This window comes from Monomorium pharaonis, chromosome 5 (assembly GCF_013373865.1).
Source record: "Monomorium pharaonis isolate MP-MQ-018 chromosome 5, ASM1337386v2, whole genome shotgun sequence".
NCBI classification, from domain to species: Eukaryota; Metazoa; Arthropoda; class Insecta; order Hymenoptera; family Formicidae; genus Monomorium; species Monomorium pharaonis.
In genome coordinates this window covers 19810381-19954559 of record NC_050471.1, presented here as the reverse complement: position 1 = coordinate 19954559, position 144179 = coordinate 19810381, and the positions used below count along the sequence as shown (strand labels likewise).

General features: G+C 41.0%; 2 protein-coding genes and 1 pseudogene across 2 annotated transcripts; 2 read left to right on the top strand and 1 right to left on the bottom strand.

Annotated features, from left to right (window-relative positions):
• The first annotated feature begins 33584 nt into the window (after window positions 1-33584).
• Window positions 33585-34510, top strand: LOC105830088. The gene is made up of 2 exons (XM_012669238.1): window positions 33585-33743; window positions 33785-34510. Exons 1-2 carry the CDS (start codon window positions 33585-33587, stop codon window positions 34508-34510), a joined length of 885 nt encoding a protein of 294 aa, XP_012524692.1.
• Window positions 34511-35871: 1361 nt separating this feature from the next.
• LOC105830089 lies at window positions 35872-141446 on the bottom strand. The gene is made up of 4 exons (XM_036287049.1): window positions 141117-141446; window positions 137308-137544; window positions 101100-101477; window positions 35872-36537 (listed from the first exon to the last, which is right to left on the bottom strand). Exons 2-4 carry the CDS (start codon window positions 137539-137541, stop codon window positions 35980-35982), a joined length of 1170 nt encoding a protein of 389 aa, XP_036142942.1. The 5' UTR covers window positions 137542-137544; window positions 141117-141446; the 3' UTR covers window positions 35872-35979.
• On the top strand, window positions 110923-118329 carry LOC118645619 (annotated as a pseudogene).
• Window positions 141447-144179: the final 2733 nt, after the last annotated feature.

Genomic DNA, 144179 nt, shown 5'->3' with positions numbered 1-144179 from the left:
TTATCCGTATTCAATATGCGTTAAAAAAAATGTTAGTGTATAGTTATTCAATAGAAGAATCTGTATTATGAAAAACTTTTCTTATATTATAAAAAAGATTTTATTATTGGATAACAATACACTAACATTTTTGTTAGCGCATTCTGAATATAGGTCTATACATACATATATATAATAATTCATATATTGTGAAGCGAACTGAATCATATATAATTAAAAATTTGTTTCATACAAAAAATAGCTCGCAGGAGTTAAGGTAACGTTAACTTCAATAAATGTCTTTAATAGATATCGAGCTAAACTACTTTGTAAAAATATTACGTAAGAATAAATAAAAATATGTAAGGTGACATTAAAAAATCCTTATCTGTGGAAGATAGAAGAATTGCGGAGAAATATATGTGACTTTGCATCACAGAGGAAAATTAAAACAAACATTACTCATTTTATTGTTAAACAAAATGTTTGACTGTATTACATTAATTTTAAAATTTCGTACAGAAGTAATATACCAAAAAAAAATCCTTTTATTTTTGGATTACCTGGTCTCAACAAAAATAGATACTGATATCTAAGGGCTTGTCTTTTAATGCGCAAATTTACACGTGAATGTATCGCAAATGAGTAAACCACTTTGCGTGGTACGACATTGAAAAAACACAATACATTGCATTCAATTTAACCTGACTAATGTTCAAGTTTCGGATCTTGCAACATATTTGAGTCATGGAGATAAAATTCACAAAGATTACTACAGACAGCCACAAGCAAACAGAGATATACTTAACATTTGTCGATGTTTAGAAGATGTACAAAGAAGTGAACAAGATTCGGAAAATGATTCGGAGACTGCATTAGACAGAGACTATGAAACAGAAACTTTAAACCAGGATATTCTTAATACTGGTGAAATAGGTAATATTATATTAATATCGAGTAAATAATAAAATGTATCGTTACTGCTGCTTCATTATATATGAAATGTAACATGAGAAAACGTGCTTCATTTACACATTTACAAATTCAACTTAGTCTAACTAGATTTCTAAAATTTTAATTCTTTACCCAATATATATTATAACAATTCAACATGTAGCTATACAATAGAGCAACGTAGTATAATACATAATAGATAAAAAACTGTGAGCATTCATAAAATTAGAATCCATTTTGGTTTTACAGTAGAAATGTCTTGCAGTATTTAATAAAGAGTATGTTCAAGATTCTGCGTGAATCTCTCAACATTAGGAGATTCACGCAAAACGGTGCTCAGAAAACGACGAGAATTCGACAGCACACATCGTGAACCTGGCGAATATTTATTGTTTATCCGCTTAATCTTCTTGTTTTCTCCACGCTAAGAACAGGCTCACGCTGTGTGCACTACATGGTCACCCGTTGCCGAGCTGCGCATAGCGCGTTGACTCTTATAGCGCCGTTTTCGGGATGCGCTCGCGAGCCAATCGCGCGTAAAGATGCGAAAGCGCGCATGGCAAAAGCGCTCTCGAGCGCGAAAAGGAGCTCCTCCTTTTGCCCCCTCGGACGTCGCGATGTTTTGGGGGAGTTCATCACTCTTTTGAGAGAACTCCGCCCATCTAGTCAAATTCGACCGCAGTATCGTTTTTTTGAGTCAAGTTCGAAAAAACGTTTCGCAAACCTTACCCGCTCCGCGCGCGAGTGATAACCTTCGCAATTAACGTGCCTAAAATTAAGAACTTTGTATTAAATGTACGTAGTATCAGTTTTTGTGTGATTGTGAAATACATTGAATTGAAACTACTTATAATTGATATCAATTGACTCAATCGCTTTCTTCCTCCTTGGCGCTGTCGCGAAGAGTACAAGTAATTATTATTTCTAGTAACGCGCTTCACTATTTTTTTTACCACAGAAAATTGAGATCACTTCTAAGATTACTATAGCCTAAAAATTGGAAATTTATATTAATTTTAAAATACAATTTTAAATATTTATAAAATATACAAATGTATCCTACACTATAACTTACTTTAATGTTACCTACAAGAAATTCTAATAAAGTCTATCATCACTGTAAAAAAGTTGTAACGGACCGTATTTCCTACGCGGACTTAGCTCGCCGGGATCGGGTGTAGGAAAGGTCCCTGAGACAATAGAATTCGTTTCGGTATATTATAAAAGTAATATATTTTAACTATCGTAAAGTATGTACAAGTATTTACAGAATGATATATGTACAGCGCGTCGTTTAGCCGAAACAGTTGTTTTTCTCGGTCGCGTGGATAGCTTGGTGGGAGTCGCAGTGTGCGGCGACGAGCCGGCGGGCAATGCTTTGGCGCGTGAAGCGAAGTTTGACGCGGTGAGGTGAGCGGCGCGGTGGGTGGTATCGGAGCCTCGAGCTCGGCGGTGCGTGGTACGCGGCGTGAAGCGCGGGATGTTTTTGCCGCGCGATGTTTTTGCCGCTCGATGATTTTGAAGCGCGTGTGGTGATCGGGAAAACGCCGGTCTTGATCTCGTGATCTCTCGAGGGAGACGGAGAACACTCCACCCCCCGTGGTGTTCGAGCCGGGTGATCGGGCGTTAAGGAAGATCCGTGGCCCAGAACTCTCGGCGAAGGCGGAGTACGTTCTACCCTCTGCTACAGATTCGAGACTAGGAGTTTTCGGATGCGAGCAGTACCGAGAGCTCTCGGTTAAGGCAGAGAACACTCTACCCTAATTACCGTGTCGCAGAAAGCTTCTCTGGATTGTACTCTGGTCGGGATCGGAATACCAGCGTACGGTCAGAGCGAGAAGTATCGCAGCCTCCACCGGAGCGGCTTTTTATACCCACTCGGGTGGAGGATCAGAGATCCTCGTGGATCTTCGGGTTTCTCCGCGCTCGCTCCCCTCCCTTGGAGGTTGGAAAAGCGCGGGAAAATACGCGGAGCGAAGACGATGATCGTCTCGACGCTTTTTATGCGGCGACTAGGACGGGCCGGTGCTCGTTTTGCGGCCCGGCGGGTCGGTGACGCCGGCGGACGGGAGGTTCGTTACAAAGTGTAGCAAGTAAAGATTATCCAAAAGACAAGTAGCTGGACCGCAGTTATCTCTTTTGTCTCATTGGTATGCGTTTCATTTTGTTTATATACATATATACTGAAACAATTATATTGAATTTCATTTATTATTACAAAAAACATGTACAGATTCAAAAATATTTGTATTTTTATTCATAAATTGCAGGAAAAAAACCAATCACTTACCAAGTAATACTTTAATTTGCGGTTAAGACATATATGAATATTATCATATATCGTACAGTACGACAGTTTGCAATTTATCTAAAATGTATAGAGAGTAAGTTTTTATATGGGTATGTAAGAAATATATTTTTATATGTAATTATACCTAACTTTGTATATAAAAATTAAATATATATACCTTATTTTACTAAAATTTGTTTATATATATATGTATATATATATATATATATATATATATATATATATACATATGTATTTACAAATAAAATTGTAAATACTATGACGTGACAGCCACAGGCTGCTGTCCGTAACAAGGGCCTTATTGGCTCTTATGCGTTAAAATCACGCGGGTCCTGCGTCCTCCCGCTCAGGGGCGGACGTGAACAACGTGCTATGTCATATTTTCTGTGTGTGTCGTCTGGTGTCGTCCTTTCGCTAACTGTTAATATTGTTTGCGAGCGCTACTTCGCGAGTGTGGTGGAAATCGGTGGCTATGGAGATCTATTTTGTATAATCTGGCGTCTCGTCTCAATGGAGGACATCCTTGGAGAGAGAACTGACAACGAGGGATTTGCAGGAGATCCATTTTGAGCGGGGGTCCGCAGATAATACCGCCCTTATCTTGCCTACAATTTGTATTGTACGAGAATTCCGATACTGCCGCCGAATCACGCTTTCAGGATCCAGCGAAGGCGCACGAGGCCGGCGTCCTGACGGGATGACGTCAAGTCCGATCCCGCACAAGTTCCGGCGGAGATCGCGGCAACTTACAATCAGTGAACGCCCTTGTCGAGGAGGAGATAACGTCCCGGCAGAGGATGTGCCCGGCAAGTAGAAAGGAAACTGCCGCAGAGAAAAGCGCCAAAAATTCTCGTGCACGAGGCCCAACAATATCGTCCACCGCGCTTGGATCACTCAGCAAGCGACGGCGTGCACGTTGCGCGTCGCGCGCAAGTCGATTTTGGAAAATCGCGGCCAATAAGGACCCGGCTTATCAGAGGCAAGGTGAGGCGCGTCGCCGAGCGGCTTCCGCAGGATCCAGGATTCCGCACTCGAGTTGCGGACGTTGTCGTGTGTGTATGCGATTTGAATCCCGAGCAATCCAAGAATGTAAGAGGACGCAGGAGCCGGAAACATCCCGACCCGGACGAGACTTACGAGGAGGAAGCGACTTGGTGAGACGAGCGTCACTTCGAATTTGTGAAGCCACCGATTTCGTGGTCGGGCGAGCTGCAAGAAAATTACGAGTTTGTCGCGGTATTTCTTCAGCATTCCAGTAAAGTCACGAGCTCACGTTTATTAGAGTATCGTTGCCTCACCCTATCGCGCCCGCCTGCGTGAATTCGCTCCGTGCCATTCTTTCCGTGAAATTGCGTTGCGTGTGTGTCCCGATCCGCAGGCGAGTTACTTGTATTTTCGTGGCGTCATTGTATCGTCAGTTACTGTCGTTAATTCTATTGTAGATCGTCGCGCACTTATAATTCGTAAACTCTAATTTACTTTGGTACATTTGTATGATTTGTATCGTGAATCTCTTTGTAATTGCGCTCTCGTCAGATTTAATGTAATTGTCTTGTACCGCCTCGTCGGCGAGCTAATAATAATTATCGCGCATAGTGCTCGCGGGATAATATAACGCGTGGAAGAGCACGAGTCTGTCGCGTGCCGTACAGGCTCTGAGTTACGGTTCGTCCCGATCGCCCTTGGCGAAACCGTTATCCTACCGGGAGTTTGACGTCCACCAACGACGCAGGATAAAGCGTAGACAAGTCGGAGAATTCCCGCGTACGTAAAGTAACCCGTTCGTTCATTGTACCGTATTCGCGAAATTTAATTTCAAGCGGTCATAAGCTTGTGGCGCGTATGAGTCACCATTGCCGTTCAACAGAGCCGTGTAATTCTGTATCGTTCATTGTTAAATATATTTGTTAATTTCATTGTTAAATTTGCGTTGTCTTGATAATCCTTTCGCCTTCCCGATTCCATCCGTCCGCGCCGAACTTCCCCCTCTGCCATTTTAAGGCTGAGTAGCTAGTTATCGGAGCCGCCGAGGCTCCGGTCATCTCAAGAGCGCCCGTCTTTTCCACGATTATATCAGCGTAACGTTGATTCACCGTTCAGTATAGAAACATTGGTATGCTCAACGTACCTGGCGCCCAAGTTCGAGTTTATCGGAGCGAGAATATCGGAGTTTGGTCGCCCCGACGCCCGGACGACGCAGGGCCGTGATCAGGGGCGGACACGAAGTTGGCCGTCGCTCGCAAGCGCAGTTACAATACATATATGTATATATATATAAAATACAATAATTTTATTTCGATTTTATATTAGATGTTTCCACGCGCATGAGCTCGTCGTTGCGTATTGTTGTGTCAACAGTGTTTGAAGTGTCCAAACTTGAAACTGAAGTGGCAGTCCTGTTCATTGTACTTTGACTGTGTTCTTGTGTAGATTCATCACGTGAAGAAAAACTTTGTTTGGAAGGTACATATTCCGAAACTTCATCAGTATCATTAGCTGGTGTGAAATAGAAATAAGTAGATTAGATATGTAAAAAAGGGACACAGCCACAACACAAAATAAAAATATGCATCGTACAATATGTATTGAGATATGCATAGAACAATACTTCTTATTTGTATCAATATATACACACGTAACACATACACAACAAAACAAGTCAAATGGATCACAAAAGTGATCCACAGTAAAATTTATTTTTTCTATTTCAACTTTTTCAAGTTTATTATCACTTATTATCACAACAAAAAACTTATTATTACAATAAAAAAAAAATACAATAATAGATATTAAATTTAGTAAAGATTGTGTCTTTAACATGGAACAAGGTTAACATTATGATAACTGTCACGTATCTGTTCCAGAGAACATTATTACTTTCTTTAATTATTTCAATAAACTTCAAAAATTATTTGCGAAGAAAATCAATACCAGACATTTGAGAAGTACACATAATGCACACAGTCGTAAAACTTTGCAAATGCGTAAATGTTAAAATTTTACAAGTGTATGTTAAATATTGAAATGCTTTTTTATAAAAAGGATTTAAGCAACAAGATTAAAGCAACCAAAAAATGTTTTTACGTGAATGGAATATTATAAAACTCAAATAATGTAATGTAATGAATTATCATTATCAAACTACTCTACAATGGAACCCAGCCAATATTGAATGTCCTTGGAACATCCAGTGCTATTTGGGTATATATAATATACATATATATAAACTTTATATAAAAGCAATTTAGTTAACGATATATATATTTTTTAATAATATTAATAAATCGTTGGCTAAATTAAAAAACCTCGTAATTCCATCGGACGTCCGATGAAGTTCTAAGATTTTCTAATTTAGCTGACGATATTTATATTTAAATATTTATTACATTCATATTTATTTATTTATATTATACATACATATGCGCGCGCACGGTGTGTGTGTGTGTGTGTGTGTGTGTGTGTGTGTGTGTGTGTGTGTGTGTGTGTGTGTGTGTGTGTGTGTGTGTGTGTGTGTGTGTGTGTGTGTGTGCGCGCGCGCGCAAAGCATTCTTTGCACCACATGGGTTTGCGACTGTGTCCGTTTCGCACTATGCGCATTTGGTCCGTGCGCATTTGGTCTGTGCGCATTTATTACTGTGTCCGTTTGGTCTGTGTCCGTTTGTTACTGTGTCCGTTTCACTCAGCCTGCTGTGTTCGTTTATTACTGTGCGCATCTGGGACTCACTCCTCTCCTCACCTCGCTCACTTCCAAACATAAAAACTCGCGCGCGTTTCACAGGATCCGACAAACGAATCCCGGACGAGCCCCCAAAATCTTACACGCGCGCTCGCGGAAATGAATGAAACACACACTGTCTTGTAAAATAAGCGGTTTAATTCTGAGACAGAAAATACACATCCGCTCGTACGCGAGACCGAGGTTCAACTCTTTGTTTATCCGCGTTGTCAAGCTCTTGACAGCGCTCCTGACAACGCTCCGTCACGGAAATCAATATATCGATCGGCCAGGACAGCTGACCGATCCAAGGGGCGTAACAATATATTTTGTAAATATCGTCTTCGCGAGTTACTGATATCTTTGAGAAAGCGTTACCAGTCAATATTAATAGTAGATACCGCTTAATTGGGCGAGTCCCTTTCGAACCTGGCGGTTCCTGAAGGAAAGCTCGTCACAAATTATATATATATTTATACATAATTTTATACATTTTATATAAAAATTTTTTTAGAGTGGTACATCTGAAGTAGCACTGTCAGACTCATTCACACCAGTTTCAACATCGTTGTCCGAATCGTCTCCAGAATTGTTCTGCCTTCCTTGTACAGCTTCTAACAATATCGATATCTGCAGTATTTCTCTCGTTATTATAGGCTGCCTATAATGCTCTTTATGTATACCGTGGGCATGGCCTAAAAAGCTGATCGGACACTTCATTCTCGGAGAGATTGAAGTTTACACACATTGTAGCTATGTTTTCGCAAAACAGTTTCTCTTACAGTATCCGGTTTTACAGCACCACATTCATTTGCAAATTTACGCGTTGCATTAAATCGCAAGCTCTAAGGCACTTTTAGTCTCCCTTAAATATTCCCGAAATGCTGAATAAATACGGGTTTTTTTTATACACGTTTACTAAATGCCGTTTTTTTTTTTAATATTTTAAGCACACTAAAAATTCTCTATGCAATAATACCGGTACTGTACGGTTTAACTTTCTCCGAATTGTGAAACGCACGTATTTTTGAGCTGCCTTTTTTTCTTTGAAAATTTGGTATAAGCCTCGCCAATCGTGTTTTCCATCGTGCCAATCGTGCCAATTTTTTGGTAATTTTTGAAATCTTTAATCAATATCCGTTTGATTTCGCTTGCCCGACGACGGTTGAATGAGAGCACTCTCAGTTAAATCTTTTTAAGCCTTCTTCGAAAAATATTCGTTCAAAACTTCATAATTTTTCCTCAATTTGCCACAGAGATACACTTGTAGTTTCTGAATATTATTTGTCGACGGAAGAATAACAGTCAATTGTCTTTTTTTACGGGTTAGAGTTTCTAAAGCTGTTCGAGCAATACTTGACGTATAATCTTTGGTCAGGAGCTTTAAAAAATGTTTAGCGTATATTTATTTATTTTTTTATTATATTTTTTAATCCATTCCGAAATGCACGACCTGCCGATCTGTTTAATCAATATACCCAAAGACGTTGACCCATCAACTGTTGACCAATGGTAGGCCAATGAAAGGTGCTACTATTGGATGAATAACTCCGTCCCCTCCCCTCACCACCATTCTTACCGCCAAAACAAGGAATATATATGGATGGTTACAATCCAAGAGAGCTCAGTATCGGAGCTCCTAATCCTGATGATGCAAACTGCAACGTTGGTGAAACGTTGGTGCAACCCTGTACCAGGACGTGGCATTTATCCTTTTTATTGGAAGCAAGTATTCAATTTTCGATTATCATTTTAGTTTAGCAGCATATACATATTTTTATCAAAATACTGGTAGTGATTCCTACAGTTTCTGTATATTACTAGATGTTAATAATGCGTATCAATCACAACAATTTCACAGAAATTCCAGTTGAAGACCTGCGTGTTCATATTTCATTCTATTGTTAATAATGACATCTAAAAATGAAATGCAAATTGTGCTTTCCGTGATGTTGTGTACAAAACATGGCTTTGCTTAGTTTGTTGCAAAAGGGAGTAGTTTACTTGGACACAGTACAATTGGACACAGTGCAAATGGACACAAAATAATGTGCACATTTCAAATGGACACGGTTCATTTCGACACAGGAATTTTAGACACAATAATTTTGTACACAGGAAAAATAAATTTTGAACAAATTACAATTTGGACACGATAAAAATGTACACCGTGCAATTGGACACGTAAAATTTATACACCGCAAAGTTGTACACTGCAAATTTGTACAGCGCAAACTTGTACACCACAAACTTGCACACCGCAAACTCGTACACTGCGAACTCGTACACCGCGAACTTGTACACCGCGAACTTGTACACCGCGAACTTGTACACCGCGAACTTGTACACCGCGAACTTGTACACCGTAAACTTGTACACCGTAAACTTGTACACCGCAAAGTTGTACACCGCAAATTTGTACACCGCAAAGTTGTACACCGCAAACTTGTACACCGTATATATTGGAAATATACTAATACATATAAACTTTACTTTGTTTGCAATGTACAACATGGGTTAACGACTTCGACGGGTGGGTGCGGGAGAGGGGCCGAAGCCTCCCCCCTGACCCCCGTGTGTGTGTGCGTGGGTGCGTGTGTGTGTGCGTGCGTGGGTGTGTGTGTGTGTAAACCATTCTCTGCACCACATGGGTTTGCGACTTTTCACGCAAAACTTTGTGGTGTACAAGTTCGTGGTGTACAACTTTGCGATGTACAAATTTTACGTGTCCAATTGCACGGTGTACATTTTTATCGTGTCCAAATTGTAATTTGTCCAGAATTTATTTTTCCTGTGTACAAAGTTACTGTGTCCAAAATTCCAGTGTCGGAATAAACCGTGTCCATTTGAAACGTGTACATTATTTTGTGTCCATTTGCACTGTGTCCAATTGTACTGTGTCCAAGTGAAGGCCACTCGTTGCAAAATACTTTATCAATTTACTGAAGCACGCAAGAGATAGTTTATTTCTTGTAGGGGTCATTCATAAATTGTGTTCATAAATGTAAGGTTTTTTTTGACGATTTTTTACTTCTTTCTCTCCTCCCACGTAAGGACCATAAGATTTTTTATGACCCCTCCCCTCCTCCTGTATCTTACATATTTTACAGTTTTACTAATAAGATTTTCTTAATAGTTTAACCCTCTTTTAAAGATCAAGAAATCATTAAACGTGAGTGATATAAAATTGTAAATGCAAGGAAGCCAACTTTGGATCTCTGCACGTTGTCTGCGCGTGTGAAAGAGCCATGTACGTATGCGCTTGCATGCTTTGGGCCAATGCTAGCCGAGTACGCGAGTGCACATGTACACGACTCTTCCACATGCCCAGTCAGTGTGCAGAGACTCAGAGTTGCACAGCAAGCAGGACACTCAATGAAACGCCGGCGTTCGTAGATATTGAATGATGAAAATGTTTGCTTTAGTGCTTTTCGAAGACGCTGTATATTATATCTACAAAGAAAGGTACATAATAAAGAAGAAAAATGTATGCAGTATTCGGTACAAGAGTAGTGGACGATACATTGGAAAAATTATAGCTCTAAATGGTAGGTATAATTACAATTATTACTATTACAAGTTGAAAATAATATGTAGGAAATATGTATTACTTAAGAATGTATTGCTCGTACAGTCACATTCAAAGTTACAATTAATGCGAATTGTATGGTATCTCAATGAGAAATAAACAACTTTGACCGAATTCTCTCAAAGAGATTGACTAAAGATCTTTACATTTTTAATGTACGATGGAACGCTATGTCTATCGTATCGAAATATACATTTCACTGACTGTTAACGTATACATTCTGCGGTAATAAAAATTACTGTTAATTACACAGATATTTTTACAGAGGACTGTTTTTATTATGTTTGCATATGGTCCAGGAAAACGCCTCTTCGTCTATGTTTTCGGTGCCCAGAATTACTTGTACCTATACGATAAAATACGTATAATGATAAATATTTTATTCGAAAGTGAAATTGAAATGAAATGGAATTTAGTTTTTATTGAAATTGAGTAACATTAAACGTGTCTTCATTTATAATTAATACACACACACACTAACACACATACACACATACATATATATATATATATATATACGTTTTTTATTATTATTTCAAACAACGAAGAACATGTTATAAACGCTTTAAAGGATGGCGACGTGACCACTATATCATGGAACAATTTTAGTGATGCAGACATGACTCGGAATAATTGGGGCAATAGATATGACAAGTATGATAAATTGAAATAAGATTAAAATAAAACATTACAATATATTTGTATAAAAGATATAGAAATATATATATTTCTAATTATATTGACCTTAATACTGTTTACTTACAAAGTTATACAATCAAAAATATGTGAAATATTAAACGTGTTGTGACGTGACAGCCGCAGGCTGCTGTCCATCATAAGGGCCTAAGGGCCCTTATGCGTTAATATCACGCGGGTCCTGCGTCCTCCTGCTCAGGAACGGACGCAAAAGCGTGAAAAGTCGTGTTTTCTGTGTGTGTCATCTCGTGGTTGTCCCTTCGCTAATTGTTAAGATTCTTACAAGCGCGAGTACGGCGGGAATCGGTGGCCACAGCGACCTATTTTGTAATTTTTGGACGTTTTGTCTCGACGGAGAACCTTCACGGAAGTCGCAGAGTGAGCGGACATCGAGAGAGTAACGGAGACTCTTTTCGAGCGGGGGTTCGCAGGTAATACCGTCCTTATCTTGCTTACAATTTGTATCGTACTAGTATTCCGATACTGCCGCCGAATCACGCTTTCAGGATCCAGCGAAGGCGCGCGAGGCCGGTGCCCTGACGGGGCGACTTCAAATTTGATCCCGCACAAGTTCCGGCAGAGATCGCGACAGCTTCCAATCAATAAACGTCGAGGAGGAGATAACGTCCCGGTGGCGGAGGATGCGCGCGGCAAGGAGAAAGGAACCTGTCGCAGAGGAAAGCGCCAAAAATTCCCCGTGCACGGGGCCCAACAATAACGACTATCGCACTTGGATCAATCAGCAAGCGACGACGTGCACAGTGCGCGTCGCGCGCAAGTCAATTTTGGAAAATCGCGGCCAATAAGGGCCCGGCTTATCAGAGACAAGGTGGGGCGCGTCGCCGAGTAGCCCCTGCAGGATTCAGGATCCCGCACTCGAGTTGCGGACGTTGTCGTCTGTGTGTGCGATCTGAATCCCGAGCAATCCAAGAATGTAAGAGGACGCAGGAATTGGAAACATCTCGACCCGGACGAGACTTACGGAGGAAGCGACTTGGTGAGACGAGCGTCACTTCGAATTTGTAAACTTTGCTACCGATTTCGTGGTCGGGCGAGCTGCGAGAAAATTACGAGTGCGGTATCTCTTCAGCATTCCAGTAGAGTCACGAGCTCACATTTATTAGAGTATCGTTGCCTCGCCCGATCGCGCCCGCCTGCGTGAGTTCGCTCCGTGCCATTCTTTCTGTGAAATTGCGTTGTGTGTGTGTCCCGATCCGCAGCCGTATCACCTGTATTTTCATAGCGTGGTCGTATCGTGAGTTACTGTCGTTAATTCTATTGTATTAGGAGGTTAAATTAGTTCTGGTCAGCGCCATCTATTGTTAGTAAATGTTAGGTTATGAGGAATAACAATGCTCAACACTGTAAAATTCGATAGTTATGAGTGACATTATCCCGCTATTATTATTGATTTATTCATTGTTTACACTTGCTAAAAATGGAACGGTCAAATTTGCATTTTCGACATTCGCTTCTTTTGTTATTTGATTTAAAGAAATCCGCTGCCGAGGCTCATCAAACACTTGTGGAAGCTTATGGTGATGCTGCTCCATCATATTCTAATTGCCGGTTTTGGTTTCAACGGTTTAAAAATGGTTTTGATGTCAATGACAAACTACGCTCCGGACAGCCGAAAAAGTTCGAAGACCATCAATTGCAAGCATTATTGGACATGAACTCAGCTCAACCGCTGGAGGAACTGGCAGGCACACTAGGTGTTACTGAAGCAGCTGTTTCTATACGTTTGCATGCTTTGGGAAAGATCCACAAAGAAGGAAAATGGCTACCACACGAATTGACGGAAAATGCTATTGCGAACCTATACAATATTGCGATTTCTTTGCTTGCCAGGCAAAAGAAAAAAAGTTTTCTGTGGCGTATTGTAACAGGCGATGAAGAGTGGATCTTCTACGACAATTCCAAGCGCAAAAAGTCATGGGTTAATCCAGGAGAGCCATCGACTTCAGTACCAAAGCGAAACATCCATGGCCACAAAGTCTTGCTTTGCATTTGGTGGGATCAGCAAGGAGTGGTGTACTACGAACTTCTACCACCGAATCAAACCGTCACTGCTGATGTTTACCAACGCCAATTAAACAAATTAAATGAGGAATTGCTGCAAAAAAGGCCAGCAATAGCGAATAACAGGCGCAAAGTCATCCTCTTGCATGACAATGCTCGGCCACACGTTGCAAGAGCTGTCAAGGATACATTGTTGCAGCTCGAATGGGAAGTTCTGCCGCATCCAGCGTACTCACCGGACATTGCACCTTCGGATTATTACCTATTTAGATCGATGCAGCACGACCTGGCTGGTACACGCTTTCGAAATGCTGAAGAAATGCAAAAATGGATAGATGAATGGATCGCTTCAAAACCGACATCGTTTTATCGACACGGTATCGCCAATTGCCAGAAAGATGGGAAAAGATTGTAGAATATGATGGAAAATACTTTGATTAAAAGAACTTGTAGCAATTGTCTCAATAAATGCTTTTTTTAAGTGAAAAAAATGACCAGAACTAATTTAAGCTCCTAATAAATCGTCGCGCATTTATAATTTCGTAAACTCTAATTTACTTTGTCACATTTGTATCGCGAATCACTTTGTAATTGCGCTCTCGTCAAATTTAATATAATTGTCCATATCAATTGTAACGGACCGTATTTCCTACTCGGGCTTAATTTGCTAGGATCGGGTGTAGGGAGGTCCCTGAGACAATAGACTCAGCTTTTTTGTAATAAAGAATAGATATATTTAATAAAATCGTGGCTATGTACAGGCTATTTACAATGCGTCAGTGTGTCGGTGTGTATCGTGAGTCGTTCGACGGAATGTGTATTTACAGGTGTAGTGTGTGTATGTGTGTTTGTGTAAGTCGCGCGTCGCAGGCCGAAACAGCTGTTTGCTGTCGGGCGCGTAGCTAGCTCGGTGACGGTCGCGGTGTGCGGCGACGGGCCGGCGGGCAATGCCCTGGCGCGTGAAGCGGTGTTTCGTGGCGCGGTGAGGCGAGCGGTATGGCGGGTGGTAATTGCCGGTGCCTCGAGATCGGTGGCGCGCGGTACGCGGCGGAAGCGCAGGGTGTTATGCTGCGCGGTGATTTCTCTGGTGATCGAGGAAACGCCGGTCGATCTCGAGATCTCTCGAGGGAGACGGAGAACTCTCCACCTTCGTTGTGTTTGAGCCGGGTGATCGGGCGATTTTAGGAACGTCCGTAGCCGAGAACTCTCGGCGAAGGCGGAGTACGCTCTACCCTCTGCTACGGAGATGAACTAGGAGTTTAGAATGCGAGGGGTACCGAGAGCTCTCGGTTAAGGCAGAGAACACTCTACCCTAATTACTGATCGCAGGAAGTTTCTCAGGAGCGTACTCTGGTCGGGATCGGGATCCAGCGTACGGTCGGAGCGAAAAGTGTCGCAGCCTCCACCGGAGCGACTTTTTATACCCGCTCGGGTGGAGGATCGGGGATCCTCGTGGATCTTCGGGTTTCCCCGCACTCGCTCCCCTCCTGTGGAGGTTGGGAGCGTGCGGGGAAATACGCGGAGCGGAGACGATGCCTCGTCTCAACGCTTTTTATTGCGGGCGATTAGGACGGGCCGGTGCCCGTTTGTGCGGTCCGGCGGATGTTCGGCCGGACCGCGCGCGGTCGGTGATGCCGGTGAACGGGAGGTTCGTTACACAATGAATTGTAAATCGCCTAACGGTCTACATCGGATCTTAGTGATGGATATAATTCTTTCATATTGAATTTAATTTTCTTAACTTTATTTTAAACTGCGCGCCGACAGGATTCGTCAGACTTAAGACACAGTAACTAAGCTAAATTTCAATGCTTAAGCGCATCTTACAATCCCCCCTTCCTAGTTTCCCCGAAAAACTGTAAATTAATTTATTGCGAAAAATAATACTTCAGCCGGAGTTCGAACCCAGATGTCTCGTCATTCCATGCGAGCGTCCTAGCCAATTCGACCACCGAAGCATATGGTATTATTTTTCGCAATAACAGTATATCTTGGAGCACGTCTTTCTTGGGCGACGTATAATAATATTAGTACATTATTTTTGACCGTAACATATCAATGAATTGTAAATCGCCTAACGGTCTACATCGGATCTTAGTGATGGATATAATTTTTTTATATTGAATTTAATTTTTTTAGCTTTATTTTAAACTGCGCGCCGACAGGATTCGTCCGGATGAATTATATCCATCACTAAGATCCGATATAGACCGTTAGGCGATTTACAATTCATTGATATGTTTAATATATTACGGTCAAAAATAATGTACTAATATTGTTAATGTAATTGTCTTGTACCGCCTCGTTGGCGAGCTAATAATAATTATCGCACACATTACTCGCGGGATCTTATAAGGAAGAGCACGAGTCCGTCGCTTGCCGCGCGGGCTCGGAGTTACTGTTCGTCCCGATCGTCCTTGGCGAAACCGTTATCCTATCGGGAGTTTGGCGTCCACCAACGACGCAGGGTAAAGCGTAGACAAGTCGGAGAATTCCCGCGTACGTAAAATAACTCGTCCGTTAATTGTCCCGTATTCGCGAAATTTAATCTCAAGCGGTCATCAGCTTGCAACGCGCGCGAAGCACCATTGCCGCTCAACAGAGCCGTATAATTCTGATTGTTTATTGTTAAATATATTCGTCAATTTCATTGTTAAATTTACGTTGTCTTGATAGTCCTCTCGCCTTCCGATTCCATCCGCCCGCACCGAACCTCCCCCTCTGCCATTTTAGGGCTGAGTAGCTGACTATCGGAGCCGCCGAGGCCCCGGTCATCTAAAGAGCGCCCGTCTTTTCCACCATTATATCGGCGTAACGTTGATTCACCGTTCAGCATAGAAAGAGTGGTACGCTCAACGTACCTGGTGCTTAAGTTCGGTCGTTCCGTCGCCCGGGCGACGCAGGATCGTGACCAGGGGCGGACGCGAAGTTGGCCGTCGCTCGCGAGCGCGGTTACAGTGTATATACATATACGCCCTTACAGTGTATATACATATGTTTGAAAAACAGTGTTGCTTATTAAATAATTAAAATTGGGTATTGTTGATTTTCAAATAAAAAATATTAAAGAAACAAGGAGAATCAAAACCCTTTTGAATGCAATGATGGTAATATAACCAATGTTAATTATGTATTTCCATACTATTCACTATTCCTTATCGATTAATTAACTGAATAACATTGTAAGTTTACAATATTTCCTACGAAGAGAAAAGAGAAATGGGATATTGCTAGTACGCGAGCAAACTGATGAAAAGAAAAAATCTACACACACTTTTACTAGTGAAGAAGATATAAAGATCGAAAGAATTCAACACGTAATAGATCACGAGGATGAAATAGCTAAGATACGAAAAGCTTATGAGGAAAACTTACTCAAATGAAACAAGAGTTACATACTCTAGAAGTGCGAGCAGCTTTGGCAAAAGCTGAACTTGCAGAGCTACAGTTGCAAAAGGAGAAAAAAAAAACTTGAAAAGAGAGAATAGTGAAACTGTAGTGTTAGACGTAGACCTATAGTGAGACTTTAAGGTAGTTCGAAATATTATATAACAAAATAATATCTACTGTTTTTTTTACTATAATATATAGTTACATATATGTATGTTGTAATATGCAGTGTTTATTTTTGCAAAGTGTGCGCGCGAAATCGTTTGCCGACGGCAACCGTGTGCGCTAGAGGCTGGAACCGCTCAGAATTGAGCGCGGAGAACGTGTTGCGCGAATCCGCGGGCTCGCTGGAGCAGGCACAAATACAAATGAAAAAAGGCAGGATTTTTCTGTTTCACACTTATAAGCACCATTTATTTTTCAAATACACTTAACTATAAATTTCTCGCGAATCACGGAGAACGCGAGCATGCGAGAGCGACGGGCCAATCCCAAACGAACGGAAATCTTCGTTTCGAACGGTCGTCTTTTCTGCCTTTAAATTGCGCGACGGATATCTTGCCGGGCGCGTGTCAGGACGCCCCATCGGGACGGATATGTTGAGCGCGAACGAGACCGCAGGACTGATCGCGAGGCAGACGTTCGATCGCGAACGCGAGATCACCGTCGGTTCCCGCAAAGTCGCAATGAACACCGCACACTCGCGAGTCGCGACATTTCCACAATACAATAGAACGATGTCGTTTGATAATTGAGCCGAGGGATACCCCGAGTAGTGAACAATAGGTTTTTCGAAAATGCAAAAAAACCTAGAGAGAACTGAGAGAGGCTTGGCGGGCAAGAGCAGGCACAAGACTGACTCAACTTCGCGCCGAAAATTGGTAACGCGCCTTACTCTCCCCCGATATTCGTTGTTAGGAGGAGAATATCGGGGAAGAGCAAGCAGCTGATCGGCCCGGTACTTCACGGCGTGTACGGGTGACGTCCACAGGTCCACGCTCCGGTTCGGCGAGATGAGATGATGAATTCCCGACAACATCTCACGACGGGAAACAAGAAATATTTATGTTTATCAGAACACATTATTGTTAACGATCGAATCTCAAACACAAAGTATTAAGTATAATATGGGTGCGTTCGGGGAGACGCTATTAGCGCTAACAGCATCAGTCCATCTTCATTACTCATTAAAAGTAGAACAAGGATAAACTGATGCTGATAGCGCTAATAGCGTCTCCCCGAACGCATCCTATGTGATACATTATTTTATTTATAGCGTGTGATACACAACACAAAAGTATTAAATGTTAAATATTGCTTTAAAATTTATTAGTTTAGACAAATATCCATATAAAAATTAATTGGATATATTGTAAGATATTCGAAATCAGAAGAACTAAGTATCGATAAAATAGAGAATCCTGTGGTTCTAATCTTAAGTTTATAAGCGTACAAAATGTAAACAAGAGCAATTGGAGTCGTGTGGACTAGCAGTGAGAGAGCTATCGTATGGAACAAGGGATCCTGAGTTCGAAATCAGCCAGTGCTCCTTTAAATTTTCAATCGCTTTCAACTTCAGAAGTGGGATAACAATTCATGTTCCCTCAGCTAGGAGGATTAGAAGGAGATCTGTGACCGTCGTTCGTGGAAAATAGGTGTGACTTTCGTCAAAGGATTCGCTTATCTCGTCGGATCAGGGAGGCCCCTTCGTGAAGGGGGGGGGGGATAAGGTTTCCAATCCGGTCAACATACGTGGCTGCCAGGTGCGGGCGTAGAGAAAAGAGACTCACGTAACTGCGGGCTAGTATGAAGACGATAATTTTGTATGACCACTGTGCGGGCGTGAGAGGGAAACTCACGTGGTTGCGGGGTCAACCAGTGAAAAGTCACGCTGAGAAGAAATGAACTTTGGAAACAGCTGCCATCAAAAAGAGACATTCGAGGACGAATGTAAAGTCAGGATGGCCTAGCTGTAAGATATTCGGAGTCAGAAGGACTAAGTGTCGATAAAATAGAGAATCCTGTGGTTCTAATCTTGAGTTTATAAGCATATAAAATGTAAACAAGAGCAGTTGGAGTCATGTGGACTAGCAGTGAGAGAGTTATCGTATGGAACAAGGGATCCCGAGTTCGAAACCAGCCAGCGCTCCTTTAATTTTTCAGTCGCTTTCAATACAATTAGAAGAAGTTTATGTCAATTTAGGTTGTTTTTAATGTGTTACAAGAGTTTATTTGTGTTAAATAAAAATTATTTTGACTAATCGCGCTTTCTTTGAATAAAACAACTTATCTATAAAATATATCTAGGATGTGTAGGCGGCCAACCTCTTTCAGAGACAAACATCGGATGTGAGGCTCGATTCCTGAATTTAATAAGGCTATATAATATTGTTGCGCTCAAACTCTTCCGCGATACACTCACTTCCACACGCGAGCGCGGCGGAATAAGCACACGTTTATAGCGAACAAGAAGCTTTATTGATAACGCCGAACACAAATACAATTATTCCGAGCACGTCCGCAGGAGACATCTCAGGAATAACAACATCATTTCATTTGTTTACAATCTTCCTGACTGTTAGAAGTTGTTACTAGTCTAGTAACAACTGCTAACATTACGATGCAGATCTGTTAGATTGCAGATGAAACAACACGCTACCAGTGATGCGGATAGTAGTACTAATATAGTAGGGGTGACGAGAAATGCCGCTCGGAGTGGCGCACAATGGTAACTAAGAAGTTTGGAGTGGAAAGGACATAACATTCAGCACAAGCAGTAAAATGGTGTGGTGGGAGTTACTCTTGCGCAAACCAAACAAAAACTCGTCTACTCCGAGCGCCATCTATCCTTATCTATACCCAATTTGATTGCTTCTAAATCATTCCCATGACTTTCAGGCGTTTTGAAATGGCTTGTTGAATCACTCCCAATGATTCTGCCAATTCTTCTTGCGTTTGACACGAGTCTTGATCAGGTAATGCCTCCAATTCTGCATCTTCGAAAACCACAATGGTGACTAAGAAGGTCGGAGTGGGGAAGACATAACATTCAGCGCAAGGAGTAAAATGGTGTGGTGGGGGTTACCCCTGCGCGAACCAAACTCATCTACTCCGAGCGCCATCTATCGTTGAAATTAGTATAGTTACGCTTTTTTCTCCTCTTCTCCCTTCCCCACTCCACAAAAAACTTACACGGATACATTTTATTGTGACAGTGACTCCATACATCATCTGAATTTCTATAAATAAATCATGTATTTGGTCAATTTTCAAAGTGTTCCCGAAGGCCCACGAAGTTTTCAATAATTTTATTGTATTCAGGAAGTTGAAATCTATCAAACACTACTCCTTTTACTTACACTTTCGGGGGCAAAAATCGGCCTTTTTTTAAAATCCTCTTTTATTCTGCTTTTTGATTGAATCAATCAAAAATCACTCAGGTTCCATTCTTCTTCGTCAATTTTCGACAAATAAACAATTTTTACTTTCGACTTCATCTGTAGTGATTCAGTAACTTAAATTGGAGGATACGTCATTAAATACTATTTTCGTGGATGGAACATTTGCGACCGTCCCGAAAATAGAAGATCGCAATTGTCAGCTATGGACGATATTAGCCACACAAAATGAAAGAGTGAGCAATAATAATTGTGTAACGTATTCTCTTGTAATAATATCTGAATGTGATATTATATATTAATATAAATGCCATTTTCCAACTTTTAGACGTTTTCAATAATTTATGCACTTATGAGAGGGAGAACGACTAAAAATTACGTCGATGTTCTCGAAAAGTAAACAATATTTTAAAATTGCAACCTAAAGTTGCAATTTGCGATTTCGAGAAAGCTGAACAGAAAGCTTTAAAAATCGTCTTTCCAAACATTAAGATTGTTGGATATTTCTTTCATTATAGTCAGGTGATGAAACGTAATAAAAAATATGTATTAAATAAATCAAATATCAAATTGTTTCATTACATTAATATTTGATTACAGGCGTTACTCGACAATGCAAAGAAGGATCATATTCTACAACGTAAGAGAGATAATGAGTCAGAATGGAGCTTTACAAAATTAATAACTGCCTTGGCTTTATTACCGCCAAATTTTATTCAAGAAGGAAGATTCACTTTAATAACAAAAATAATTTTTAACATGAACGGAAACAAACACCTAAAAACATTTATTAATTATTATAAGCAGACGTGGATGGTTTTAAACCCAGTCTATTTTCGGTGTACAAAAGATTAGATAGAACAAATAATGTTTCAGAGAGATATAATCGTGAGCTCAAAGAAACTCTTAAAGAACATTCGAATTTTTGCATTTTTAAGTATGTACAATGCGCATTTAAATACAAATTTTATATGTATCTATTATTGTTTTTATGTATGCTTTCCAGCAAGATACAGTGTAATACAGTGTCCATTAGTGTGAGAAAGAACATATCAGTGTGTCTCACACACGCTAGTGGACACTGTGTTACACTGTGTCTTGCTGGAAAGCACACTATATGTACATGTATTTACATTTCAGACTCTCTAACGGAACATCAACGAAAGATTCGAAGCTTTTTAAGGAACGAAAATTTTTGAACACGATTAAAAAGATCCAAACGAAATGAAACAAAGTTAAATGATATTTGGAACATAATTGAAGAAAAGGGAGAGAATGTAGATTTATTACTAGTTCTATATAAATTATCTAATCTTATTGGGCAAAATTTAAAAAAAAGTAAAGATACGCTTGAGTTCCTTATGCGTTTCTTTTTTATGTTAATCCTTCTCTCATTTTCTTCAAAGTTCGCGTCCTCTCTGTCAAGTTGAGTACTTCTTGAAATTCTGGAATGGTACATTACAGTGGTTAGTGATGTTAGTAATAACCGCAATTTGTTTGTAAATAATAGTAGTCCAATTAATTATTATTTATGGGTATGATTAATTATGTTCTATATTGACAAATGAAAAGAGCAAAATATTTTACCAAAATACTTGTTATTCCTTCCGCTGTTCCTTATTTTTCTTTTAATTAAGGTCATGTTCCGCTGCAGCCACAATAGTAGTAATGTAATATTTCTTCTGTAATTCAGATCCCCCTTTTGCGATAGGATGCTCCAGAAACATCTTGTTGACTATTAAGCTCTTTAACGTGTTTCAATCTTGAATCCCATTGTTATTTATCTATGAGTGTAAAATGTAAAAAATTACAATATTAATTCCAACTAGTCAACTCAGTATTAAAATATCAAAACACTTAATAAATTTTCTTACCCTTCAAAACTCCTTCCGAGATCTTCGAGATGATCAATATTTTCTTATTTCTTTCATCTCATTATTAGATCCAACGTTGTTAATCCCGGACAATTTCCTGTGTTTTCTATCACTAGTTAATGTGATTGAACCATAGATCCAGAGACCTGTAAACTGCAAGCAACATATTAATTATAAAAAGCATGAAAAGCTCAACGCTGATTACTAAAACACCGTTACAATACAGAATAAAACAAAATAATCTCGTATAATATTATATAAATATACATATATAATTAAAACGTAAAGTTTTTATCATAATAAGAATAAGACCGCGTAAAAAATACTATTTAAATCTAAATAGACCATTTAACGGTTATAATAGGATCTTAGTACTGAAATCATTTTTCTTCTGTGAATTTACATATATTTCTAATTCGAACTACGCGTCGATTACTTTCATTCTTTCAACACAGCTTTTAAATTGAATCAGAAAAGTAATATTACAATATTAAATTAACCATCAATTTAATAATACTGATGTTAGTAAGCATCCTTGTATTCTCTTCTCATTTGGTCTATTTATATTTAAATTGTAATTATAAATTTTTTACTCCAACAGTTATAAATGGTTTAAAAATACGTACTATTTACCTTTGCTACTCTTTTACAATATGACACTTTTCATATTGACGCTGCACAACCGTACACCTTTGCATAATCTTAACGCGCGACAGTGATCAACTTTTAGAGATAAATTTATGGATCCTAGGGATTTTCAAGAAATCCCACCATTTCTCCGTCATTTTTTATGGGTTTTATCTTGTAACGGTGTAACCCCGATGTATCTACTGCGGCCACTTTCTTGTCATAGAAAGTTAACGCCGCTGGTGTCAAAGCAACGAACATTTCCTCGTCTTGCTTCTCGCCCCTTACATGCCTACAAGGTTGACGACAATGACGACGTTTCTTAATAAGAAATTTCAACATTTGAACTTTGCAACGCGATATCTCCTCTCATAAGGTACGTAGAAGAAAAACAAAAACATTTTCTAATACAAATCGACTGCAAGCTTCCGATTGAGCCTAGTTAGAATCCGTTTAGCCGTTTTTGAGATCCGATGATCTCGAGTGCTCGCAAATTGCGTACTCGCGTAAATACACACGGTCGGTCTCGCGCTGCGCTTTCACTTGGCGCGAGCCACTACCGTGTCTCTTGATCCGCTGCCTGCGACTTTTGTCAATCTGCCACCACTACCCGCGTCAGGGCAGTGCCTGTCTCCGGAGGAGCCCTGTCCTTCCGAGGACTCTCGGGATCCCCACTTAGAGCCGACGACACGCGAGTCTGCCACGAGGAGTGCTTCGTAGACCTCAGCCTCATCGCTGGCCAGGGTCGTCCCGCGGATCGTTTCGATCGAGCCCGTCAACCCTGGCACGGTCATTCCAGTCGTGATAACCATGTACGCCTTTGAAATAAACCTACATTTATCAAATTAAAATAAATCTCTAATTGCTTTCGTCACCTCACTATTTCGATCCTAATCCCGCCAGACGTAACATATTAAATTATATTATTAGGTGTACAAATAAGTTTCCGCCGTTTTTTATCAAAAATTAGGCATTTATGATTTCAATGTGAAATTGTTTGTTGAGTCACCCCAAATGTAAGTGCAAGTTCTTCTTGTTTGGCATGAATCTTGATTCAATAATGCTTCCAATTCCGTGTCTTCGTACATTTTCGGCCTTCCGCTACGTTCTTTGTCTTCGATGTCAAATTCACCGTTCTTAAACTTTTGAAACCACTCACGACAACTTTTCTCACTTAAGGCAGCCTCACCATATGCTTCTACAAGCAATCGATGCGCCTCATCTGCAGATTTCTTCAAATTAAAGGAGTAAATCAAAAGTTCCCGCAAACGACGCTTATTCGGTTAAAAACTTAACATTTTCGCAAACAAAAGAATATATTATACTAATAAAAATTCACTAATATTTCAAGGTTATGTTGTTGATAGATGTCCAACCTTACGATAATAGCGTTTTACATTTGACAATTTTAACCATAACTTACTGAAGGATTAAACAATGTTGGTTGACGGGAGAATTAATTCACGCGCACTATCACGGCGCGACTGAGAGGGATGAAGCGGAAGTGAATCCCCGCAGCTAGGATCGGCGGAAGACGGGAGAGATCTGCTGGACGATCTAATGTTGGTGCCGGGTTGCGAGAGACTAACGAATTTGGCATTGTAAAACAATTACGATCGGAGGCGAAAAAAGGGGCGGTAGGGAACCGATATCGAGACTTATTTGGGCATGGATTTGGACGTGCCCTTTTTTGGGCTTGTTTATTTGCATAGTTACCAAGATGCATAGTTACCGGCGATCAAACGAAAATCGCGCGCGTGAGGAGCTAGTGACAGCGCCGCGCGACTCGGTGCATCGAAGAAATGAACTACAAGGAGCTCGATGGCTGTCAGGAGCTCTCACTACTCGCGGATAAAACAGAGCCAATAAAAAAGGAAATGTTAAAACTCTAAAGTAATTGTTATAGTCTCGAACAATTTGTTATGATTGAAAATTACACAATTTGCAAAATTTAAACAGTAATTCAAGCAAATCATGTAATAGTTAAAAAGAATTATTTTTATTTTTATTTTATAATAGCATTATAATTTATTTTGTACATTCATTCTTTTGCATGACATATCTAGCCAATATCATATATTCCATGCATGTTAGTTATGTAAAAATATTAATATTGCTTTATTTTCAGATTCTATTTTGTATTACAAATATTTATATAAAAATTTTAGTATTATATAATATAAGTACATGTGATATAATTTAAATATACACTCACTTGAAAAACAAGCGGTACATCTAAAATTTGTCAAAAAATCACTAAACTTTCAATGACGATAACTCCGCGAGTATTAAAGATAGAAAGGTTTCTAAAAAAATAAATTAAAGCTTCAAATGTCTACTTTAAGAATCGATTTAGTAAAATTTTGCGTAACAATTTTTTTTTAAATGGCGTATGACAAAGCGAGAGCATGCGAAATTGAAAAATATTGGTCCGAGTTTGCGACGATCCATGACGTGAGGCAAGTATCGCAACTTGATGGGATAAAAAGTATGCGATAGTACAGAATTTCCCCTTCAAAATGCTTTTTTACTCGTCTCGATACGATGATTTTTCGCTGAGGTATGCGTATTTAAAATAAAAAACTGCTTTTTTATTCAAATAATCATATCTCAGCGAAAAATCATCATATCGAGACGAGTAAAAAAGCATTTTGAAGGGGGGACTCTGTACTATCGCATGCTTTTTATCCCATTAAGTTGCGACATTTGTCTCTTGCCATGGATCGTCCCAAACTCGGACCAATATTTTTCAATTTCGCGTGTTTTCACTTTGTCATACGCTATTTTAAAAAAACGAATCACACATAACTGTAATATAAAATTTATTTAAGTGGCAATCCGAATCTTGAAAATGCTTCTTCGAAAACCTTGCTAGCTGTATTAGATGCTGAAATATTCAATTTTGAATTTTTAACAATGCCCAATTTTAACTATTGCAAGAATAAAAATTCCGGGTTTCGTTAACAACTATGGTTAGTCTTTATTTTAAAGCTCGAAACCGTCTTTGGATTGTGAGCGTTCGACGTACATGTGCTTGTGTGTTGTATAGCTGACTTACCACGGAATTTTACTACTCACATTAACACAAGCAAATCTGAGTAGTTACGCGAACGAAGCTTCCCCATTAGGGAATTTTGATATTTGATTTTACCATGAAAGTTCATTGAAGAAGTTTATTGGGCTGTATCAGTTCCAGGAACTGCGATATCTAATAAAAATAGACGACTTTCATCTGACTATTTCTTATTAAAAGGTTTTACCGTCGACATTAGCGTTACCCAATGTGCACCACGGGGAGGTTGCGCGATCGGAATTTGCACATCATGGGGCTCTAAAAAGTGCCGTTTTGTGAGTGTGTGTGCGTGTGTGTGCGTGCGTGCGCGCGTGCGTGTGTGTGTGTGTGCGCGAAAGGATCCTTGAGCCAACCTCCTCTCGGAAGTCTGACTCCTATCTGACTTTGATTTTCGCTGGTTAATTCTCCAGATGGTTTGCTTGGAGTGCCTAGTATGACTGGTGCATATGTTGCAGTAGCACGGTTCGTCTCACGACGCTCGTCGGTGAAACTTGTCGCTTCAGCGCCAGTTCGCCTAGTTTTATCGCGTTCCTCGCGGAGTCTGTTGATTTCGGCTGTCAATCGCTCTATCGCGGTATTCATTTCTTTGAACATTCGCTGGTTAATATTTTGAATCGGTGAATTTCGGTCTGCCGATTGGTTTTGGATTTCCGCTGACGTGTCTGCCATGATGTCGGATAAATCCATGTATTGCGTTGCTTGCTGATCTCGTGGATCGTTGTATTCACGTCTGGATCGCGTTTTCTTTGGTGAATCAGGCATTTTGTTCGTTGATTCGCTCGTATTTATTTAATGAGTTGCTTCAGATCGGATCTACCGGTCTTCTTCTGGATCGTACTTAATTCTACCGATAAATCTCGCAAAACGAGTTTTTTGATCGAAAGAGATATATTGAATAAATCTATCGGCTCGTTCGGGTGATTCGTTCGTCTTATGCACGCAGAACTGAGTATCGCGTTTAAAGAAACACGTAGAACGGGATCTCGCCTTTGCTTAGCGCTAATGGCTATCTATTGTTTGGAAATTTCTAAGTTCGTAAATCATAAAAAAAAATTTGCGCAGAGGTTCTTTTGTAATTCAACCTTTTTTAATTTTGGTTGTCTGAAATCTAAAATATTATTATAACATGGAAATTTTCTAAGTTCATAGACTGTAAGAAAAATTTTGCGCGGAGGTTTCTTTATATTTTAACCTTTTTAATTTTTTGGTAATTGCAAACCTGTAATAATATAATTATTAGTAATCACGACGCTCGGGTCGGCTAGTTAATCCTAGTTTTCGGATTATTATCGGCTAATGTGCCTTTGTCGGCGTTCGCTCGCCTAATTATGACGGTATTTCGTCGAAACTATCGGTCTACCGGAATTTTATCCGAGTAACTACCCTGTATTGTCATGCGCTACTTCGCAGTTCGTACGGTGAGCTAGAACACTTTGCGTCGATACTTCCGCGTTCGAAGGTTCGCTAGAATGCTATTTTCGCGAATCTCTAGTCGATATCCTTCCCTTTCAACGATACGTTACCGGTTGCGTCGGCATCGGATTTTGTTCGGCGTATTATTATCGCTCGTCCGATTCGCTCGGTAAATTGAGTCTAATCGGCAATCGTACTCAGCACGGGTCAACGCTGCGTCTGTTTGCTGCGTTTATTTTAATTTCACGAAGCTCTATAGCGTCTTACAGAATATTCTCGCTAGAGCTTGTTGTGTCGGCTTTACGTAATTCGCGTTGATCTAGTTCGTGTTACGGGACTTGTTTTTAACCTTGACTTGCGCTATCCAGTCGTATTCTCGCGGTATCGCCGAGATCTTATCTCGCTTTCAGATCATCGGTCACTCGCTTTCCCTAATGTCGTCAGAACCAAATCGCTTCGTGCAATGTTCCCACCTGCGTTTATTCGCGGTTTTTTCGGTGAACTACACTAACGAAACAGTCCTGTCACGGTCGCCACCGGCGGGTCTATTGTGTTTTCGAGGCCGCGCGCGATGGCGGTCATCGGGTTGGCCGCGTGTTATCGGTTGTTACACTTCTTCAACGAAGACCCCTTCGTCACACGTATTTTTATAATTATAGGCTTTGTCAACGTGCCGCAGGTTCGCTGTTTCGTATTTGACTATGTGAACGCGCTATTATGTCGTGTGTATAGCCCTTTAACCGAACTCAACGTAAACATAAATAATCCTGGTATATTTGAGAATTTCTTACCTTTTGGTGTGTTAACGGTCGCCAGGTCGATGTTTCTCCCCAATCGCCAGGGATGTGGCCTCGCCTTTATGCGTCGTCGGCCGGAGATGATTATCTTCGTATTTTACTCAAATATCCAGTTGCCCGCTGTTCTGGCTCGCTGCTAGCGCTTCCTCAGCTACGCTCGCCTCAGGGGAAGGCCCTTGTCGTCGCTCATGACGGGATGATGCAATCTGACTCCCCTTTGGATAATGGACTCGTCCGGGATGGCGTTGCAGAAATAAGCACGACACACGTATAATTTCACAATGCTCTGCTTTATTAAACACAATCACACGTACACAGGCCTCGCACGATCGGCAGGCGCGTTGTATTCGCGTACGGCGATTATCTATTTCCGGGTCACGCCCTTGTTGCTACGTGCCCAAGATCTCGCGATGTTTTTACGCGCTCGCGAATTTAGAACGCGGAAAATATCTGCGAACGAGCGACGTCGAGTAGTTATCGCGACACTAACTATTATCGCGCTCGATATACGCACTCGCCTCAATTTATTGGACGATTCCACTTTATGCGCGGGACGCGGTCTCGCATCGACGTCCGTCCGCTATGGATGCCGCTCGCAGACTTTTTTCAGGGATCGCTGTGATCCGTTACGATGCCTGCGTGCACCCCCCACCCGACGCCCTCTGATTGGCGCTTCAGGTATCACATGTTTCCTCTCGCCAATCGGGGGACCTCGGGTGGTTCCTTCTCACTCACACTCGGTGTCCCCTCTGTTTGGCGTCGACGGCCCGCATACGCATACGCAACCTTCGACCCCGAACAAAAGTATAATCTATTCGAGCTTATGATTCCGGTATGTTCCTTTGACGTCTGGCTGGCGCAGCCAGTAAGACGTTCGAAAAACTAAATGTACTTAAATACGCGTTCATACGCTTTTTATAATGCTCAATTAAATAAATTAATTGTGGATTCTACCGGAATCGTTAGAATGTCGTGACCCCATTGGTTCTAATGACACATAAAATAGGTTAATGTTTAAATACCACGCAAAATAACAAAATTGATAAAATTAATATAATTACGTATATCTCGCGTTTCTCATCGCGCGGTTTCGTCGATTGTCGCGTCATAAACCTCGTAAAGGATGATCGCGTAGCCCGGCGCGTGGTCCTCTATGGATATCGAAATTAATATGTAATAAAACGTATTCCCCCATCGAATACGGAGATAGAATGTAATACCATTTGGCATACGCAATATAATACGCTGACTCTCCCTTCGCTGGTACTGCGGTTGATGATTCATCGCGCTCGCGACTCGCGACACTGGGGAACATAACCCCACCTGTCAATTTTGACGAGGGTGAGCTCGCCGCTCAGGTAGTCGCTTCGCTCGGCGGATCGCGTTGGGTGGTGATTCATCAGGTGTCTGCCGGTCCCTCGCACCTGTCGACGGGTTATTAAGCGGATAGGATGAATCGTATACATTCTGTTTAATATAATTATAAAAGAAATAAACTTTATTTAGATTACAATAACTTTACGCGTTTATTCGCGCTGAATATATATTTACGCGCCTCGGGGCTAACAAAAAACATAATTTTATAGTGTAACGCTTTGATTTAATATAATCTATTTGTTTCTTATGGCTAGGTGTAGTTTTTGCGACATTCATTCTTACATTCGCACTCACACCTTAAATTAAATAACGCACGCTATCTACGCGGCTTTTTGATTACAAACACTTATAACTAATACACGGAAAATAATATATAATGTTACACGCGCGGATCGCGGTCCTGCCGGTCGCGTCACATTTCGCGTGCACTTAGAGTTCGTTAATTACACTTCTTCGAAATGCGCTATGTTCTGAGATGCCTATGGCATCGCGTCGTCTTCTCCGTTGCTGTCAGCGATCGGCGGCGGCTCGTAGACCGTAATCCTTACGGCGCTCGGGTTCGTCGACTGCGTCGGCGTTGGAGATGGTGTTTGCGTCGGCGTTGATGGTCGGCCGGTCGGCCTCTGGACGCTCCTCAGCGCTGTCCTCGGCGGATTGACTCTGCCGGTCATTTCCCTGGTAAACTCGGCTTCTCGGGTTGTCGATGTGATGTCTTCCATCCTTGCAATGGAGACAGCGAGGCTGCGGATCGGCGCACCGCCGGATACTGCTGGCGGCTGCAAGGTTAGGTTCGCAAAAGCGCTCCTTATGAAAACGACGGCTTCTCTCTCACCATGCGGAAACAATGAGGTTGCTCCCATGGACGCGGAGGACATGGAGCATTATTCCCCTCCACCCTCGCCCAAATGCCGGGCGAAAGACCTGGATCCTGGTTATGGGGCGGAAACGAGTACGACGAGAGAGGAGAGAATCGCGCGGAGCATCATTGACCAGGTCTCGGTCATGATCTCTGCGCGATTTTTTGCAATAGAGGAGAGACTCCTACCGGAGAAATCTTTTAGGCCTCCGATCTCCGGCGGGAGCATAAAAAAAAAGACCCCTAATTCGGCACCCCCGCCGGGTCCCTCACCGGACACCCCCAGAGGGGGGGGGGAGGCGACGACGGAATAAAAAAAGGAAAAACGAGGAACGCAGGAGGAAACCAGAAGGGGTCGAAATATTTCCCTCCTCTCCCTGAAGCCAATAGGCACCGGCAACACTAAAAAAAATCTCGCTAGACAGCCGGACAAGGAGACGCCGTGGACGGAAGTGGTGGACCGGAAGAAGAGGAAGGTCACGAGCACGCCCAACCCCCCGACATCAGCGAAGGGCCCGGCCGCCGGAGGAAGGACCGCGCCTTTGCCTTCGGCGACAACCCAAAAGAGAAGAAGGAAGAACGGCTCCAGGCAAGAGAAGGCAAGTCTCCCAAATCTCCCAAAAAGAAGCCGGCAGCAGTGGTGCTCATTGCAATCGACTGGGACAAAAAGACGGTGGCAGCAGCCCTGGCCGAGGTGAAGGACCGGGTGGACCTCGATGCCATGGGCATCGCGGCCCTTCGGCCGAAACGGGCAATCACAGGGGCCACCTTCTACGAAATCCCGAGGGAGGGAAGCCGCGAAAAGGCGACGCTACTGGCGGACTCCTGAGCGAGAACGAGGTCAAGGTGACAATACCTATGAAGATGGCCGAGGTGCGCACCTCGGGCCTCGATGACCTAACCACAACGGCGGACATCGAGGAGACCGTCGCCGGAGCGGGCGACTGCAAAACTTACAAGGTCAAGGTGGGCCTCATCCGCAGGACACTCTCGGGCCTCGGCACGGTCTGGGCGCGGATGCTCATGGCCATTGCCAACAAGGTCACGGCGAGTGGCGGGATAAGGGTTGGATTGGTCTCGGCCAGGATTGAGGCGCTTTAGGTGAGACCCGTCCAGTGCTTCCGCTTTTTGGAACGAGAACACACGAGACTACAATGCTCGTCCCCGACCGACCGTGGCATGCGTTGCTATCGCTGTGGTGGGGACGACCACTTCGCCCGATTTTGCGAGACGACTCCTAAGTGCCCGCTATGCACGCACCTGGGCTGGCCGGCGGAACACAGGCTTGGGGATCCGGCCTGTGCCCCCCCCCCCCTCTCAATAAAAGACGTGCTGGAAAAGGGGCGCAGCTAAAAGGAGCGCAAAGCGAGAAGAAAGAGGCAGGAGGGTCGCAACCGACAATTCCGGCTAGCGCCCCTCCCGCCCTGTGTCCCAATAAGGACACCGAGACGGCTGGCCTGAAGCAGGCGATGGATACGGCCCAGTAATGGCTCCGTTCCGCCGCTTCCTTCAGGCGAACCTGAACCACTCCGCCGTGACACAGGACCACTTAGTCCAAACCATGAAGAGTTCAGTCGAGCTGGCGGTGGTTGCCGAGCCGTACTACGTCCCCGACTGACCGGACTAGTTGGGGATCCGGTGCGGCTTGGTAGCCATCACGATCCGGCGCGGCGCGGACCCCCTCCCCTTCTTGCTAGTAGAAAGGGGGAAGGGCCTTGTCGCTGCAAAATGGGGTGACACGGTGGTCGTGGGGGCCTACGTGTCGCCCAACGTCGGCCCCGCGGAGTTCAAACACTTGCTGGACGAGGTGGGTGCCGTGGTTAACCGGCACCTCCCGGGTGCTGGTCATGGAGAATTTTAACGCCAAGTTCGCGGAATGGGGTTCCCCCGTGACCGACCTGCAGGACGAGGCGTTGGGCGAGTGGGGTGCTGAGCTCGACCTCTGAATGAATCGGGGATTGGTCAGCACCTGTGTTAGGTGGCAGGGGGAGTCTATGTGGATGTCACGATGGCCTCCTCCTTAATCGCCGGCGAGGTGTCGGGTTAGCACGTGGAGCGGGAGGAGACCGCCTCGGACCACAGATACATATGATTCCGAGTCGGATCCTCCTTCACTGACGCCTCCGATCAAGTTGATCACCGGGACGGTCGCCCTGCGGCTCCTCGCTGGGCTCTGAAAAGCCTAAACCGGGACGCCGCGCTAGCGGCCGCCATCGCTAAGGCTTGGGAGAGGCCTTCCGACCCCGAGTCGCAGGACGTGGATGGGAAAGCCGAATGGTTCCGCCGCGCGCTTGCGGAAGTTTGCGACGCGTCCATGCGGCAGACCGGGCCTCCTCCCACGAAAAGGTCGGTGTACTGGTAGTCGTCGGAGACCGCGCTCCTTCGTAGGGAGTGCGGCTTCGCGCGGCGCCAGAGTACTACTGGTGCCGTCGCCGCAGGAGGAAGACGGCAGAGGAGGAGGCGTCTCTGACATTTTCTGGAAGAGAAAACTGGCCCTCGGGGGCGCTATCGCGAGAGCCAAAACCCGAGCTTGGGACGAGCTCCTGGAGACTCTTAACAGGAACACCTGGGAGCGGCCGTACCTAATAATGCGGAAGCTGCGTCCGGGTCCCTTCCGACAACGGAGGGTCTCTCCCCCCCAACGCTTGGAGGAAATAGTCTCGGCTTTGTTTCCACAGGGGGAAGCAGAGACCAAGCCTTCGAGCGAGCTGCTAGTTTGCAGGATTGGCTGGACCAGCGGCTGGGGGGGGCGGGGGGGGGGTAACAGAGGAAGAGCTGGCTGGGGCGGTGCGCCGGGGCAAGAACACAGCCCCAGGGCCGGACGGCATCCCAGGCCACGTGTGGGTCTTGGCCCTAGGGGTGTTAAGGGACAGTCTGAGACGGCTGTTCGACAGCTGCTTCAAGGCGAGCAGATTCCCCCGGCGCTGGAAGGACGCGCGGCTGGTCCTTATTCCGAAGGAGGGTCGCGACGAGGACTCCCCATCCGCGTATCGGCCGATTTGTCTGCTCGACGAAGTGGGCAAGCTTTTCGAGAGGGTGCTTGTCGACCGCCTGGTCGACCACCTGTCCCAGGAGGACACCGATCTGGCTGAGTGCTAGTACGGGTTCCACAGAGGCCGCTCTATGATCGATGCGATAGAGCGTGTGCGTGCCCTCGTAAAATGGGCGATTTCCCGGGGCGAGGTGGTGATCGCTGTCAGCTTAAACATTTCGAATGCGTTCAACACCTTGGCGTAGGGAAAGATAAGGAAGGCGCTCCGCTTTCACAGAATGCCTCTCTACTTAAGACGGGTTATCGGAGACTACCTCCAGGACAGGGTCATCTTTTACACAATTCAGGGTGGGGCCGAGGTGCGAAGCGGAGCGAGTTGGGGAGTTCCGCCGGGGTCGGTTCTAGGACCACTCCTGTGAAATATCGGCTACGACTGGGTCCTGCGGAGCGAGCTTCCCGGAGGCCTTGACCTGGTGTGCTATGCCGACGACACGCTAATCGTGGCTCGCAAGGAGGATTGGATGGGGCCGCTATGCGCGGGTGGGGGTGGTTTTTGTCGTCAACAAGATCCGCGCGGTGGGGCTCAGGGTCTCTTCAAAACGGAGGCCATCTGGTTTGACGGGTCTCGGCAAAAAGGCCCGGCGGAGCCCCACATAACGGTGGAAGACATCCGTATCAAGGTGAAGGCCCAGATAAAATATCTGGGGCTGATTCTCGACAGCCGCTGGTCTTTCCACCAGCACGTAGACCGCATGGCCCCTCCGGGTTAGGGCAGCCATGGCCGGCTGTTGCCCGACCTGGGAGAACAGTGGCGCTGTATGGCGTCCCCGTGTGGGCTAAGAAGATATACGCCAGCCGCGCGCTCTGCGAGGAGCAGCGGCGGCTGGCGGTGAGGCTCATACGAGGCACTGTCTCTCAGGAGGCGGCGTGCGTGCTGTCAGAATCCGTTCCTTGGAACCTCTTGGCCGTGGAGCACCTGGAACGCTACCTTTGGCGTTTGGGGCTCCGCGTCGAAGGGGGGACCCCGACGGCGCAAGCGGTCGTGCGGTGGAACGATCAGGCCCGGCGGCTTACGGTCGCGACGTGGAAGGAGAGGCTGGCCTTTGCGACGGCCGGCCTTAGAGCCGTCAGGGCGATCCGGCCGGTTCTTCCGGAACGACTGGATCGCCGGTACGGGACACTCTCCTATAAGATGACGCAGGTGCTCACCGGACACGGGTGCTATCTGCATAACAAGGTGGGGCGCGAGTCGACGACGAGGTGCCACTATTGCGGGGCGGACGAGAACTCGGCGCAGCACACGCTGGAGATATATCCCCGTGGGCGAACGAGCGCCGAGTCCTCACGGGTGTCCTCGGCACCAATGATCTCTCGCTGTCAGGCGTCGTGCGGAGGATGCTCGACAGCGAGGAAAACTGGGAGGCCGTGTCCTTCTGCGAGGAAGTGATCTCGCGGAAAGAGGACACGGAGCGACGACGCAAAGTCAAGCCCGATGCCAACCTCGCCCGTCGGAGAAGAGGGGGCAGAAGAAGGAGGGAGTTCGCGGGCCGAATGAATGTCCCGTAACTCCCTCCTCTCCTGTCACCTCTGGGGGCCGACCGGATACGACACCCCGAGATAGGGACGGGGTGGGAGGGGGATGCGATGTCTTCGCGACGAGCTCTCCCTACCTCCCGCGTTGAAGGAGGCCCGCGTCCTACCTTTGCGACGAATAGGTCGCGGAGGGTGGACGCAAAGCGGGGTTGGCGTGCAGGGGTTCTTGTCTTCGCGCGCCCCGCTCGCGTGAGGTGAGGAGGCAGGGGCACTACGGGGGGAGTCGCGGGCCACATGGGAGTTCTGCGGCTCCCCCCGCCCCTGCCTGCTCAGGGACCGATGGGGGCCTTCGCGTGGGGACGCGGAGGTTTCCACTGCCGTAAAGGTAAATCGGTCCCGAGGATATCCCGAGGAGAATCCAAAAACTCACTTTTGTATGTTTACAAAAACACGTGTAGCTCTGCAGCAATTGAATATATTGACTTGAAACTTTGCATAGATATCAAAGATAGTACTAAAAAAAAAAATAATTTCATAATTTTATAATACCCGCGAAGCTTAAATAAGAAATTCACCTTATTTTTTGATCACAGTAGTAATAAATTAATTCTTGATACTAGTAGTGCTTGATATTCTGAGTTTAGCATTACGTATGTGATTAGAGTGTAAAAAGATTTTATCAATATCGTGTTACATTTCTGTATTTTGTTTTTTACATTTTAGTGTAATGTTAAAACCTTTCTAAAATTTTGGCTTTTTCCAGCAAGTGACACAGAGGATACAGTGTAACACAGTGAATTATTTTATCCTTTTTTAACATTGATAAACAACAGGAATGAAATAATTTACTATGATACTGTGTCATCTGTGTCGCTTGCTGGAAAACGCTATTTGAAATGTTTCCAAAATGTTTGTGTTCAATTTTGTGCTGTATGAGTATCATAGCAGTCTCGACATTTTGGCAATAGGATTTTCGTTTTCAAATAACCTGATGAATCTATCATTAAGAATGATATGGTAAGTATGGAATATTATATAGTATTAAGAAACCATGCAACTTTATAATTTTGCAATATTTTATTCCGAAAGATATAATCTAACTCAAACCCAATTTTAAATTAAAAAATAGGGACGTAGCCAAGCGCAACGTATCTAATCGTGTCCACGATCAATATTTAGTTAAATGGAGTGTTTCTAAATATATTAAAGAGGTTGACTGTACAAAAAAAATCGAAACAAAAAATAAAACATCTAAAAGTTAAATTTCTTATTTTAAAAATACTTTTTATAAAATTAATAAAAAAAGATTTTTAATGACAATAATACAATTCTTTAATACAAGTCTTTAAAAAGTTAACTACAATACATCAATTTTTTTCATTTTTATCCATAACTAATGGTATAACCCATGGACAGCATTAGTGTCTCTTTAATTGCAGGATGTAGTTGACGTTCGATGTATCTGGTCAACACTTGACTAGCACCTTGCAAAAATACATCTTCCATCTCCCTCGTGATATACTCTTTAGATTGCCAACTCCTATTTGGATTCTCCGACTCTTCAGGAAACACAATGTCGAGATTGTCGTTTACTACGAGCTCCCTTACCTCTCGCAATGCATTTTGTGGTGGATCTTCGTTTTGGAAATCATTGGTGAAATTAAAACTTTTAGTAACATTTTCCATTGATTTACGCCGATTTATCAGAGCATTTAGAAAGATATGTGGTGTGATGACCGTGGTACGCGCTATTGAACGTTTCTGACGGGACGATTTAGTGACCCAAGAATTTCTTCTCCAAACATCGTTTGTCTCGGGAGTGTGCGAGTAACCCGAATATCGACTTTCATTCGATATGATAATGTCCATTTCTTCAACATTTCCCGCCAATTGTCTTGGTTCCGCTGCATCATACTTGTTTAGAGGCAACGTTGGTGTAATCTATAAAATAAGTAGAAAGAATGAAACAAAGTCTTTATGAACATTAAATTTATATCGATAAAATGATTTACTGAAATATAAAAATTAGGTCATAGATACAGATTAAAAAATAATTATGTTGGACTAATAAAATAATTATTTAGAACCCTCATAATAATGCTGTATAAAGTTTTGCATTCTTACAATCAGTTTCAGCATGCAATATAAATATTTAGATAGTTCAATATAATTACACAGGCACACAAAAAAAGTAGTTGGTCGGGCGGACCAGATTAGTCAATCCTTATATATTTTGACCCTTTGAATCCGAATCCAACGATCAGAATTGCTGAATTGACTCATTTTTTCCTAATCTAAAAGAAAACCTTGCAAAATCAGTTTGGGTCTCAAATATATTATTCAGAGCGTGCAGGCTTGCGTAACTACATTACGGGAAAAATTCAATACGACAAGTCCGAGCTTCTGTGAATAAATAGTGTAGAAAATTCACTGCTTTTTTTTATTATATATAACTCTTATTCTCGAAGATTCGGATTAACGAACAATTTGAAACTTGAATGTTACAAGTCTGATGAGTGGAGACTATTCATTGATTCTTCTAAGAGAAGCTTGAAAGCAATGTTGCTGCACAATACTAATGTATATGACTCCATTCCTGTAGCGCAATCGATAGTGATAAAAGAAATGTATACAAACCTGAAAACAATTCTTGAAAAAATTAAATACCCAGAACATAAATGGCAAATTTGTGGGAATCTATAAATTCTCACCATATTATTAGATCAACAATCAGTTTACACAAAAAATCCATGCTTTCTATGTGAATGGGATAGTAGAGATCGAACGAACCATTACCTAAGAAAAGAATGGCCGACAAAGACGTCTTGGCAACCTGATTCTACATCATAAATAAACTGTTAATTAAGCCTTCAAAAATTCTTCTTCCACCTCTTCATATCAAATTAAGGCTTATGAAATAATGGGTGAAAGCTCTGAATAAATAAGGTGAATGTTATTATGTTATGAGTGACACACTTATACCGATAAGAAAGGTGTCAGTAGCACCGATGACGTAAGTCGGTCAGCTGCAGCGGTCAGTATCGAGCGCATTGCACGATCCGCTCGACAATTAGCGCAATGCTCCTTAGACAGCACTTGATGTCTAAGCAAGATTTTTAAACACTGACCGATTTACGCCCTTACGTAATCCTCCTCTTCCCCCGATTAGACAACCGAATTAACGGATATATAAACCGCCGAAAGAAAGTGAGGGACGGGTCAATCAGAAGCGTCATTCCGAGCCTAATACACGACACATTGCCTTGCGGTGTCATGTATTTCCGACACAAAACATTGTACCATATACAACCACGACACTCTGCCTTGCGGAGTCGCGATCTAACCGCATATTGTAAACAGACATTACAATAAAGTATTTAAAAGAAGAACGGTGTGTAGTGACTAAAAATCCTCCTCACGAGATCTCTGGCAGCGGTCCCCAATGGGGTGGCACTCGCTTGGACAAGGTTCAAATGGACACAATATCTAGCGCACGGTTTAAATGGCCACGGTGTATTTGGACACAAAAGAAATTTTATTAAAAATGTACACTAGTTATATGCACACGTAAAATTTGGCCACCGGATATTTGCACACAAAAAAATGCCCACCGTTCATTTGGACACGTAAAAGTTGCACACCATTTTTTTGCACACCGCTCACTTGCACACCATTCACTTGCACACCGTTCACTACCCCACTACTTATTTGCATACAAAAAAATGCGCACCGATCATTTGCACATGGAAAGATACACACCGATCATTTGCGCACGGAAAGATGCGCACCGATCATTTGCACACGAAAAGATGCGCCCCGATCATTTACACACCGTTCATTTGGACACGGTGCTTTTGAACATCGTTTATTTGCACACCGCTCAGTTGCACACCGTTCAATTGCACACCATTTAAGTCGCAAGCTCATATGGTGCAGTGAATGCTTTACACACACACACACACACACACACACACACACACACACACACACACACACACACACACACACACACACACACACACACACACGGTGGTTGCAAGGGGGGCCTTCGGCTCCCCTCCCGTACCCATCCCGTTCAAGCCGCTGACCCATGTACACATTGCAAACGCAGCCATAATGTATGAATATTTAATATGTGTTTGATTGAACGGTGTGCAACTGAACGGTGTGCAAATAAACGGTGTGCAACTGAACGGTGTACAAATGATCAGTGTGCATTTTTCCGTGTACAAATGATCAATGTGCATCTTTCCGTGTGCAAATGCTCGGTGCGCATTTCTTGGTGTGCAAATGAGTGGTGGGCAAGTGAACGATGTGCAAGTGAATGGTGCGCAAGTAAGCAGTGTGCAAATGAATGCTGTGCAACTTTTACGTGTCCAAGTGAACAGTGGGCATTTTTTCGTGTGCAAATATCAGTGGCCAAATTTTACGTGTGCATATAACTGGTGTACATTTTTAATAAAATTTCTTTTGTGTCCAAGTGCACAGTGTACAAATGCACCGTGGCCATTTGAACCGTGCGCAAGTGCACCGCTCTCTCCCCAACGAGGTGTACAACAGTGATGGCAGCGGTGGGATTTGCACTGCCAAAAAGAATATCCAAGAGGAGCCGAGCGTCACCGAGCAATCAGCTGTACAGGCCAAGAAGCCAGCCACACCGGAGCGTACATAGCGCGTCAGCGATAACAGTGAAACTCGAGACGACGCCGAGACCTACCGCGACGAGGCTCAGCTGATCGCTGCACCATGCTGCTTATCGTCATATTTATATAAGTCTGACACATTAAATTGTAACGCGAAACAAACGTAGGACACAAAATTGTAATGCAAGTAGAGCAAAATATCGGTTGATCCCCGGTAACTGCGATTACCGTAAAAGAAATAGCTACCGTAATTCAAGAGGCATACGAATGCAAACGTACTAGCGCCACGCGACATACGCGATATTGCAAAATAAGCCGTAACGCGAACTCAGCACGCACGCTTATAATCGAACGTAAATGTCCACCGAGCATAACACTGACCGAGCAAAACACGAGCAACACTACAGCGCTTAACGTTGTTCAAGACGCGTCAGTTGAAATATTCGATAACGCGCTTCGACTTTTGGATAGTCGAGCGAACTCTCCAACTATCATGACTGAACGTGCGTTTCCGATACAGGAACAAGACTTTAGTCTAGTAAATAACAATATGGACACACGTTCACTAACGCGGACAGACGTAGTTGGACCGTTGACACGCTCCTCATCACATACGTCGCCTCGCGTAATCCGGGAAGAACTCGAGACGGAAGCGCAAGAGCTCTGTAATAATTCTAGTAAACAGAGCGGAAGTTCATCAGCAGTACCACAAATCCATAGGCGACCGATTCACCCTATAGAGAATATGATGCTCTATGATTTATTATTCGAAATTCGCGAGCTTTATTTCCAGCTTGGAAACCGAAATGAAGTTCAGCCGCCGCCGCAAGAAACGGCCAGGAATACGCGACACCCTATTAGTCACGCGCTAGATCTGTCGTATGGGTGCTCGCCCCGAGATGTACAACACCAGCACAAAACCAATACACACTATTTAAGTTTAAAAGAAGCGCGGAATATGACCCCCGAAATCAACGGAACTTCGAGGGATTGAGTACGAAAGTTTCTGAACGCAAGCTCCTATGCAATGGAAAACATACATCCGTCGGATAAATTTACGCTCCTCGACGCGGTACTATACGCCAAATTTAAGGGCAAAGCGATGATGAACTTCCACACTCGCAATATAGAGAATTATGAGCATTTAAAAAGGAAATTAGAAAATGAATATCTGGGCAAGCACAGCACCGTCCATTTGCAGCTCGAATTTAACTTTCTGAAACAAAACTCAAACGAGACCGCCTAAGAATTTGGACGAAGAGTAGACAATTTGGCCATGGAGCTGTACGAATTTATGAAGAAAGGTAAAAATCATACAATAGAACAACAGCGGGCGATACTCAAAGGCATCAAAGAACAAGCCCTTTACAACTACCAAATAGGGTTGCATAAAGAAATAAAGCCGTTGGTTCGAGCTCAACGATACAACACGCTTCAAGAAGCTATCGCCGGAGCTAGCGCGGAGGAAAAAGTCAAAGGGACAAGCACGCGTCTCAGCAGCAACAAGCGGGATATGCCCAATGCCCAACGGAATAATCGTGCTCCGACCGTTGCGAAAAGTGCGGAAAGATCGGACACGACGGAAGAGACTGTCGAAGCAGCAGATACCGGTTCGAACTACCACGACGGGAAGGCCACGAGTAAATACAGCAGTACAACAATGCAGTTACTGCAAGAAAACCGGTCATAGCCGAAATGAGTGCTGGACCCTGCATGGTAGACCTCAAAAGAAAAACGAGGATCGCCAGAATACAAAGCCGAAAAAGAAAATAGAAAAAGACGCTAAACGTACAAGTAAGGCTGTCAAAATGATTAAACACGTCGATATGACAAGTAGCGATGAGAGCTCGGACGATGACTCGAGTACGACGGGGAGTGACCTCCTTTTGGACACGTAACGATTGGACACCGCTCGATTGGACACGCACGATTGGACACGGCTCGATTGGACACCGCACGATTGGACACCGCACGATTGGACACCACATTATTAGACACCGCACGATTGGACACCGCATTATTGGACATCGCACGATTGGACACCGCATTATTGGACACCGCACGATTGGACACCGCATTATTGGACACCGCACGATTGGACACAGCATTATTGGACACCGCAGTCTTCTAGTGAATAATCATTTATATATCATATGACAGATTATCTAACCTTAGCAACATCTGGCAGAAAAAAGCTTTGATTTGCCAGAAAAAAAAATTGAATTTTAAATGTCTATATACGTATTTTTAGGAACATTTCGTTTTGCGTGGAAAGTTTCAAACCCATGTTGTGCAGAAAATGCTCGCATGCACACACACACACACACGCGCGCGCGCGCGCGCGGGGGGGTGCAAAAGGGGCCTTCGGCCCCCACCCCGCACCCACCCCGTCCAAGTCGCTAACCCATGTAAACTGTATTAGAAATCTACATACACACACGTGAATGTGTGTGTGTGTCCAATTGTACGATGTCCAATAATGCGGTGTCCAATAATGCGGCGTCCAATCGTGCGGTGTCCAATAATGCGGTGTCCAATCGTGCGGTGTTCAATCGTGCGGTGTCCAATCGTACTGTGTCCAATCGTGCGGTGTCCAATCGTGCGTGTCTAATCGTGCGTGTTCAATCGAGCGGTGTCCAATCGTTACGTGTCCAAACGGGATACTCCCTACGACGGGCACCGCCGCGGCTTATCAAGTTACACATGTAAAGCGAGACGCACACAAAGACAGCGGAATTGACTTAGTCACGCTTTCAATACGAGAGACCAAACCAGGAAAAATCGACATGTTATTCGATTCCGGAGTCACACTCTTGTTGATAAAAGTCAAAAATTTAAAAGGCGAAACCAAAATACGTAATGAAAGAATAGCCTTCGTCGGGATAACAGGCCACAAAGTCTACACAATAGGGAAAATACAGATAAAGCATCCATTGTACGTAGTAAAAAATGATTTTCCGCTAGAATATGGTGGTATTCTAGAATTGGATTTTCTACGGAAACAACAGGTGACGTGTGATTATAACCAGAAGAAATTAATAATAAGAGACGTCATCTTAAAATTCAAATCAAATCAACAAACCGTATTAAAACCTGCATCAGACTCAGCACCAGCAGGAAGCACTACCGACAGATCCATAGCTGTCGCAGCATCAATACTATCGTCAATCACAAAAAATTTGTCAAAGAAGTCCTTTGTAATCACTCTCGACGTCACTGACTGGAGGAGAAAAAAATACGTCCGGATTGTTCTCTTCCCCGTCACGAACGATAGACGCATGTCCGACATGGTTTTCGGAAACACATGACACCCCGAGACACAAAAAGACCGTAACGATAAAGAAATGACGGAAACTAACTATAGAAAGTTGCATAGACGGTGACAGAATTAAATATGATAACAAAATTAAAACCGCATAAAATTACACTATTGTTGTAGGAGACTCCTCACGTGGAGCTACACGAGAGTAGCAGAAATCAAAAACACTACGCTTTACAAAATCGAAAATTTTGCACACGAGCCAAGGATGTACTTTGAGAAAATCGGAAAATTACAATTAATAGAATCCACATGGAAGATAGTAATCAAGACTGACGTAATCAGCATCAGTCATCGATGGCACGCACTACAAGAGTATATTCAACAAGCAGAAGAATATTGCATAAAGACAACGGAAAGTACTGAGAGGATGTGCCAAAGCACACTAAAAATATTACGCAAAGAAAATACGAAGGGTATGGCTACAATGATACGACTAATGTCCATGTATGAACACCCTAGAAGCAAACGAGGACTAATAAACGCCATTAGCACTATAAGCAAAACTTTGTTCGGGACCATGGACGCCGAAGATGCGAGAAGAATAGAAAAACAAATGAAAATACTACAAAACAACCAAAGGGTAAACAACCACGTTATAAAAAAACAATTGAAGATAATAAACGGTACAATAGGGCACTTGAAATCCCTCCAGCAAACATTAAGTTACAACGAAAATCTACTGGCTAAAATCTGAAGCCAAATCCGCCAGAAACAAGCCGACACTACTACGAAAGGAAATCAACGACTATTTAACCTTTATCAACGCAATAATAATGGATCTAACCAACGACATGAAAGATATCATTGAATACCTCACACACACGCGGGATGCAACAATCATGATCAATTACCCGTCGACCAGATAATCCAGGAATTGGATGAAGCTACCCTACAGATGGCAAAAGAAAAACATTTCCCCTTCAAAGTAGAACTGGGAAATTGGCGAACCATCGTGAAATAAGTAAGAACAAGCGCATATTTCAACAGCCCCTTCGTATATACAATCCTAAAATTTCCGATGATCACTCAACCAGAATACGAAATTGTTAACGTGATACCGCTGCCTGCACACGAGCATGGCAACGTGTTCACGATAGCAAAAATTACACACTCGACACTGGGTATTGACAAAGCAAATCGCCACTACCTCGTGTTGAAGAAACACGAGCTAAGCACATGCGTACAGGAACGTGATATCTACACGTGCGACCAAGGTCAACCTGAATATCATATGCAAAAAAACGCACCTTGCAGACGTATATAAAAATAAATGACGAAAAATATGAAACCCGATACCTCGTGACAAACGGAACTATTTAGATAACACTAGTAGAGCCAAGAGCCTGGTTATTTTCAACTGCAAAGGAGCAGGAGATAACAATAACCTGCACGAATCGGAAAAAAAAACCCTCAACCGATCGGGAAAGATAACGTTAAATGATGGATGTTTCCTGACCACAAGATTCGTCACACTACGAGCACCGGAACGAGAGATAACGCACCAGATCGTAGCACATGTGCCCAGCTACAATTTCTCGCGACTCCGCGAAGAAGATAAGAGAAGATTAAAACCAGTGCCGGTTGCAAAAAGTGATAAAAGACTCTAACGAATTAATAGCATTTAGCCAAAGTCTAGACGAAATAACGTCTCAAGCGGACAATATCAACCTTATAGAAACATTTGCGTATCTAACAGGATCAGCAACATTAATAACCGTAATAATTATTATTATTGTAATTGTAACTTATAAGCGTAGAAAAACGAAATTTATAAACAATCCGATATACGAAGGCCCGATGCAATCTTAGGCAAAAAGCTAAAATTCAGTTCCCTCACTTTCTTTTTATCAGGGGGCGGGGAGATGTTATGAGTGACACACTCATACCGATAAGAAAGGTGTCAGTAACACGATGACGTAAGTCGATCAGCTGCAGCAGTCAGCATCGAGCGCATTGCGTGAGATTTCGCGCAATTCGCTGGACAATTAGCGTTCCTTAGACAGCACTTACTGTCTAAGCAAGATTTCGGAACTCTGACCGATTTACGCCCTTACGCAATCCTCCTCTTCCCTCGATCAAACAACCGAATTGACGGATATATAAACCGCCGAAAGAAAGTGAGGGACGGGTCAATCAGAAGCAACAATCCGAGCCTAACACACGACACTCTGCCTTGCGGAGTCGCGATCTAACCGCATACTGTAAACAGACATTACAATAAAGTGTTCGAAAAGAAGAACGGTTTGTAGTGACTAAAAACCCTCCTCGCGAGATCTCTGGCAGCGATTCCCAACGTATTCCAACGAGGGGTACAACAATCAGAATTTACAAAAAAATTTTCCAACATCTCTGATGCAAAATTGCGGGAATTTTCGATAAACTTCAAATACGTAAAATTTTGAGAAACGACAATTTTGTCACCAAAATGAATGAAGACGAAAGAGTAGCATGGCTGAGTTTTAAAGGTCACAGAAAATTTTCTAGGAAGCCACAAAAGTCAAGATTACAGAAAAAGGATAGCGGAAATAGTGGAGAATTATAGAGAACTAGGTTGCTTAATGAATCTTAAGTTGCATTTCTTAGATTCTTATTTCGACTACTTCCCAAAAAATCTGGATGATTATAGTGAAGAACAGGAAGAAAGATTTCATCAGGACATCAAGGAGATGGAGCCTCGATATTAAGTCAAATGGGATGTGAACATGATAGCTGATTTCTGTTGGACGCTCAAACGATATGTCTTTGTGAAAAGGAAGAAACCTAAGAGAAAGCCATTGCACAGAACCTTCGAGAATAAAAGAGTTAGATATAATTAAAAAAAAAATAAATTTTCTACACTATTCATGCACAAAAGCTCAGCCTTGTCATACGTATTGAATTTCCCCCGGATAATGTGGTTACGCAAGCCTGCACGCTCTGGATTATATATTTGAGACCCAAATTGCTTTTACAAGGTGGTTTTTTGAAGTTACGAAAAAATGAACCAATTCAGCAATTCTGACCTTGAATTTGGATTCAACGGGTCAAAATACATAAAGATAGACTATCTGATCCGCCGGACCAACCACTTTTTTTGTGTGCCTGTGTTATTTTTAATATATATATAGAGGGTGTCCTGCATAAGATATGAAAATCTTCATGGAAAGATAAACGGAATCAAGGTAAACATAAAAGTCTACTATAGTTTTTGGATATCTTCAATGAAACCGAGATGTTAATTTTTCAAATTGTACGAATGAAAACGCTCCGAGGAAAGCGCTCGAGCTATAGGGCGGCCCACTGTGTCAAGCATTGGCTGTTGGTGCTGGGGGGAAAGCAGGGGAAACGCGGCAAAGCACGAGTAACGGCGTGCTTCTCCTTCTTTTTCAACCCACCGCCGGCAGCCAATGCTTGACACAGTGGGCCGTTTCATAGCTCGAGCGGCTCGACGCTTCCCTCGGCGCGCTCTCATACGATTTGAAAAATTAATATCTCGGTTATCATTGGAGATATCCAAAAACTATGGTAGACTTTTATGTTCACCTTGATTCCGTCTATATGTCCATGAAGTCTTTTATACTTTATGCAGGACACTCTGTATATGGGGCGTTTTTTTGTGAAAATGGCCACCCCTCTGCACATTTTATTTTTTGAGATAAATAAATGTTTAAGTGTTGAAAATTTTCCTTGATCCTTTACTTTTGAATGCCGTGCAAATTTGGAAATGCAAAATGGCGGACCCAAAATGGCGGCCAAAACGAAAAAAGAAGCCATTATTTATTATATAAAATAACATTTGCACATTATTTGACTATGAAAAGAATCAATTTAGATGTTCTTTGATTTTAGACAGTGTTGTTAACCCTTAAAATACACTCGGGATTAAAACAACCTGAAAAGAAATTTATAAAATTAAAAATAAAATTTATTATTATTTATTTTAAAACAATTGGATTAATCTTAATCTTAAATGTTTAAAAAATTTAATTAATTTTCAATTTAAAATAATTTATTTTTTTGTCGCAGTAACCATTGAAAGTGACTTTGGGTCATTTTGACCTACTGTGTATTATATCTATATCTTATACACAGGAAATATGTATTTTAAGAGTTAAAGGTAACAAAGGTAATTTTTCTAATCTGTAACTTACAAAATGTAGCATTTCATATTCCATAAAATAAAAAAATATTTTGTTTTTAACAATTCTGCGAGGTTATGTATATACTTATTACTTGTATCAATTGTGACGTGGTAGCTCAGCTGCCACGAGTAGCAGCGTTCCTCCCCCGTCACAGGCTGCGAATTCGCGCCGTACGGGGAAAATAGGCGAGAGGCGAGAGGGGATCTCCATGGGGAACCGCGACAGACCTAGCGAGCGTAGCATTAATTTCTTATATTTTTGATTTCTTTGCGCGGCGGCCGTCTTCCGATGGAATGCGGCGAGAGAGCGAGAGAGGAGGAGAGAGAGCAACGACGATGCGGGGAAGGAGGAAGGACGCCACCGGTGCCCGGGAGAGACGAGCACGCGGCCCGCACGGGGATTCGGCGTGGCCCTGGGAGGGCCACGGCCGGACCCTAAAGCGGCGGTGCCCGCCAACACCACGACGGAACGTCCCGAAGGGCTGTGGAGGAGCCCGGATGGGATAAAACGCATCGAGGAAGGCGTCGAGCCCTCTCACGAGGAACGGAGGTCCCCGCGTGCGCTGCCCCGGCACGGGAAGTGGCCCAGCGGGAGAAAGAGAATTTCGCGGGGGCCTGCGAGGCCCCCGGAAGGATTACGGCGCGCACGTCCCTGCGTACGCAGGACTGCGTGCTTTGCAGCAATTGGGTCGCGGCGCGGAAACAATGCGCATGACTGGACGGGGGGTCGCGGCGTCGATCCGGGATCGACCGCGATCCACCCCGCTTTTGCGTGCGAGCGGCCCTACCGTTAAGTTGCGTGTCGTGTCCCTGGTGAAGTATCGGTGTGGCTTGTGCGAGGCCTCAACCAGGGCAAAGGGACGAGCCTGGAGACGAGGGAGGACGTCGCCGGGACATTATCGGTGAGGTGGCCTGTCCAGATAAGTTACTGTGAGCGGTTGCCGGCCGGCGAGGTGTTCCCGGGCCCGTTCTGCATCCGCTTTTGTGTTGGTGCGTGACTCGCGTGGACCGCAGGGCGGTCATACGATCGTGTCATTAATTGGGAATATATCGGATGCAAGCGGGCGGGACGCCGAAGCGCCGAGCCACGGGGAGGACGATCGTGAAGACGCGTGGGTTCCGTCGGAGATTCCCCTCGACCGTGCGCGCCGCAAAGCCCTTGCGCAAGCGAGTATCGCGTCGCGAGTAGCGGGTGGACGGGACTTCCGGTTTCGCGACGGTGTGTAGTGCGGTAGCGGCCGGCGATTATTGTGTGACCCCCGCGGGACACGTGGTCGCGTTCTCTAGTTGCCGGGAGTGTCGGCACGTTCGAACGTCCGAAATTCATTGTGCGCGGGAGATTCCATCGTCTGTCCTTGTCGGCCGCGTGCCTACCGCGGGAGCTTCCCGCGTATCGTTCGCGTTTCTGTTTGGTTTGCCTCGCGCCGGGGCGCCGCATTGTCGGAGCGCCGCATGCCGCGTCCCGCGATATTATTGTTTTCGTCTGATTATTAATTTTTAATAAAGATCGTTATCTGTTAAATTCAGAGCCTAATTGTCTGGTGTGTCGTCCGCTCCTTCGTGTTACCGCATTCGCCTGCTCCCTTACGCTTCACCCCGCCCCTCTACCGTTAGGCAGAGCTGGTCGAGATTGTCGCGCGAGGATCGAGGACACCTTGGCGTAACGATTTTCGCGAATTGACGCGTCGTCGAGCGCGTCTGGCGCCCAACAATTTTCGTGATAACGCGTGGCCGAGATTCGAGCGCGACAAACACGGCATCGGGGGTACCGGTTACCCTATCGGTCTCGCTGCTTTTTGCTCGCGGCTTTCCCGGTCAGGAAAAGTCGTGACAAAAATTTGGCGCCCAACGTGGGGCACTCAAGTTGAGGGGGGCAAAGCGGGTATCGCGCACTATCGGGTCGAGCGGCTGGCGCGGGGAAAAGGAGGGGGGCTCCGAGTTACGTTTTTTTTTGGTCTCCCCTTTTCCCGCTTACACAGGCGAACTTTTCTTTTGGTGATATTTTGCATATATTGTGTTTGATATTTTGTGAATTATATTGAATTGATATTATTGAAAGTTTATGTTAATTGTCGGGCTTACGTCGGGAGACGAGAGAGGAATAAGTGGCGAGGGCAATTCCCTAAGAAAATTAAACGAGCCAGGAGAGGCTCTGTAGATTTTTTTTTGTCGGTACGGGCGAAGTTTTTTTTTCTTTTCTTGTGAGCTAAAATACGAGAGTAAGTGTAAATTTCGGGCCGCGCAAGAATTTGCGAGAGGACGAAAACAACGATTGGAATTCCGAAGCGCGCTCAAGTTCGTACCGTTCGCTGTGTTGTTGAATGGCTCAAGGAAGATTTTGGTGATCTTGAGATCTTGTTGACGAGCGAGTAAGATAGCTATTGTCGAGTCTATTGTGTTGAAGAAGGAAAGAAACGGAAGGAATGCCCCGAGATCGCTGTAAACACGAAGTATTGTTCGCACTTATTTCTCGTCTCGCGGCGTACGCTCCAATGATATTATGAATATTATTTGCGATTGACATAGGATGTGACATTTTTTTTTGACTACTGTTATTTACTATATTGTGTTTTGATATTGATATTTTCTTTTATTGTGTGATATATTGCTATTTCTTGTGTTTGTCGGCTGGTACCGAGGGAGGAGGAGAAAATAAGTGGCGATAGAGCGTGCAAGTAGAGTAGTGAGAAACGTCCGAAAGTTTTCCATTTCTCTCTCATAGTATTATCGAGCCTTTGAAGGGAGCACCGGATACGAGCCGTGGGACTTCTTTCCACGACGAATTAAATACCGGAGAGAGAACTCGAGTATCGAAAGGCCCATTGCCAACGGCCAAAGTAAAGAGCAAACGATAACAATATCACGAGTAGATCACGTCGTGCTCCTAATTATTAATTTTTTTTGCTAGTACGGAGTTGCTCGAACGTAAATACTTGCCGGCCGAAAGGCCGCTCGTAAAACTTTGGGAAGAGAGGCCGTAACGTTGAGCTTAGAGTTAAATTACCAAGGACGGAGAGGTTATGATTTACGAAAAGAGCGTTGTTGCGAGCACGCAGAGAATTGAAGGGAAATCGCCGTAAATACGAAATATTGTTCGAACTTATTTCTCGTCCCTCGGTGTGCGCTGCTGTATATGATTTATTTGAGTTATTGAATTCGATGATTTAATTGCTGAATATTTGAATTGTGTGCCTTATTATCTTTATGTGACTTATGCCATTTCGGTGAGAGATTTGACTTATCAATTTCTTTTTTTTTTCTTTTTCGTGATTTATCGCTTTGCGAGACCGGTCGGAGTGCTTTACGATTAATTAATGTTTTTTTTTCTCGTTTCTGTTTTTTTTTCTCATTACTTATTTTTTTTTTTTCTTTCGATCGTGTGAAGCCTTACTAATTTCTTTTTTCGTGGCATTCCACCAGCAATTCGGTGTTAACCGGTAATTGGCGGATCGATGAATTAATACTCGATTTTGTGTGCAAACATTACCTCCGCGGGAGCCTAGCTCTAGAGGCATTATTTTTTTTTGGTCGTCCCGTTATTATTGTCGGTCGCTCCTCGGGAGGAGAGGCTGTTTTGCTACTAATCTTTCAGAGCGGAGCATCTGAAAATTTTTTTTCTTTTTCTCTCGGAATAACTTTGGATCTCTATCGTGTGACGTAGTGTTGTTTCGCAGGCCGATCAATTAATTTCGTGAACGGGGCGAATATTTGCACACGCGTACCTACACTTTTTTGTGCTGGTGGAAACATCGTCTTTATAACTAATCTTTGCTATTGACTTCCAATGTTTTTGGTATTGTGCTCTGTTTCCTTTTTGTGTATGAGTTAGTGTAATAATTCGACGGGATACTTTCGTGCGAGAGTCGCGTTTACCACTGGCGATTTGGTCCTTCTCGCGCAATCCACGACGAGTGTACCTTCGCGTTCGAGACCGGTGTCGGGTTGTGCGGACACCGGGCATCGCGGGGCGGCCCGAAATAATAGGGACGCGGGCAGCGTCCCCGGGGAGACCGCATGAACCGGCGAGGGAGAGACGACTCGTGGATCTTCACCGCCGACCGCGAACAGCTGATCGCGGAATTAGAGCGGCGCCGGTTATCTACAGACGGATCGGACTCCGTATTAGCGCTCCGATTACTGCGCCAGGGACAGGCCGCGTTTACGTGCGAGTCTGCGGAAGGGGCCGAGAGCCGTAAGATGTCGGACTCGGACCATCTAGCCCTACCCGAGGGGGAGGGGGACCGACCGGATAGCCCATATGAGGTTGCGAGGGGGCCGATCGGCCACGTTCACGCGGGGCCGTCGAGAGAAAGCGGGGGTCACTACCCCCGGGAGTGGGGGGGCGGCTCCATGGGCAACGCATACAATATTATGCGAAAATGGAACTTGAAGTTTTCGGGAACGCGCGGAGAGGACGCCGAGACGTTCTTGATACGGATCGAGGAGGGCCGCGAGTTCATTCCGTTGGACGATGCGGATATTTTGCGTTGTCTGCCGTTCTTTTTGTCGGGGATCGCGCTGCACTGGTTCCGGGGTAAGAAGGCGCGCTTGACGACCTGGGCGGCGTTTAAGGCCGCGTGGCGGGTGCGCTTTGGAGACCCGGATTTCCAATTCGCGCTACGGGACGAGATAATGCACCGTACCCAGGGGGAGCGGGAGTCCGTCGTCGACTATTTGACGTGTTTGGGCACAATGTTTGACCGTTTAACGCCGCCGTGGGGCGAAGCAGAGAAGATCGGGTACGCGCACCGCCACATGCTACCGCGCCTGCAAGCGATGGTGCCGCGGGAAGCGGTGACGGATTTAGACGCATTAGAATTGCTGGCGGCGCGCGCGGAGAGCTGTCACCGCGCCGCGCAAGGTTACCGGGCCCCACCACCCCCGGAGAGGTCATTATTTCCGGATCTCGCGTATCGGCCGCCGAGAGAAGGGAACCGTCACGGACGGACGACGGATACGATTGCCGCGTTGGGAGTGTCGACCCCCGGGGGGGGGGGGAGCGGAATGGCGAAAAACAAGAAGGAAAAGAGACCGGCCGCGGGTGGCGATGCGAGCGCGCAAGCCACGCCAGCCGCCCCGAGTACGTCTACGGCGACGTCAGGCCCGAGCGGGGCACGGGCACTTACTGGAAAGTGCTGGAATTGCGAGGGAACGGGACATTACGCGCGCGATTGTAAGGAGGCCCCGCGGATGCACTGCTATCGGTGCGGGAGGGCCGGGGTCACGACGCGCACTTGTCCCACGTGTTCGGGAAACGCGTAGGGGGGTCGCGACCCGGGGGCGGTCCGACTCCTACACCTATCGGCCCCGAGGGTGCGGTTGCGACGATTCAGACCGACTATGTCTGCAATTCGTTTGGGTTGAGGGACTCCTATCTCTCCTTTCTTAACGTCGAGATATCGGGCCATAGCGTTCGCGCGCTGTTGGATTCCGGATCGAGCCGCACAATACTAGGGGCGGAGACGATTGATTTAGTGAAACGTTTAGGTTTTCGGTTCGGTCCGGCCGCGGATCGGCGAGTGACCACCGCGACCGGACAAACGACAGGAGTGAGGGGGGAGGTAGAGATCCCGTTCGAGCTGGGTAATCGGAAACGAACGGTGAGGGCGTACGCACTACCTACGGTCGGCTTATCGTGCATTCTGGGTATGGATTTTTTGTCGGCTTTCGGGATAGTCGTGAATTTTTCGGCGAAGACATGGGCTTTCGGGGACGACCCGACGAGGCAGTTCTCTCTGGAGACCGAGACCACCCGGTCGTTATCGGCCGCGTTAACGGGGGGGGCGACCGGCGGTCAGCGGACGGACAGCGAAAACGATTCTAGAGAGACGCGGGGAGAAGGGGCGGTACAACGCAAGGAGGCGAACGCGAGTCTAACGCCCGACACCTCACAGGGGGGATTGAGCGAGCTATCGGCCGCGGAAAATTGCGAATTAGCTGAATTTCTGAGAACTGAGGTTATCGGTGACCCTAAGAGACCAGGAACGACCACCCTAACGGAACATCGTATCGACGTCGGGGGGCACGCGCCGATAAAGCAGCGGTACTACCCCGTGTCGCCGAAAATACAACAGGCTATCTACGAGGAGGTAGATAAAATGTTGGAGGCCGGCATTATAGAACCCTCGAATAGCGAGTGGTCCACGCCAATAGTAATGATAAAGAAGCCGAACGGCACGTATCGGTTTTGCCTGGACTTCCGGAAGTTAAATGACGTATCGAAAAAGGACGCGTACCCACTGCCGTACATGAACTCGATATTAGACAAGCTGCGAGCGGCGCGATACATATCGACGATAGACTTGAGCCAGGCCTACTTCCAAATCCCTCTGGAAAAGAATAGTAAGGAATATACCGCCTTTACAGTCCCAGGGAAGGGGCTCTTTCAATTTACACGCATGCCGTATGGGCTCACGGGAGCCCCCGCAACGTTTCAGAGACTGTTAGATAGATTGATAGGGCCCGAGATGGAACCGCACGCGTTCGCTTATCTTGACGATATCGTTATCGTAACAAGAACGTTCAAGGAACACCTCCACTGGCTCGGGCGCGTGTTCAATCGTATCGGAGAAGCGGGCCTCACTATTAACCCGGACAAGAGCAAGTTCTGTCGCTCGCAAGTTAAATATCTCGGATTTTTGGTGCAACACGAAGGTAGACCCGGAGAAGACGGTTGCTATACTAGAGTACCCCCCGCCGCGCAACATTCGTCAATTGCGTCGTTTTATCGGTATGGCGTCGTGGTATCGACGTTTTATACCACAGTGTGCGGCCCGATTGGAGCCATTGACGAGCCTTTTAAGGAAGAACCGCTCTTGGGAGTGGGGGGACACTCAAAAGCAAGCTTTTGAGGTGATAAAATCGTGTCTCGTGAATTCTCCCACATTATCGTGTCCGGACTTTGAGAAGCCGTTTGTAGTGCAGACAGACGCTAGTTCGGTGGGCTTAGGCGCGGTACTATCACAGGAGATCGGGGGAGCCGAACACGTCATCGCGTACGCGAGTCGCTCGTTAACGGATGCGGAAAAGAAATACTCCACGACGGAACAGGAGTGTTTAGCGGTTGTTTGGGCAATTCGGAAATTTAGGCCCTACCTCGAGGGCTATCGTTTCACGGTGGTAACAGACCACAACAGCCTGCGGTGGCTGCACAATTTAAGAAACCCTACGGGCCGGCTAGCGAGGTGGGCGCTGGAGCTCCTGGAATACGATTACGTAATCGAATATCGGAAGGGGGCCATGCATCACGTACCTGACGCCCTCTCGCGAATGTACGAAGGGGGCGAGGAACTCTGCGCCGTGATCGCGACGGACGACCAGTGGTACGTCGGGCGGGCGGAAGAAATAACGAGAAATCCGCGGCGGTATCCTGACTGGAAATTGGAGGGCGACGAGCTATATGTGAGAAAGACGCGCGGCATCGCGAGGGTTGTCGGCGACAGGGACCAGTGGAAAAGGGTAGTACCAAGGGAGACGCGACGGGAAGTGATCCGCGAGAACCACGATCCTCCTCACGCCGGACATTTGGGGGTCGATAAGACGTACCAGCGAATTGCTTTGCGGTATCACTGGCCGCGCATGTATCGGGACGTGGCGGAGTACGTGCGTCGGTGTGACACGTGTCAGAGAACAAAGGTGGAGCAGGACGCTCCAGCCGGTTTGATGGGACAAAGAGTGATAGAGTCACCGTGGACGGTAGTCGCGGCAGATATAATGGGTCCTCTCCCAACCAGTAAAGCGGGACATTCGTATTTACTCGTCCTTCAGGATCTCTTCACAAAGTGGGTGGAGTGCTGCCCACTTCGAAAAGCTACCGGAAAGAGAATCCGCGAAGCGATAGAAGAGTTAGTCATTTATCGGTGGGGTACGCCGCGCGTGCTTCTAACCGATAACGGGACGGAGTTCGTTAACAGAGACATACAGGCTTTGACGCAGCGGTGCGGTATTCACCACGCGACGGTCCCGCCCTACCACCCGCAGGCCAACCCGGTCGAGCGCGTGAACCGCGTATTAAAGACGATGATCACCGCGTTCGTGGATAGGGATCACCGTGAGTGGGACGTGCACGTGCATGAATTTCGATTCGCGTATAATTCGGCACACCATACGTCTTTACAGGCGACACCGGCCTTTCTGAATTTGGGACGGGAGCCACCGCCGGTGGGACTGTATCGGGACGAAGCGGCCGTCGAGGTCGAGCGAACCGAACCGGCTGAGTGGCGAGAACGTATGGAGCGCCTCGAGGCGCTGCAGGAGTGGGTGGTTGAGAACCTCGAGGCGGCCCAGGAGAAACAGGCGAAATATTATAATCGCCGACATCGCGACCGCCAATTTGAGGTGGGCGAACAGGTGCTGAAGCGGCACCACGTATTATCGTCGGGAGCGCGGCACTTTTCGGCAAAGTTGGCGCGAAAGTTTCACGGCCCTTTCGTGATAAGACGGATTCTGTCGCCAGTGGTCTACGAGCTCGCCGATTTGACGGGGGGAAGTATTGGGAAGGTCCATATCAAGGATCTGAAGCCCTACCAGGAACCACTGGATGTGTAGAGTCCCTCTCGGGGTTGACTGTTACGTTGGGGCGCGAAGGGAAGAAGAAGAATGAGCGCCCTGCGCCTTGATTTTTGTTGTCTTGTATTGTTTTGTCTGGTGATGGTAGCTATATTGTTAATGTCGTCCTACAGGAATTTATCGGGGTCCGCGAAGACCGGACCGTGGTTTGGGATAGCCGGGTGAAGAGTGGTCCCACACGCAAGGAGAAGAAGGGGACCCATGGACAACTTTATGGCCCGGTGGGCGGCCCTGTTTCGGAGGGTCGACGCGGAATACCCGGGCTTCTGGGTTGACTTGACCCAGACCCTGGAGGACGAGAGGCGGCGTAGGAGGACGACGCAAGGGGCCGTCGTGTTAGAAGTACCGCTGTCCCGCACCGTGTCGACCCAGACCGAGCCAATATCGGGGGCGACGCGCTCCGTGGGGACGCAAGCCAGCCCCGCCCAAAGAACCGTCGGGACCCAGACGGACCGGGGGGAGGAGACGAGGCAAGACCAGGAGACCCAAACCTGGATGACGGTGGCAGACCCGCGTACGTTCGCCCGGACGGGCCTGGGCGCAATAGCGCGGCTGCTGGACAGCCTCCCGTGGCCTCCGGAGGAACGGGCGACGACCGAGGGCGAGAATCAGGGCCCACCCCGCGGGAGCCCGCGCGGGAGCCCTGCGCCCGCGGAGCCAAAAGACGAGCCCCGACCTCGCAGTGGCCAAGAGGAGAAGAGGGAGGCCGCCGCGTCGAGGGAACCTCCGCGCCCCGGACAGGATAGAGAGGAGCCGCGTAAGGCAGTGGAGAGGGAGCGCTGCTGGAACTGCGGGTCCCTCTACCACTTTACCAAGAGGTGCCCCCGCCCGCGAAAGGAGGACCATTGCTATCGGTGCGGGCGGCGGGGTACCACCGTGGGAGCATGCCCGGAATGCCGAGAGGGATACGAAGCCCAGGGGCCGTACCTCCCGGGACGAGGTCGGGAGGGCCCGGAGCCCGAGCGGCGAAGAGGAGGACCGCCGGGGAGCCTCCGAGACCCCCCCGAAAGTATCGGCAGAGGACGCGGGGGGAACCCGACGGAGGGACGACGCACGGAGACCAAAGATCCCCCGAAGAAATAGGATTCCGCCTGGATGGGGGGCCCCGTTTTTTTGTTTTTTTTGTGTTTTTCTTCTTTTTATCGTTTTTTTTTTGTTTTGCTGTCTTGTTTTTCTTTTTGTTTTTCTTTGTTTTGGTTATGTCCAATTTTTCTTTTCTTTCGGTTTTCCGTCCATCTCATTGTTTTCTTTTGCGGTCTGGACCAGGGGCCTGATATCGGAGTCGGACGGAAAAGTCCCTGTAGACTTCCCCCGGAGGGGGGGGGCTAATAAATAAAGAGAATGGGAGACGGTAATGAGCCTACGTTTTTTTTTGTTTGTGAGAGACCCTCCTGATTTCCCCGCGTCCTCACCCGGGCAGTCGTAGCCTGTCGTGCGGCCGCGAGAGGGGCGGGAACGGGGTAGCGCTACGGCGCGCCCCGGGATCGAACCGTGCGCGTGGGGGAGTGTCGACGGAATCGCGAGAGTTAAATTGCGGATTGTGGTTATTTTTCTTTTGCTCTGGTCGTTTGATTGGCAACCGGATTCAAGTTGCCGCAAGGCAAATTAGAATTTTTTTTTTGGTGTTTCGTCCTTGGTGTGACCTCGACTGTCGGGGGACCCGTGGAGATCTCGGATGCGCCCTCGCTGGCCGGTGTCCGCAGGGCGGGCCGCCGAGCTGGTAGGGATCCTCTTGGCGTGGGGGAGTTGTGACGTGGTAGCTCAGCTGCCACGAGTAGCAGCGTTCCTCCCCCGTCACAGGCTGCGAATTCGCGCCGTACGGGGAAAATAGGCGAGAGGCGAGAGGGGATCTCCATGGGGAACCGCGACAGACCTAGCGAGCGTAGCATTAATTTCTTATATTTTTGATTTCTTTGCGCGGCGGCCGTCTTCCGATGGAATGCGGCGAGAGAGCGAGAGAGGAGGAGAGAGAGCAACGACGATGCGGGGAAGGAGGAAGGACGCCACCGGTGCCCGGGAGAGACGAGCACGCGGCCCGCACGGGGATTCGGCGTGGCCCTGGGAGGGCCACGGCCGGACCCTAAAGCGGCGGTGCCCGCCAACACCACGACGGAACGTCCCGAAGGGCTGTGGAGGAGCCCGGATGGGATAAAACGCATCGAGGAAGGCGTCGAGCCCTCTCACGAGGAACGGAGGTCCCCGCGTGCGCTGCCCCGGCACGGGAAGTGGCCCACCGGGAGAAAGAGAATTTCGCGGGGGCCTGCGAGGCCCCCGGAAGGATTACGGCGCGCACGTCCCTGCGTACGCAGGACTGCGTGCTTTGCAGCAATTGGGTCGCGGCGCGGAAACAATGCGCATGACTGGACGGGGGGTCGCGGCGTCGATCCGGGATCGACCGCGATCCACCCCGCTTTTGCGTGCGAGCGGCCCTACCGTTAAGTTGCGTGTCGTGTCCCTGGTGAAGTATCGGTGTGGCTTGTGCGAGGCCTCAACCAGGGCAAAGGGACGAGCCTGGAGACGAGGGAGGACGTCGCCGGGACATTATCGGTGAGGTGGCCTGTCCAGAGAAGTTACTGTAAGCGGTTGCCGGCCGGCGAGGTGTTCCCGGGCCCGTTCTGCATCCGCTTTTGTGTTGGTGCGTGACTCGCGTGGACCGCAGGGCGGTCATACGATCGTGTCATTAATTGGGTATATATCGGATGCAAGCGGACGGGACGCCGAAGCGCCGAGCCACGGGGAGGACGATCGTGAAGACGCGTGGGTTCCGTCGGAGATTCCCCTCGACCGTGTTCGCCGCAAAGCCCTCGCGCGAGCGAGTATCGCGTCGCGAGTAGCGGGTGGACGGGACTTCCGGTTTCGCGACGGTGTGTAGTGCGGTAGCGGCCGGCGATTATTGTGTGACCCCCGCGAGACACGTGGTCGCGTTCTCTAGTTGCCGGGAGTGTCGGCACGTTCGAACGTCCGAAATTCATTGTGCGCGGGAGATTCCCTCGTCTGTCCTTGTCGGCCGCGTACCTACCGCGGGAGCTTCCCGCGTATCGTTCGCGTTTCTGTTTGGTCTGCCTCGCGCCGGGGCGCCGCATTGTCGGAACGCCGCATGCCGCGTCCCGCGATATTATTGTTTTCGCCTGATTATTAATTTTTAATAAAGATCGTTATCTGTTAAATTCCGAGCCTAATTTTTTGGTGTGTCGTCCGCCACTTCGTGTTACCGCATTCGCCTGCTCCCTTACGATTCACCCCGCCCCTCTACCGTTAGGCAGAGCTGGTCGAGATTGTCGCGCGAGGATCGAGGACACCTTGGCGTAACGATTTTCGCGAATTGACGCGTCGTCGAGCGCGTCTGGCGCCCAACAATTTTCGTGATAACGCGTGGCCGAGATTCGAGCGCGACAAACACGGCATCGGGGGTACCGGTTACCCTATCGGTCTCGCTGCTTTTTGCTCGCGGCTTTCCCGGTCAGGAAAAGTCGTGACACAATATGGCTACCATTTTACTTTATTTTTATCATTAGAGTATCTTTTATAAGTATCTTAGTGACAGTATCAATCACCAATCCGTAATTTAATAAAATATTTGGTAACCTCAGAGCAAAGTTGTTAATACAAAATATAATATTTTTTTATTTTATGGAATATTATATCTTATAGGCTACAGATTAGAAAAAGTATACTGCTTTTAACTCTTAAAACACACACTTTTTGTATAAGATAAATTATTTTGAACTAAAAATTAAGTGTATTTTTTAAACATTCAAGATTAAAGTTAATTCAATTGTTTCAAAATGGATATCAATAAATTTTAATTTTAATTTTAATTTTAATTTTATAAATCTCTTTTTGGGTTATTTTAACTCAAAATATATTTTAAGGTTTAATAACACTGTCTAAAATCAGGACACACCTAAATCGCCCTTTTCAAGGTCCAATAATGTGCAAATTCATTTTATATTAAATTTATAATATAAATAATGGTTTCTTTTTTGTTTTGGCCGTCATTTTGGATTTCCAAGTTTGCCACACGGCATTTAAAAGTAGGAAAATCAACAAAAATTTGCAGCACTTAAACATTTATTTATCTCAAAAAATAAGATGTGCAGGCGAGAAGCCGTTTTCACAAAGAATGCCCCATATATACATATATATTAAATTCAAAATTAGGTATATGTATAATGTGGCCTCATAATAAGTCAAAATTTTTACTTTGCATTTTATAATTTTTATCTTTTGTTTTGTAATTGGGTGTCATTACACTGAAACCCGAGTGTCGACACTCAAAGTTTTCGTATCGACACCCAAAGCTTTGGCGTCGACATTAAAGTTTTGGTGTCGACACTCAAATTTTTGTATTGACACTTAAATTTTGGGTGTCAAAACCAAAAGTCGGGTATCCACACCAAAACTTTGTGTGTTGACACTCAAATGTAGGTGTTAAGGGGATGCTAAACTGCTCGTCAAACTTGATCGAGGTCGATAATGTAGAGTCATTTAGGCATGTCATTAACAAAATTTTGTATGTATTTCTTTTATAGATTTAGAAATCCTTTTCAAGAATTAAAGTTTATGTATTCCGCACACTGTTATCGTCTATACTTTAATTTATAATGAACTTTATTGATTCCCCTTGGGGTTTACAATCTCAACATAAACTTATTCTATCTTAAACTAACTTATTTCTATCTTAAATCTAATTCCTGGTTGCTTTGGCAGCCGCTGCTGCCTCCACACCCTGTTCTCCTACACACACACATACACTGCTTATTTGTGGACTTCCGTTTCCTCTGCCCTTCCTTCAATTAATTAACCATTTTTCCACTCTTCATTATCATCGCCTCTCTCTATCCCCTCCCTCTCTCTCATCAATTCCCTAATCCAACTTTCTCCCTCCCCATCTGCCCCTAAAATTTTTCCTACCACCTCCTGCCAACTGTCTCTGTCTAAACCCCAATCTCTACACTCCTCCCATACATGCTCCCACGTCTCTACGCCACTTCCACATAATCTACATCTTTTTTTCCTTCTCCTCCCAATATTTATTGCCTCTCATCTCGTTACCCAATCTACACCGTATAATTTTCCTCCACCTGCTCTCTCCCCACCCTTTTTTCAAGTATCCTGGTATGCCCTCCTCCTTCACCATTTTATACCACCTATTATATTCCGAACCTACCATTCTCTCCCATCTTTCCTCTATCTGCATTTTTTTCTCCTTAATAAATATCGCTTCTACTCTATCCTCCTCTCTTTCCTCGCCTAACTCTTCCAAACTCCCTCCCCTGTCCTCCCAAAAACTCCTTCTTTCCCCTTCCCAGCCACTCCCTACTTTTTTTGTCCTACACCTCAACTTTATTTCTTCTAAACACTTTCTTGCCAACTCGCTATCTCCGCCCTCTTCTAACCTCCTTTCATATTTCCACGCCTTTTTTCCCGCTTTCCCTCTCAATTTATCCCTTAGTATCTCCTCTCTTACCATATAGCCCGGCGTGTGCCAATCCAAGCCTAGCATCCATCTCAGGTACCTCTCCTCTAGCTTTTCCATACCGTCACTCTTCTTCCATCCCCAAATTTCCACCCCGTATCCTATAACCGTCCATACCAACCTGTCAAATAGCCACACCCTCCTTCCCCAATCACCCCCGTACCTTCTCTTCCCAATCCCCCAAACTTGACCCATCACTGCCGCCGCCCTTCTCACCCTATCCTTTATCTGCGCTTCTTGCCCCCCATTTTTTTGGAACACATACCCTAGATAGCAAAATTCCTTCACCTCCTCTATCCTATTCTCTTTCCACCACCAACTTCTCTTACTCTCCCTACCTCCTCCCTTTCTGAACCTCACTATTTTCGACTTCTCTGCATTTAAAACTAAGTTCTTTTCATTCAAGTATCTTTCTAGTCTTTCCAACATACTTCTCATCTGATCTTCGTCTTCCGCAATTAACACCAAGTCATCCGCATATGCTAACGTACACACCTTCACACCTCCCACCTTCACCCCTCCTTACTTGACCCTCCCCATTACCTCTTCTAAGTCTGAGATCAATAGATTAAACAACAACGGACTTAGTGGACAACCCTGTCTTACCCCCCTCCCCGTCCAAAACTCTTCCCCCGTCTCCTCCCCAACCCTAACTCTACTCTTCGTTTCTCTTAGTAAGCATTCTACTCTCTCTATTAAACCTTCTCTAATCCCCCTCTCCCTCATCGTTTTTATCAAAATCCCTCTATCCACCGAATCAAATGCTGCCTTCAAATCTACGAATAACGCTACTAATTTTCCTCCTTTTTTATCCACACTTCTATTTACTACGTAGTTCAATACGAAAATATTATCTATTGTCCCTCTTATTCCTAAAACCTGCCTGATTTTCTGGGATTATTCCCTTCTCCTCAATCTCCTTATTTAACCTTTTTACTAAAATTTTTGCGTATACCATATAAAGCGTGGGCATTAACGTTATTCCCCTATACTCCCTCACCTGCTTTCCCTCTCCCTTTTTGACAATCGGTACTACTACTCCTTCTTTCCAATTCTCCGGCCATTCTTCTCCCCTCCATACCCTATTCAAAAAACCCCCTATCCACTCCTCTAACTTTCCTCCCCCCCACCTCCATATTTCATTCGGAATTCCATCTAATCCTCCCGCTTTTCCTAATTTTAGATTACTCACCACCTTTCTTATCTCCTCCTTGCTAATAACCTGTTCCTCCTCCCTCCTACCACCATCTCTATCCTTTCTCTCCTTTCCTCTAACCACTCTTGCCTCTACTCCACCTAACAAACACATAAAATACTATTTCCACTCCTCCATTCTTATTCCTTCGTTGACCCTCCTTTTCTTTCTTCTATTCTTATTTACTATCTCCCACACTTCACTCTCATTCCTGGCCTCCTTTGCTTTTTTCTCCCACTTCCTATTTTCCTCCTCTTTCTTCCTCTCACATAGAACTTTGTAATCTCTTTTCAGCCCTATATATTTACTTCTATCCTCTAATCCTTTTCTCCACCTCCTTAATTCCCTCCTTATTTGTCTCTTCACCCCCCTACATTCTTCGTCCCACCAGCCTCTTTCTACCTTCTTGCCTTTCCTTATCTCTCTCTCCGTCTTCCCCATTGCATCCTTGATTTTACTCCGCATCCTATCCCACTCCTCATTTACCTCCTGTTCATATTTTTCCTCTATCTCTCCCTCCAAAACTCCTCTGAACAATTCCCTTCCCTCTTCATCCCAGACCCCCTTTATCTCCCTGCCTCTCCTCCTTACATTTACCCCTCTCTCCTTACTCCTTACCTTTGCCACTATTGGAAAATGATCCGACTCTACCTTATCTATTACCCTCATCTTTTCTATTCTATCTTTCGCCTCTCTATCTACTAATATATAGTCTATCACAGTGCTTCCCCTACCTCCCACATACGTATACTCCCCTTCCTCATCTCCCACCATCCTTCCATTTAACATTTCCCATCCACATTCACCTATCAATTCTATTAGCTTTTTTCCTTCTTTATCTACCTTACTATCTTTGAACATTCTCCTAGTCTGCTCTTCCCCATCTTCACCATCCAAATTCTCCCCCCAACCTCCTCCTTCTCTACCGGTTCTAGCATTGAAATCGCCCCCAATAATCACCTTCGTTTCTCCATCCTTTGATTCCATCATCTGTCTCAGTACCTGCATAGCTCCTTCCCTACCTTCCTCCTTTATATATACCCCTACTATCCTCCAACTTTCCTTTCCTATCTTAATTCCCACCGACAATAACCCTTCTCCTAATTCAACTATTTTATTTCCTCTATCACTTAGCTCCTTTCTTATTTCTACCACCATTCCCCCCATCGTTCTACCTTTTCTATTTTTTCTACTAGCCTTCTGTACTCCCCACTCATAACCCTTTGGTACCCTGTCTCTTATCTTTTCCCAACCCCTTACGTCCGCCCATGTCTCTGATAAAAACATTACATCCCATTCTTTCAAATTTTCCCAAAAATCTTTATCTTTATTCCCCAGCCCTGCCGCATTCCAGAAAGCTATTTTCAAAACCCTCACCTCTCTCGACTCCTCCTCTCTTGACTTACCCTTCACAATCTTCCTACATTCCCTACCCCCCCTTCCTCTATCCTCAACTCTCCTTTCTCATTCCTCAAGACTTCCTCCTCTTCATCCCACTTCCACCAATAATCCCCTATCCTGATCCTCCCATATCCTAACCATACCCTATTTTCCTTTTCCTCTTCTATTCTTGCTATTTTTTCTAACCTCCATCTCATCCTTCTTTCCTTCCAAGTCCAATCTTCCATAATTCTTTCTTCCCTACCTCAGCGTCTTCTTCCTACTCCACACCTCTTTCCTCTGTTCCTCACTCTCTAACTTCACCCATATCATCTCTCTCCTTTTTTTATTCCCCTCTCCTATTCTCCTAACTCCTTTCACCGTCACCTCTGCTCCTATCTCCCTGAACACCTTCTCTACCGCCTCCTTCTTATTCCCTTCCTGGACTTCTACACCTTTAATTAATAGATTCTTCCTTCTGTTCTCCCTTTCCTTCATCTCTAACCTCCTCTCTATCTCTTTCACCTTTTTTTCCCACTGCGTTATCTCCTCCTACTTCTATTTTTTCTATCTTTCTCTTTAACTCTTCCTGCGCCACCACTAACTCTTTTCTTTCTCTTTCCCATCTATATTCTCTTTCCTTGAATTCATTAATTTCCTTTTTCAACGCATTTATCTCCTCTCTCATCTTTCTCCCCTGCTCCTCCATAATCTCCTTCAGTTCTTTCTTCATCTCTAATTTAACCATCTTTAAGCTACTAACGATCTCCTCTTTCCAATCTCTTAATTTCCTATCCCATTCCTCTCCGTCCTCTCCTGCCGGCGATCTAGCTACTCTCTTGCTACCTCTAATGCTATCCATCGAAGTGCAACTGTCGCTTCTGCCTCTATTCGTCATGTTTGTCGCGGCTACTGAACCCGCCTTAACTCTATATTACCTCCCTACTCTGTCACTATGCGGCGCTCCTGCTCCCCCACTCTCACGTACGCACGTCTTCTCTCTGCCTACTCCCTGCTTTAACTCTGTTATTCCCCGTGACACCTAATTAATACGTAAAATCACTCTTATCCTCTCTTTCTCCACTTACCTATCCACCCACACACTCTCTATCGCTCTCTTTCACTCCCACCCGACTATCCTACCCTCTCCTACGCTTTCTAACACCTCTTATTACACTCAACTCACTGCTTGCAACTACACACGTCTAACTTACTCTGGCCCGGAAACGGAAGTCCCCGTCTATTCTTTAATTGTGGAGAAGGATTTTGGAACAAATTGTACAATTTTGTCGATAAAACAGATAGGATTTCCTTAAACACGGAAAACTTTTTTTCTAAAGTTCCTAGGCTAATTCTAAAAGCACAGTGTTTTTCTTTGCTGAAATGCCAAGTGCGCCTCATGCTTATTTTATACGTACAAAGTCTAAAACTTTTATACGCAGCAAATGTTTTCACGAGTCGACTACAGAAGTCGATAACAAAACTATAATTTTTTAACTTTTTTTCGTTTTTCGTATGAAATTGATCGCAGCGCACCGCGTTACTATCTGTACTTTAATTTTGGAGAAGAATTTTCAATTCCATGCAATCAATAAAAAGATTTCGGTTTCCAAAAAATTAGTGATAAAACAGAGCAGTTTAGTATCCCCTTAACACTGAAAATTTAAGCCCTGACACCAAAAATAGAGTGTAAACACTCAAAGTTGGATGTAAACACTAAAATCTTGGGTGCTTTTTTCATAAGCTCACCCTTGATTAGAGAAGAAAGGATTTTTGGCGACAAAGCCTTGTTTGCTTCCCACCCTCTTTCAAAGTTTTTACAGTTCTTGCTAAATATTTCCTTAAATATTGATTTTAGAGAAAAAAGTTTGAACAAAAAATGAAGGTCATAAAAAGCTCTACAAAAAAGATTATATACATTTTTTACGTAAATCTATTATTTTGGCTGTTATGACCCAAAATAACTCGGCAGGGATCAAATATCCCGTCAAACACACAGATCCCGTCAAACATTTTTTTAACTTTTTGTTTTATTAAATGTAAGAAAATTTTTTAATTTAAAGGTTATATATATTTATTTAACGTAAACAAAAGTTTAATTGCAAATTTGAAAAAAGTAATTTTTTTACAGTTTAATATAAAACAGAAATATTTCTATAATCTCGTTTTGCGTGGAAATTCGTAAAGGGTTGTGCAGAGGTTGTGCACGCGTGGACGGTGGATGGGCTTCGCCTCTCCCCCTGCACCCCCTCTCCGTATTTTTCTTAACTTTAACCCATCAATTTTATGTCGCTATTTGGTTAATGTGAAAACATTGGAAACGAATAGCGTGGAAAGTCGCAAATCTATGTAGTACTGTGCAAGCGTGGACGTCATTTACTTTACGTAAAACACTGTATCATGTATCGTATTTATGAAACGTAAAGTAAACAATGTCCACACTTGTACAATACATAGGTTTGCGACGTCTCTCACGCTGTACGAATTTATGTGGCGACGTCGAGTACAACTTTTAAAAGAAGATCCTTTCAATCAATTATTGATAGATATAAAAAAGTGTCCAGATAGTTAAAAAGTTAATAAGTAAAAAACTATTAAAAAATTATATAATTGTAAAATGTTATATTTTGTGTTATATGTTAAATTATAGTAATGTTTATGTTTTATTTTAAATTATGGAAATATTTCTGTTTTATGTTAAACTGTAAAATTTTTTTTTCAAATTTGCAATTAAACTCTTGTTTATGTTAAATAAATATATATAACTTTTAAATTAAAAAATTTTCGCATATATAGTAAAACAGAAATTTAAAAAATGTTTGATGGGATCAATTTGATCCCTGCCGAGATATTTTGGGTCATAACAGCCAAAATAATAGGTTTACGTAAAAAATGTATATAACTTTTTTGTAGAGCTTTTTATGACCTTCATTTTTTGTTTCAAACTTTTTTCTCTAAAATCAATATTTTCGGAGATATTTAATAAGAACTGTGAAGGGGGAGCAAATAAGGCTTTGTCGCCAAAAATCCTTTCAAGGACTTTCTTTATTAATCAAGGATAAGCTTTGGTTAAAATTTCAGCGCGATCGGAGGTTTGCGCTTTTCGGAACTGTACCCGAATTCATTACACGTCAGCAGATTTCATCTACGTCGGTGGTTACTTGTCACAACGTCGACTACAAACATGATTAGAAATGTACCTCAGCTATTCACAAATCTTTATTTCCCGGCTAGATAACAATTCCTGTTGACACTGATCTATGGAACTATCACCACACCAATTTTGTATTTCCCTGCTGCTCTCTTTTCTTCTCAAAACACTATAAAGACGAAGCGATATTCGAGTGACCTTTACTTGGACACAGTACAGAGTGTCGCAATTGATTACACGGCAGTATGCCGGGTTGCCTATCTAATTTGTCGATAAGTACGCGTGCCGATATTATCGATGAGTGCGTGGAGAGAGCTGGCTAAGCATGTTGTATGCAGCCCGCAAGTTAAAAGTAATTAATTCATTAATATTATTATTAACTATCAACTTTGTAACTACTTACTATTTAACTCTGCAAACATTTATTATATATTATTATAATACATTATTATAATATAATATTATACATTCATTATATACATTTATATACATTTACAACAGATGTTCAAAATGTCCTCCATTGTTCTCCATACAGAACGCTACTCGGCGCATAAAATTTTTACGCACCCTTGATAACATCGCAGGTGTTATCGTAGCGCTTGCTTGTCGGATGCGATTTATAAGATCTTCTTTATTACGCGGTAATGTTGAATACACTTGTTCTTTTAAGTAACCCCATATAAAAAAGTCCATAGGAGTCATATCTGGAGAACGCGGAGGCCATTCAAACAGAAGACTTTGAATGCCTATCCATCGATTAGGAAATATTCTATTCAAATATGCCTGCGCCAAATAGGATGTATGAGCCGGGTGACCATCCTGTTGAAATATTATACGTTGGCGGATGTATAGCAGGACGTCCTCTAATAATTCGGGTAAGTTATCTTGCAAAAATGCGATATAACTTTCCGCATTAACCGCCTCTTCGAAAATATGTGGACCGATGACATAATCATCGATGATGCCCATCCATAAATTTACACTGAACCGTCCCTGCACATGTATCTGTTTGCGGCAGTGCGGATTTTCTACGGCGTAATGGTGTTCATTGTGACGATTGACTTTTCCATCGCTATGAAAAGTGCATTCATCAGTCCAAAAAATTTTTTTTTTAAATGCATCATTAGCAACATTATCTATATCAACCTGCAAATAAATAATTTTTGTCAGCTAAAGTTTTTCGTTTCATTCTAACATATTTTCAATGCACATCGCTCACCTGCTCAAATATCCAATTACAGAAGGCCTCTCTACGAGGAAAACCTTGATGGCGTAATAATTGAGTGGTGTAACGTTTAAAAGGATGCATTTTAAAATTATTTTTTATAATGCGATGAACTGTCGTGTAATCCATATTTAGATCTTTCGCAATAGCTCTTGTGCTTGTATGCGGATTTTCAAGCACTGCCATTCGGACTGCATTAATAGTGTCTTCGTTTCTATGACGCACGTTCATAAAATTTTTTGGTGCATGCAGTGTTCCATAATTGTGCATCCTTCGCTCTATTTGACTGAAAATACTATAGTGTGGATGGCGTCTTGCAGGAAAACCCGCTGCATAGAGTGCTGCAGCTTGTCTTTCATTACGTTCACACTGCGCGTAAACAAAAATTATATCAGTAAGCTCGTCGTTTTCGTATCGAGCCATTTCTCTTTTCTCTTATTGTTTTGTTGGAGGTTATACTTAATCACACGAACCGTGAATTGCTATGAATACTGAGGTTGAAAGACACGAAAAGTATATGTGTAAAACAATAGCTATCGCAGGTGGGCTTTGCGGCGCGCGGCGTGGCGAATAAGACAAGAAAAATATATGACGATATGTGTAAAAATCTGAAAAATAATCGCCGCCGCAGGGGAACCTCGCGGCGCCGCGGTTAAAACAAGAAAAGTATATGACGATATGTGTACAAATCTGAAAAACAATCGCTGTTTCCCATCCGTATTTAATGTTACCGCGTAGAGAAGACCTTATAAATCGTATCCGACAAGTAAGCGCTACGATAACACCAGTGATGTTATCAAGAGTACGTGAAAATTTTATGCGCCGAGTAGCGTTCTGTATGGAGAACGATGGAGAACATTTTCAACATTTGTTGTAAATAAATGTATATGTATGTATATAATAAATGTATAATATTATATTATAATAATGTATTATAATAATATACACTCACTCGAAAAAAAAGCGGTACACCTAAAATTTGTCAAAAAATCACTAAACTTCTAATGACGATAACTACGCGAGTAATAAAGATAGAAAGGTTTCTAAAAAAAGAAATTAGAGTTTCAAATGTCTACTTTAAGAATTGATTTAGTAAAATTTTGCGTAATAATTTTTTTCAAAATGGCGTATGACAAAGCGAGAGCATGCAAAATTGAAAAATATTGGTCCGAGTTTGCGACGATCCATAGCGTGAGGCAAGTATCGCAACTTAATGGGATAAAAAATATGCGATAGTACAGAGTTTTCCCTTTAAAATGCTTTTTTACTCGTCTCGATACGATGATTTTTTGCTGAGATATGCGCATTTAAAGTAAAAAACTGCCTTTTTATTCAAATGCGCATATCTCAGCGAAAAATCATCGTATCGAGACGAGTAAAAAAGCATTTTAAAGGGAAAACTCTGTACTATCGCATGTTTTTTATCCCATTAAATTGCGATACTTGCCTCACGCCATGGATCGTCGCAAACTCGGACCAATATTTTTCAATTTTGCATGCTCTCACTTTGTCATACGCCATTTTAAAAAAAATTATTACGCAAAATTTTACTAAATCAATTCTTAAAGTAGACATTTGAAGCTTTAATTTTTTTTTTAGAAACCTTTCTATCTTTATTACTTGCGTAGTTATCGCCATTGGAAGTTTAGTGATTTTTTGACAAATTTTAGGTGTACCGCTTTTTTTTCGAGTGAGTGTATAATAAATGTTTGCAGAGTTAAATAGTAAGTAGTTACAAAGTTGATAGTTAATAATAACATTAATGAATTAATTACTTTTAACTTGCGGGCTGCATACAACATGCTTAGCCAGCTCTTTCCACGCACTCATCGATAATATCGGCACGCGTACTTATCGACAAATTAGATAGGCAACCCGGCATACTGCCGTGTAATCAATTGCAACACCCTGTACAATTGGACACAGTGCCAATGGACATGGTGCAAGTGGACACAAAATAATGTACGCGTTTCAAATGGACACGGTTCATTTCAACACAGGAATTTTTAACACAGTAATTTTATACACAGGAAAAATAAATTCTGGACAAATTACAATTTAGACACAATAAAAATGTGCAATTGAATATGTAAAATTTGTACACCGCAAAGTTGTACATCGTAAAATTGTACACCGTTCATTTAGACACGCAAAAGTTGTACACCGTAAAGTTGTACACCGCAAACTTGTACACCGCAAAGTTGTACACCGCAAACTTGTAAATCGCAAAGTTGTACACAAAGTTTTGCGTGGAAACATGTGGTGCAGAGAATGATTTGCACACACACACACACACACACACGGGGAGGCGCAAGGGGAGGCCTTCGGCCCCTCCTCCGGCATCCATCCCGTCGGAGTCGCTAACCCATGTTGTACATTGCAAACAAAGTAAAGTTTATATGTGTTTGCAGATTTCCAATAAAATATACACGGTGTACAAGTTTGCGGTGTACAAGTTTGCGGTGTACAAATTTGCGGTGTACAAGTTTGCGGTATACAACTTTGCGGTGTACAACTTTTACATGTCTAAATGAACGGTGTACAATTTTACGGTATACAACTTTACGTGTATAATTTAGCGGTGTACACCTTTGCGGTATCCAAATTGTAATTTGTCCAGAATTTATTTTTCCTGTGTACAAAATTACTATGTCCAAAATTCCTGTGTCGAAATGAATCGTGTTCATTTGAAACGTGTGCATTATTTTGTGTCCATTTGCACTGTGTCCCATTATACTGTGTTCAAGTGAATCACTCCTAATTAAGATACACGTCACTATCAATGTCTACCTGTCACTATATGTATAACCCGCATGGGAAATACACTGATTTTCCACATAAATCCACACACTCTCTTAAAGAACTTTGGTCCTATTTGATCCTTACGTGTATTCTCACAGCCACGACACCTTTTTATAATTTTCTTTCACTTCTTGATTACTTTAATGCACTGCATTCGCGGAGCGATCTTTGACACGTCCATCTCGCAGCAGAGAGAGAGAGAGAGAGAGAGAGAGAGAGAGAGAGAGAGAGAGAGAGAGAGAGAGAGAGAAAAGCGTTTATTTCCATTCTAGGGCAAGCCCTCTAAGAACGTACAAGTATAGAATATTTGTAGAGTAGTAGTTAATGGTACAAAACGACAATAATTTCTAGGCAAAAGCAAAGGCAATCAAGTATATAATGCTAGTACGCAAGCTTGAGTAAGAGTAACATGAAAGCATAACGAGTATAGTAACAGTAAATGATAGCTTCAAACGCAGAGATAAAATAGAGATAAAATAGCGTGGCGTAGGCGTACAAAATATAGTAAATTTGTAGAGTAATAATTAATGGTACAGAACAACTGCAAAATAAAAACAAAAGCGATTGAGTATACAACGTTAATGCGCAGTACGTGCGTTTGCAAACTTAAGTTTAGAGTAACATGTAAAGCGAATATGAATATGAATATGAATCGCCAGTTGGCTAGGTGTTGGGAAGTGAATGAAAGAGCTTCGAACATGATAACAAGATAGTATGGAAAGAATATGGTGGTATGTGATCGCAAGCAGAGTAGGAGGCACAAAATCATGCCTTACGCTGGGAGGATTTCTTAGGAATTGCACCAGTGGCGCGTTTGTTGGACGTAGGCTGGGCGATGGCTGCAGGAGACAGCCCCGAGGCCGACGAGACGGTCGGTAGAGCGTCTGTAGATTGTGGAAATATGGGAGCGCTGGAAGAGAGAGAGAGAGAGAGAGAGAGAGAGAGAGAGAGAGAGAGAGAGAGAGAGAGAGAGAGAGAGAGAGAGAGATTAAGGGAGATAAGAAATTGGAAGGAGAAGCAGTGACTTTTGCAAAAAGAAGGAACGGAAGGAGAGAGAAAAAAAGAAAGCGAAGCGCGCGCAATGTAGTGTTCTAGTATTAAAAATAATTTATTTATACAAATAAACAATTTGATAAAATTAACATAATTAACAACATAAACGTAGCGATGTAATAATATAATTTTATTATTTTGCAAATTATTCCTGTTATTTCTTTTTATCTTCTTTAAGGATACCGATGCCGAAAGCGTGGATACAAATATTGAATAAAGACACCCTGATCAGAATCGCACGCGAACTTCGACTCGAAACCGACGGAACGATTGACGAGTTACGCCGTCGCCTACGTACCTATTCAGACAGCCATCCGGACATGGCTCAATCAACCCTACCGTATGCACCGGGACCATCTACCGCACCTACGATCGCCGTCACACCAAGCTCGGATGAAGAATCTCCGGCAGCACCGGCCAAATAAACCAGATCCGGAAATGGGGCTGCTACTTCGAGGGAAAATATCCTTGGGCCTTCCTCGAGCGGCTAGAAGAACTCCAGCGCGGATACGGTTTCACGGACCAACAGATGTTACTGGGGCTATCCGAGCTGCTACGGAGCGAAGCCCTGCTGTGGTGGCGCAATAACCGCGACGCATGGTCGTCCTGGCCAGACTTCGTGGAAGACTTCAAAACATTCTTCCTGCCACCCCGCTATCGCTTACAACTCTGCAACGAGATTCGCGATCGAATGCAGCGAGCTGACGAGGGATACGCACACTACGTCACCGCCCTTACCACGTTGATGCGACGAGCCGGAGGATTCATGACGGAAGCACAGGTCGAGCAGCTCTATAACAACATGCACCCCAATTACCAGTTATATATACGACGTGACGAAATCCGGCAACCGCGAAAATTGCTGAAAAGGGCCATGGAGTACGAACAGATCCAGCTCCGCCGCCAGACTACCAAGAAAAAGGAAAACGCTAGGGACACACCCGCTACAACCGCTGTGTATAACCGAGATGAGCACTGTTGGCGGTGCAAGCAGCGCGGCCACACCAGGTTCGACTGCCGACGACCGCCCCGCCGCTTCTGCTCACAATGCGGCAAGGATGGCGTATACACCAGGGACTGCCATCTGCCAGCGGGAAACGCCGACCGGGCCGGGGAGAGTGCGGCCGCCGCCCGGCCCCAAGAATAGATTACCAACCACGACCGCATCTGACCGTAACGATAGCAGGGACCCCGGTACGAGCTCTGCTGGACACGGGCTCCGAGGTGTCCTTTATCAACGACGCCACCGCCCGCAAACTACGTTCACTATAGTTCACCCCGGAGGTCTCGAATGGTTGGGTACAACTAGCGGATGGCACCAACGTACGGATACCCGGGAGCATCGAACTACCGATAAGGCTGGCCGGTCAGACGTTGACACACCGCTTCTCAGTAATGCCGCGCTTGGAGAATGAAATGCTCATCGGGGTCGACCTGTGGGCGCGCACGAACATCACCCTTCGACCCCCCCGACGCCGCAACGTCGATCAACCCTCGGCCACCTGCATATTCGCCGCCAGGCCCGATCTCAGGACCGCCCAAGAGAACGATGCATTACAACGATTTCTGCAGGGCGAGCTAGCCGAATTCGACAAGGTCAAAGGACCAACTACCAAAGGCGAGCACGTAATCCGTCTGAAAACGAGCAAACTGAGCGCTCCGATCAAGCAAAGATACCGACCCAGCCATGCAAGCCATTATCGACGCCGAAGTGGACAAGATGATGACCGAAGGGGTCATCGAGCCGTCCAACAGCCCATAGAGTTCACCTGTTGTGTTAGTACAGAAAAAGGACGGCCGACCTCGTTTTTGCATCGATTTCCGGAAGGTGAACGAAGTTACAGAGTGCGACGCATACTCCTTACCATACATCTCCGCCACACTGGATAAGTTACGAGGGGCACGATACCTGTCCACGTTGGATCTAAAAAACGGCTACTGGCAGGTACCGCTAGCACCAGAAAGCCGACCGATTACTGCTTTCACCGTCCCTGGCAAGGGACTGATGCAATTCCGAGTCATGCCCTTTGGACTCCACTCCGCACCAGCCACATTCCAACGACTTCTGGATAGCATCATCGGACCGGAACTTGAACCGAAGGTTTTTGTCTACCTTGACGACATCATTGTGGTCAACCAAACCTTCCAAGAGCACCTAGACACGCTAAAGGAAGTATTCGCCCGACTGCGGGAGGCGCGACTGCGAATTAACCCCGAGAAGTGCAAATTCTGCGTCGATAAACTACGCTACCTGAGCCACGTGGTCAACCGCGAAGGCATACACACGGACCCCGAGAAAACCAGCGCCATAAACGAGTGGCCCGCGCCGAAGACCGTAAAACAGATACGACAGTTCTTAGGAATAGCATCATGGTACCGACGCTTCGTACCTAGCTTTGCCACCCTGACTGCCCCATTGACACGGTTGACGAAGAAAAACACCCGATGGCAATGGGGAAGGGAAGAGGAAGGAGCCTTCCACCAGCTGAAGGAAAAACTAACGACCGCTCCCGTACTAGCCTGCCCCGACTTCACCCGAGAATTCGTCCTCCAAACGGACGCGAGTGCGCACGGACTGGGCGCGGTCCTCACGCAGTTCTTCCCGGAAGGAGAAAGAGTCATTGCCTACGCCAGCCGAACGCTGAACGGCGCAGAGAAGAACTATAGCGCCACCGAGCTGGAGTGTCTAGCAGTCGTCTGGGGCATCCACATCAGAGGATTACCACTGGAGGGTTACCACTTCACGGTGATCACGGACCACCAGTCTCTCAAGTGGCTGCAGCGAATCGAGGCACCAACCGGCCGCCTGGCGCGGTGGATGCTGGAGCTACAGCAATACAAATTCGACGTGAAATATCGCAAGGGGCAATTAAATAGAGTGGCCGACGCTCTCTCTCGCCGCACAACGGTCAATGCCACGCATCTACCCTGCCGATGGTACCAACGAATCACGAGCCGAGTGATCGAACACCCCACCTACCTGATTACTGCATCCGCCAAGGAAAACTATACCGGCACAGTTTGCACGACTTAAGCTTTAGGGAGATACCGAGCAAAGACCAGTGGAAAGAGTGCGTGCCCACTGGACAGCGGGACGAGATTCTGGCCAGGCACCACGACGCTCCAACTGCCGGCCACCTGGGAGTCGCCAAGACGATAGCGCGAATCGCCAGAAAATATTATTGGCCCGGCATGTTTAAAGACATTGCATGTTATGTATACCACTGCCAGAACTGCGCAACACACAAAGCAAGCCAACAAAAAGCACCGGGGACCCTACGAGCCACCGCAGTCGAAGGACCATGGCAGCAAGTGACCATCGATTTGGTAGGGCCTCTTCCCCGGTCCACTAAGGGGCACACGTGGTTAATAAACATGCAAGACCGATTCTCAAAATGGGTGGAAATGAGACCACGGAGGGCCACGGCAGGAGAAGTCACCCAAGCCATCGCAGAATCCATCATCTTCCGGCACGGGTGCCCGAACAAAATAATCACCGACAACGGCACCCAGCTCCGCTCACGGCCACTCGGAAGGATGCTCCGCGACCTGGGCGTCGAACACCGCCTGACACCGGCATACGTGCCACACTGCAACCCGGTGGAACGGACGAATCGCACGCTCAAGACTATGATCGCGCAGTACATCGACCGCGACCAACGCCTATGGGACCAAAATATATCCGCGCTTCAGTTTGCCTACAACACGGCCGTGCACGAAGCCACCGGATATACCCCTGCGTACCTGAATCACGGACGGGAGCTCGCTACTGCAGCCGGGGAGGGCTATACGGGAACGAGCCCGGCGAGGAGCCCGACAGCCGCCACCAACGTTTGCAAGATGCGTTCGAGGTCGTCCGCATTAACCTCGCCCGCGCGTTTCAACGCCAGGAGAAATACTATAACTTGCGCCACCGCGACTGGCGACCAAAGATAGGAGACCTGGTGTGGAAACGCGAACACCAACTTTCTCAGAAGGCCGCCGCATTTAAATCAAAACTCGCGCCGAAATTCACTGGGCCGCACGAAATAAGAAAAATTCTATCTCCAGTCATCTTCGACCTGCGCAGTAGCGACGGCAAATGGTACCGGCACGAACATATACAAGATCTGAAAGCAGCAAATGCGGAGGACGAAACAAACAACAGCGATGGGATCGAATCCGAGAACGAAAACAACGAGGTATGACCTCAACATAAGCAAGAGAAAAGCCGGCCGCATTTTCGCACCGACCTCCGAGCAGGATGGAAGACGAAATTATCAAAGCGATCGACGAGATTCTCGACGAGCACCCGCCACCGGCATACGACCCGGAGGAACCCGCGATGGACGCCGGACCACGCGACAACGCCCCGTTGGATGCACCGGCAAAAAGAGTCGGGGTAATACGCCAGCGGCCAAACCTTCGACGCGACAAAGTCTAGGAATGGCTGGCCCAGATACCGCCACCGCCACCGCGGAAACCGGCCGTCAGCCGCAAACCCGTACCGAAGAAGGAACGAGACGCCGCTAGACCGGAAGGACTGCTGCGACCATGCGGACAGGAACCACCACCGCCAATACCTGTGGAAATCCGCCCGGGATGCATCGTGGAAGTCTCCCACTTCGCGGCGCACGTTTCGCGCAAATATAAGGCGCGTCTTAGCGACAGCCATTACATCTTGCGTTTCAACCATCCCGGGACGCTACGATCATGCCGGAAACTACCGCCACGCAACGACACTACATGATGCCCCAAAGTTCGGGCATATTAACGAGGGGGAATGATGTAACGATAGCTCCGTAGCAATCGCGTTCGGTCGTTTAACCGCCGAAATCCTCGTCCGAGAGACAACCAGGGCGCCCCGCGCCCGCCTAAGACTCCCCACTACCGCGGCCGTTCACTCCTACGAACGACAGCACACCGACCACGCATCGGCTGACAGCTTGCGCAGGCGCCCTGCGTCGATGACGAATCGCGCGAAGCGAAGCAGACTAACGACCTCCGTAATAGAAACAATACCAGGCCGTTAAAAATGTTCAAATTCGCACCCACGAATAACGAGACGATCCTCCCCGGTACGACACCCTTCACGACGAAACAAGGAGCCTCCACCGGGGTATAAAAGAGCGGCAGAAACGGAGGAGGGATCAGATCTTCTCCGGCGAGCCGAGCTTTCTCTCTCCGGAGATCTTCTCCGCCTCCTCCGACCAGATTTTGAGATACCAGAGGTCTACGAATTGTGGCTCCGGCTGAATATTACCGGCGATCTCACAAGTCTAAGTCACCGAATTCCTTTCCTGCACGGCTTAGCGTGGGGCTAGGGCTATCCCGCCTCCGCCGGATATTATCGGCCCGCCGAAACCTTACCTTCCCGTCGATTCCCGACACAAGGCTACCGAGGTAAGGAAGCATCCTGCCCCGGCCGGACATTCCCGGCTAGCCGCCGGTAGGAAAGCGATACTCCCCAAAATACCAAACGCGCGCGTTCCTCCACCAACGCACCACATACGCACGAGACCATCGACGATCGCGAGACGCACCGTAGACCCCGCACACATTACGCCGATCGAGGCACAGACTTTCTCCGATCGCAAAGACCACGCTCTCTGACAGCAGGTAGCCACGCTTCGACATCTGCGACAAAAACGCGCCGCGGACATTGTACTTAATTATTATCTTTTTGTATTATATCTTAAATACCTAAATAAAACAGTACAATTAAAAGAATAACAAGAACTTTAGAGGTGTCTCTGACCTATTTCAAAAACAGGTCGTTACAACAATATAGATAAATCCAAGAATGACAAAATATTTCTTAAGAATGACATTTGTATTAGTCATTTATAATTTCTATGCTTAAAACAATAGCAAATTAATAATATAAATGTTACTTATTTACAAGAGATGTTCAAAGTGTCCAGCACCACATTCAATACATATTCGTGCACGTCGTAGGAGACTCGGTGTTGCATTTAAAATTATTTGCGGCGTTACAGCTGCGAATGCTTCAATAGTTTTATCTCCTAATTCCATTCTAGTTGCAATTTTTTTATATAAATGTGTTCTTTTACGTAGTTCCTTAAAAAGAAATCTGAAAGAATTAAATCAGGTGATCGTGCTGGCCAGTTTATAGGACCATTGCGTCCAATCCATCTCTCTGGACATTTTTCATTTAACGTTCGCCGAACAAATACAGAATTGTGAGGTGGAGCTCGATCTTGTTGATATATTCTTTGTCGTATGTTTAAAGGTACGTTTTTTAAAAGATTTGGGTAATTGTTATTTAAGAAGTTATTATATGTAGCGTCATTAACCATGTGCCGGCATTAAAAAGGATCCAGTCTATAAGTTAATATTAAAAACTATTATTACAATTTGAAATAATTTCAAAATAATACCATACAAAAATAATAATTGAACTTACTATTGAATCATGAAGCAAACCTGCTCATAAATTTATGTTAAGTCAATGTTAGTACCTTTTAACATAATATGCATTAGGATTTAAATTACTTCAAATATGTGCGTATTGAACGTACCCTTACGGGTAAAATAAGTTTCGTTAGTAAATAATATTATTTGCACAAATCTAGGTTGTTCTTGTTTGCGTTCCAATAACCACGTACAAAAATTAATTCTACGTGCATAATCTGTAGGCAAAAAATTTTGAGCTCTTGTAAAATGATAATCTATTTTCCTTTAAAATGCGTTGTACTGTCATCTTAGAGATTTCAAATCTTCGACTTATGGTTCTTATACTTGTTTGAGGATCTATCATAGTTAATACTGCTTCTTCCATTTCATTAGTACGAACATATCGTTTGCGACCATTAATCTTTCTTACTGGTATTACTTTTCCTGAATTTCGTACTCGATTTATTAAACGGATAAATATATTGTGATCGGAAGACTTACGCTCGGGGAAATGTTTAGCGTACTCTTGAACAACGAGAATCGAGCTCTGATTACATGCACCATAAATGATAAGCATGTCACAATATTCGCTTGCTGTATAATCCATTTTGTTTATTTGTACTATTACTATTGTTTAGTAATGTAATAACTATGTAATAGTTATGTAATAACTAAAATTGTCTTGTGTTTTTTATCGGTTTGGAAAGAAAGAATATTGGTGGTCGCAAACAACATATTCTTAATAATAAAATGGAAGATGCAGTTTTAGCAGCAAATAGACGAAGGCTCTCGTACAAGTATATGAATCATAAGTCAAAGATTAGAAATCTTCAAGATGACAATACAACGTATTCTAAAGAAAAATAGACTATGTGCTTATTATTTTACAAACATTTAAAATTTATTACCTATTAATTATGCACACACAGTCAATTTCTGTACGTGATTTTTGGAATACAAATAAGAACAATCTGGATTTGTACAAACAATATTATTTAATACGCATAATATTTTTAACACACAATTTAGAGTAATTTAAATTGTAATATATATTATATTAAAAGCTACCAACATCGATTTAATATAAATTTATGGATAGGTTTACTTAATATTTAAGTAGTAAGTTAAATTACTATTATTTTATTGTATTATTTTGCAATTTTTGCAAATTTAATAATAGTTTTAAATATTAATTTGTAGATTAAATCTTTTTCAATGCCAGCAATGCTAAATGGCTACATTATAATAATTTCTTAAATAACTGTGCGAGAGACAATTAAAGGAAAACAGGAAGAAAGTTTAAGACCCGGTTTTACAACTCACGGTTAACTCGACTTAATTGAAGTTTAACTCGCTGAACTCGGTTCATTGCATTTGTGGCGTTCTACAACTGCCTTAAACCTCCGTTAACATTCATTTGTCTCGGTTAAAGATAAACTCCTGATTCTGAGTGTTTAACCAATTAAACCAAGGTTTACGACTGAGGTTGGCGCTACTAGAATTGCTTTTGACAGTTTTACAACTCTCTTTTGAGGTTATGTATTGTCGTGTGCTTCGTGTGTTGATTTGAGGAAAGGAGTATTGTATTCTACAGAATATATTGAAAAGTATTCCCAAGATTTATTGAAATTTCAAAGTTTATATACTATGTATATGGCCTTTGTACATGTATTATCGTCATCAGACGATGAAGATTTTGCTGATTTTGTTAATCGTAGACCACAGAATGTTAGAAGACAACCTGCTTATTTTGATGAGTTTGACCGTGTAGATTTTCACGCTCGATTCAGATTATCGAAAGAAAGTATTGTTGAAACTGAAGTGTTGGAATGTATTGAACCCGAAATTTCACATCAAACACAACAGTAAGTATATGCAGCATTACAAATCAGCATTGTAACTGAGAGTATTTGTTATTTACGAATAGTATTTATTGATTGTTATTAATAATAATGATATGACAATAATAAATACAACCGTAACGCAAACATTATATGTACTAATTTATGACTGCTATTTGATTATCAGGGACAATGCTATTTCTCCCATGAACCAGCTGTTCTTGACGTTGAGATTCTACGTTACTGGCAGCCACTTAATATCGGTAGGTGATTTTTCTGGAGTGTTCGCAAAATGAGTGCCCACAAAATTGTCCATCGTGTTACGAATGCTATTGCTCGTCTTCGGCCAAGGTTTATAAAATTTCCTACTTTTGTGGATGAAATAAAAACCGAGCAAATAAAGTTCTTTGACATTGCACGATTTCCAGTAGTTGTGGGCTGCATGGATTGTGGATACCCTGAGGACGTCCTGATTTTATCCCGAGACGTCCTCAGAACATCCTGAGGAATAGCAAACGAGCGCCACTTTTTAGTTCTCAGGACATCCTGAGGACAGTCCATCGGACATCCTAAGAACAGTCCATCGGACGTCCTGAGGATACCATAGGATTTCCTCAGGACATCCTCAGGAATAGCAAACAATGACCACTTTTTGTCAGATTTTTTAAATTTTTTTTTAGGATTTTTGATAAATGTATCGATTTTTTATAAGAATTAAAATGTTTCTCAGAAAAATTTAAAAAATAAAAAATTTCGATTAATTAAAAAAATTTTTTAATATTTCTAAGTATTTTTAATAGTTTTTGAGAAATGAAAAAAAACTTTAACAAAAAAATAAAAATTATTCAAATTATTTCTACGATAATTTTGTAAGAGGAAGAAGACTATACATGTTTCAGCGACAGTTGTACCTGTTAAAGCATGTTTAATCTCTGTATCCGAGAAAACGGTCACCCATCCAAGTATCAACCATCGTCGACGATGCTTGACTTCGAAGACCATACGCATCCTAACGCTTCGTGATGATCTATGAGTACTTCTTATTTATGCATACATATTTGTTATAGATCATTACAATAGATGTTGTCAGAAGGATGAAACATATATAGTTAACTTATATTTTTATAAATAAATATAAAGTTTTACAGTTTTTTAAAATCATTTTTACATATGCCCGCGAAATAGCATGTGGAATAACTTATTTAAAAAACTGTTTTGCCCCGTTTGTATAAAATAAAATAAAAAATTATTTAATGTCATCTTTTATAATTTTTTAGTATTGTTAATATTGTTTCAGTAAGTGTAGACATTCAATCTGACTTTAAAGTCAACATTTTTACACATTTGATTTTGCAATACATTCTAGAAATACATACGATATTCAAAGATTTCTCATTTGCTATATTAATTTACCCGTCTTTTTCAAAAATTACTATACGTCCAGGATGTCCCTGAATATTATTTTAGGATGTCCTGAGGACTTTCGTAGGATGTCCTGAGGACGTCCTAAGGATTGTCTTGGGATGTCCTGAGGATTGTTTTAGAATGTCCTGAGGACTGTCTTAAGATGTCCTGAGGACTTTCAGAATATCATATTCTTAGAACATTCTGTGCTATCTAAAATGTCTGGTATTTATACAGTCATTATATTTAAGTTTATCTTCAGACATTTTGTAGCTAATGAAACTCTTTATACAATATTTTAAGAATAACGTTTTTAGCTAGAATATATATATTCTCAGGACATCCCAAGGATGTCCTCAAGACATGAGTAAAATTTCAATTTATATTAATACTATTACAGAATTTAACATTCTAAACTTACTTTAGAAGTCAAATTTATACATAAAATATTTATATAAAATATTTACAATAATACAACTATTATATCCTGACAAGATCCCGGGACAACCCGGGACATATTCAGGATGATCCTGAGGACATCCTGTGCTATCTGGGTAATGTTTAAACTGTGTATATCATCGATATTTAAGCGTGAATTTTGTACTTTTTTGCTATTTTAGAAGTATCAATAATTATTGTAAGTATTTGTAGGTAGATATGATGCAAAATACTTCAGAAATCGAAAAGCTTACATTTCGACCAATGTCCAAGCGATTACACCGAAAAAATTATATTCTTGAAATATACGAATACTTAACAAGTCTTCTTAATATATATTCTTAGCGAATAAGAATATTTTCTTCTTCACGTGTGTGTGTCATAATTTTAAGAACATTTTCTTAAATTTATTTATATATTCTTAATTCGCTACAAAGAAACGACAATGCCGTTCAACTTTTCGTAAACCACGCACGATCACGTGCGATGTCCGTGGTCCGCGCAGTGTGCAGTGGTGTGCAGTACGTAATACACGATACGTGCGCTCAGTGCTTATTTGTTTCTGGTATTGTCGAGCAGTCGGTACGCTCGATTAATAACACAAACACACAAAAAAAAGTGGTTGGTCGGGCGGATCAGACTAGTCAATCCTTATGTGTTTTGACCCGCTGAATTCAAATACAAGGTCAGAATTGCTGAATTGGCTCATTTTTTCCTAACCTAAAAAAATATTGTTTTTTTAATTTTGGTTCGGCCGACCAGACTAGTTTATCTTTATGTATTTTGACCCGCTGAATCCAAATCCAAGGTCAGAATTGCTGAACTGGCTTATTTTTTCCTAACCTCAAAAGAATTTTTTTTTATAATATTGGTCCGGCGGATCAGAATATTTTACCTTTATGTATTTTGACCTGCTGAATCCAAATTCAATGTCAGAATTGCTGAATTGGCTCATTTTTTTCTAACCTCAAAAAACACCTTGTAAAAGCAGTTTGGATCACAAATGTATAATCCGGAACGTGCAGGCTTGCGTAACCATATTACCCGGGGAAAATTCAATACGTATGACAAGTTTGAGCTTCTGTAAATAGCGTAGAAAATTCACTCCCTTTTTCTATTATATCTCTTTTATTCTTAAAGATTCTGTGCAATGGCTTTCTCTTACGTTTCTTTCCTTTCACAGAGACATCACGTTTGAGCGTCCAGCAGAAATCAGCCATCATATTCACATCCCACTTGCCTTGATATCGATACCCAGTGAACACATTTTATAGCGGCAACATAACATGGAATTTACAAGTAATTTAACATTGTTATTCTTGTGATATGCAGGTGCTATATGACATGGAAATAACCTGTTACGTAATATTTGTTATACGCAAGTGATATAGCTGTTATACATTGTTTTGGCGTTACAGTTATTCAACAAAAATTGTATAATCGTAACATAACACGTTCGTATCAATGTTATTATAGAACAATGCGTCGTAGTTGACTCAGAAATCAGACAACATTATAACATCCTGAATAACAGATCTATTTGATAATAAAAAAAATTATTATAAAGATAATGTTTTCAAAAATAACGGTTTGTCTACAATTACTGCGCACAAAAAAATGCACAAAATCTAAATTCATCATGTGCTGAACAAAAACAGAATAATAAATGTATATTATTCAATTTTTCTTAAAATTACGATCTATATAGTTAACCATCTAATTAATCATTTGAACTTCAAAGATTAATGCTAAATAGATCGCAATTTCCATTAAATTATTAAGGTTATGAAAAAAGATAAATTTAACAATGAAATTAATAAGTAAATAAATTAATGCTATTTATTTTTAATATGTTTTGCAAAATTTTATTGCTTTTATAAAAAATAATATAGTTTCGTCAGTTTATACCATATAAGTATAAGTACCCATATCGATGAGTCAAATTGGGGTAGCAGGTAGAGTACAAGGTTCGTCATCCTAAGGTCCCGGGTTCAAACCTAGCAGCGGCAAGTAAGAATAAAATAAAAAATAACATAATTTAAATTTAATTAATTAATAAAAATTTATTCTAAATGTAGTATGTGTTGATAAAAATAATTTAAAAAAAATGAAATTTTTATTTTATTTTATTTTTCTTTGTAACTGTTGTGTAACGGTTAGATAACATGTAATTATAACATGTTATATTGCTGAGTCGTAAATTGTAACTTACATGTAAGTTACGTGTAATTTCAGAGTAAGGTAACCCGTTATATTCGGTTACATTGCTGTTACACTGCTACTATATTACTGTGTTCACTGGGTACTACATATCCTTGATGTCCTGATGAAATCTTTCTCCATGTTTTTCACTATAATCACCTAAATTTTCTGGGAAGTAGTCGATATAAGAATCTAAGAAATGCAACTTAAGATTTATTAGGCAACCTAGTTTTCTATAGTTTTCCATCATTTCCGCTACCCTTTTTCTGTAATCTTCACTTTTGTAGTTTCCTAGAAGATTTCCCCAGGTAATGTGGTTACGCAAGCCTGCACGTTTCGAATTATACATTTGTGATCCAAACTGCTTTTAAAAGATATTTTTGAGGTTAGAAAAAAATGAGCTAATTCAGCAATTCTGATCTTGAATTTGGATTCAGCAAATCAAAATACATAAAAATAGACTAGTCTGATCTGCCGGACCAAAATTAAAAAAAAATTTTTTTGAGGTTAGGAAAAAATGAGCCAATTCAGCAATTCTGACCTTGTATTTGAATTCAGCAGGTCAAAACATAAGGATTGACTAGTCTGGTCCGCCGGAACAACATTTAAAAAAATTTTTTTAAGGTTAAAAAATGCGAGCTAACTTTGCAATTCTGACCTTGGATTCAGATTCAGCGGATCAAAATACATAAAGATAGACTATTCTGTTTTGCCGCACCAACATTATAAAAAAAATTTTTTTTTGAGGTTAGAAAAAAATGAACCAATGCAGCAATTCTGACATTGAATTTGGATTCAGCGGGCCAAAATACATAAAGATAGACTATTCTGTTTCGCCGGACCAACATTATAAAAAAATTTTTTTTTTTGAGGTTAGAAAAAAATGAACCAATGCAGCAATTCTGACATTGCATATATATATATATATATATATATATATATATATATATATCGTGAGCATTACATCGTCAACATTTTGTTATGCAAAAGCTGCATGTTACAAGTATTAGTTACTTTTGTCTTGTTTTCCTAGGTCAAAAATTAATAAACATAAAGAGATTCGCTATAAATAAAGAATTAATAAAAGAATTCCTCAGATAGGATTGCAAGTAGGTTTCCTTTCCAGTTGGAAGTACGCCTAATAAGTGTGCTTGTTATACAAGGAGAAGTATTATTTATCCCTAAAAAATTAGCTTTAAAAAAAATAAATAAAAAAAGATACTAAGACAAAAAAAAGTTTAATTAAAAATGCGCTGCTACATTAAACAATATAGCTATAATACAATGAGCTAAACTTAATGTATTCTTTAATTGAAATTTAGCAGCGCTAAGTTTTAAAAAATAAAATAGATTTTAGTAAATGTGTTTTATACAAAGTTCGATTTCTTTATTCACAAACTGATTTTGAGATATATGCACCTTCTACAGCAGTATTAATTTGGCAAAGTGAAAAGTAAATAATTATGGTCACCAAACTAATCATGATGATGTAAATAAGTTTTGTAAGCGATATTCCAATGAAGGCTCCAATTAATAATAATGTATATTAATAAAATAAAATCTAGTAAGCACATACATACATTCCAATAAGGGCTTAAAAAAATTATTAATGTATTAGTAAAATCTAGTTGTAAACGTACTATATCACATATAGCTTCTAATAAATAGCAAATGTTCATTTGTAAAACTGTTTTTTATGTCATCATATGTGACATAAAAAAACAATACAATTAATAACCTTAAATATTAAATAAAATACCTTTCCTTCCCATTTGGTATTTATATTCTTATTTTACGTACATATATTCTCTTATTAAATATATGTATTCTTACATATTAAGAATATCTGATACTATTTTACCTTTTAAAGGATTTCTGTCTTAAGTTAAGAAAAATTTTCTTGGCGCGTTTTTTTAAGGGAAGATAATCTTAAGTTAAGTGGTATATTCTTAAGTTGAGAATATGATTTTTTCGGTGTAGTAACGCTAACTTGGAAATAACGGACCTTGTAGCTCGTTGGCCAGGATCGATACACCACAATTTTCAACAATTCCAGGATACGTGCTCTATTTGAGACTGGAACATTTGGAGATGCCATTCTCTTAGGTGATGGTGATTTATCCAGTTCGGTCCTATTGACGCCTCTACGCAATACAGAAACTCGCGCGCAGGAATTGTATAACGAGTAGCTTACTAAAACACGCAATATCAGTGAGCGCGTGTTCAGAATATAAAAAAGACAGTTTCCAATTTTGGCATTGGGTTCTCGATTTTGAAAGTCGAAAGAGTACTATCACTTATTGTAGCAACTGGCATATTACATAACATTGTCCGGCGTGCTAGAGATCCATTACCATCAGATGATACTGCGTTACAGTTGCCTGCACCGTGGGAAGAAATTTTAGAACAGAGAAATGTATCACTTATGAATGATGCACCTGGTAATAATCATGTGCAGGACATACTAATCAACGTTTATTTCCGCAGAAGAGAATAAAAATTTCTTTAAGACATTATTTATGTACGTACTATTTTTATATGTAGTAATATTTAAATATGGTTTAATTTTTTAACTTGCTGTAGAATAAATAACTCTTACTGTGGAAAAAAATGAAATAATGTGCTGGAATTAATTTCATACATTTATTTCAAATTTTGTACAGAATTTGTAACATAAATAGAATATTTTTTTCTTAAAATATGAAATGTAAGTGTTCGCTTCTTAATACGTTGACTCACGTTATCATGCACGAAATCGTGTATTACATTATACTTTTTATACTTGCATTTTTATTTTATTTTAATAAACGTTTACCTTGAATTATTCTGGTGTTTCCTGTAGAAATCGTAATAAAAATTCAAAAGAGGAAAAAAATAGTAAAGTTTTATGTCTTATACGATCAAAGTTGCTTTCTTAAAAATTCTACTTCAAGTTGTTCTTTTACCAGTTGTGGTTTTAAAATTTGTAATTCTATTTCAGATTTTGCACGCAGATCCTCTTTCTTAGCTCAATTAACTCAACTAATTCGGCTTTAGATTGAGATAAATCATAAAAACAATGGTTGCATCTTACAGCACTTATTACAGGCATTCTCGTCTGTTCCTCGTTTTACAGTTTTATTTTTTACAGTCAAACCTGCAAGGTTTGTCGCATTTTAATTTTCCTATAGCTGCCTCTACATCAGCATATAAAAGATGGTCCGATTCTGGAGCTTGTGACGTGACAGCCGCAGGCTGCTGTCCGTCACAAGGCCCTGAGGGCCCTTACGCAATAACATCACGCGGGCCCTGCGTCCTCCCGCTCGGGAGCGGACGCAAAAGCGTATTCTATGTACTTTTGTGTGTGTGACGTCCCACGTGCTGTCCATTTAATTACGTGTTAAGATTTTTGCGAGCGTTATACCGCGGTTGCGGCGGAGGTCGGTGGCTGTGAAGATCTCATTGTAGTTGTCGGACGTCTCGTCTCCACGGAGGATCTTCCCGGAGATTGCAGAGGAACGGACAACGAGGGAGTCAAGGAAGACCCTTTTTAAGCGGGGGTCCGCAGGTAATGCCGCCCTTATCTTGCCTACCGTTTGTGCCATGTTAGAATTCCGATACTGCCGCTGAATCACGCTTTCAGGATCCAGCGACGGCGCGCGAGGCCGACCTCCCGACGGGGCGACTGCAGACCCGATACCGCGGGAAGTGCGGCGAAGGAATCACGACAACTCAAGATCCGCCGACGCCCCGTCGAGGAGGAAATGACGCCCCGATGGCGGAGGATACGCCGGGCGAAGAGAAAAGAGTCGGCCGCGCAAGGAAGCGCCAGGATTCCCGTGCCCGGGGCCCATAAACATCGACCGCCGTGCGTGGATCGATCAGCCGGCGACAGCGTGGGCACCGCGCTCTGCGCGAAAATCGATTTTCGCGAAATCCGCCAATAAGGGCCGGGAACGCCGGAGGCAAGGTGGGGCGCGCCGCCGAGCGGTCCCCGCGAGATCCAGGATTCCTCTCTCGTGCTGCGGACGTATTCGTAAAACTGTGTGTGCGTTTTCGAGCTCCCGAGCCTAGCTGTACAGAAGGACGCAGGGAAGAACGTTATCCCGACCCGGAGGAGGCCACGAGAGGAGAGTCGAAGTGGTGAGACGAGCGTCACGCATATTGTAAAGCCACCGATTTCGCGGGTTGGGCGAGCCGCGAGGAAATCGCGTACTTGTCGCAAAATCTCTCGGCGTTTATGAGAATCTCGAGCTTCCGGATTCCACGGAGCTTCGTCGTCTCGCCCGATCGCGCCCGTCCGCGTGATTTCGCTACGTGCCGTGTGTTTCTGAATCGTTTCGCGTTGCGTGTGCGTCACGATCCGCAGCCGAGTCAATTGTTGTGGCGTCCGGTCGTCGTGTCGCGGGTTATCCCCGCGCTGTATCTTGTCGCGTCGTGGAAGACTTTGTTCGTCAATGCTGTAAAATTTGGTCGATCGCACTGTGACTGCGAGCCCTTCGGGGAGTATATTCGGATAATTATCGACGCGTTCGTCGTATCCCGCCGTACTGGCGGATCATTAGTAATCATCGCGCTTATCTTCGCGAGAGTCGTTCGAGCACGGGAGAACACGAGTCCGTCGCATGTCGCGCGGGCTCGGAGTTGCGATCCGTCCCGTTCGCCCTTGGCGAGGTCACCCTGACGGAAGTCGGCGTCCTCCAACGGCGCCGAGTCAAGCGTAAGACAAGTCGGAGAGTTCCCGCGTACGCATCATAGCCCGCTCGTTTAACAGACCGTTCTCGAAAAATTTGATATCCAGCGGACACCCGCTGATAACGCGCGCGAGCCACCACCGCTCCGCAGAGTCGTCCGTTTCTGTATTATTTACGATCAAATACACTTGTTATTTTTATTTGTTACATCGGTGTCGTACAAGTAATTCTCTCGCCTTCCCGATTCCATCCGCCCGCACCGAACCTCCCCCTCTACCCTTTGAGGGCTGAGCAGCTGGATCTCGGAGCCGCTAACGCCCCGGTCGCCTAGCGTGCGCCCGTCTTTCCCGAGATTCACGTCTCGAAACATTGGTTTGCGAGTTGGTGCACACAGAGTGGTACGCTTAACGTACCTGGCGCCCAACTTAGTGTTGCGTCGGGAAACCTCGCGAGGATAGTCGCCCCGACACCCGGGCGGCTCAGGGCCGCGGCCAGGGACGGAGGCGAAGTTGGCCGTCGCTCGCGAGCGGCGGTTACAAGCTCCTTCATCGCCGCGTACCGGATTTTGTAATTCCCCACACAGCACACTTTATGTCAGGCTACACCTGAGGATATCCCCAGGTGATCGAGATATCCAATTGGACATATTGCATGGATGTCCTATAGTTATTGGACATCTGATGGATATTGTGATATCCTGTGCTATGTGGGTCAGTACTATTCTCCGATTTCATTTATGATATTTTTAGACCCAGGTTGCAAAGACGTCCTTGTCAGCCATTCTTTTCTTATGTAATGGTTCGTTCGATCTCTACTATCCCATTCACATAGGAAGCACGGATTTTTTGTGTAACCTGATTGTTGACCCAATAATATGATAAGAATTTTCAGATCCCCACAAATTTACCATTCATGTTCTGTGTATTTAATTTTTTCAAGATCTGTTTTCAGGTTTGTGTACTCTTCTTTTATCACTACCGAGTACGCTACAGGAATAAAGGCATATACATTAGTATTGTGCAGCAACACTGCTTTTAGGCTTCTCTTAGAAGAATCGACGAATAGTCTCCACTCATCAGACTTGTAACATCCAGTTTGTTTATTAGTGCAAACCTTCGAAAATAAAAGAGTCATATATAATAGAAAAAGGGAGTGAATTTTCTACGCTATTTATTCACAGAAGCTCAGACTTGTCATACGTATTAAATTTTCCCCGGGTAATGTGGTTACGCAAGCTTACACGCTCTGGATTATAAATTTGAGACCCAAACTGCTTCTACAAGGTGTTTTTTTTTTGAGGTTAAGAAAAATGTGCCAATTCATCAATTCTGATATTGGATTTGGATTCAGCGGATCAAAATACATAAGAATAGACTGATCTAGTCCGCCGGACTAACATTTAAAAAAAATTTTTTTGAGGTTAGGAAATATGAGCTAACTTTGCAATTCTGACCTTGGATTCAGTTTCAACGGGTTAAAAGGAAGCGTCCCAGATGCGCACAGTAATAAACGGACACAGCAGGCTGAGTGAAACGGACACAGTAAGAAACGGACACAGTAATAAACGGACACAGTAACAAACGGACACAGTAATAAACGGACACAGTAACAAACGGACACAGTAATAAACGGACACAGTAATAAACGGACACAGTAACAAACGGACACAGATCAAATGTGCACACTGCACATGCGCACGGACCAAATGCAATCCATGTACATTGCAAGCAGAGTTAAAGTCCATATAGGTTAGCGACTTGGACGGGATAGGTGCGGGAGAAGGGCCGAAGGCCCCCCTTGCATTCTTTCCGTGTGTTCGTGTGTGTGTGTGTGTGTGTGTGTGTGTGTGTGCGTGCGCGCGCGCGCGCGCGCGTGTGTGTGTGTGTGTGCGTGCGTGCGTGCGTGCAAAGCATTCACTGCATTACATGGGTTTGCGACTTTCCGTGTGTGCATTTGGTCCGTGCGCATGTACAGTGTGTGCATTTGGTCTGTGTCCGTTTATTACTGTGTCCGTTTGTTACTGTGTCCGTTTGTTACTGTGTCTGTTTGTTACTGTGTCCGTTTCACTCAGCCTGCTGTGTTCGTTTATTACTGTGCGCATCTGGGACTCACTCGGTCAAAATACATAAGGATTGACTAGTCTGGCGGATTAACCACTTTTTTTGTGTGCCTGTGTTATTATATACAATGCTTTTATATATGCTATTGCTATAATATACATGCTTATATATAACAATATGTTTATATGTATATTATGTTTATAATAAATATGCTTATATACAATACCTGTTGTAAAAACTTCTTTACGTATATCCGCATAATGTTTCCGAGTCTTTTTTTTTAATTATCCCAGCAACTTTTTAGTTGCTTTACATTCCGGTTTGCTTGTATGCATCTGCTATTAAACTCACGGATTATGTCTAATTAGCACTTCTCTTTTTTTTTAACAATTACAGCATCGGTTTGCTTTGCATCGGTTGCTGTTTTCAATTACGTAATTTTTTGTCACACGACATCACACGACATAAATAAAATACACAATCACATTTTTATTAATTTTTTAAAACATTAATTGAACAGCTAATCTCTTTACCGGCACGCTTTTTACCTCTTCTTTGAAAAATCTCAGTTATTCAATCACAGTTAACTAATCACGTTTAAGGAGAAAGACGCATATATTCTGAGTTTTAGTGAGTAGGGTACTACAGTTAAAAATGAGTTGTTGAACACGATACAGATTTAACGTCGACGTCAACTTTAACGGTCGTTCAGCTAAACTCGGTTTAAACTAAAAGTTGTAAAACCTAAGTGATATAAATTCTAACCGCTGTCATTAAGAAATGTGTCTTTAATAAAATTCCAGGTGTACAATTAACATACCATCAATTACAAGCCCTAATGGGCCACTTTCACAAATTTAGTCGCGTCGTGAATTTACTAGTAATTACTACTAGAGATTCACGATCCGCCAGCAACGGAGTGTTAGCAACGTTCAAATTCAACCTAACAGGAAGAAAATAAACACTTTCTCTCGCGATAGTTTAAGATCAAGTGCGCGAGTTATTGTTACGCGGGAAGGCCTTGCTTCTCGGAGCGCGCTCGAATTTTCCTAGGCGGCGCTCGCAGTGTGCCAACAAGGCGTTGCGACGATTTCAATTTCTGTAACGACGCTTCATCGCAATTTGCACAACTTTAAATAACAATATATCAAATTTTTTAGAAAACTGACGTTTAAATATATGCCGAAAAATAATATTTTTACAAAATGGAGACTTACTTTACAATTCCGCACTTGTTTGGCGAACATTAAATAAATTTTTTTAACAATATAGGTTGGATGCAATCTCATAAATTGGTGAGACACGCTCATCTAACTTAACACTTTTAGATTTCTTTTTATGGAACCATGTAAAAGAATACATTTATAAAAAGAAATTGTAACTAGAATGGAATTAGAAGATAAAATTGTTGAAGCATTCGCAGCTGTAACGTCGCAAATGATTTAAAATGCAACATCGAGTCTCCTACATCGAGTGCACAAACATGTATTGAGTGTTTAGTCATAAAATATGTATGAAATAATTAAAATATTTCTTTAATCTTCACGAATTTTAAAGCAGTATGCCTGTTTTGATTTATTTTATATTATTTTTTTCTATCTTTACAGTAATTTTTTCCTTTTCTTTCTGAATTCATTTATGATTTTTAAGAAAAAAATTTTGATGCAGTTTAATTAATATATAACAGGATTGAATAAGTAATTGGTATAGATGTTATTTTATCGATTAATTCATTATCAATCATAAAAACGTTTTTATCGACTGCCATAGAAGTTTATCATATCGTCGCTTCCGACGAATAAAAAAGCGTTAACTCAGAAGCCAATTGAAAAAGGCGTCAACTGGGAAGTCTGTTGAAAAAGTCGTTAATTCGCCTACTAAAATTTTTTGCTTTGTTTTAATTTCGTAGCACAGCCTAAAAAATTTTGGAGTTTGATTTGAAACATAAACATACTGAAATAAAAAATGGATATGCACATATGGGTAGAGCACCAAAATTATTTCGGTAATGCTGTCAAAATTTAAACTGAAGCGAAAAATTTGACCGCGCAAGATAACACCTTTTCAAGCGGCTTCCCAGTTAATGGCTTTCTAACCGGCTTCCGAGTTAATGCCCATTTCAATCAGCTTCTGAGTTAACGACCTTTTATTAAAAAGCGCCGAACCAAATAAATGTAATGACAATTAACTTTCTGGAAAAATATTATGAAATACGCAAAGAAAACGTTAAAATTGATTATGTACAATATCGAATTCAAATAAAATTTTAATTCGTGATCTTTAAACTCTTCATGTTTAAAAATTATTATAGCCTCAACAATTTCGTATTAAAATTTTCTTCTCAAAATGTTACAAAGAATTTGTTATTGAAAAACCTCGCGCCAGTTTAGGTACACTTATAACATACTATATATATTTAGATACACCCTGTATTCTTCGTGTGAGTGTATCTCATTCCCAACTACACACACACACACACACACACACACACACACACACACACACACACACACACACACACACACACACACACACACACACACACACACACACACACACACACACACACACACACACACACACACACACACACACACACACACACACACACACAGACCGACAGACATTGAGCAACAAAATTAGCGCAATAAAATTCACAATTTCACTCAACTTCAGACAATCATAACTTCGCAAAAACTTATCGTATTAGAAAGTTTTCATTTTAAAGCTTGAAGTTTCTACTTTAAAGAGCATTTGTCAGATCTTAAATATCTTTTTCCCTTTTTGTCATCTCTTTAAAAGTAAGAACGTGTTTTGTTTTCAAAAATTTTCATACTTATACGCGCTTCACGAGATGCAATGAATTTTTTTTGTAAACTTTATAAGAATTGTCGTAAAATTTGAACTTTTTAGTATAAATTGTAAAAAAAAATCCAATTTTTTTGGCGGAGTGATGATATATCAAAGTTACCTATGCTTTTTATGGCTGTCGTCAGCATTAGCATATCTCATATATGTAATACTTCTATATTGCTAGCGTCCTTTGAAAGCTGTAAGTGTCGCGAAAACATCGCAGTGCAGACGTATATTCATGTCTCTCTCCCGTTGGTTACATTTAGCGTTATGCGCATGCGTTGGCTCTCTCTCAAACGTTGGTTCTGTGTTGGCTCTCTCTCTCTCTCTCTCTCTCTCTCTCTCTCTCTCTCTCTCTCTCTCTCTCTCTCTTTTTCTCTCTCTCTCTCAGAGAGCCAACGCATGCGCACAATACTAAATGTAACCAACGGGAGAGAGACATGAGTATACGTCTGCACCGTAATGTTTTCGCCCAAGGTCGGAGTCCGCTAGCAATATAGAAGTATTATTGTTGGATAAAAACCGTATTTTGTTTATGTGTTCGCGCGCTTCACGCAGTTGTTTTGGTTGGAAACATGCGTCCGCGCGCGTGATTGCTCTCTCCCTTCCCTCTAGTTAGTTCACAGTCAAAATCGAGTCGAGTCTGTTGCGCACGAGTGCATGCTTTTTTCATCTTGTTTTGCACGGCGTGTTATTTTGTAATACCCGATTTTTGTACGATCTAAATATATCCTTTGGGATCTTACACCACGAGCTCAATATTTCCTCAAGTAATACCCGAAACTGTCCATTCCTACCTTATCTGGCAACACTCAACACGTTATGGGCCCCGTGCCGTTGGGCAGTTTTGTTCGCAGAGTGACTTGGATCAATACGTGACGGTAGAAAAAGACACGCATTATTCGGTTTACACGGTTTTCATAAAAGAAGTTCGGTCAAGGAACGCAACTAAGCAAAAATGTCAGATGAATTGACGACTCGGCACATGCCAAAATTTGATGGCAGCAATTTCACCACGTGGAAGTTTCAAATCACAAGGCTGTTTACAGCGAAGGCTAAGTTATAGGCCTGTTGGATGTCGTTAACGGTACGTTAAAGAAACCCACGGAAGAGGCCCAAATAAAAAAATAGAACGTGAAAATGCAAAAGCCATGTTCGTGATCTCTTCGTCAATGGAGGCGAAGCAGCTCAAATCACTCATAACCTGTGAAACAGCTAACGAGATGTGGGTGAAACTCAAAAATTCACGAACAAAAATCAGCATCAAATAAGCTCATTTTAAATCAAAGATACCACGAGTATTGCATGGCTCCCGAGGATTCCGTTGTGGAACACTTTACAAAAGTGCAAAATCTCGCGCAACAACTGAGGGACATCGGCCAAAATATCGACGACGTTTCAATAATGGCGAAGATTCTGGGAAGTCTTCCGTCAAAATATAATGTCTTCAGGACCGCATGGGACAGCATGGGTGAAGAAAGGCAAACGCTCGACAACTTGATGGAGAGACTTATCAAAGAAGAGAGCCAATATTTTGCGAAGGACGATGCTACAAGTGTTCTCGCCGCAATGACGATGAATAAAAGGAAAACATCAGAAAGGAAAAATAGTTCAAAACCGCCAAGTCAAAGCAAAAAGAAAAATGGCGATCAAAAAAAAAGATGACGACTGCTACTACTGCGGTAAAAAGGGCCACTGCGCTCGAAATTGCAGGAAGAAGAAATACGACAATGAAGAAAAGGGGTCGCGAACATCATCTTCTGAAAATTGTGCCTTCATACTGACAGACAACTCGAATTCGATATCTTCCACGGAAGATGAGCAACAGATATTACGAGGTACAGAAAATGTCTGGTTGACCGACAGCGGAGCGTCCTGCCATGTTACTTTCCACAGAGAATGGCTATCCGATTACCGATCGATAAATGGAGAAAAAGTAAAGCTCGGTGACTATGCCAAATGTGACGTGCGCGGAATCGGAAACGTGCATATCAAGAAACTCATGAGAGGAACGTGGAAAAACGCGACGATTTGAAATGTGTTTTTCGTACCTAAATTAAAGAAAAACCTGCTCTCAGCTTGGGATTCTCACATCCGGCGGATACAAAGTATCATTCAAGAACAATCGTGTCGCGTTAATAAAAGACGGTCTGGCGTACGCACACGATGTGAAACAAGGTAACGACGTTTACGGAATGTTTTGCCGCGCAAGTGAACCGCGCGCGATTCCGGAAGCAAACATTTCAATAAGTCTCAAGCGGTGGCACGAACGTCTTGGCCGCGTAAATCAAAAGACGCTATGCAAAATGGTAAAATGCGGCGCGGTAAATGGAGTAATGCTCGCAGACGTGAAGGATTTTTTTTGTGACACCTATCAACTCGGAAAATCGCACAAATTGCCGTTTAAAAACACAAGCGATAAGTCAAGATATCGCCCCGGCGAATTCGTACATTCAGATGTATGTAAACCGCTGCCTGAACCTTCAATAGGAGGTGCAAAATTCATTTTGACATTTGTGGACGAATCATCAGGATACAGACATGTATTTTTTCTGCGAGACAAAAGTGATGTCTATGCAAAGGTCAAAGAATTTGACAAAATGTTAGAGAATAGATTCGGACGCAAGATACAAGTGGTACATGCCGATAACGGGCGCGAATATTCTAATGAAGATATGCGGCGTTATTTCAAATTGCGTGGAATTTGTATGGAAAACACGGCTCCATACACCCCGGAGCAGATGGCAAGGCAGAGCGAGAAAACCGCACAATCATGGAAAGTGCAAGAACAATGATCGGACACAAGAATTTATCCAAAGCACTTTGGGCCGAGGCGTTAAATACGGCGATTTACGTCCTCAATCGCACTCCTTCAAGCAAGAATCCGAAGCATACACCGTTTGAAATCTAGCATAGGAAGAAGCCGGATTTGTCACATATCAGAGTGTTCGTATATGCATATTTCGCACCAGATGCGAAGAAAACTAGATGCAAAGGCAAAACGAATGTTATTGATTGGCTACGAAAACGACTCTGTAAATTATAGACTGTTCGACCCTGAAAAGCGATCAGTGACAGTGTCTAAGCACGTTACCTTCAACGAGCAAGCTGAAAAAGAGGATCCATCGACAAACTGCAGCGACGAGTTGGTAAGACTACCCGAAATCAAGGGAATAGCCAACACAAGCCATAACATAAAGTTCGACCCAGAACGAGACGACGATGAGTCTGGCGAAAATGAGGAGAGGAAACGAGAACCGGCGAGTGATAAACGGAGCACGCTGAGAGATCGGGCAAGTATAAAACCACCTGATATGAAGTAAATGCAACCGAGTATACCCCGTTAACTTTCAGACAAGCGATAAATGGATCTAAATCCGAGCAATGGAAACGTGCAATACGTGAGGAACTAAAGGCACATGATCGGAACGATACATGGTCAATCATATCCGTGGACCGAAATAAAAACCTCTTAGATACCAAATGGGTATTCAAGATTCTAAAAGACGAAAATGGACACATCAAGCAATACAAGGCACGATTGGTGGCGCGCGGCTTTCAGCAAAAGGAGGGTCTCGATTACACCGAGACTTTTGCTCCAATGGTGCGCTACGATATTCCTTGCGGGTATTCCTGGCGACAACTGCACAATTGAATCTCGAGTTGATTCAATTCGACGTGAAGACGGCGTTCTTGCATGGCGAAATAAAAGAAGAACTCTACTTAAAATTACCGGACGGGCTAAAAGTCGACGGCGACTCGAGTGCCGTGATGTGTCGTTTGAACAAATCACTTTACGGAATCAAACAAGCCGCGCGATGTTGAAACGCAAAAATCACAGACTTTTTGCAAAAATTCAATCTTGTACCATGCGAATCCGAAAAATGTATTTATGTCGGTGAGATGAACAATGTACGTGTATTTCTAGCACTATTCGTAGACGACGGTTTGATTGCATGTGAATCTCATGTGATTCTCAATTTAATTATTGACGAGTTAAGTAAATCTTTTGAGATAATTCTGGGCGATGCGTCAACGTCCGTCGGTTTACAGATAGAGCGCGATTAGATCGAAAAATCAATACAGATTCATCAAAAGGCGTATATCGCGCAAATAATACAACGATTCGGTTTAAGCGAAGCAAAGTCGGTATCCATACCTGCGGATCCACACGCGATTGGTCCAGTGGAAGAAAATGGATCGAATACTTCAATCTTTCCGTACAGAGAGGCCATGGGTTCGTTGATGTTTCTGGCTATGGTATCGAGACCAAACACAGCTTTCGCAGTGAACGTACTCAGTCGATTTTTAAACAAATATAACCAAAATCACTGGAACGCAGTGAAACGCGTTTTCAAATACTCGATAGGAATGCGGAACTTGGAATAATGTACAAAAGCGATAAAAATTTCCTGTTAGTAGGATATTTGGACGCGGATTTTGCGGGCGATATAGAGACACGGCGTTCGACAACCGGTTGTGTTTATGCTTGCAAACGGTCCGATAAGTTATCCAAGTTGGACGTCGCAACGGCAAAAATCTGTGACTTTAAGTACAACCAACGTGGAGTATGTAGCGGCCGCAGCGATGGCAAAAGAAGCTGTATGGCTTAGGAAGCTAATAAATGATATCGGATGTCGATGCAAGGAAGCTACAGTCATCTATGTAGACAATCAATCTGCGATTCAATTAGTAAAGAATTCTGTGTATCACAAAAGAAAGCACATCGATATCCGCTATCATTTTCTACGCGAGAAAGTAGAAGAAAACGAACTAAAGTTGTGCTACGTTCCAAGTAATTTACAACGAGCGGATATTCATACGAAAGCCGTTCCTAGAGAACGTTTCAAAGATCTGTGTGCAATGCTTAAATTAACAGGTAAATGTGTGAAGCACTTAAGCGGTGGGAGTGTTGGATAAAAACCGTATTTTGTTTATGTGCTCCCGCGCTTCACGCAATTTTTTTGGTTGGAAACAGCGCATGCGTTCGCGCGCGTGATTGCTCTCTCCCTTCCCTCTAGTTAGTTTACAGTCGAAATCGAGTCGAGTCGATCACGCACGAGTGCATGCTTTTTTCATCTTGTTTTGCACGGCGTTTTATTTTGTAATACCCGATTTTTGTACGATCTAAATATATCCTTTGGGATCTTACACCACGAGCTCAATATTTCCTGAAGTAATACCCGAAACTGTCCATTCCTACCTTATCTGGCAACACTCAACGATTACATATATGGCATATCTCGATGCGCATTACGAAGAGGTAGTGGATTTTGCGCATCGTGTATATGTGTGTGGTGTGTTGGACGAACATAATGAGAAAATATTGCCCGGAAGAAATACATAAGTTTTACCTCTTCGTCTCTGAATGACTTTTTGAAGATGCAGAACCTAATACATCTTGACGAATTTCATGCTATATTCGCTGTAATGCCATCTCTACTATTTCAATGCAATATTTTCTTCTGTTTAACGCACACACACACACACACACACACACACACACACACACACACACACACACACACACAAAATGCGCAAAATCTGGCAATCTTCTTGTGGTGCGCATTGGGGTAATGCCAATGCTGGCGGTAACAGGCATAAACAAACTAAAATGCATAGGTAACTTTGATACGTCATAACTCCGCCAAAAAAATCGTACAGACTTCCATTTTATCAATTTGTAGGAAAAAGTTCACATTTTACGATAATTCTTATAATGTTTAAGAGAAAAATTCATTGCACCTCATGGAGTGCATCAAAGTATGAAAATTTTTAAACAAAAAATATGTTTTTACTTTTGAAGAGATGTCGAAAGAGAAAAAAGGACAAAATCAAATCTGACAAGTGCTCTTTAAAGTGGAGACTTCAAGCTTTAAAATGAAAAAAAAAAGCTTTCCACTACGATAAGTTTTAACAAAGTTACGATTATTTGAAGTTGAAGGAAATTTTAGTATAAATCTTTATTGCGCTAATTTTGTTGCTCATTGTGTATAAATACTACGCCACACAATTAAAAAAACACTTTAAAAATTGCAAAAAAGGATATCGAAAAAAAGTGATATTTTACCGAAGGAAACTTTGGAATTTAGTTTTTTTTTTACAGTTTTGAAGGTACTGAGTTCAAATATAATAATCTAAACTATTGAAACTTTGGGGAAATATGTTGTACTTGAGATAATGTCAGCGATCTCTCTCTCTCTCTCTGTATAATTATATAGGTGAATCTGTTCACATACGTATACATGAATGTGCCCAATCTGTTCAACTAAATATCGCAAGTTCCGCGGTGACAGACCGAGAAAAGATTATGAACATATGTAAATAAGAGTATCCAAAGTGTTTATATTTTTTTGCGATAAAAACATGAGTGTTAAAAAATTAGCGTTGTGGTTATGCTACATGTTATTTCTGGGAGTTCGATTATATGAAGAAGAGGGAGGAAGGATGCATCCTTCATATTTAGTTGAATAGGTAATTGGACACATTCATGTATACGTATGTGAATAGATTTACCTGTATATTGATATCTGCATATTTGCTTAACGTATAACATGCATTATTCCTTATTTGCATTTCGCTATGGTTAATTACACAGCTCATTGACATTATTTCAAATACAGTGTATTATGATATTTGGACTCAGCACCCGAAAAACTGTAAACAAAAACTAAATCACAAGGTTTCCTTCTCTGGCAAAAAATTATTGCTTTCAACACCCTTCTTGTGTCGATTTTGAAGAAGACATATCTTAGCTTTAGATAATCGTAAGACAATGTTCTTTGTGCGTTTTAAATTGTGTAGTCTCGATTTCGAGGAGTACAAGGAAGCATTTTTCGCTTCATTAAACTATTACTTTTGTGACAACTTAATATCAAGTGTTGGAAAAATCTTGGAAATTTTATGACTTTGTAGTCTTCCATAGAAAAAGTAAAAATGCGATGAAATATGTCACTAAATTGAACTGCGAAGCTTTTTCTTTAAAATGGCGCAAGGGACATTGTTCTAGCATGCCTAGAAATCGAGTTATCGGGTTTCATTGTTATCCCTGCATTTTACAAGACTTTTGGCAAGTATCACTGGCATTGCGTTACTTGATGTACACCACAAGAGATTGCTAATAATTTTCTAGTAATTGAATTTTACTAGAATCATGTGTATATAAGTGTGTAGGTTAATATAAAATATAATGCCTGCGTATGTATATCTTTGAATGTGATTTGTGTGAAATTGAATTTGTATACTTTTTGTTCTTTGGAGTATATCAGAATCAGTTAATATTGAATATTAGAGGTCTATGTGAGTTATTTGTTGTATTTTAAATGAGCTTTTGACAACTTTATTAAATGAGATGTTACTTTTTCGGTTAATCACCTCACTTAGTCTCTCCATCATATTGATGCACCTGTTGATTTCACGGTGAGGAATTTCTTGTCAGATCTTCTGACGCATCCTTGCCTTAAGAATACTCTCAGCGTGAAATCAAAAAATCAATGCACACACTCAAAAACATATGTATGTAGGATTACACTTTACACTAACATGTACTCACAAATGATGTACAAAATCCAACTAAGCAACATCTCAGCGGTGCAATTGGATAACGCAAATACCGGTACTACCAAAAATCTTACACACTTTTTCGATTGATATACGTATATGGCATCTTTTTTAAAAAGTATAATTTTATTAGGTTACCTTTTTGAGATTAGTTAAATAATACGGCAGCCGCTTATCATGCCGTTTGATTTGTTTGTCAATACGCGTAGAATGGCAGCCGTATGCATAAATCGATGCAAATCTGGGTTCCAGGAAACTGGATTCTGTACGTATACGCATCTGGCTGCGTCCACGAGCAATTGGACTGGTGAGAAAATCTATTCCTGCCCGTCTCAGTCGCAATATCATTCTGCAGGATTCAGCAGAAATCAGGGCACGATGACTTCGTGGAATTAGAGACACTATTCCGGATACCGAAAGGTCGTTGAATACGATGCGCGTCCTCAGAGAATTGCGATCAGGATCGTACATGCATTGCTCCACTCGTGCCAAATGATCTCCGGGCTCCTTTGAGAGCTGCGAAATAGCCCAGGCTTATATACAAAGTGTTTTAAAATCACTGAATGTTTTTTTTAAAAGTGAATTTTTTGGAATTCCAAGACAAAAATTCTAATACGAAAATGTCGAGGCTCTAATTGTTTGAAAATTATTAGCGATCAAAGTTCACGAATTATAGAGCTGACGTTTCGCGCGCTTAGGCATGGTGTTATAATAAATAGTAAAAAGTGGTATCATGAATCGAGTATTTCGAATCACTTCATGATTTTCATACAAATATCCAATAATATTTTTATTAAAAAATTATTTCTGCTTCAAAACTACTATTGGTTACATTACATACGCATAATTAATATCAGTTTACATCACAAAATATCAAATCAATATGGCAAGACATGACATCAAAATATAACTGTATTTACATTTGCTTTGAGACGTAAAAAAATTATTGAATATGTTGATAAAGTAGGACTGAAACATGTCAAATAAATATATTTGTAGATTTATATTTTAAATATATATAATAATTATTTATATTGAGTTATTTTTTTATGAATTTTTATGACAGATATATATGTTTGGATAAAATTAACTTTTATATTCTTAATTTTTGTAACGTTTTATTAAGGTAATTATTAAGAAATATGTATGTATGCAAATTTGACATAAATGAATTAAAATCAGGTATTTAACATTTGTAAGCTTTACTTTATCATTGTATTTAATAATTATTTTCACGTCAAAAATACTTATTTCTATCAAGACATACACTGCACTAAGTAAACGTGCAGCCCGAAACCGCATCTGTCTACGCGATTTGTGAATACGTGAGATTATCAGATTTCAATCAGTGGTTAAACCGATTGAATTTTAACTAGACTCAATCGAAAGCTTGGGTTTTATTTGTAAAAGAAAACTTTTTTCTACATGTGATTTTTTTCTACAAGAGATATTGCGTAAAGTCCAAAATATGAAAATTTCATGTAAGAATGCCGGATATTATGGAAAATTCATTAACAAATTTTTCAGAATCGCAAAACCGTTAACTAAATTAACAAAGAAAATGGAAAAATTCGCGTGGGCCGTCATGCAACAAATAACATTTAACACACTAAAAGAAAAATTAATGATCAGTACTTCAATATCCAGATTTTACGAAAAAATTTAATGTGACCACTGACGCTTTCAATTATGCAATCGGAGCGATATTGTCACAGGGACTAATACACAACGACCGTCCCATTGCTTACGCGAGCAGAATATTAAATCGCGCAGAGAAAAATTACAGTACCACCGAGAAAGAATTACTAGCGATAGTGTGGGCTGTAAAGTATTTTCGACCATATGCATGAAACTAAGTTCAAGATCGTGACCGATTATAAACCTCTCATATGGTTGTTTAATGTAAATGACCCCGGGTCAAGATTGATTCGATGGCGATTAAAATTGGAAGAGTACGATTATGAAATCATTCATAAAGCTGATCGAATGAACGCGAACGCCGACGCGCTAAGTCGCAACGTGAACCGGGAAGCTCACGTTACAGAAGCAGCTGATAAAGTCCTCACGCTAGACGAAGACGGCGAACACGCACGTACATCTACTAAAGATGAAAAAGAAGAGGACAACGAATGCGAACCAGCATATACAGAAGAAAAGAAGAAACAAATCTTATATGAATACCATGATGCACCTATGGGAAGGCATCAAGGAATTAAAAGGATAATAAAATGAATACGATTAAAACATTAACGGCCGATGTAGAGCGGTACATCAAAAAATGCGAGCTATGCCAAAAAAATAAACTTTCTTGAAGAATAAAGGCACCTCTTGTCGTCACAGATACGCCTAGCCGATCCTTCGAGAAATGTGCGCTCGATATTGTAGGATCACTAACATTAACAAAAAATGAAAATCGGTACCTACTAACCTTTCAGGATCATTTTGCAAAATTTAGTAAGGTGATACCAATACCGAACCAGGAAGCAAATACCGTGAGCAAAGAATTTGTCACGAAAATTGTCCTGGAATACGGAACGCCAGAATACGTACTAACGGATCAAGGCACAAATTTTATGAGTGAAATATTCAAAAATACGTGTAAATTACTAAAAATAAATAAAATTCAAACTACCGCCTACCACCCCAAGAGCAATGGAATTCTCGAACGATCGCATCAAACTCTAGCCGAATATTTGCGACATTATATAAACAGAGACCAAACCGACTGGGACGAATGGATCCCATACGCGATGCACACGTACAATACAACGCTTCACACGGCGACAGGGTACATACCGTTTGAATTAATATACGGTCGACAGGCAGAACTGCCGACAGCCCTAACAAAACAGCCTAAACCTATAATTACGATTATGTGCAAGAATTAAGGGAGAGGTTAAGGGCCGCAAACCGTGTAGCACGCAAAAACATAAAAGAAGAAAAGGCCAAGGTCAAAACGCAGTATGATAAAAAGGAGAAGGAAACGAAATTCAAAATCGGCGAAAAAGTACTATTATATGATGAAAACGCTCCGATACGGACGATTTAAAAAACTAGATGCACAGTGAACTGGACCGTATACCGAAACCGAAAAACGTTCTGATGTAAATTATACAATAAAAAGAGGAAGAGCTTATGTCGGTATCGTTGTATTAATTTGTAATTAAAAAAAAAGTTTTTTTTAAATAGCACGATATACGAAAAGGCTTTGAACATATTGTGAGATATAGGTATGTATATATGTATGTGTGATATTGCGATTGTGATACAGCACGGGACACGACGCGTACTCGACGAGCTCTCGGACGATTCTGCCCCTTGCTCTCCAGTCCTCTCCTTATATCCTCGGCCAATTCTTTTATCTCGCGGCCGCCGATTTCCTTTTTGGAAAAAACATTTTGTCCGCCGCGCTTTTCTTTCACTCGCTGCCGACGCCGCGTCGCCAACGAACGTCGCGACTTCTACCCGACGCCGCCGCACACACACATAGACACTTTTCCACTCTTCTTCACACGCATACGCACACGCAAGACTTTTCGGGGCAACCTTTGTTTTCCGCAAAATCGCCGCGCCGACAATCACACCGCTTACATCAATCGCTTCTGCCTTTTGCTCGAAGCTCCCGCACATACACATACACACACACGCACACTCGCACATGCACACGTACACACATACGCTCACCTTTCTACATGTATGTATGTATATATGAGAATATTAATGTGCGGGATTAATGTTAAGAAAACAAGAAATTTTTATTTCTATGCGAGGGAGGTATGTGGTAGCCCACAAGTATAACTTTACATTTTAGCTTATAACACAAGATTGCAATTTTATGAATAGCGTTCGTCCACAGTGGACACAACAATACCAATGTATCTATGTATGCGTGTATGTAAAAAAGAAGAGATTTTTTTGGGGGGAGCTGCAAATTATCCCATATAGACAAAAAGATGTCTTTTAGATTTCTAAAAGACATCTTGCGATTTCTTGCGATATCTCGCATTTTTTACGAAAAGATATCTTCTCGCGATCTAAAAGATGTCTTATACAACAGTTTGAGATATCTTTTAGATATCTGGCGATGTCTAAAAGACATTTTGAAGAAATCTAAAAGATATCTTGAAGAAATCTAAAAGATATCTTAAAGATATCTAAAAGATGTCTTTTAGGAATCCAAAAAATCTATATAAGACATTATAAAGATATGTCTTTTGTACGTCTTGAAGATCTTTTTTAGAATTCTTTTTAGACATTTATAAAGATTTATACATTTATGCGGAGGCTCAGAGAGCTTTCTCCGAGAAGAGGTGCGAAGACCCGTGGAATTCTCCATCAGGGTACAAAAAATTTATTACGTAGGTTCTAAGAGGGTTGAAAGCTTACTACGATTGCTGTAAGTTAATCCATCGCCGTAAGTGATCTTCTTATATAGCTCTCAGAATGTAAATTACATCACGAGAAAGGCAGCATCGCGTCGTCGCCTATAGCGGCGATTCCGCGAACTACATCACGACTGCGGATGCTGCACGCGTGTGCACATTGTATTGTGGCGGATGTTTCACCGCTACATGAACTACTAAATTATGATTTAAAATGTTTTTTTTTTAATGTTGAGTAATAAATATATAAAGACGTTTATAGATATCTTAAAGCAATTCTAGAATTGGTCTTTAAGATATATGTATAAAAGACATTTTTAACCTCTAGAAGATCAACCCTTTTTTGGCCGACTTTTTTATTTTAATACTAAAACATTTTTGTCCTTATCAGTGAAATAAACTACGAAGAAGATAACATCACTTTAACCCCTAATATTATTAGGCTTTTAGTTCGAAAAAAAGTGATTATTTTTTTGTTGTATTTGAACTTTATATTACTATTTATTGTTAAAATGATTGTTTAGCGTCATTTGCAATAAAAATGTTGAAAAGTATGTATATAAAAATATAATTATGTAGCACTTTATGAAGTACAGTATATAAAGTGTCATTAAAGTAACATATCAAATTATTTCGAAATAAGTGCATATATTATGTTAAAAGAAGTAATTTTAGCTAAATGAATATATTGTGTTTTCGGTAAATTTAATTATAAGCCTAATATAAGGCTTCTGGCTAGGAAGAGGGGCACAACAATTGGCATTTAGTTTATAACTACGTCTTAAATCTGACGAAATTTGTCGGCGAGCAGTTTATATAAACTGATATTATTAAATTAATATATTTTGAAAGAATTATAATCAGCACCAAGTTCTAGCTGCGACCTTTTAGGCTTTCTCAACTTTATTGATATGTTTAAACATATATATGGCCTAAAAACTTCAATGTTAAATTTACGTATTTCACAAGTTTATATATCAAAGATTTGTAGCATATGAATTGCGATAAATAATATTTACTAAATTGAAATATATTTTTTTCTTTATTTTTACATACATGTTTATTTCAAGTAAATATTACTTGAAATTAGTAAGTAAAGTATTCTTCGCAACAATTTCTGGTATGTATAGAAGAAATTAAAAATTTAATTGATTGTTCTTTTTTAAATATTTTTGTATGTGTTTGACGATATTGCATTCAATCGCGGAGAGGGCTGAGAGCGGAAAGCGAAAAATGGAGAAAGCAGAGAGCAAATAACACGAAGAAAAAACAGAGAGCGCAAAAAACGAAGAGAATGGAGTGCGCGGAGATTAGAGTGGACAGCGAAAATAATGAAGAGAGAGAGGGGGGGGGAGAGATTTGTTCTTATGTATTTGTTGTGTAGATGTGTATACACCAATTGCAATTTAGAAAATATTAAAATATTAGTAACAATAATTATAAAAAATTTATAATTACGGACTATTTATTTATATTACAATGAACCGTTTTTATTATTTCTTTATAGAAGCACCAATTTCTTTTAAATAAAACATTTGTCTTTATTATGTTTTTTGGTTTCTAAAATATTAAAATATTAATCAAAACATTATACCATTATAATAATTATACCATTTAATATATACAAAACTATATTATTGAACAGAACATTTTAATATTAAAAAGTAATAATTAATAAACTTTATCAAGAGTAGTAGCTCGCGTCAAGTAAACGCGCAGCGCGAGACTGACCGTGTTCTCGAGGGGCAGGGACGGGCGGTGTCCCGAGCAGCCCCCAGCCCCCCGACGGCCCGCGTTGCAAACGGCAAAGGGAGGGGGGCCTCCGTGCCCAAAGCTTAGGGCCCAGCCCCCCCCCCGGGCGGGCGAGACTTTTACATGACCCGGAGGGAGGGTCGCGCTATATTAGCGACCCCGTTCGTCCCTCCGGGCCGGCCTCCTCGCTCTCGTTGTTTGGGCGCGCCGTCGACGTCGACGCGCCCACTCCTCCCCCCCCCGTTATTGTTTGGGGGAAAGGCGGGGGCATTTATCGCTCGCACCAGCGTGCCGAGGGACAAGTCCTCGCCGGGCCTAAGCTTAGCTCGTAGAACACCGCGCTCTCTCTCCCACAGTGGGTGGCCACACAGTGGTGGCAGCGAGTCGTGTCCTCCTTCCGGACTCGGCACAGAAACTCCCCGAAACAACCATGTCCGGTGAAGACCTGCGCTATCCGGAAAAACGTCCTGCCCCAGCCCCGGTCCAGCCAGTTCGCCAGTACCGGGGCCAGGGCCCCGACGGTCCATTGGCCCGCGCAGCCTGGACTGTTCAGGCGCACGCGTCACTCTTCGGTCAATGACCGCCGGGCCTGGAGCCTCAGCAGGCGACGGACCCCGTCCGTCACCATCCCACTCCCCTCCTGGATCCATCGCGTCTGCTCGTAAACTCAGGCCTGAGCCCTCGCGACCAGATTCAGGGGGGGCATGCCCGACAGGGCCGTCGCCGCCGCGTGGGAGGTCGTACGGTACGCCCTCGCAGCCCTGATGGCCATGTGCCGCTGCACGGAGTGCAGCAGCGACACGCTTCTTCGATTCTTTTTGGCCATCAGGGCGCCGGCCCAACGGGATCACTCGCCTCACCTGAGTTTACTGATAATAAAAGACGTCTACTTTTACCGCGAGTCGTTATTCTACTATTCCTCTGCCTTGGCAAGCGAGCTTTTGTGAAGGCTGTATCAGCCCACCAACTACAAACACAAACAATATATAAACTCGAAATATTTTATATATTTTTTATAATAATCACATAAACATTTATTTTAAATATTATCATAAATATTTATTATAAATATTTTTCCTTATAAATATTTTATTGTCGTAAACCCATGTGGTGCAGAGAATGCATTGTACATACACACACACACACGCGCGCGCGCGTGCGCTCGTGCGTGTGCGCGTGGAGGTGCGAGGGGGCTTCGCCCTCCCTCCCGCACCCACCCTGTCCAACCCATGTACTATTTGCAATGCACCATCGTATCGTGTGCAATCGGGTTTGTATGCAAACGAGTCGGTGCGCAATCGGGTCCATGTGCAAACAGGTCGGTGCGCAATTAGGTCCGTGTGCAAATGGGTCGGTGCGCAATTGGGTCCGTGTGCAATTGATTCGGTGTCCAATTCAAACGTTATGTGTTCGATTGTTGTTGTGTTCAATAGGGTCTGTGTCCGATCGGGACAGTGTACAATCGGGACCGTGTCCAATCGAGCCCGTGTCTGATCAGAATTGTGTCCAATCGGGTCTGTGTCCAATTGGGACTGTGTCCGATTTGGAAATACTACTGTGTCTAGTCGCTTATGTACGCAATCGGGACAATCTCGTCCGTTTAACACTGTATCCGTTTCGCACTGTGTTCGTTTCGCACTGTGTTCGTTTTGCACTATGTCCGTTCTACTCAGCCTGCTGTGTCCGTTTATTACTGTGCGCATTTGGGACTCACTCAAAAAAATTGGTCACCGTTATGTGATACAATACTTTCATTTGAAAGGTCTCAGTCCAACCAATATCAAAGTCGAGCTAGATTCTATTTTGGGGGAATTTGCTGTCGGTAACCGACAGTTTTATTGAAAATTTTGGTAGTTTTCTAAAGAATTTTATTGATAATTATTAGCATTAAAAGCATTTTTCAATTTTTAATATCAATGAGTCAACTTCTCCGTCACTGACTTTCTCTTGTACCTCCGCGCTTATTGACTTACTACAATGATAAATTAAGGCGAAACTATTTACCGTATCGAAAAATAGTATTAGACATTTCTTTTTAGATTTTCATTCTCTACCGCATAGTGCTAAGCAAATCCGATGCTTTTGTAACACCCTATATATATATATATATATATATATATATATATATAAAACTGTAAACTTATATATGTTGACCCCAGATCTTAAAACACAATATTAAAACGAGCAACAACACACATAGTATTCTACAAAGCGTTAAAGACCAGTGTAACGTTTGATAGTCAGAGGCAGAATCTTATATATATATTTCATATATACATATATATATATATATATTCAATTTATAGATCTATATATATATATATGTATATATGAAATATATATATAAGATTCTGCCTCTGACTATCAAACGTTACACTGGTCTTTAACGCTTTGTAGAATACTATGTGTGTTGTTGCTCGTTTTAATATTGTGTTTTAAGATCTGGGGTCAACATATATAAGTTTACAGTTTTTTACAATACGCATATCAGTTTATGTTATTCATAACACGTATTCCATCGTTTTTTATCTTTTAGATTTATTTTAATATGAAAACCGACTTGCGAAAAAATTTCATTATTTTTAATTTTATTATTTATTTAATTATATTATTTATTGGTTCACATTTTTATTTATTATGACACAATTTGATACGCCATGCGCTGTTTTATGGTTGTTCAATAGTCATTATTTTTAACTGTTTAATTAGATTTTCGTGTCCGTTATTTCATTCATGTTTAAGTTCATACATATTGGTAATTTATTATGACTGAAGAGGACTAACAAGTATAGTCGAAACGTTTCGAAATTTAATATTTTTTAACACAGCTGGTTATTAGTCGTATTTATAATTATATAATGTTTATTTAATAAATTATAATGTATTAGGAAGATTTGTCTTGGCTCGATATATTGACCTGTTTATCGTATTATTTATATATATATATGGGACGTTCTTTGTAAAATCGGCCCTCCCTTCCTGCACATTTTAGTTCTTGAGATAAATAAATGGTCAAGTGCTGAAAATTTTCATTGATCCTTCTACTTTTGAATGCCGTTTGGCAAATTTGAAAATGCAAGATGGCGGACCCAAAATGGCGGCCAAAACAAAAATAGAAGCCATTATTTATAATATAAAATAACATTTGCACATTATTGGACTCTGAAAAAGGCCGATTTAGGTGTGTCCTGATTTTAGGCAGTGTTGTTAACCTCCCTTAAAATACTCTGGGTTAAAATAACCTCCAAAAAATGTATAAAATTGAAATTAAAATTAAAATTCATTGATATCCATTTTGAAATAATTGGATTAATCTTAATCTTGAATGTTCAAAAAATACACCTAATTTTTAGTTCAAAATATATTATTTGTTCATCGCAGTAACCATTAAAAGTGGCTTTGGGTTATTTTGACCCAGTGTATTATAGCTATGTCTCATACAGGAAGTGTTTTAAGGGTTAAAAGTAACATAATTTTTCTAATTTGTAGCTTATAAGATATGGTATTCCATAAAATGAAAAAAATATTTTGTTTTTAACAACTTTGCTCTGAGGTTACGTAACGTATATACTTATTACTTGTATTAATATGGCCATCATTCTACTTTATTTTCATCATTAGAGTACCTTTTTATAAGTACCTTACCACAATCAATCACAAATCCGTGATTTTTTAAAATCTGTGGTACTGGCTGAGCAGTCTCAAATCTTTTATTAAGTTTTCTTTTAATTTTTTCATGGTAATTTTTGTTAAAATAAAAAACATTAATTTTTTTGAAATAATTTTTTGCCCATTTATAAACAGTTTGTGGTGTTAGTATTTTTGTTTAAGTCCGTCAAGCATTTCTTCTAATTCAATTTCTCTGGATGAACGGTTTTTATCTTCAGTTTTGCAAAAGATATCATCATTATCTACATCCATTTCTAATAAACTTTGAGAACATTCAATATATGAAATAGAATCATTTAATTCATCTAAAAGAGCATCACTGCTTTCTTTATTAGAGCGATACTTTTTTACACATTGAGAGCAAATTTTGGAATTTTTAGGTAAACCAGGAAATTGTTCTAATACAAACTTAGATACTTTTCGCAGATATTTACCTGCGTGACCTCGTTCACCTGGTTTTTTGAACGGGTTAAAGCACCTGTCTAAATGATATGTATTAGACATTTTTAATTTGACCAGAAAATAACAAGTATTAAAAATGATTTCAAATAGAAAAAAATGTTGCTAAATCAATGAAAGAAAAAAATACGATAGATACACTGAGAAAAATCTCTCGGAAAAAACTAATACAACATTGTAGATTTTATTTTGTCAGATAAATAACTTTAAATTGTAATGTGATAGAAAATAGAAAATACACAGATTAGCTATAATTTTGTAGTAAATTTATTTTGTTACATGTAAACACAAAAACTGTGACTTTATGAAACAAACACGCAAATAAATTTTATTAATAAGAAATATAACATTTATCTGTAGCGTTTTGGATAATTATAATACATTAAAAATAACTTGTTATACATTAGTTATGAAATTATGCTATAAAATTCAGTTAAAATTTATTGCGTTATTGTAGTACTCCATAAAATAATATTTTAAATATTTAAAACAGCTAACATTAATTTGTTGTAACGTATTGCTTGTTTTATCATATAGTTTATAGTCACTGTGAATACAATTTGTTCATTTTACTTGAACTTAAACCTTAAACACTTTACTATAAAAAATAAACTGCTTTACAATAATTGTTGATATGTTTTCTACAATTTGTCATAAAATATTCTAGTGTCTGCATGGTGCGAAGCTACGCGTGCGCACGCATGGCTTTGTCTCGCCTGTTTTTGTTCTTCAACGTTCGTTATGTGCGGTTATGATTGTGTAGGTACATACCTGACTACCTATAGTGTTAAAAATTTTATTGTGATTATCCATGATAGATTCTTTTGTAGTGAATATTTTAAAAGAATGGGGACTAGAAGAATTGACTCCAACATTTGCAGGTAAGTTCTAAAATGAGGCAATCAAATAACCCGGGAAAAAAAGTTTATATCTAATTATGTATAATTAGATCATATTATATATAATTACATATAATAAGACCAATTTATACATTAATTTATATATTATTTATAATTATATCAAAATATTTATAACTTTATATCAAATTATGCAACATTATATTTTTGAGTGGATAATTGTATCAAAATATTTATAACCCCATAGTGAATTATACAACATTTTATTAAAATTACTTTTCGAGTAAATAAATATATATAATTATATCAAGATATTTACAAACCCATATTGAATTATACAGCATTATATTAGAATTCTTTTTTGATTAAATGATTATATATAATTATATCAAAATATTTATAACTTCATATCATATTATTCAAAGTAATATTAGAATTTTTTCAATTTAAATTATATACAAATTTATATATAATTGTATCAAATTAGATATAATTATATATATACTTTTATGTTTGATTAAAGTATATATAATAATGTGTTTGCATTAAATTCGCATAAAAATACAATTTTTATGTTATAGAATAAGTAATTTTATTTTCATATATGTATGCGCGCGTGCACAGAATTCATCGTTCACATAATTGAAGCACAGAGATAGCATAGAGATAGCACAGAGATTAAAAAAAAAAACTCAATAATATATATATCATCAATTATGAATTCTTTTTGAGATGCAAAAAGAATTATTTTTATAAAAAAAGATCTCAAAAAGAATTGATAATTGGTGACATAATTGGTGACGTACAATTGAATTCTTTTTGAACTCTGTGCTATCTGGGAAGATTAATTTCTATTGCATATTATAAGTTTTATAATTTATAATATTTTAAAATTTCAGACAAATTCTAATTAAAAATTTTTTTTATTAATAATGTTGATTTATTTTATTGCAAAATTTGAGCAATATTTTTTTATATATGTATAAAAATATTTTATATAAGAATGTTTATGTAAATGAATACAAGAATAAATAAATAATCTTCTATTCATAAAAATATATTTTAATTTACCATATTTATCACAAAAATGTGATTCATTAAATGGGACCCATTAAAAATTTGATCTAATTGTATTTAAAAACATATAATTATATCTAATTATGTGTGCATATACACTGAGAGAAAAGTGTCTAGTATTTTACTATAAATTATAATAATTTAAAATAATAATATAGTTGAATATCAAATAGAAATAGTCAATCGAATTAACCATTTTTATATAATAAATTCAATCACAATTATGGTAAATGTAATTAAATTCCTAACATTCTATATTATATAAATTTAAAAAGTATGTCGTTCGCGGATTTCCGCTAGGCGACGCACGCGGCACCTTTCTCCTAATGCAATTTACACTCTAGGCTACATCAAAGGCTACATAAGCAGACCACTCACGGTGACAGAAACCGGATCAACCTATGCTATCGTAGTGAGCTTTCGGGACATATGTATTTTTTATTATGTCTTAAAGACACATCTTAGCTGTCATGGCTAAATTTTAGCTTCGGTGACGAATCCTTTTTAAGAAAATGTATTAAATCCGAAAAAACTTTTCTCTCTGCCCGGGAAAAAATGTATATATCTAATTATATATAATTAGTATAACTTTGTAGATTTAATTATATCTAATTAGATCAGGTAAAAACCATACATAATTAGATCTACAAAGTTATACAAAATTATATATAATTAGATATATACATTTTTTCCCGGGAAGATTGACACGCGACATCATATTTAGGTTATAATTTTTTAATGTAAATTTTGCCGGTTTTGAGTAATCATTTTATAATTCCTGTTCTAGCCCAAAAAATTGACACCGAAGTGTTTAATATCCTTACCAATAATGATATTTAAAGCTTGATAAGCGAAGTGGGCACCAAAAGGAAATTTTTAAACAAGTATCAAAACTTCAAGAATTCTCTTCTTGTTACTGAAAAAGTAAGTTGTAAGATATCAACGCGTATCAACGTCCGTGTCCTATGTGTAAATAAAAATTGTGTACATGCGTTAAGAAAAATCTATCAAATATCTTGATCTTTTGAAAATCCTAAAATTCATATTCACACGTTGATCAACGCGAAGAGATGACTTATCGTATGTAGACAAGTCCGTACAAGTTGCACAGAAATCCGGCGAAAAAATGAAAATAAATGAATGAATGCATTGATAAATACGCATAGATATCTTAAGATATCTCTCTCCGTTTGTGCACTGAAAAAAAATTTGGTTGAATTAATCAAAAATTGGTGGAATGTGAACTAACGGTTCGGATTCTAATTAAACCTACCAGATTTCCAATTAATTTTACAAAAATTCTTGTTGAATTAATTTGAAATCTGGTAAGATCAACTAGAAATCTGAACCGTTAGTTCAATTCCAGTTAATTCAACAAGACTTTTTTTTCGTGTGTAAATTTCTAGTAATTCCTTGCTAAATACTTCTGTAAATATACTATTACAAATTTTATGAAATATTGATACAAACCTTTTTTTTAAACTTATCTTTGTTAATCAACAGTAATTTTTTGTCAAAAACCTAATATTTTTGGTTTAAAATATTAAACTATAGCTCAATAAATAATTATGCAAATCTGTTTTTCTAAAAATAACTTCTTATTACATATACAAATATATTATTATTACTTTTTATTACCTTGAAATTTCACTTTATTTCATTAAACATATGTTCAATTTCTCTTAAATAATTAAGTTCATTACAATCATATTAAGAGAAATAATCGAAATAATTGAACAACTTTCGAATATGTAATAATAAATACGTACCTTTATTAGTTTTACTTTAAATACACAAAAAAAGATTCTTTGATTACGGTATACTTATAAATTTGAATTTAGTGTCATAATAAAAAAATTCTGAAAGGACGGATTAAATTTATTAAAAAATCGTTTAAATTGCATGAAAATTTATATTTGGAGATTTTTGATATCGCTAATTTTAAATTCGATTTTCAAATTGTAAAAATAAAAAAGAAATTGCCGATTTAAAATAAATTTTGGAAAATTGTTTAAATTGTGCAAAAATTTATATTTTGATTTATGGTACTATTGATTCTAACTCAATTTACAAAAATCCAAAAATTGATTTTTAGATCAAGAACAAAATAGTGTTTTTGTTCCTATATATTCTAATAACTTTTTTTATATTCACTTTTATATTCAGATTTTTGGATTCAGGTAATCTTTGATAGTGACTTGACCTTACTTAACACGACTTTACCGTCGCTATCTGATATAAGTCTGTCGCTTTCTTTGTTTGAGCTTGTGTTGCAATAAAGTCTTTGAGATTCATTAAACGATTTGGTTTTCTTTCGACGCGAGCGTGTGTGTGTGTGCGGGAGTGTCTTACGGTGACTTGGCGCAACAATATTATATGTTATAATATAAATAATAATATATATTAATACATTTTAACATTTTCTATAAACATTTTTTTTAGAATCTCGACTGAAAGATTTACTCAACTGGCAAAGGAAATAAGTGAAGTGTTTTTACACGAAAATCCAAGCATTTATTACGTACCATATGTAAATGTGAAAGAAAAACCTAAAGCAGCCCGAGGGAAATAATGGAGTGCTTATACATATTGTTACGTCCGGCCGATTTTTCTCGCCGGCCGTCACGAGTTGGCCAGGAGTTGCGCTTCGCGATGACGCGTTACCACGGTAACGCAAACGTCGGCGGATTCACGCGCTCTCGGTGCCGGGCTCGGGCGATTACGCGCTGCGAGCATGCGGCCCGCTCTACCGACACGCATGCGTTAATTAAATGCGCTAATTTTTAACGAACCGCATTAGATATCGTGAAAACGCAAAAAGGGGAATAATCCCCCCCCTAGCCGGCTCTTTCCTAAGGCGCCTCAACCCCGAATTATCAATAGCAATCGTGCAAATCGAGTAATTAATCCAATTCATTAATTACTCCTCGGACAAAATCAAACTTACGCTCCCGCTGGCGCCGGTGCATTAACACTCGCACGGGACCATTTGGGGTAGGGCAGTAAGGGCCAGACGCCCTTAATTAATCAATTAACTATTGTAAGAAAACGAGTTCCGAACACGAGGAGGAGCACGCTGTACTTCCGTGGTACAGGAAACTCTTATCCTCAACTCCGTTTATAAAAACTCAACTAAGGAATGCGAGCGATTGCAAGAAGCGGGCGATAGTTGCACGCCCCGCGACTTCGAATTATGAATAGAGGAGTAAAAATTTATCTGATGACCACAAAATCGAACACGATAATTAAATAATCGCTAAATTAAGTGACAGGCATCAGCTGATTTATTGCTCTCCTTTCCGCGCTTTTCACCCCCGAACGCCCTCGGTTACGAGTATATAAACTGCGATTTTCGGGCGAAAATTGAGATTTTGCCTCCTTGTTTCGCGCCGAAAGGACGTTGGACGTGTTTCTTAGCGTTTCGTGGACTTATAATATTTTCATAATTTCGCGTACGGACTTATAATATTTTCGAATTTACACGTTCGAACTTAGAATATTTTCATATTTTCACGTTCGAACTTAGAATATTTTCATTAATTTCTCGTTCGGACTCAGAATATCTTGCGATACTCAAAAAGACTAGAGGTGGCAACTTCTCCCTCGCTTTACTAATCGCTATCTCTTTTTTTTTTATAAAACAAAGTACGACACTAGCGAGCGTGCGTGCGCATGTGATTTATCGAGTGAAGCGAATACTAATTGTGAAGGTGCGAGTTCTCTTCTTCTCTTCTTTTTTTTCCAAAGTTTAGTAAAAGCAGTGTTATTGAAATAAAATCTTTTTCTTTTCTTCCTCTTTTCCCCTGCGTCGCGAAATTGTGCGTGTGAAACAATCGGTGGTGCTTCGATCCCCCTTCCTTTTACATTTTGTATATAATTTTTCTTTTCTTTTTTTGTCTCCATTCATAGACATTGAGAGTGGTGAACCATGGCCCAGAGTTGCAGTTCTTAGGAAGCGTAGCGGTCTCCGTCACTCGCTGAGGGAACGCGTTTCAGCGTTCGCTCGCGGCACGCGGGAGCATCGTGCGCCTCGGTTCTCTCTCTCTCTCTCTCTCTCTCTCTCTCTCTCTCTCTCTCTCTCTCTCTGTCGCAACCTCCAATTCTTTCAAGAACGACTAGCCAACGGTGCGGGAAGGTGCGCGCTGAGAAACGTCCTTCCCCGTCAACCGCCCCTACAAAGTCGCAAGACTTTAGCGTAGGCGCGGGGTTATCGGCGCGCTACATGCGTTCCGACATTTCTGACAGCACCGGAGCGGACACTAAAGACGGTGCAGCTACTTAACCTTAATCTATGGTGTGAGGTATACGTCTCTCGATCTCGTTCTATCCACGCCTCCGGGCGATCCAGCGTCCTCCGTACACCAATAGTCATCGCGCGAAGCACGACCAGACGCATCGTTCGCCAATTCGAATAGTAAATCTCCAATTTGCGTATTAGCAATTGTAACTATTAATCATAATTTATAATCTAAACAAGAGAACTAAAGATATGGCATTCCCCGCGACAGATGGGCAGACGGTTCTTTACGGTACCAGAGCTCGCCCGTGCCGAAATTCAGAAACACCGGGGCCCGTAGGTACTCTTTACCAAAAAGTATTAGCTTAATATAGGCCCTTACGAGCTCACTATACTGGTGGAAGCTAAGCTTAATTCCTCGTCGTGGGTGGTCTCCTTATATAAACCAGATGTTGTATTTCTCCTTCCGAGTTTGAGGCGCCGCGCTTTCGCCTAGTGGCGGCCGCGCGCACTACTCGCGGTCACCGGGGCCGCTGACCCAACCGCGGACGCTGCGTGCGCGCGCGCGCGCGTCGCGCTGTGGCGTGCCGCAACATGATCCCCTTGGTTGTTTTAAGGTCCCTCGAAACGGACTGGAGGACGTGATAGTCGTCCGCTTCTCGTCCGTTTTTCTGCTGGTTCCTCAGGAGGTTGTTCAGTCTGCTTGGATCCTCGTTCTTCTTGCTTGAGGACGTATGCTGGTTTTAGTCTGTCGATGGAGACATTGGCTGCACGTCCGTTTATGCGGATCTTAAACGTTTTTCTCCTCTGTTTAGGACAGGATATGGGCCGTCGTATGTTGCTTGTAGAGCTCCTCCTGGCGTGTCGTGCCTCAAGAAGACTTGCTGTGTCTTCTGCAGGTCCTTGTATACGAAGGTGGTTCTCTCTCCATGCCTCTTGATTCGTGGTCAAAGGTTTTTCATAATCTTCCCCAGCTGGGTTGCAAAACCCTTTGTGTTGTCTGGCATGCCGGAGTCTTTGAGGAATTGTCCAGGTAGACGGATTGATTCCCCGAAGACCATTTCTGCTGGCGTGGCTTGCAGGTCTTCCTTCCACGCGGCTCTTACGCCCATGAGTATTATCGGGAGTACTGCTACCCAGTCTTCGGTTTCGTGGCTTTTGATTGCTGCCTTTAATTGCCTGTGGAACCTTTCTATCATCCCGTTGGCTGCCGGGTGATAAGCTGTGGTCCTGAGGTGCTTGAATCCTGTGAGTTTCGTCAGCTTCTTGAACAGCTCGGACTCAAACTGCCGCCCTTGGTCGGTTGTAATCCGTGCCGGCGTTCCGTATTTAATAATCCAATGCACTAGCAATTGTTTGGGTACTGTCTCTGCCGTGATGTCCGAGATTGGTATTGCTTCTGGCCATCTCGTGAATCTGTCGATTATCGTAAGGCAGTATTTGTATCCCCGGGACGATGGCAAAGGTCCGACGATGTCCATATGAATATGTTTGAACCTTCTTGTAGGTCCCAGGAAATTCCCGGTGGGCGAAGTTATATGTTTGTGTACTTTTGCTTTTTGGCGCGGTATGCATGCTTGTGCCCATGTGTGGCAGTCCTTTCGTATGCTAGGCCATACATAGCGTTGTGTCACCATTCTCGTTGTTGCCTTGATGCCTGGGTGTGACAGGCCATGCAGAGCTTGAAATATCTGCTTCCTGTATGGTCCCGTGACGTATGGGCGTTTGACAGACGTTGTGGTGTCACAATATAGCATCGTTGTGGAGCCTGGTATCTGCGTTGCTACCAGCTTGAGTGAGGATTGTGTGGTGCCATTGAGTATTTTCTTCAGCTCTGGATCCTCTTGTTGCGACTTTGCCAGTTCTTCGAAATCGGGGGCTTGTTGAATAGATTCGACGCGTGACAGTGTATCTGCCACCACGTTGTCTTTACCGGCTACATGTTGAATACCGGCCACCGTGGAAAATTGGCTAATGAAATCTAAGTGCCGTGCTTGTCTGGGCGAGCTACGGAGGACGTCCTGGTGGAAAGCGTATACCAGAGGCTTGTGGTCCGTGAAGATAGTAAAAATTTCTTACTCTCGAGGAGATGTCAAAAGTACTTTACGGCGGAGTATATTGCTAGTAACTCCCTGTCGTATGAGCTGTACTTTGTTTGCGCCTGGTTGAGTTTTTTACTCATGAAAGCTAAGGGCTGTCGTTCTCCGTTGATCTCCTGATGAACTATCGCTCCCATCGCGGTGTCGGATGCATCCGTCGTCAGAGTGATTATTGCCTCCATTTTTGGATGTGCCAGAAGTGTTGCTCTCGCCAAGCTATTTTTGCAGTTCTGGCGCGCTTGTTCGAGTTGCGGCGTCCATTGAATCGGAGTCTTTCCTTTGGTCTTCGGTCTTTTCAGCACGTCGTGAAGCGTGGTTTGGTCTTGTGCTGCCCTTGGGATGAATCACCTGTAGAAGTTCAACGTGCCCAGGAATTGTCTCAGCTGTTTTACGGTTTCCGGCTTTTTGAAATCTTGGATTGCCTGCACTTTTTCTGGTAATGGCTGAGTTCCTTGTGCCGAGACGGAGTATCTCAGGAACTCTTGATTTCGTTGGCCCCGAACACACATTTTGCTGGGTTTAACTGTATGCCGTAATTATCAAAACGGCTGAACAGTTCTTCTAAGTGTTCTTCTTCCGAGCTGGATGCTATCAGAATGTCGTCGATGTAGACGTAACAGAAGTCTAACCCGTGCGTGACTTCGTTGATGAAGCGTTGGAATGTTTGGGCTGCATTGCGGAGTCCAAAAGGCATGTACAGGAACTCGTACAATCCGAACGGAGTTGTAATAGCCGTTTTTAGTACATCTTGAGGGTGCACTGGGATCTGGTTATATGCTCGGACCAAATCTAGCGTAGAGAAGATTTTCTTTTCTTCCAGTGAGTGCGTGAAATCTTCGATGTGCGAGATGGGATATTGATCCGGTACCGTTCGTGCGTTGAGTTTTCTATAATCGCCGCAGGGTTTCCATGCGTTATCTCTTTTAGGAGCCATGTGTAACGGCGATGCCCACGGACTTTTTGAAAGCTGTATAATATTATAGTATAGCTGTATATTATTATAGTTTACATATATGCCTATAAGCATTTACAACATGTTGTTACGCGAAGTTTTATTAAATGTGGTAAATTTTTTAAGTCAAACGCTACTTTTTTTTCACAACAAATGCAATAAATTGCAACAAAATTATTTTAACTTACAACATCTTTTAGGCTTTGTTAATACTGCAATATTGTACAGCTTTAAGCAGTTTGTCAATTGATTTAAGACAAGTTTCTTAGAACAATTTTTTAGACTTATTTATTACAATTTATCTTGTGACAATTCGTCACTAGTCCCGGGCCGACCATCCGCCCCACTACGGGACTATGCATCTACGGACGCCCTCCCCAACAGTCTAGAATTCCCCCACGGGAAGCCATTCCCACCACGCAATTAAGAGCGCGTGGGAATCGCCCCGGCGGGTATATAATCCGGGCGCGATCTAGACCAGACACCAGTCCCGTCCTGTCGACTGAGCAGGTCTCCGGACCGCTCCGACGCCCGGTTCTCGCTGGCATTTGACTATCCTTGTGTCCGCCGATAGAGCAGGCCACCTGGCCGCCCTGCCACTCGGTTCTCGCCGGCATTCGGCTATCCTTGTCTCCGCCAACGGGACAAGTTACCTGGCCGTCCTGCCGCCCAGTTATCGCCGGCGACCACGCGTCGCGACCGCGTTCTAAGGTGCTACGCACTAGCGCGCTCCCGTCCGGCTAACGTAACTAGGCTAAGCTGTATATTTTATATATATCCTCGTAGACTAAGTAATACATAAGGTAGGCTAAGAAATGTATAAGGTAGACTAAGGTTTAAAATAAAGGTTTGTTAATTTAATATCGGTGTGCGCAAGTTAGTTTCCCCCCTTCTCTCGAGTCCTGGTATCCGGCGAGCCTGTCCGAAATGTTTGGGAAAGGCAAACCTGGCGCTTACATGGCGCCCGAACAGGGGCCAGTTTAGTGGGTACCCAGCTTGCGCCCATACCGAATGAGTTCGTGGATTCATAACCTCTCCAAATAGCAGGCCTTACAACTCGCCCAGCAACACGGAATAAACACCGCCGTTCCGCTAGACACCCTCCGGAAGAAACTACGACAATTCCACACCGCTAACCCCGGTGTCTTCCAGACCGCCGACGTTCCAGAGATCCATATCGATCTAGCCCCGACGACAACGTGCCAGACCAACCAGACCAACCACCACCCCAGTAACCAATCCGACGATGCAGGAAGGAGCCGCCGGCCTGGAAACCCCAAGGGTGATACCCGGACCAGTAGAACGAATCAAGATCATTAATCAAATCCGAAAGTGCGGCCATCACTTTAATGGGAAAGATCCCCTCACGTTCTTGGAGCAGACCGAAGAACTAAGGCTCAGCTACGGACTAGAAACGGAGCACCTCCTACTGGGACTGCCAGATCTGTTACGAGGCGACGCCCTCCTATGGCATAGAAATAACACCGGGCAATGGGCCACATGCGAGAGGCTCCGCGCGGCCTTCCTACCACCAAGTTACCAACGCCGGATCAGAGCAGAGATACAGGACCGCCGTCAACGACCGGCCGAAGCCTTCCGTGCCTACTCCACCGCATTAAGCACATTGATGCGCCGGGCCGAAGGATACTCCGAACGAGAACGGTTAGAGCAGCTCTACGAAAACATGGACCCAGAGTGTCAACTGTACGTACAGCTTACCGACCAGACTACGCTACCCGAACTAACCGCCCGGGTCTCCCAATACGAAGAGATCAACCAGCGATGTAAAGCACACTCCGCCGAGTCTAGACCCGTCCAGGGGACCGCCGCAACCGCCATGACGTACAATCGAGAGGAGTACTTCTGGCGCTGCAAACAGTGCGGTCACACGCGGTTAGACTGCAAACGTCCACCGAAGAAATTTTGCTCCCCGTGTGGGAAAGACGGAGTCTTGACCAGAGATTGTCACCCACCGGGAAACGAGCGGAGGGCCGTCACCGAGCCCGGCACTCAGTACAACCCTCGGTCGCACCTTGCAGGCGCTCCTGGACTCCGGCTAGGAGATGTCGTACATAATCGACGAAACGGCCAAACCGCTCTTCCGATACCGGGTTCGTCCCGGACCAAGGGAAGAACATGTACATCTTGCCGATGGGACAACGGTGCCCATCACTGGAGTTTTCCACCTGCCATTACGCATCCAGGGAAGAACATACCGGCACCATTCCGCCATACTACCACGCTTAGAAAGCCAGGTCTTGATCGGAGTCGACCTGTGGAGTAAACTACGACTGACGCTCACGCCGCCCCCGCCCGGCACCAGGGACGGACGAATCATCAAGAGACTGACCGCCGGAGCGCTCCGCCAACAGACCAGTGACGACATCATGCAACTCCGCGACTTCTTAGCCACTTCTTAGCTCTCCCGTTTTGAAACGATACACAAACCAACCTCTAAAGTAGAGCACCATATCAGGCTCAAGCACGGACCTCCAATTAAGCAACGGTACCGGCCACGCAATCCGGCCATGCAAAGTGTGATCAACCAGGAAATCGACAAAATGCTGGCGGAAGGGGTCATCGAGCCTTCGCGCAACTCTTGGAACTCGCCCGTGGTGCTCGTCAAGAAGGACGAGAACCATCGGTTCTGCATCCACTTTCGACGGCTTAATGCCGTATCCGAGAAAGACGCCTATCCTCTCCCCCAAATCACCGCCACGTTAGATAAGCTTCGCGGAGCCAGGTACCTCTCGACACTGGATCTGAAGAGCGGATATTGGCAGATCCCGCTCACCCCGGCAAGCCGCCCGGCTACCGTGTTCACAGTACCCGGGAGATTATTCCACTTCAAGGTCATGCCTTTTGAGCTACACTCCGCGCCCGCCACCTTTCAGAGGCTATTGGACACCGTACTAGGGCCAGAGCTGGAGCCTAACGTCCTGGTCTATCTCGACGACATTATCGTCGCCAGTGCTACCTTCGAGGAGCACCTGCACCACCTGGCCGAAGTTTTCCGCCGGCTCCGAGAGGCCAGGCTGCGGCTGAACCCCGACAAGTGCTGCTTCTGCGACCGCGACCGCCTACGATACCTAGGACACATCATAAACCGACGGGGAGTACACACGGACCCCGAGAAGGTAAGCGCCATCACAGGATGGCCAACACTGACGACCCTCCGCAAGGTGCGTCAATTCTTGGGGATGGCCTGCTGGTACCGGAGATTCATCCCCGACTTTTCCACCTTGGCGGCCCCGCTCACGGCGCTCACTAGGAAGAACGCACGCTAGACATGGGGAACAGCGGAGGAACGGGCATTCAGGCTTCTAAAGGAGGCCCTGACTTTCGCACCGGTGCTAGCATACCCGGACTTCAACAAGCCCTTCCTGCTGCAAACCGACGCGAGCACCCAGGGGCTAGGAGCCGTGTTGACCCAGGACCACGGACAAGGGGAAAACTTATCGCCTACGCCAGCCGGACGCTCAACAAGGCCGAGCGCAACTATAGTGCAACCGAGCTCGAGTGCCTGGCTGTGGTCTGGGGGATCAAGCGCATGCGCGATTACCTGGAGGGCTATCGATTCACCGTCCTGACCGACCACCAGGCCCTCAAGTGGCTACAACTGGAAGCACCTACGGGGCGACTGAGCCGCTGGCTCTTTGACCTCTAGCAATACGATTTCGAGATCCGATATCGCCAGGGAAAACAAAACCAGGTGGCGGACGCCCTCTCCCGAGAGCTGCAAGTAGGGGCCGTCACCGCGACCATCGACCGCTGGCACGAATACACAATGGCCAACGTCCGAAACCACCCGGACAGATTTCCGGACTACGAAGTAGGCACGACAAACTGTATCGCCACCTCCTCCATGACCTGGAGTTCACCGAGACACCGGGCAGTGAACAATGGAAGAAGTGTCTGCCGCGAAGTCGACGAACGGAGGTGCTCCGGCGGCTCCATAACGAGCCATCCGCCGGACACCTAGGCGTAGCTAAGACAATCGCGCGCATAGCACGCCTATATTATTGGCCGGGAAATCGCTCGGTATGTGCGCTGCTGCCCTACCTGCCTGGCCTATAAAGTGGCTCAACGCAAACCCGCCGGTTATATGCACGCCACACCCGTGACCGCACCATGTCTCCATAGACCTAGTGGGCCCCCTTCCTCGCTCTAGTTGAGGACACACTTGGCTGCTAACCGCGCAGGATCGATTCAGCAAGTGGGTTGAGCTGGTGCCCCTCCGCCGAGTAACGGCCCCGGTCCTGGTCCGAGAAGTCACCAGGCGCCACGGGTGCCCCCAGCAACTTGTCTCCGACAATGGAACGCAATTCACCTTACGACAGTTCCGACGGCTGCTGGCAGAGTTTAGCATAAAACACCGCAAAAGTCCAGTATATGCACCTCACTGCAACCCGGTAAAGCGAGCCAACCGGACCATCAAGACAATGATTGCGCAATACATGGGAAACCGCCACCGCGAGTGGGACCAGCACCTATAGTTTGCCAAGCCCTATAGTTTGCCATCAACACCGCGAACCACGTAACAACCGGATACTCCCGGCCTTCCTGATCCACGGCAGGGAACTGGCGCGACCACACTCCGAGGATCAACAACCCGCAGAGGGAATGGCTCCGGAAGAATGCAGGCGAGCGTTAGAGGAGGCCTATAAACTCGCCCGAATCCACCTGGCACAAGCATTCCACAGGCAGGAACGAAAGTATAATCTGCGTCGGCGCGCGTGGCGTCCTCAGATAGGGAACCTGGTGTGGAAACGCGACCGAACATTGTCGAGCAAAAGCGACGCCATCAATGCAAAACTAGCCCCAAAATACGACGGGCCGATGGAGATACGGCGCATCAGCTCGCCCGTATTCATGGACCTCAAAGACCGCCAGAGGAAATAGCATTGCCGAATCCACGTACAGGATCTAAAGCCCGACCCGGTAGACGAAGAGGGGAACACAGACACAGAGGAGGAGGAAGCACTGACCGACGGGTAGAAAGGTCATCCCACCCAATACAGATAAGTATTACCCTACTAACTTCGAATAAACCCGCGGTACATGGAAACCCGCCCTAAAACCACCATAGTAGGTCAGTAGGGAGTGTACCCCCACTCACGCACCCACCACCTAGCACGAACTAATCGACTGTGGTCCCCACCACCTATATAAAGCGCGACGCACGCCTGATCCGACAACTCATTTCAGCATGGAAAGCCGACGCAACCTGATGCTGCGGCTGTTTGGAGGCGAAATTACCTCATTCAGTTCCGACGAGGAGAGGGATTCCGGGACGGCGTGGAAGAGGCGCCACGCGCTCCGCCGCCAAGGCCCGTCGCGGCCATCGCGCCGCAACTCGCGCCGCCACCGGCGCTATCGATTGCGCCGCCGCCGATTGTGCTGCTACCAGCGCCCCTGACCGCACCGTTGCCGGAGCCACCGACTGCGCCACCACCAGCGCCGCCGAAACACAGCTACCGCACCGTCCGGTTCACACCACCCCCTCCCGGTACGTGTGGCCTTACCGAACGGGAGGGTGGTAGTAGTACCGTTCCACGCCGCCGTCGTGCGGCGAAAGTATCGGGTAACTGACACCGGCGATCGATGGATAATCCGCTTCGATCGCCGGGGTCAGCCCCGAGCGATCCGGCCGCTGCCACCTGCGCCCCCCCCCCCCTAAAAGTGGGGGGGGGGGGTGATGTTACAATTCGTCACTAGTCCCGGGCCGACTATTCGCCCCACTACGGGACTCGGCGTCTACGGACGCCCTTCCCGACAGTCTAGAATTCCCCCACGAGAAGCCATTCCCACCACGCAGCTAAGAGCGCGTGGGGATCGCCCCGGCGGGTATATAAGCCGGGCGCGATCTAGACCAGACACCAGTCCCGTCCTGTCGACTGAGCAGGCCACCTGGCCGCCCTGCCGCCCGGTTCTCGCCGGCGATCACGCGTCGCGACCGCGTTCTAAGATGTTGCGCACTAGCGCGCTCCCATCCGGCTAACGTAACTAGGCTAAGCTGTGTATTTTGTATATATCCCTGTAGACTAAGTAATACATAAGGTAGGTTAAAAAATGTATAAAGTAGACTAAGGTTTAAAATAAAGGTTTGTTAATTCAATATCGGTGTGCACAAGTTGGTTTCTCCCCTTCTCTCGAGTCCTGGTACCCGACGAACCTGTCCGAGACATTCGGGAAAGGCGAACTGTTACAATCTCTACCCCTATTTGTACTATTATTTGTAGACGAGCACTCCATAATTGTATTATTTGGTGCTACAATTTTTTCTGAGTGTAGTCGTAAGAACGACAGGCGAGAGATAGTCGTGAGAACGACTGTTTGTAAGCGTCTGAACAAAAATTAATCAAACAATAATCGTGAAAACAAAACTCTTGTTAGGATTAAATCAGTGCTCGGAGTTAGTTGTCCTTTCCGAGTTAATTTCAGAAGCAACGCCTACCATTCCTCCACTACGGCTCTAGGCTCAAAGGCCGAAGCGCTACTCGCGCATGAATGCCTCAAGCGTGTATTTTAAGGGAGCCTCTACTCAGGCCTGGCACAACAAAGGGCACAGGGGTTCAAGTAAATAAAATATTTAAATGACCATTTTGTTGCCTTTTTTTGCTGGTCTAAAGTTAATAATGATAAATATAAGAAAAAATTCAGCTATAAAGTACTACCTTCATTACTAAAATAATTTTTTTTTATTGAGAATAAACATTCTTTACTATTATACTATCTTAGATAACTAAATACAACAATTTAAAATTCATGTTACATCACTAACACACATTTACCACACTTACGTGCTGTATTCCTGCGATTATTGTAAACTTTTTTTATCTTATTAATTATTTTACTCAAACGAGCAAGTGCATTGTTTCAAAAATTTAACAGCACTTTTCTGGATAGCTAAGATGTATTGTTATAAAATTTTATTAACATCTGTTCATTACTTCTAAATTTAATACGACAATAAAAACTGAAAAATCCTGAAAATTTATCGATTCTCATAAGAGCTCATGTTAATAAAATATTTAACATCTGAATAACTAGCTAGTTCAGCTTCCTGACTGAAATTTTGATAGATAATTTATATCATCAATTTGAACTTCTCTACAAAGTTTCATAAAAATCTATTTATTTTAATTTAGCAGCGGAACTCCCTTAAGTTAAGGTTAACAACACTGCCTAAAATCAAGACACCTGAATCAGTCTTTTTCAGAGTCCAATAATGTGCAAATGTTATTTTATATTATTAATAATGCCTTCTTTTTTTGTTTCGGCCACCATTTTGGGTCCGCCATTTTGCATTTCCAAATTTGCCGAACGGCATTCAAAAGTAGAAGGATTAACGAAAATTTTCAGCACTTGACCATTTATTTATCTCAAGAAATAAAATCGCCCCCCCTCCCCCCTTGAAATAAAAACGTATTATGATTTTTATTTTATTCTGCATCAAATTCATAGAAAATTCATTAAAAAATTTTAAGAATTTTCTTGTAAATTAATGTATGTGAGTCTTCTCTTCGCCAGTAAATAAATAATCAAAATAATTTATTTGTTCGACACGACTGACTAAATTTATTTAAAAAACTTTTTACAACGACGTTTCGACCATAGTTTTTGGTCTTCATCAAGTAATAAACGTTTTAATACAAATCCACACTTAAGGCATTGTGTCCAAGACATGCCCGAAAATCTGGAGAATAAATTAACGAATATTTAATGTAGACGGTAACATTATATTAACAAGGGAACTGACGGAATTGTCCCTCACCGATTTTAATGCGCTTTGTTATAAAACATAAAAAAATATTAGACCCATATTTTTTTTTAGCGGCGTATCTCAACGTTTAGGGGTTGAAACCACCCGTCGAAAATAACGCATTTTTTTGTTTTTGGCAAATATCTTTGAAAATATATGGTTTATGAAAAAATGTTCTATACAAAAATTTTATGGGATTTTATATTTTTTACAATGGTGCATCATATTTTTCAAAAATTTCAAATTTTTAACCCTTACCCCCACTCTCTTTTTTTTGTAACATTTTTTGAAAATTTTATAAGGACAAAAATTAAAAAGCATTAAAAGCCGAATCCATTCATATATAATAATATATGGGTTCCACTATTCCCAATTATTGGCGAAACGAGATGATAATCTCGTGCTATAAGCGCCGCGCTAGAAATAGTGTTGCGTTATTTCTTTAGTCGCGTCACACTCAGTAATTGCCTCTTCTGCGTATAATTTTATATTAAAACATAAAACGGATTAATCTTAATTACCTAATACCCGATGTATTGCACGATATGAAGCATAAATGCATATATATATATATATATATATATATATATATATATATATGTATAACAGAAATAACATATATGCGTATGTGTACGGTATTGCAAGAATTAAAATAAGAATTAGAATAGAGATGATTTTACCTCTGCAAGCACAAGTATATTTAAAAAAATCCGAGGTAGCGTTTGCACAAAGATTAATCAGTTCAATTAATATTAAAAATACAAACAAAGGAAAATAATTCTGACTATTACATGCATATTAATATATATATTTTGCATGCTACATTTATTCGCCTGTGTTGCATGCAATATCCATGTCGTGTGCAAAATGTAAGAAAGATAGAATTATGATGAGTGAGAAGACGTGATACCGATTGGCCGGTGTCCAATATTCATTTCACTCGCGCTCAAGTAAGAGATGTCATTAGTATCGAGTGCGAGTGAAACAGATGTTGGACACCGGCGAATCGGTATTACGTCTTCTTACTCAACATAACTCTATCCTTCTTGAGCGTGCGGCGTTGGTGAAGGGTGTAACACCGGCGCGATCCCCACTTTTTTTGCTCCTCCCCGTTTTCACTTCGCCGCGCGCCTAGCACACGTACGGCCCTTCGTGTGTGTGGATGATCGCCGCGCTGGACTCCAAGAAACATTATTTCTGCCGGTTACATTCGTGTCGTGTGCAAAATGTACATCCGTATAAATGTATATAAACATAACGGGAAGCTGCCTTTCCAGCTCGTAGTTGGTAATGTGGACAAGTATATTAGATAGTGTATTGTCAAAAGTATTGTTCTTTTGTGAACATGTAAGTATCTGTTTTTAATTTGTATTACTTTTTACTCTTTTGTCTTTATTTACTTTAATATTATTGAAATTATAAAAATACGTTAAATTATTACTATATGTGCATATAATGCAATATAATAATATATGAAAAACAGAAACGAATGCAGCAAGAATTAAAATATCAGCTAAAAGCCTCGATTACTGTGTCCCGACCAGTTACTGTGCCCCTGGTTTTATTTTTGCTTTTAAAAAATTCTGCGAATATATATTCGATAAAGTAAATAATTTTCGCAAAGTACAAACTGTATTTTACACATTAAAAAAGGAATTGTATAATTTTCTTGTTATAATGATATAAAATTAAATTTAAATTTTATGTTAGTCGAATTGGTGGTTTTTTTTACCTTTTGTTTATTGAAATACTTAAGACATTACGTGTATAAAGAATTATAAGTACCTATATAATTGAGATATATATTTAATATTTCAGCATGCTTCAATTTAATCCATATAATGTGATATTTGTACTTATGATAACCTTCAATGGTATGGATTATCCGAATACTCCGATAACTTCGCAGGAAAGACGAATGAATGTAAAAATTGAACATATGCCATTGGAAGTAAAAAATAATGACCAATTTCAATTTGACGAGGAAGAAACTATAGATTTTCACGATGAGTTTGAGGTTCCAGAAGCAGAAAAAATGGATTTATTAGAGGCAGATGAAGAGAAAATCTATATTCCAGAAGAAGTGATTTGCGATTCAGTTGAAGAAACAATATCAACTGATTATAAAAGGCAAGCTGTGGAATACTGGAAAAGCGATAAGACAAAACTAAGATTGCTTCAAGGGGTTAGGCAAAAATTTAAAAAAGTTACATCGATACGACAATTACGACGATGGAAAAACCAAATCATTCAAGGTGGTAGGCTGGAAAAATTAAAAAAAAAATTCTGATTGCACATTAGACCATTTTAATAAAACACTTGAAAGAAAAATCATCATTCATGACATTGACATCGCTCGATGGGCTTTTCGAGCACAAGAAATAGAAAATGCGGCATTCAAAGCTTCAGAAAGATGGGTATAGAAATTTAAAAAAACACATAATATTGTGTCTAGAAAAATAACAAAATTTGTTACAAAAAGGTCTCTACTATCAAAACCTGATTTAGAAAATAAATGCGATACATTTATTACAAATGTAAAATATTATATTAATCGATACGGTGGGGAAAGTATTTATAATTCGGATAAGAGTGGATTTCAGTTAGAATTTTATTTTTGTCGTACTTTAGCTCAAAAAGATATTAAAAAGGTAGAATCTGTAGTACAGTTTATATCAGCAACCACAATAGCTATACAATTCAACCGACTATTTCGGCTGATGGCAGATTATTATCACCTCTTTTTATAGTATTAAAGGAAATTACAGGAACATTTGGTCCGAGAGTATAAGAAACATTATACAACGCGCCTAATATCTTTGTTACGACTTCAAAATCAGGCAAATTAACATCAAATCATGTTAAAACTTGGCTAAAGGAAGTATTTTTCCGAATGTCAGGCCACAATCAGTATTGTTGTTAGATTCGTGGAGTGGATATTGTCCTAACATAATTTCAGAAACTAAACCAGATTCTGCAACGGAGATTATTTTCCTAACTATTCCGGCCGGTACAACGGGAAAAATACAGCCATTAGACGTATACGGATTTCGGTTGTGGAAAAATTTTATTAAATACTTCTCTGATACTATTATGTTGTTGGATCTGGCTTTAGATCTTCATAATAGAAATAATATATTGAAATTACAATCATTAACACACAATCAATTCTCGTCGCCCAGATTTCAAAATGTATTTAAATATGCGTGGACTAAAAGTGGATACGTACAGAATGTAAACGATGAATACCTGCAGGCTATACCGATAGAATTTGAAAGACCAGTAGACTTTTGTTTTAAAAAGAATTTTAAAGTAAAATGCAATCTTTGTGACGAAATAGCCATAATAACTTGTTCTTGGTGTAGAAAATCGCTTTGTATAACACATTTTTTTCATGAACATCATCTTTGTAATACTTATGTGCCATAAATGGAAGACATATATAAATAAATTCTGTATTGATTTCTTTAAAAAAGATGTGTTTCTAGATTATTAACACTGGTAAGATTTTAGTAGTTTTCCTTACCCATGCAACAAATATTGATATTCTTTTACTTCTGCCTAATAAAAATTTTTATTGTATAAAATTATGTTTGTAACAATTATTCCAACCTTTTTTTCCTTTTCCTTTATTCTTTCTTTTATTTTTTCTTCATAATATGTTTTAATTAATATTACAAACTTATTAATTTAAATTATATTATATTATTTTTATTATTAAAGTGTGCTATGTGCATATAGTGTGCATATAAATAACATTATTATGCAAATAGTTATTGCAGCCCGGGAAAAAATGTATGTATCCAATTATATATAATTTTGTATAACTTTGTAGATCTAATTATGTATGGATTTTGACCTGATCTAATTAGATCTAATTAGATCTACAAAGTTATACAAAATTATATATAATTAGATATATACATTTTTTCCCGGGCAGAGAGAAAGTTTTTTCGGATTTAATAAATTTTCTTAAAAAGGATTCGTTACCGAAACTAAAATTTAGCAATGACAGCTAAGATGTAATAAAAAATACATATGTCCCGAAAGCTCACTACGATAGGTTAATCCGGTTTCTGTCACCGTGGGTGGTCTGCTTATGTAGCCTATGGAGTGTAAATTGCATTAGGAGAAAGGTGCCGCGTGCGTCGCCTAGCGGCAATCCGCGAACTACATACTTTTTAAATTTATATAATATAGAATGTTAGGAATTTAATTACATTTACCATAATTGTGATTGCATTTATTATATAAAAATGGTTAATTCGATTGACTATTTCTATTTGATATTCTACTATATTATTATTTTAAATTATTATAAATTATAGTAAAATTTTTACTGTGTTTGGCACAACTATACATATATGGTTATTTACACTAATATTATAGCAATAATAACTATAAAAATGATATTTGCAATTATAATTATTTTACTGTGCAATTATAATTGCAAAAAGACACTTTTCTCTCAGTGTATACTGTTACGCCCGCGCTGCTGGACGATTACTGAGTAGGCCGCGTGGCGTTCCTTGACGACGGGCTGCTGTTTATAAACAAGTGCCTTTGCGACTTGATTCCGAGCTGTCAAACTGTTCGGACGTATTTCTTGGCATTCAATTACTGTGTTCTTGTATTTGTGTTACATTAAAGAGTAGTGTGAGTTCTCAGAGGTGTTTCAATTTATTTCGATCGGGAGTGCGTGTAACAATATGTACACATAATTAGATATAATTATATGTTTTTAAATACAATTAGATCAAATTTTTAATGGGTCCCATTTAATGAATCACATTTTTGTGATAAATATGGTAAATTAAAATATATTTTTATGAATAGAAGATTATTTATTTATTCTTGTATTTATTTACATAAACATTTTTATATAAAATATTTTATACATATATAAAAAAATATTGCTCAAATTTTGCAATAAAATAAATCAACATTATTAATAAAAAAAATTTTTAATTAGAATTTGTCTGAAATTTTAAAATATTATAAATTATAAAACTTATAATATGCAATAGAAATTAATCTTCCCAGATAGCACAGAGTTCAAAAAGAATTCAATTGTACGTCACCAATTATGTCACCAATTATCAATTCTTTTTGAGATCTTTTTTTATAAAAATAATTCTTTTTGCATCTCAAAAAGAATTCATAATTGATGATATATATATTATTGAGTTTTTTTTTTTAATCTCTGTGCTATCTCTATGCTATCTCTGTGCTTTAATTATGTGAACGATAAACTCTGTGCACGCGCGCATACATATATGAAAATAAAATTACTTATTCTCTAATATAAAAATGGTATTTTTATGCGAATTTAATGCAAACACATTATTATATACATATATTTTAATCAAACATAAAAGTATATATATAATTATATCTAATTTGATACAATTATATATAAATTTGTATATAATTTAAATTGAAAAAATTCTAATATAACTTTGAATAATATGATATAGAGTTATAAATATTTTGATATAATTATATATAATTATTTAATCAAAAAATAATTCTAATATAATGCTGTATAATTAAATATGGGTTTATAAATATCTTGATATAATTATATATATTTATTTACTCGAAAAGTAATTTTAATAAAATGTTGTATAATTCAATATAGGGTTATAAATATTTCGATACAATTATATCTAATTATCCACTCAAAAATATAATGTTGCATAATTTTATATAAAGTTATAAATATTTTGATATAATTAAATATAAATTAATGTATAAATTGATCTTATTATATGTAATTATATATAATATGATATAATTATACATAATTAGATGTAAACTTTTTTTCCCGGGAGTTTATATTTTATACTTTTCTCTTGATATGATATTTTGTTATATTATATTTGTATTTTTTAATATTAAAAGTATATTTTGCTTTATATTAATCTATATTCGCATTTGTAATAATGAAAATGTATGTACGCACATACACGTATATGTTACTTTTGTTATATATATATATATGCATTTATGCTTTATATCGTGCAATACTTCGGGTATTATGTAATTAAGATTAATCCGTTTTATATTTTAATATAAAATTATACGCAGAAGAGGCAATTATTGAGTGTGACGCGACTAAAGAAATAACGCAACACTATTTCTAGCGCGGCGCCTATAGCACGAGATTATCATCTCGTTTTGCCAATAATTGGGAATAGTGGAACCTATATGTTATTGTATATGAATGGATTCAGCTTTTAATGCTTTTTAATTTTTGTCCTTACAAAATTTTTAAAATGTTGCAAAAAAAGAGGGCGGGGGTGAGGGTAAATTAAAAATTTGAAATTTTTAAAAAATATTACACCATTGTGAAGAGTATGCCATAAAACTTTTGTATAAAACATTTTTTCATAAACCTTATATTTTCAAAGATATTTGCCAAAAACAAAAAAATGCGTTATTTTCGAGGGGTGGTTTCAACCCCTAAACGTCGAGATACGCCGCTAAAAAAAGAGTTTAATATTTTTTTATGTTCTACAACATATCCAAAACGCATTAACCCTCTGACTGCACAGTGGGTTAGCCACACCCAGGCCGATTTTCAAACGTGCGCCATTTTATAACGAGCAGTAGTGGGGAGATAGAACATGGGAAAGAAAAAAGTTGGATGTCCCTTTTATCTTATGCGTGCTTGATCTAATCATTACTCGCTTAGTGCTTGCAGCAGCATGAATGGAAGTTTGATTCTGGGTGTGATACACCCCAGTGTGCAGCGAACGTTACAAAATTGTGCAGAGCGGAAATTTGAAATGTAAGTAAAAGTAATTGCATTCAACTATAAATTACTTTTTTTTAAATAAACCAAGTAGGAGAACATTAGTGAAGTATATTTTCGTGTATGACAAATTAATTTTTGTACACGGAAAAAAATTACTCTCAAATTGAAACTTATGTATTCAAATTAACGCGATCCTTGTTTCATATGTAAGCAACAATATATAATCTTATTAGAAGAATTTGAAAATCTTGAATTTCAAAATATTATAATCTTATTTCAATACTATAAGTATTATTTTAAAAATATGATATAATTGTTTTGATAATTTTAGTCTAAAAAAATTGTAATCTTCGATTTAGACATGTAGTATCTTTATCCGATATTTTTTCTTTTGCATTCAAGAAAATTATTCTTAAGTAACAAGAATATTATTTTCTTGGTTAAATTATATAAAATTTTGAAATAAATCTTCGTTCAAGTAAATCTTTTTGATTTAACAAAAATATTTCCTTATTTTCTGTGTATGTTTCTAGAAAAGTGAATACACGAAGAGTAAATAGTTGAACTTTCATTTCTTTATATTTGAGTTAAATAAACAATAAATAATAATGAAAACAATAATTGTTGTCGTTTTATTCAGAAATATTTCGATGATTTCGATTTTACGATATTAACCGTCAGATCGAAAATAGTGAATATCTTAAAAAAAAAAAAAAAACATACTTTTTGGTACAAATAAAAAAAATTGATAATAGATTCTTAAAATATGACTCTTCAGCTTTCCAATTACCATATTTTGAAGTATTTTTTCTTTTTTTTCTACAAAATGCAGCCATTTGAAAAAAAACAATTTTTTATACAAAATTTTTTGATTTATTGTCTGTCTATTGAATATATCTCTTTCCAGTTTATACATACGATTTTCTAACCTATTTTATCACAATTCTGAGAAATTTTCCTTAGGATTAAAAAAAAATGGATTAAAATTCGTCGATTTTTACTCGAAATACAAATCGTCAAAGTTTCCCGGATGTCGTGTACCCATGTGTGCAGTGAACGTAACTTTTTGATAGTGTGCAGTCAGAGGATTAAAATCGGTAAGGGACACTTCCGTCAGTTCCCTTGTAAGTTAAAAAATTCAGAGCTTACAATCTTACGTGTTTTTTGTGTGTCGTGTGAGATATACAATCGTACATATTAATTTGTCAAATTCGTCAGATTCAATAGTTTCAACTCGTTCTTAGGAAGCACGTTCTCACTGGGCAACGGACAAACAACGGTTAACCTGTGATAAAGATACAAAATATCTAAATTGTTTTTATTATTCTATCATATATCCCGGTCAAAAGATCTGTGTCTCTTTGCAAATTTATCGTGTTATTCTGCTTCTTAATAAAGAACATTTTTGCTATCTCTCTTTTACGTGTATGTTTTTTTATATGTAAAATCTCCGGATTAGACCAATCAAATTCATGGTCTTGAAATACACAGTGTTCACTTACTACTGAATAATTATCAACGTGCTTCTTAATATCGGCTTTGTGCTCTTTAATTCGGGTCTCTAGATGTCTCTTTGTTTGTCCTGTATACGTGGCAGTGCAATCCAAGCAGTTAATTTTATACACAATTTCTGTCTGTTTATCCGAATTTTAATTATCCTTTCCTCTTTTTATAACACGCAGTCTAGTCTCTTCGTGTATAGAATGTCGAATCCACAATCTCTCAACGCACGACTAACGTTATTGCTCCTTTAGCATATGGAATAGTTATGTTGTCGGTATTAGTGGTCGTTTTATTATTATCCTTGGACTTACGTACGTTACTATGATGCTTAAATTCCTTCTTATAAATTAATATATATTTTTTTAAAGTTCTTTTTTTACTATTATATATTTAAAATAGAGTTTATCAGTGGAAGAAATGTTCTGTATCGGAATGGAAAAGTCATTATAATTGTGTTGAACGAATCTATTCCGTTAATTCTACACAAATAGAATTATTTCATTTACGCTTATTATTGTTTGATTGATTAGACTTGTGGGAAAATTTTGTATTTTTATTTTCAGTACATAATAAGGGTACAGAATAAAGTTTATGTGCAAATTAATGTTTTGTGTGAAAAGTAAAATTCTGGTTGATTTTCCACATCTAAAAAACCAGAAATAATTATCCTTGTTTTAGTGTTTAAAAAAAATCGTTTTTTCAGTGTAATCAGATATTCAAAAATTTCGAATACAATTAAATATAAATAAAAAATTTGTAATAAGAAATACAATTTTTGTCATATTAAAGTAAATGAAAGAAGAAAGATATTTTAATGTTTGGAGAGAATTTTACCTTCACAGTCATATGGGAGATAGACATTTCCAGAGGAACAAAATGTAATTCGCGCTGATACAACATTCCGGCTTCTTCTTCGTCTAACTTGTTTCTTCTAGTAGAATCTTTGTACAATGCGTCCAACGCGCGTTCCAATCGTCCACTACACGCGTCCCAATCACTAATACCGGTATGTACGAAACCGATCGACAAGAGCTCAAATAACCAAATTGCCGGCTGTTTGAACTGCATTACCTGCGACAAATTAAACAATTCTGTTAATTAAATTTAACGGTGTAGAAAAAAATTTACTGAATTATATCTAGCGGTGAATTTAATTAAGGGCATAAGTTTCTATTTTTTTGCAACTAATCATCAGCAATGATAATAAGTAACATGGAAAGAATGCGATGTCTCGTAATTAAAGACACATTAGACAATTTTTTATATTTTGAATCATACAGTAACGGATTTGCGTGCATCCGCCTATGTCGCGCCATTAAAATGTCTCCCAAGGCATATCCTGTAGAAACTCGGTGAACTCGACGCGCCGAAACAGAGCATGAAAGCGTCTTCATTCCGCTTGTCGCCAACAACAATCGAATTGTGTGAAACTAGGAAGTATGATGTTTTGGATATCTCGTTAACGGTAATTGTAGCACGTGACGAAGCGATATAAATCTATAAGTCTGTTAATGCCATCTTTGACATAATTAGTTCTTTGAAAAATCAGAGTAATGAAAGGATAAGTATTTTATTAACATTTTTTATTTTAGAGAAATTATCTCTTCCTCATTTTATAATAAATATAATTTTAAAGTTATTAAACTTTTTTTTATTAAAAGTTTGTACGTAATTAAATATATATATAATTGTATATAAAATAGGTTTATGTATAGTACACATTTTTTCTTGTATATATTGTGTTTATATAACTATAGAAGAAATAATTGAAAAATAATTAGAAAAACAAGTTTACATCATCTTTCTTTCAAAATGTAACATTTCAATTACATTAGATCATATATTTTATACATAATTACACACATATACAATTTTATACATTTTTGTTGTTATTATTATTATATATAATTATGTCTTGGCAATTTTTTTCTTAAATTTTATTTCTTATTTAACAATAATACAAAAATCCATCTATTATTTAACTCTTCCTTATTATTTTATATATCCAGATGCATGCGTATACCTATTGGAAGTTTTAAATCCTTTCCTCCCAAAATTTATTATTTATTTTTCATTTTTAAATATAGAATACGATTTTCCTTTTAACTATGAATAAAGTTTTTTGTATTACGTAAAATATTATTTTCTCCTCATTATGACATTAAGAATAATTTCTGGAATTTTCGTTAGTTAAAGCTAATGTTTACATAATTTTATACATAAGGAAATATTTCGACTTTTTAAAATGAAAGATATGCGCTTTGTATTCAAATTTATTAAGTAAAAGCTTGGCCCTTGACCAAGATTTTATTTACTGAACGCAAATAGCGACACCTTGTGTCTCTTAGGTACATTGGCTTGCATTAATTCGCTGAATAATTACTAATTTTAAAATGATCATCAAATATTAAATCGTTTGTGAGAAAACTCGTCGAATAATTTGGTAAATCTTATTAACTTACATGTTTACCTATTTTTCTTTTTCTATCATATCAGTTTATGACATTTTTAATAATATATTTACACAAAAAGTATATTTTATACAGAAAACCTTTTTATGTTTACTGAAATTTTTAAAAGATTCTTTTCCATTATATTCCACAATTATTTTGTACGTAATAATAACAGTATTAAAATTAATAATAATATTAAAAATCTACATTTATTTTTGTTTTTAATAACTATACTTTGCTTTACGTTCTTCAAAAAAGAAATAAAAGTTATGATTTGAAAATTATGATTTTAAAAGCTATAACAAAATCTAATATTTTTTTTACTAAAAATCAGGAATGAGAAAATATTCTAAGCTCTATAATATCTAAACAAGCAATGCATTAAGACAAAAAATTGCTACTATATATGTTAACAGAATCGATAAACTCTCTCCGCCCCACATGAAAAAAATCCTGTACGCCCATGCTCAAATAGCAAAGCCTGCAGAGATAGATTTTCAACAGAGCATGTTACTAATTTTTAATGGTTCGATTTTTAATGTTATTAGTTTGTTCGCAGATTCTGTTCAATTTCTACTGTCAGTTAGATCTTACTTTCTGTTAGATTCTATTAGCAGCATCCGTCAGTAAATCTGTTAGTTGGCATATTACAATATTAAAATATGAATGCCAATTCATAATAGCAACTTGTGACGAAATCTTTTGTCAATCTGCTAACATATTGCGTGCAACATTTGTTTATTAGATATAAATAAAGATTATATAAAAAAAGAAATATGTAGACATATTTCACATATAATAATATAAATATTTATATTTATGTTTAATTGTATATGCATTTTTTTACCGAGTATATATAGTTGAGTTACAAATTTATTTCAAAATTTAATAATGAACTTATGTTACGCACGGGTGTACATTAAAGCTGCTGTACACAAATCTAACCCAAGTATAAAAATAATATCACTTTTCACATCACGACATATTTTTACGTTGTTTAGTACAATTTTAATGTGCATCAGTATATACTGCATTCAATCGAATTCGTATATAATACATAAAATTAATATATCTAATTCTTTAATTAACTAATTATCTATTATCACAAATGTGTGTGTGTGTGTTTGTGTGTGTGTGTGTGTGTGTGTGTGTGTGTGTGTGTGTGTGTGTGTGTGTGTGTGTGTGTGTGTGTGTGTGTGTGTGTGTGTGTGTGTGTGTGTGTGTGTGTGTGTGTGTGTGTGTGTGTGTGTGTGTCATATATGTCATATGTCGTACATTATATTACGTTTATTATTTACAAACCATGCAGCGAATTAAAAGTTGCAAGACCCTACGATGTTGCTATGATGAAATGCATTGTTCATCCTTGTATGCTAATGTAGAATTCAACACCATTCATCCCGTTATCATTCTCGCGCTTCGTTAGCCATTTTGGCCATATTCAACAGATACTTGCAGTGTTTAAACAATTCGCCTCTATAACGTTACTATACCTAAATTATTATAAAAAGTCTAAAAATATACACAGGATTATACAGTTTGTGTATTCTTTATCAATAATACAATATCTTGTAACTTTCGAGAATTTTCGTTTTTGCCCCAAATAATCTTGTAGACTTGAAAAAAGTCTACATCATCATACAAATCTTTAAATTTTTATTAAGTCTATATATGCTTGATCACATTTCTTTACATAAAACTTATTCATATGATTTTTATATGATTTTATTTTATGTGTTTAATATCTTTTATACACATTTTTATTTAAATTTAAATTAAGATGCAAACTTAAAATAGATTGTGATAAAAGGCATATTGTTATCAAACAATATTTTCTTCTTTCAATACTGTTATTCACAATATTCCAATTATTTATAAATTTTCTAGTAAATCTGAATATTAAACTAATACAAATTTAAATAATAAAAAATTAATATTTTCTTTTCAAGTATGTATGCCGAAAAATGAAACAGAAGGAAAGATTTAAAAAAGTTGATTGTGATATTATTAAAATTATTTGAAACTTAATTAAAATTTTACAAAGCTGAAAGTGCTATCGTGCTATCAAGAGACATTTCTTTCTCTCGGACATTTTTGTCGCTCCAATTGTACCAACGCGTATATTTTCGCTTACACGTATTTGAATTTGTAATTCGTTAAAATTTGTAATTTTAAAGAAAGAACACTTACTTCACAGAGTATTCAAATCGCTTTCGTCTTTTGGCGACGATGGGTACACCAGTTAGTGCTTGTGGTAACGTATGAAATCGCTTGCACCTTTTCACGTCGAGACATCGAAAAACAATGAAAGTGCTGCTACATCCAACGCGCACCTCTCGGACACGCATCACGATTTCCCGCTGGAGCCATTCTTTCCTCTCGGTAAGCCACGTTGCATGTAGATACTATACAGTAAATGAGAGAAGTAAAAGGTAAAGCAGCCTTTGAAGACTCGAATGTAGGACGGATTAGTGCACTTGATAAATTCTAATTACTGAATAGAATACTTACAGGACTATATTAAAGTCTATTTTAAATTACTATAATATAGTATTTTTTTTTAATTTGTAGAAAAATTCTATTTTTCTCTAAATTTTCTATAATTTAATGTTCTGAAATATAAAGGACTTATTTAATTAAAACAAACTCGTCAAAATAACGGGTTTCAAATTTTTAGATAAAATTACAAAAACTATTAATGTAATTTTTGTTTGATTTTGTTCTTTATTTTCACATTGATTATTTAAATTAAAGAAATTAAAAAAAATAATAAATAGTATGTAAAGAAGTAAAAAAAGTAGAAGTAGGTATTTAATACCAACTGTTCCAGTGTTAAAAAGTCAGAAAATGCATATATTTATGAAATACGTTTTATCAAACACACACACACACACACACACACACACACACACACACACACACACACACACACACAAAATTAAGAACTTATGAAGGGTTTTAAAAAAATAAAACACACGTTGCTTTCAAAATTTAAAATACAATTTTAATGTCTTAAAAAGGTATGATCTCAACGAAAAATCAAAATGTTTTTTATTTATTTTTATTTATTTAAAAAACATAAAATATTATTCGTGAAAAAAAATAAAAACAAATAGTATATTAATTAAAATTTTAAATCGATTGATTGCGTAGTTTTTAAGAAAATAAAAGTTCAAGTTAGAGTTTTATAACATCTTTTGACATATGCACGACTAATATACCATATTATTTTTTAAAACGCTCTTCGATATATACAAAATCATATAAATACCCTGTTCGACACTATTTTTGTAACACGAATATGGATAATCATTTCCGACTTATTTTTGCCTGCTGGACACCAATCCGTCATCAAAATTTGGCTATCATATTACAATTTTGAAAAAAATAATCTCAAAGAGACCAAAAATGACGATTTTAAGGGTTTTCATGATGTTATAATATCGATACTATATTCTTTTTTTTAAATTTTGTTAATACTCTTTAAAAATATCAACAAAAGTTGATATTTTTTCGACAATGAAAAATCATATCGAAACAAAATAAAATGCATTCTAAAACTAAAAAGTTTTAGAATGCATTTTATTTTGTTTCGATATGATTTTTCATTGTCGAAAGATTTGAACTTTTGTGCAGCACAAATGTAAAACATACACAGAATACACACACTGAGAGAAAAATGGCGAAGTATTGAAAACTAAATATTTTTAGTGACGTTTTCTTTGATATTTATTTGTTACAAAAAAATTTATTTGTAAGAACAAAATATACATTTCGGTGAAGTATTCTGTGAAATATACTTTTGAAATATATTTCTGTAAAATATGTATATCTTATTTAAAGAGATAATATCCAGTGTGCGTAAAAATAATTTATTTACTAGAAATACAATAAAATATTTAATTCGCCCTATTTAAATAAACCATTTATTAGAGAAAAATAATTGAAATGTTTTTATGGAAAATAGTGTATATTTTACTCCAAAAATTTTGTTCCTAAGAAATAAACCAATTAATAAGAAAAATGAGATGCATTTCCTAGAAATATATATTTCGTTTTCACAAATAAATTTTTTTATAACAGATAAATATCAAAGAAATTTTACGTTATAAGAAATATTTGGTTCTCAATACTTCGACATTTTTCTCTCAGTGCATAATTACACATACACATGAGATCAGATTTCCGTCACCCCCACGTCGTTGAATTCGGACAAGTGCAGTTGTCTCTTTATAATCTTTCTCTCATACTGTATTTTATCATTTCGTATTACTTTTTGATTGTATAAGTTTGTAAGCACTTACTTTCTACATAATATTAAGATAGAATGAGATGTCTTTTGCATGTATTTTTTTGTATTTTTTCTGTATTGTATAGGCATGCAACGCCATTTTTTCTATAAGGTCCATATAAGGTATTATTATCAGGTCCTTATAAAATTGTAGTCCTTTTAGGGACCCAACTAGAAATTAAGATAAAATTCCGATAAGGACCATATACTGTTTGCCTGATTTCATTGTCAGAACATAATATATTTTTGCCTTATCAGACCCTTATAAAATTATATCAGGTCCTCACAGAGAAATATATAAAGTCATAATTAGGTATTTTAATGAGAACCTGCGATAACGATAAACTAATTTCTGTTTAGTTATTGTTAAGATAATTATATATATTTTTGATGTGACAATCATAATTGAAATAGAATTTTGTATTGTTAAAATTTAAGATTATTAAATTCTTCTAAAAAATAGATTGTCGTACACAGCAAAAAAATGTAATATAGCCAATAACATATGTGATTGCGGGCTGCCAACTACATAAAATACTCAATACAATAATATTTGCTATTAATGCAAGTACAATGTTGATACTGCAATAGCATATATTATTGTATTGAGTATATCTGTAATTGGCAGCCCGCAATAATCATATATCTTATTGATCACATATCTTATTGAATATATTGAATTTTTTTTCAGTGTATACATAAAACAGAGTAAACGTGTTAATTTATATAAATTTTGATTTGACTCTTCTTTCTATAGATAAGAGATAATATAAATATACATATATATAAAATAAATAAGAACTATTAAATAATAAAAGATTAATCTGAATCATGTGCATATTTATTAATATTCACATAATACAAACATATTGTATGTGACGTGTATACTATTATTTTTTATGCACATATAGAGGTGCGCACGAGACGAGATAAATCTCGATCTCGTCTCGAAATCGAGACGA

Excerpts from the sequence above, each read along its gene's own strand:
- LOC105830088 (XM_012669238.1), top strand. The coding sequence starts at position 33,585 with ATGGGGCCGCTATGCGCGGGTGGGGGTGGTTTTTGTCGTCAACAAGAT. Across the intron at positions 33,744-33,784 it reads TGGAAGACATCCGTATCAAG|CCGCTGGTCTTTCCACCAGC; the intron begins GTGAAGGCCCAG and ends GATTCTCGACAG.
- LOC105830089 (XM_036287049.1), bottom strand. The coding sequence starts at position 137,541 with ATGCAGTTCAAACAGCCGGCAATTTGGTTATTTGAGCTCTTGTCGATC. Across the intron at positions 101,478-137,307 it reads TCTCCCATATGACTGTGAAG|CTCTCAAAGGAGCCCGGAGA; the intron begins GTAAAATTCTCT and ends GCTATTTCGCAG. Across the intron at positions 36,538-101,099 it reads ATTTAACTAATCTCAAAAAG|ATTACACCAACGTTGCCTCT; the intron begins GTAACCTAATAA and ends CTTATTTTATAG.